Source organism: Ranitomeya imitator, chromosome 2 (genome assembly GCF_032444005.1).
Source record: "Ranitomeya imitator isolate aRanImi1 chromosome 2, aRanImi1.pri, whole genome shotgun sequence".
Taxonomy (NCBI): Eukaryota; Metazoa; Chordata; class Amphibia; order Anura; family Dendrobatidae; genus Ranitomeya; species Ranitomeya imitator.
Window position 1 is genome coordinate 572,901,772 of NC_091283.1, and position 144,179 is coordinate 573,045,950.

Here is a 144,179-nt window from a genome sequence, read left to right on the forward strand (position 1 = left end):
TGATTGTGGAAACTTAATACTAGACCTCAAGCAGCTTGGATTGTGTGCCTCTCCACTCTTCCTCCAGACTCTGGGACCTTGATTTCCAAGGTCTAGTGTGAAGTTTCCACACTCAGTAATGTTTGGGGAGCCATATCATCTGCTGGTGTAGAAACATAAGGATGAATGACCTCGGGGAGATCAAAACATCCAACACCGCGGAGACACCATCCCATGTTTCTTAACGAAGTGATCCAGAAGACTGCCCCCATCCCTTATGGGAAATATGCAAATGCATGTAGAAAAGCCGCGGAGACACCATCGTATGTTTCTCAACGCAAGCTATAAGCTTGCGTTGAGAAACACGTGATGGTGTCTCCGCGGCTTTTCTACATGCATCTGCTGGTGTAGGTCCCCTGTGTTTTATCAAAACCAAAGTCAGCGCAGCCAGCTACCAGGAAATTTTAGAACACTTCATGCTTCCCTCTGCCGACATGCTCAGTTAAAAAAAAAAAATGGAATCCGTTGCCGGATTCCGTCATTTGACGGATCCGGTGCCATAGGCTTCCATTCTAGCAAATGACGGACGTCGCTCTCCATTTTTTCGACGTAGACAAAAAACGTTACTATGTCAGTGATCTCCGGCCGCCGGACAAACAATTTTTGACGGATCCGGCGAATGACGGATGAAACGTGAGGCCATCCATCGCAATACGTCGCTAATACAAGTCTATGAGAAAAAACCGGATCCGGCGGCATCAGTTGCCTGATCAGTTTTTTTTTCTCCAAAATTTGACGGATTGCAACTGATGGCAAAAACTGATGTGTGAAAGGGGCCTTACCGTTTTACCCCTGAGCACTTAACAGTGGTTGAGCCTGATCCTATCCGCTTTTATTATTACGAGTTCAAAGACACCTAACACGTCTAGGTTATTTTTTTTATGTAAGTGGTGAAAAAAAATTCCAAACTTTACTTAAGAAAAAAGGATTCCCTAGCAACCAGGCAACTCCCACATGTACTTACGCTGGCTAACAGATGTAAATCATTCAGCTGCGGAAAGAAAAACTAAAACTCCGAGCACTAAAAAATACTCGGAGGACCCCTGAGCATGCTTGAGAAAATCACTAGTCTATTCGTTCATCTACTAGTGCCAAGTTCACGTTTTTAATGATACCATTTTGGTGGAGATACATTTTTTTGATTGCCCATTTTAACCCCTTAGTGACGGAGCCAAATTTTTGAAATCTGACCAGTGTCACTTTATGTAGTAATAACTCTGGAATGCTTCAACAAATCTCAGTGATTTTGAGATTGTTTTTTTCGGGACACATTATAATATGATAATGGTAAATTTAGGTCGATATGTTTTGTGTTTATTTATAAAAAAAATCAGAAATTTGAGAAAAAATTAAAAAAATAGCAATTTTCAAACTTTGAATGATTATCCCTTTAATCCAGATAGTCATACCACAGCAAAATATTAATAAATAAAATTTGCCCTCATGTCTGCTTTACATCAGCACTATTTGTAAAATGTTATTTTATTTTGTTAGCATTTTAGGAGGTTTAAAAATGTAGCAGTAATTTTTCATTTTTTCAAGGAAATTTACAGAATTTTTTTTTAGGACTTATCCATATTTGAAGTGCCTTTAGGGGTCCCATATATTGGGAAACCCCCAAAAGTTATACCATTTTAAAAACAGCACCCCCTGACATATTGAAAACGACTGTCAGGTAGTTTATTAAAGCTTCAGATGCTTTTCAGGAATTAATGCAAAGTGGCATGACAGAAATGAAAAAGTGTATTTTTCCAACCTAAATGCCTCTAACTTCTAAACAGATTACTACAGCCGACAAATTCTAAAGGTACCTTCACACATAACGATATCGTTAACGATATCGTTGCTATTTGTGACGTAGCAACGATATCGTTAATGAAATCGTTATGTGTGACAGCGACCAACGATCAGGCCCCTGCTGGGAGATCGTTGGTCGCTGAATAAAGTCCAGAACTTTATTTCGTCGCTGGACTCCTGCTGACATCGCTGGATCGGCGTGTGTGACACCGATCCAGCGATGTCTTCACTGGTAACCAGGGTAAACATCGGGTAACTAAGCGCAGGGCCGCGCTTAGTAACCCGATGTTTACCCTGGTTACCATCCTAAAAGTAAAAAAAAACAAACACTACATACTTACCTACAGCCGTCTGTCCTCCAGCGCTGTGCTCTGCTCTCCTCCTGTACTGTCTGTGAGCCGGAAAGCAGAGCGGTGACGTCACCGCTCTGCTTTCTGGCTCCCAGACAGTACAGGAGGAGAGCAGAGAAGCAGAGCACAGCGCTGGAGGACGGACGGCTGTAGGTAAGTATGTAGTGTTTTTTTTTTTTTACTTTTAGCATGGTAACCAGGGTAAACATCGGGTTACTAAGCGCGGCCCTGCGCTTAGTTACCCGATGTTTACCCTGGTTACCGGCATCGTTGGTCGCTGGAGAGCTGTCTGTGTGACAGCTCTCCAGCGACCAAACAGCGACGCTGCAGCGATCCGGATCGTTGTCGGTATCGCTGCAGCGTCGCTTAATGTGAAGGGGCCTTAAGGCCGCTATTTGGTCGTGAATTGCCATGGCAAACATCAGGACCACAAAATCATGATCTGAGGGCACCAATTGGGATAAAGAGGAAGCCCCCACACTGTTAACCATTTATAATGATGCAGTCACTATTGACAGCAGCATCTAAGGGGTTAAACAGATTTGGACGGTGCAAACACTGATTGTGGCTGATACAGCAAGTTGTCAGCTATAGTGTACAGCTGTCAGCTGCTGGATTGTCACCTGTATGGGGATGCTATTCTCTTATATCTCAGGTCAGTTAAAAGACGTATTGGCTGTCATTAAGGGGTTAATACAATCTTGCGGCGACCAAAGAAATGTATTTCTGGCATTTGGAATTTTTTCTCACTACACTGTTTAGCGATCAGGTTCTTTTTTTTTTTTTTATTGATCAGGCGATTCTGAACGCGACAATACCAAATATGTGTAAGTTTGAATTTTATTTTGAATGGGGCAAAAGGGGGGTGATTTGAACTTTAATATTTTTATTTTTTTCATATTTTTAACCCCTTCATGACCTTGTGATTTTCCATTTTTCCGTGTTCGTTTTTATTCACTCCCATCCTTCCCAGAGCCATAACTTTTTTTATTTTTCCCTTAATATGGCCATGTGAGGGCTTATTTTTTGCGAAACAAGTTGTATTTTGAACGACATGATTGGTTTTAGCATGTCGTGTACTAGAAAACGGGAAAAAAATTCCAAGTGCGGTGAAATTGCAAAAAAAAGTGCTTTGATTGGCTTTTTTACTAGGTTCACTAAATGCTAAAACTGACCTGCCACTATGATTCTACAGGTCAGTACGAGTTTATAGTCACCAAACATGGCTAGGTTCTCTTTTATCTAAGTGGTGAAAAATAATTCCAAACTTTGCTAAAATATAAAAAAGAAAAATTGCGCCATTTTCCGATACCCGTAGCGTCTCCATTTTTTATGATCTGGGGTCGAGTGTGGGCTTATTTTTTGCATGCTGAGCTGGCGTTTTTAATGATAGCATTTTGGTGCAGATACGTTCTTTTGATCGCCTGTTAGTGCATTTTAATGCAATGTTGCGGCGACCAAAAAACGTGATTCTGGCATTTCAAATTTTTTTCTCGCTACGCCGTTTAGCGATCAGGTTAATCCTTTTTTTTATTGATAGATCGGGCAATTCTGAACGCGGCTGTTACGTGTTACGGAACCACTCAGCACCCAGAATATGTTGTGCAGTTATATGTATGTATAATAGGTTCCATGTGAGATGCATGTCCCTAATGCATCAGCCCACAGGCTGCGCCCCTGGGCAGAGGGGACACGATATTCCCCTTTTGTCCTCCCCCCAACCTTTGTAATTCCCACAGTAAATATCGGCAGGCTCCGGCCACCTGCGGCTATTGCAAAGTATGTCTGGCCTGCCGCTTTTCTGTTGGCCTGCCCTCTGTATCTGTGTGATATATTCTGTGTCCTGTGAGTAAAGTTTTTGTCAGACTGGAAATACGTGGAGAAGCAGTGATCTTTTATATGCGCCCATGTAACCAAGCAATTCCAGCCAGCGTCCTTTATTCAGACTCCAACCAAAGCAGAGTGGACCTCCTGAAACGCGGGGTGGTACTGAAAGAGGTACCCCAGCTTGATAGAACCCGTTACACTGGTGGCAGACAGCGGGATATGATACCCCTTCTACAGGAGGAAAGGAATGAATGGAAAACAACTACCAGAAGTTAAAGAGGACTACATTAAAAGATCTGGTGGAAGCCCGAGGGTTGATCGCCAGCAACAAAACAAAAGCGGATTTGATAGCAGCCATCATGGAACACGACAGTGCAGCGCCCCCCAATGTGAACGTAGAGGAGACTGAATTCCAGAGGGAGGTAAAGAACAGACTGGCGTTCTATGGCCCAAACCCTGCAGTAGAGATCATACGAGAGGTGATGGCTGATGTGCATACTGATCTGAAGGCAAAATATGGCCGAGCGGACCAGGATAGAGCTAGCCAAGATGGAGATGGCAGAGCGGAGAGAGGAGAGTGAGCGAGCAGGGGGAGCTCTGGCCTTCGACCAGGTACCTTCAACAGTAAAGGTACCTTCACACTGAGCAACTTTAGAACGATAACGATAGCGATCCGTGATGTTGCAGCGTCCTGGATAGCGATATCGTTGTGTTTGACATGCAGCAGCGATCAGGATCCTGCTGTGACATCACTGGTCGGAGCTAGAAGGCCAGCACCTTATTTCGTCGCTGGATCACCCGCAGACATTGCTGAATCGGCGTGTGTGAAGCCGATCCAGCGATGTCTTCACTTGTAACCAGGGTAAACATCGGGTTACTAAGCGCAGGGCCGCGCTTAGTAACCCGATGTTTACCATGGTTACCATTGTAAAAGTTAAAAAATAAAATAAACAGTGCATACTTACATTCCGGTGTCTGTCCTGTTGTGAATTCTGTGGCAGAGCTCCCTCCTGTGGTCACAAGTGGTACTTCGGCTGGTTCTCTCTGTGAGCTTCCGTTGGTGGAGGAAAGTGGTACTGCGGCTTCTGAGTTTCCTTCCTCAGGTGGGTGGTGAAGTCGTTAGGTGCTGCTCTATTTAACTCCACCTAGTGCTTTGATCCTGGCCTCCAGTCAATGTTCTAGTATTGGACCTATTTCCTCCTGGATCGTTCCTGTGGCCTGCTGCTCTGCATAGCTAAGTTCCTCTTTGCTATTTGTTTGCTGTTTTTTTCTGTCCAGCTTGTCAATTTGTTTTTTACTGCTTGCTGGAAGCTCTGGGACGCAGAGGGTGTACCTCCGTGCCGTTAGTTCGGTACGGAGGGTCTTTTTGCCCCCTTTGCGTGGTTTTTGTAGGGTTTTGTGTTGACCGCAAAGTTACCTTTCCTATCCTCGCTCTGTTCAGAAAGTTGGGCCTCACTTTGCTAAATCTATTTCATCTCTACGTTTGTCTTTTCATCTTAACTCACAGTCATTATATGTGGGGGCTGCCTTTTCCTTTGGGGTATTTCTCTGAGGCAAGGTAGGCTTATTTTCTATCTTCAGGCTAGCTAGTTTCTCAGGCCGTGCCGAGTTGCATAGGGAGCGTTAGGCGCAATCCACGGCTGCCTTTAGTGTGGTTGGAGAGGATTAGGGATTGCGGTCAACAGAGTTCCCACGTCTCAGAGCTCGTTCTTGTTTTTTGGGTTATTGCCAGGTCACTGTATGTGCGCTGACCTCTATGTCCATTGTGGTACTGAATTACCTTTCATAACACTGTCCCCCGGCGTCAGCTTCCCTGCACTGTGTCAGCGCCGGTCGGCCGTAAAGCAGAGCACACCGCTGTGCTCTGCTTTACCGCCGGCCAGCGCTGACAGTGCAGGGAAGCTGACGCCGGGGGACAGACACCGGAATGTAAGTATGTACGGTTTGTTTTTTTTAAGTTTTACAATGGTAACCAGGGTAAACATCGGGTTACTAAGCGCGGCCCTGCACTTAGTAACCCGATGTTTACCCTGGTTACCCGGGGACTTCGGCATTGTTGGTCGCTGGAGAGCTGTCTGTGTGACAGCTCTCCAGCGACCACACAACGACGAAATAGCGACGGTGCAGCGATCGGCATCGTTGTCCATATCGCTGCAGAGTCGCTTAATGTGACGGTCACAAAAGGATCCAGTATAATGCCTTCTGACAGTTGGGGGAGGCAGAGGAAGACATTGATGGCTTTCTGCAGGACTTTGAGCGGCAGTGTGCCCTCCATCAAGTGAAGCCAGAGGAATGGATTCAGATTCTGGCCAGCAAGCTGACAGGCCGGGCAGCGGACGCCTATTGCACGGTACCTGATCAGGACTGTATGGACTATGAGCGGATCAAACAAGTGATCGTGGCCCGGTATGCGCTGACACCAGAGGCATACTGCCAAAAGTTCAGCGGACTTATAAAACGCGTAACCGATACCCACGCTGAATGTGCCTGTAAATTACGGCGGTCACTGCTACAGTGGGTACAAGGGAGCCAAGCAACCACTAAGGAGGACGTCCTCCAGCTCTTCTTGTTAGAACGATTCTTTAATGGACTAACCCCCGAGACACAGGAATGGCTTCAGGACAGGCGGCCAACGACTCTTGAGGAAGCCGCTCGTCTGGCCGATGAACATCATGATGCCAGGAGGCCTCAGTTTTCCGGATCAAAGATGGTCACTAGGGGTCCGCCCATGGACCTGGAGGGCCCCAAACCACCGAAGATTGTAGGGGGACCAGCTGGAAACCCGGTCTACCAGTCCCCCTGGGGCGCGATGCCACACCTGCCGTCAGCTGGGCCACCTGCAAAGACAATGTCCCAACCGGACTCAGCATACCCATTGGGCAAAGGCGGGAACAGCTACCTTCAGCTGGGCTGCTGTACACTGCTACCAAGGCGAAGCTGACCCGGCATTGGGGGCTACGACTAACCAAGGGGTGGAAAAGATGGAGGAAGTGCTGCATGAAGTAGACCCCGTGCAGGCAGCCCGGGCAGATAATTGACAACAGCATCGACAGGTCGTGTGGGTTAATGGGAAACGTATGCAGGGACTAAGAGATTCCAGGGCAACTTTGACCCTTGTGAAGCCTCATCTCGTCCAGGACCAAGAGAAGATGGACCGGACAGTGGCAGTCCGTGTAGCAGGGGAAGCTATACATCCACTGCCCACTGCCAGGATTCACCTGAACTGGGGAGTCGGGGATGGCCTTGTTAAGGTCGGCTTGATGGAGGATTTGGCTGCAGACATCTTGCTGGGAAATGACTTGGGGCCCATGTTGTCTGCCTTCTCGGTTGCCCTTCTGGCTGAGACATATCCTGTGACCACCCGGAGACAAGCTCGAGCTGCGGAGGCGGAATCACACTCAGAGGAGGCCCAGGTAAGACATCCCAGCCCTACACGCATTCCCATAGCCAGACACATTTCTTGGGCCACCCCAGATGAATTTAAGAGGGAGTTACTTGAGGATCCTTCATTGGAGGGATATCGTGGGAAGACACATGAGGGGAGAGGGGTACTGGAAGGGGAACAGTTTGTATGGAAGCAGGGACTCCTCTACCGGATCACAGAGCAGCACCACACAGGGATGAGTCCCACTATAAAACGACAGCTGGTAGTTCCCAAGAAGTATAGGCACGAGTTACTGTGAATCTCTCATGACATACCCTTGGCCGGGCACTTCGGCGTCAGTCGCACCAGGCATCGTCTGGCACAAAACTTCTTTTGGCCGGGGGTAACCTATGATGTTCGTCAGTACTGCTAGACCGGTGACAGTTGCCAGCGCATTGGCAAGAGGGGAGATCGATTCAAGGCCAAATTACACCCCCTCCCCATTGTGGAGGAACCATTTAGCCGAGTAGCGGTCGATCTGATAGGGCCGTTAGCCAAAGCCAGTCCATCAGGGAAAAGGTATATATTGACAGTGGTAGATTATGCCACACGGTATCCAGAGGCGGTTGCGTTACCCAACATACTGGCAGAGACGGTGGCAGCCGCCCTGCTACAGGTTTTCTCATGGGTTGGATTTCCCTGGGAGATTATCTCGGACCAGGGTACCCAGTTTACAGCAGAAGTGACCAAACAACTGTTGAAGCTGTGCGGCGTAAAGTCCATTAGAAGCGCCCCGTACCACCCGCAAACCAATGGGTTGTGTGAACGCTTTAACGGGACGTTAAAACAACTCATTGGGACTTTTACCAGGACCTACAGGGACTGGGAGAAATTCTTGCCACACCTCCCGTTTGCCTATTGGGAGGTGCCCCAAGAATCCAGGGGTTCTCCCCGTTCAAGCTGGTATACGGGAGACGGGTAAGGGGACCCTAGACTTAGTGTTAGAACAGTGGGAAGGGGAGGGCCTCATAGAAGGGGTACCTATTGTACCCTATGTGCTGCAATTCCGGGACCGACTACAGGAGCTGACCCAGGCTGTACGTGAGAACATGCAGGTGACCCAGCGGCACCAGCACGTATGGTACAATCAGAGGGCCAGAGAACGCACCTTGGAAATAGGACAGAAGGTCCTGGTGTTAGAGCCCACTAGGCAGAACAAGTTCCAAGCTGCATGGCAGGGGCCCTACCAGGTAGTGGGGAAAATAGCAGACACAACCTATAATGTCGCCGATTGTGACGACCCCAGGGTTATCCGCAAGTTCCACATGAATATGCTGAAGCCCTAGCGGCATTGCCCTGAAGAAGTAGTGGCCATCTGTGCACCTGAAGCAGAGGATTTAGCCGGACTTCCCTTGCTGGATGTCTTAGGGGAAAGGACTCAGTCTAAAATACTCAAGCTACTTACCAGGTAGCGGTGTTTTTCAGGAGCCCATGACAGCACTAACGAGAGAGGGGATCCGCCCTTCAGGGACAGGAAACCTACATAGAAAAAAGGGCGGCACCTCTCTTCCGCATCAGTTGGATGACATGGCATGAGAGGACCTCCTTGGTTAGTAGCACATAAATAATTAACACATTTCGTCTTGTGACTAAACTTAGAAAATATATATAAATAAGTGGTGATAAGCCATGTCAGCATAAAGGGAGGGAATATAGGAGTGCTGTCATGGGCTCCTGAAAAACACCGCTACCTGGTAAGTAGCTTGAGTATTTATTCAGTCGCCATGACAGCACTAACGAGAGAATTACAGAGAAAAAGTATTAGGGAGGGACTACTGCTTCCAGCACCCTTCTACCAAACGTGAGATCGTTGGAGCCACCAAGATTTAATCTATAATGTTTAAAGAAAGTAGATGGAGATGACCATGTGGCCGCCTTACATATATCCTCAATCGACACCTCCGATCTCTCTGCCCAGGAAGTCGCCATGGCCCGAGTGCAATGAGCTCTTACGCCTTCCGGGACTTCTAGGCCACCTGTTGAATAAGCCAAAGAAATCGCATCCCTAATCCATCTACCTAAGGTGTTTTTGGACACCCTAAACCCTTTCCTGACTCCTTGAAAGGATATGAATAAAGAATTATCTTTTTTCCAGGGGTCTGTTAAAGATATATAACTAAGTAGACATCTTTTGACATCTAATGAATGGAGTTTGACTTCTTTTTGGTTTTTAGGATTAGGACAAAAAAAGTCAGGAGATTTATTTCCTGTAGTCTGTGGAACTTTGACGCTACCTTCGGAAGATAAAGGGGATCAGTTTTTAATACTACCCTATCTTTTCTAAACTGAATGTATGGAGACTGTCTATAGAGGACCTGTAAGTCACTAACTCTCCTTGCCGATGTGAAAGTGACCAAAAGAGCTGTTTTCAAGGACAGGACTTTTGCAGTGACAGATTCTAAAGGCTCAAAGGGGGCTTCCGTTAAAGCTGTAAGGACCAAGTTTAAGTCCCACGGGGCTAGATTTCTCCTAACCATGGGTCTTGGTCTAGCCGCTGCTTTGATAAATCTAGCAATCCAATAATTGTTAGCTAACTTACAATTGTATAGAGCCCCTAAAGCTGACACATGGACTCTCAGGGTACTTGTAGCTAGCCCCATCTCTAGACCTCTCTGCAGGAACTCCAGAATCTTAGTGATATTGATTTTATGACCCATCTCTGCTCCTGAAACAGTCAAGAACTTTCTCCAGACTCTAACATAAATATTCGTCGTGGAAACCTTCCTGCTTTTTAATAAAGTATTAATAAGACCTTGTGAAAACCCCTTGTTCCTTAGTATTGACCCTTCAAATCCCACGCCGTCAGATGTAAATTGGACACTCATGGATGGAGAATCAGACCCTGTGAGAGGAGGTCTGGGAGTTCTGGGAGAATCCAAGGCTGAGAAATGGACATTTTCCTCAGCCACGGAAACCACGGTCTCCTGGGCCAAAATGGCGCTATCAGGATTACTCGAGCTCTGTCCTCCCGAATCTTCCTCAGAACAATCGGGATCAAGTTCAATGGGGGAAAGGCATAAGCCATATTGAAGTGCCATGGAATTAGGAGGGCATCCACCGCGTACGGATTGTCTCTGGGGTTTAGGGAGCAAAACCGGTGACGCTTTTTGTTTTCTTTGCTGGCGAAGAGGTCTATATCTGGGCACCCCCAAAGAAGTGTGATCTGGTTGAAGATGGTCTCACTGAGGACCCAATCTCCTTGTCCGAGTTTTCTGCGACTTAGGTAATCGGCCCTGATGTTGTGTTTTCCTTTTATATGAAGCGATGTGAGTGACTGTAGATGAGTTTCGACTATCTGCAAAATACGACCCGCCACATCCATTAAAGATCTGGATCGGGTTCCCCCCTGATGGTTAATATAAGCTACCATTACCTGATTGTCTGAGAATAGCCTGACGTGATGGCCCTGTAAGGACATAAGGAAATGACTCAGAGCTCGTTCTACTGCCAACAACTCTTTAAGGTTAGAGGATAACTCTTGTTCGGAATGTACCTTATATATTAATTCTAGTAGCAAATAAAAAACAATATTTTGAAAATGATCTGCAATCATGACAATTTTGCACCAAATTTGTATATGTATAGTGTATTGTAATAGATTCCCAATCCAGTCAGAGGTCGCACAAACTAGATACCATATGCATCAACTGCCATAAAGATTTATCTACAACATTTCATAATAAAAATGATACAGATTTCAAAAGGTGCATCAACAGTATATAAAAAATATATAACAAATAGCATTGACATATTCCGGTTAGTAAATATATATTTATAGAGGTTTATACATACACATATATATATAAAATTACTTTAAAATAGACTTTTCTTACAAAAAAAATCAATCATTTACAGTTTCATTTTAGCAAAATGAGAGTAATACAGTTTCATCAAACTGAAATGGATATGGCAGTACACAGACAAGCTTGGGGCAGGGGCTTTACATTGTTTGATATGGTCACTTTATATATTTGCCCTAAATCTGCAGCATGGGCGATTCAGAAAAATCTCTCAGATCAAAGCATCAGTAATATGAAGGCCCTGTCAATATGAAACACGTGTAGGGGGAATCCAATGCTGCTGCAGAAGTTCTAAATCCAAGCCAAACTATGACAGTGACTGATGTGCAATAGATAGAGCCACAGTTGATGCCCAAGGCTAATGGAGTTGTGCCGTCATGCAGTCCCAGCTAAAGTGCCAAAAAGGCGTGTCTAGGCCTCCTCAATCCAACATGGCTTCCAGCTGCTCTGCAAGGTCATCGAACATTGTACTGATGTCATCTAAGATGTTCTTCGTCAGAGGAGCTGGGTCACTACCAGAAGTAAGATGACATCGCAGTTATGCACCGATAGTTTTAGGTTCCAAGAAACACAAATCAACTATTCACATCCATTTTTTTTTATTGTTGCACACATTCAATGTGCATCATTATTACTTGGTATTTAATAGGGCAAGATGATGACATGACAGATTCCCTTTAAACTGTCCCCAATGTAACGTACATGCCTATCACGTTTCTGTAAAACTAAATGCCCTTGGACATACATAAAACGCACTTTTAATCTTTAATTACTTTTAATGTAAATCCCCGGGTTCCACTTACATGGGCGACGCAGGATATTGCTTCAGTCACGCTCCCGGAGACACTAGTGATGGCCGCTGCAGTTTGATTGATGGCCTGGACTGCCCTGGTGTCATAGCCCTCTCCGAATAAAATACCACACCTGGGCGCTGCCAGGCCAGCTTCCCAGGCATGTGCATTGAAGCTGGGTTTGTCTCTCCAACATAATTTTTGATCAGCGCAAGCTCCGGACGCCGCTTGTACTCAGAGGCTTCATGCAAGACTTGGGCATGCTCTGTGTACTCACGGTACTAGCAACTTCCGGAGAATGAACATAATAAAATTGAAACTGGGGAGTACACCCAGCAAGCCCAGGAAGTGTAAGCTTTCAGAGCACAGATGCTCCTTACTCAGGCAGGTTTAGAAATGAATATAACAAGAGCACAACATTTAATAGATATTACAGCAGGACAATTGTTCATGAGATGGGAGGAGTGATGCCTCCTAAAGATAAGCCAAGAAAATCCAATTATCCTTTTTGAGATGGACAGGCAGTGGGAATGTTCCCTAAAGGTACCTTCACAACCATATCGCTAGCGATCCGTGACGTTGCAGCGTCCTGGCTAGCGATATCGTTGTGTTTGACACGCAGCAGCGATCTGGATCCTGCTGTGACATCGTTGGTCGGAGCAGAAAGTCCAGAACTTTATTTCGTCACTGGATCTCCGGCAGACATCGCTGAATCGGCGTGTGTGATGCCGATTCAGCGATGTCTTCACTGGTAACCAGGGTAAACATCGGGTAACTAAGCGCAGGGCCGCGCTTAGTAACCCGATGTTTACCCTGGTTACCAGTGTAAATGTAAAAAAAAAACAAACACTACATACTTACATTCCGATGTCTGTCGCCTCCCTCGGCGTTCTGCTTCCCGGCACTGTCAGCGCCGGCCAGCCGTAAAGCAGATTACAGCGGTGACGTCACCGCTATGCTTTACGGCCAGCCGGCGCTCACAGTCAGTGCAGGAAAGCACAGCGCCGGGGGACAGACACCGGAATGTAAGTATGTAGTGTTTGTTTTTTTTTTACATTAGCACTGGTAACCAGGGTAAACATCGGGTTACTAAGCGCGGCCCTGCACTTAGTAACCCGATGTTTACCCTGGTTACCAGTGGACTTCGCATAGTTGGTCGCTGGAGAGCTGTCTGTGTGACAGCTCTCCAACGACCACACAGCGACGCTGCAGCGATCGGGATCGTTGTCTAGATCGCTGCAGCGTTGCTAAATGTGATGGTACCTTTAGTTAACTGGTGTCCCTCTGGTGGAGGTGTGAATTGTATCCATGTAGTGAGTCATAAATCCAGGTGTTAAATTAAGTCCTAGTGTCATCATGGGTGACTTCAACATCCCCATTGATACTCTTCAGTCAACAGCCTCCAAACTTCTGTCCCTTACCTCATCCTTTGGACTTACTCAGTGGTCCTCCGCAGCCACCCACACAGACGGACATAAATTAGACCTGGTATTCACCCGTCTCTGCTCTCTATCTAACTTCACCACCTCCCCTCTCCCTCTATCTGACCACCATCTGCTCACCTTCTCATCCCTGTCCTCCTCACTGGTCATCCATGTCCAGCAAAATGCGCACCCCCGCAGAAACCTTGCACACCTAGACACCCACACACTCTCTGACTATCCTACCACTGGCATCCATATCCTCACTCCACGACACAGACAGTGCCACTGCTTTCTACAATGCCACTCTTGCATCAGCTATTGATACAGTTGCCCCTCTCGTTCATGGCAGAGTGCGACGTATCAATAGACAACCCTGGCACAATACCACCACTAAAAAGCTCCGGCAAGTGTCCAGGGTTGCGGAGCGGCGTTGGAAGAAAACACACTTGCATGACGACTTCACTGCATTCCAACATGCAACACTCGCTTTTAAATCTGCTCTCACCTGTGCTAAACAGGCCTACTTCACAACCCTCGTATCTTCCCTATCCTACAACCCCAAACGGTTATTCAAAACCTTTAACTAACCTATCCTGGATCTCCTCATACCTTTCCAACCGCACATTCAGCGTCTCCCACACTACCTCCTCTGTTATGAATAGGTAATTCAGAACCACAATGGACCTTGAAGTTCAGAGCACACAAAGTGACCTGACAATAACCAAAAAACATAGGACGAGCTCTGAGACGTGGGAACTCTGCTGACCGCAATCCCTAATCCTATCACACCACACTAGAGGTAGCCGTGGATTGCGCCTAACGCTCCCTATGCAACTCGGCACAGCCTGAGAAACTAGCTAGGCCTGAAGACAGAAAAATAAGCCTTCCTTGCCTCAGAGAAATTCCCCAAAGGAAAAGGCAGCCCCCCACATATAATGACTGTGAGTAAGATGAAAACACAAACACAGAGATGAAATAGATTAAGCAAAGTGAGGCCCGACTTACTGAATAGACCGAGGATAGGAAAGATAGCTTTGCGGTCAACACAAAAACCTACAAACAACCACGCAGAGGGGCAAAAAGACCCTCCGCACCGACTAACGGTACGGAGGTGCTCCCTCTGCGTCTCAGAGCTTCCAGCAAGCAAGGAAAACCAATAAAGCAAGCTGGACAGAAAATATAGCAACAAAAGTAACACAAGCAGAACTTAGCTTATGCTGAGCAGACAGGCCACAGGAACGATCCAGGAGGAAGCAAGACCAATACTAGAACATTGACTGGAGGCCAGGATCAAAGCACTAGGTGGAGTTAAATAGAGCAGCACCTAACGACTTAACCTCATCACCTGAGGAAGGAAACTCAGAAGCCGCAGTACCACTCGTGACCACAGGAGGGATCTTGATCACAGAATTCACAACACTCCTCATCCCACCCTCTCTCTGTTGGAGTCCCCCAAGGCTCTGTTCTAGGACCTCTACTCTTCTCAATCTATACACTTGGCTTGGGACAACTCAAAGTCCCATGGATTCCAGTACCACATCTATGCTGATGACACTCCGATCTACCTTTCTGGCCCAGACGTCATCGCTCTGCTGTCCAGAATCCCAGAGTGCCTATCAGCCATATCCTCCTTCTTCTCCTCTCGCTTCCTCAAACTCAAAGTGGACAAATCTGAACTCATCATCTTTCCTCCATCCCATAGATCTTCCTTACTTGACTTATCTATCGAAATCAATGACATCATGCTTTCCCCTGTACCGGAAGTCCGCTGCCTCGAAGTAACCTGCGACTCTGCCCTGTCCTTCAAACCGCACATCCAAGCTCTCTCCACCTGTCGCCTTCAGCTCAAAAATATCTCCAGAATCCGTTCTTTCCTCAACCGTCAATCTACCAAAATGCTTGTGCATGCCCTCATCATCTCCCGCCTTGACTACTGCAACATCCTTTTCTGCGGCCTCCCTGCTAACACCCTTGCACCTCTCCAGTCCATCCTTAACTCTGCTGCCCAACTAATTCATCTCTCTCCTCACTACTCCTCTGCTTCCCCCCTCTGCAAATCACTTCACTGGCTCCCATTCCCTCAGCGTATCCAGTTCAAATTACTAATACTGACCTATAAAGCCATCCATAACCTGTCTCCTCCATATAGCTCTGAACTAATCTCCCGATATCTTCCCTCACGTAATCGCCGGTCTCCCAAGACCTCCTTCTCTCCTCCACACTTATTCGCTCCTCATCCAATCGCCTCCAAGACTTCTCACGAATATTCCCCATCCTCTGGAATTCTTTGCCGTAAAACACATCCGACTATCAACCACATTCGGATCCTTCAGACGGAACCTGAAAACCCATCTCTTCAGGAAAGCCTACAGCTTGCACTGACCCCGCTGGCTCATCACTACCTAAGCTACCGCTTCACCAACACCGGAGCTCCTGCAACCCTCAACCTACTGTCTCCTTCCCCATAATCCTGTAGAATGTAAGCCCGCAAGGGCAGGGTCCTCGCCCCTCTGTATCAGTCCGTCATTATTAGTTTGTTTACTGTAAGTGATATCTGTAACTTGTATGTAACCCCTTCTCATGTACAGCACCATGGAATCAATGGTGCTATATAAATAAATAATAATAATACAAAAATAATTGAACATCTTTATCAGTTTGAATTCCCGAATGCCTCCCTCTGTCATCCTAAAAAATACTGTTTAGTATTAAGACTTTTAAATTCGTCATACAATGACCAGGTCCACAGAAATGTTTTCATCATTTATCCCTGTTTGCAGTTTCTTCATGATTTCCCTAATATACAACCCCTGGCAAAAATTTTGTAATCACTGGCCTTGGAGAATGTTCATTCAGTTGTTTAATTCTGTAGAAAAAGAGCAAATCACAGACATGGCAAGAGCAATCGGAGAAAGTTGGAGCCAGATTGATGAAGAGTACTGTTTGACACTCATTATGTCCATGCCTCAGAGACTACAAGCTGTTATAAACGCCAGAGGTGGTGCAACAAAATTCTTGTGATGTGTTGGAGTGTTTTTTTTGTTTGTTTTTCATGATTCCATAATTTTTTCCTCAGGATTGAGCGATTCCATAATTTTTCCCCTATGCTTGGATAAAAAAGTAACCATTACTGACTACCACATTTTTTATTCTTGATTTCTTTTAGTGTTTCTTAAAGCCAGAAAGTTGCCATTTGAAATGACTTTAGTTTTGTGCCATGTCTGTTATCTGCTTTTTTTCTACAAAATTAAACAACTGAATGAACATCCTCCAAGGCCGGTGATTCCAAAAATTTTGCCAGGGATTGTAGATACCTCCAGGACACCTTGTACATTGTATCATGTACACCACACTGGAGGTTGTACATGAAAAGAAATCCGTGACCTTATACTCCTGATTTGTGTTTGGTATGCGAACTGTATTTGTGGGTATTCTGTGGGTACAAGTTTTGCATTTTTTATTGTTACATGGGAATGTGCCCGTCCCGGACGGTGATGAGAGGACACTTCTGACGAGATTCCTTAAATTTGGGGGCTGTTTGTAGGAGAGAAGTGGTAATTCTGTGAATATGTGATTCAGTCTATGATCTATGTGGAATATGGGTTTTAATATCCCTTAAATGCTGTGCTCTTGTCTTATTAAGACATTTGTAAACCTACCTGATTGAGCCTCTGTGCTCTGAAATTTTGCAAATATATTTTTTTCTGGTTAGCCAATAAAAGTATCATTCTGAGAATACTTTTGTCACTTTTAGGCATAATTTACATTGATTTTTTCCTGGCTAACACGGTACCACAACATCATTTTTTTACTGTAAATAATTGTATAGGTCTGTGACGTTGAGGAACTCCATGCCATCACACTGTGGTGAGCGTCACTACTGAGGCACGTTACGTAACTGCGGCATTGTGGGCACTTTAGAAACGCAAGTTTCTTTTAAATCTTTTTTTCTTAAATAATCATGTTATATCCTATCTGACCCCAGCGATACCAAGGACAAGCCTCTGGAGCCAAGTATTGAATAGCGTGGAAGTGTGCATGATGAACACCAGCACCATTTACTGTCTATGTGACTACTAGAAATACCTAAGCGCTGTACTAGGCAGTCCCATAGTTAAAGATGGGAGAATCTATTTGCAGGACTCCGGGTTCCACTGGCCAGGTCCGTATTCTGTGACCACTGGACAGGAGGCTCTTCTTTATGATTAGCCAGAACTGGTGCATAATGATCGCTTGCAGCATGACACACACACACACACAAACACACACACAAACACACACGACTTTGCACCAAATCAAAAGGAGTAGTGGTGTATGATAGGAAAGGAGATTCCTAGGTGTCCCACGGTCACAGAGTGCTGACTTGGAAGATGGAATGGAATAAATTACTACATCTCTACTACAGTAGAATGAATAGAGTGGAATCAAAGAATGCACACCTCCACTGCATTCAGGACTCATTTCTGGGATAGCTGGGTGTCCCTGCAGCAGGACCTCCAGCAATCAACACGTTCTCTCATATCCTTTTAATAGAGGATAGTTGTTTTTTTTCTTGGTGTGGAGCAATGCTTTATAGGGAGCATGTCATGTAAAAAATAAAACGTTATTAACCTGCAGATATGGGGTGAATAGTGTTAGGATGCTGCCCAGCGCTCGCACTGAGAGCCCCGCTGCCAGGGGAAATTCATTTTTTCTCCTCTCTGCAGCCCCCGGATTTCAATCACCACTCAGTGCATAGTGAGCGGCAGCTATAGCCATGACACCGGCACTGACTGATTGCGGGCTCTAATGATGAACTGCATGTCAGTCAGTCGGGACGTGGTTACAGCTGCCTCTGACTGAGCACTGAGTAGTGACTGAAGCCGCACCAGCCCACCCCTATGACTGAAAGCCCAGAGCTGCCAGGAGGAATAAAGTTAATATCCTCCTGACAGCGTGGCTCTTGGTGTGGGTGCCGAGCAGCTTCAGAACGCTATTAACTCGCAGATTAACCCCATATCTGCAGGTTAAAAGCTGTTTTATACATGACGGGTGCCCTTTAAAATATGTATTAATCTGTCAATTGTGGCATATTCTAGCAATATGTTCTAACCTATCATCATGGGGACAGCCCCTCATGTTTACTGTAGCATGAATTACCTGATACTTTTTTCTATAGGTTCACGCGCAACTTGGGCTTTCTGTAGTGAGGTGGTATATCTCAATGGCACAAGCTGTGAGTGGTCCTGGTTCTGTGAAGACACCTTATTCCATTCCCTAGTGGCAGTGCAAGATTCGTTTGCCCACACAATGGAATTTGTATGTGGAGGTGGACCATTTGTTCCCCATGAAGGCTTCTGTAGCACCTGTTCTGGTCCCGATATCACCAAGTGTGCTTGAGAACCTATAAACCATAAAAACGTACAGTTCCTGAATGTTATAATAGCATTTGGAAGCTACATGCAAACAATAAAAGTCCTTAAAACATATAATCCTCATACAAGGAGACTAATGCAACATAACCACATGCCATATAGGTAAATCAATATAGATATTGTGCATTGGCACCATCTGAACATTTGGTAAATCATAGCTCACCGACTCAGCAAGCAAGTGAATTTATGGAAAGCAAACACAGAAGTAAGCGACCCAAGATATAGATCATAAAAAAATCATGTAAGACCATCACAGACCACCAACATGTCGTGTTCCAAATTGTATTTCCACACTCATAAAAATGCACCCAAGGTTTGTCACATGCTGGATAAAGTGACCCTCTAATTTTGGAATATTCTGACATTTCATTGAGACCCTGGCTAGGATCAGTGTGGGTCCATAACACTGTAGAGCAGGTTAATTACAATCTTGTGTTAAAAGATTATTCCCGTCTTCGAAGACAAGTACTTTTACAAAGTGTTAAAAAATAAACTTTGCAATTTATTATTAAGATTATTTGCTCGATTATCCCCAAATCTTTAATTTTTCTTTGTAATTGATTGCTGCTCATTTTGTAGGAAATTAGCTGCCGCTGCTGCAGTAGCCAAACATGCGCAGTGCCTACGAGAGCTTTCAAGTGAGCATTTAAGCACTACAATCATTTTCTCTATTTTTTTTAGAGCCAAATAGGACTAAGAACTTGAGAAACTGTGTTAGACATGATTTAAAAAAAAAAAAAAAAAAGAAAATTAAATCAGTTGTCTCACAAAAACATAATGGGACATGAACAAAATTGCATTCACTCTTTAAAAAACAAAAACAGTAAGGTTCAAAGATGGCAATAAGGGTTGCGTCATCAGATACCTACAGTAAAGGGGAGTTAGTGCTCTTTGTTCTTTGACCGGGGATTTACCATTTAACTCAATAGGAATGAATTACAATGCGATAAAAAAAATAATTTTCATCACCAAAAGCCTTAGAAAGAGGTTGTCGCACAAGCAAAGTACATTTTAATCACTAGATCTTGGAATAAACAAAGTTCCACAATTGAACGTGTAAAAAAAAAAATTCCTGTGGGCAATAATCTTATAAATGTGTCCCTGCTGTGTACTGTGTAATGGCTGTGTCTGACCGTTCAGGAACACGGTCTGATCTTACCACAGCTCCTGGGCAGGGGAGGAAGCAAAAGAGTATAAAGATAGGATAGAATGGGGTCGCAGTTGATTCTTTTTGTGAGGTAAAACATTTCACCTTCTTCTAGGTAAAGCGTTGTTTAACCCCTTAACCCCGGAGCTTTTTTCGGTTTTGTGTTTTCGTTTGTCGCTTCACAGAGTAATAACTTTTTATTTTTCCGTCAATGTGGCCGTGTGAGTGCTTGTTTTTTTTGCGGGACGAGTTGTAACTTTGAAAGACACCATTGGTTTTACCATGTCATGTACTAGAAAACGGGAAAAAAAAATACCAAGTGCAGTGAAATTGCAAAAAAAAGTGCAATCCCACACTTGTTTTCTGTTTGGCTTTTTTACTAGGTTCATTAAATGCTAAAATTGTCCTGCCATTATGATTCTCCAGGTTATTACGAGTTCATAGACAACAAACATGTCTAGGTTATTTTGTTATCTAAGTAGTGAAAAAAAATTCCAAACTTTGTTAAAAAAAAATGTGCCATTTTCCTATACCCGTAGCGTCTCCATTTTTCATGATCTCGGGTTGGGTGATGATACCATTTTGGTAGATATGATCTTTTAATCGCCTGTTATTGAATTTTAATGCAATGTCGCAGCGACCAAAAAAAACATAATTTTGGCGTTTTGACTTTTTTTTTCACTATACCGTTTAGCAACCAGTTTAACCCCTTTTCTTTCACAGATTGGGCGATTCTGAACTTGGCGATAACAAATCTGTGTAGATTTGATTTGATTATCATTTTGAATGGGGGGTGATTTGAACTTTTATATATATATATATATATATATATATATATATATATATATATATATATATATTTTTTTTTTTTATGTATATATATATATATATTTTTTTTTAAAAACATTTTTTTTCTTTTTTACTTTTGGCATGCTTCAATAGTCTCCAAAGGAGACTAGAAACTTTCATAGCCCGATCGGCTCTGCTACATAGAGGCGATGGTCAGATCGCCTCTATATAGCAGATTTACTGACTTGCTATGAGCAAGCCGGCACAGCAAGCCGGCACTGACAACCATAGAGGTCTCCAGGAGTGCGTATTTCTGACGTGATTGATTAAAAGCGCCATTTAAATGCCACTGTCAGAGTTTGACAGCGGCATGTAACTAGTTAATAACCGAGGGTGGATCGCGATTCCACTGATGGCTATTGCGGGCACATGTCAGCTGTTTAAAACAGCTGCCATGTCCCTCAGAACATGTGGGCTCATCGCTGGAGCCCAAATCAAAGGGAGGGGGTCTAACTTCAGGGTACTATTACGCCCGATGTCGGTAAGGGGTTAAACACAGAAAATCAGCTGTGATCCCACGCTGTCCTATCTGCATACCCTCTTGTTTCCGGTGCCCAGGAGCTGTGGTATGATCAGACAATGTCCCTGTATGGTCAGACACAGCCATTACACAGTCAATAGCAAGGACACACTTCACAGCGGGATTTTTCTTTTTAAACTTATCTTATTGTGGTACTTATTACTATTCCAAGATTTATTTATTACAATGAATTTTGTATGTTGGAAAACCCCATTAAATCATATTAAGGATTTCATAGCATTTCTGACTGGGTACATTACCTATTTTTTCTGTTTCCCTTCTCTTCTCAATTTCTTCTTGATGTTTGTCTCTTCTTTCCAAGCCTAGAGAACCTTTCTCAATCTTGGCTATTCTGTTCACAACAGAATCTGGTGCTGGAGGACCACATAAAGTGCTTGCTTCGGCTGGTATAGGGTTAGTTAGACTCTTGAGATCTGCTTCTTCATGGCTGCCGGCCTCTCTGTCTTTGATTTTTGGCCTTCTCTTCACTGTATCAGATTCAGTGAGGTTAAATTCCAGCTCTGCATTTACTTTGGAGCCATGAGTCTCGGTAAGAAATTTAGCATCAAGATTTGGCTTAGGACTGATAAGGGGTTTGACTCCTATAGAAACCTCTTTTTTTGTGTCGGGAATTTGAGGTGCTTCAGAGTTGGCATGTGAATGCACAGGATTTTGTGACTGTACCGCTGAGAACAGTTCTGCTGCTGTAACAAACTCTGCCTTGGTTGATGGTGGTTTGGGCCTTTGTTTGATGGTAAGGTTTCCCTCCTCAGCAAAAGGAATGCTCTCACTTGAGCTATGCTGTGATGAGATATTTTCTTCTTTTCTCTCGTCTTCTTGTCTTACTGCAAGTGGCAATGATAATCTCCCCTCCACTCCGGCGGCTGATTCACTCACTGTTCTTCTTCGAGCCCCAGAATTCTCCAAGACTTCAGTTTTAGAAAACTCTGTTGGTTTAAATTCCAGCTGTCCCTCCAAACTTGCCGCTATGCTTTTCACAGAGTTATTTCCAACAGTAGTTCCGCCATCCACACTAGACATGGAACTTAGTCTCTTAGGAGGTGGTGGAGGTGGACCCTTTCTGCGTGCCCGTACAGCAAAAGATTGACTTCGCAGGACTTTCTTTACTGGCTGCCCATTTGTGAGGGAACTACGACCTGGGCGACGGGTAAGTGTCGCATAAGAACTCAGCGTAGCTGATCCTGAAGTTGCCGTTTTCTCATCCTCCTCTGGTTCTCCATCTGACAAAGCATAGCGACATACGCTCAATGAACGTTTTTTCAAAGCGGGCTTGGGAGGAGGCACAGGAGGCTCTGGACGGTCAGAGCAACCATTTGCAATATTTTGTAATTGGTCCATTCCCTCTGGCAAGTTCCTTTCCAGTAAATTGGAGTCCAAAACTTTAAAGTTAGTGAGTACTGGAGCTTGGAGAGTCATAGAGTCTTGAGAGTGACCCGAGCCCTGCGAACGAGAACTAATACTCTCCTGACTATATGAACGCCTTCCCATACACAGCATCTCTCCGCCATGTGTTAATGCACTTTGGAGTTCCCGGCTTAACTCCACATTTTTAAAGGTCTGTAGTTTTGGGGTAACTGGTGGTTCTCCATTTTCAAGATGCTCTACAACAGGAACAGATGACAATGAACCTGATTTTCTAGATCTTAAGGTTCCTCCGCTTGTGTATCCTTTTTGGAGATCAAGCAAGCGTTTGACGCCCAGAAGCAACTTCTTTTGGTGTCCTGAGAAATATAATAAAATCATTTTAGTAATGCATCTGTTACTGTATGCACATAGAACCAGTGTGAGCCAACTAAAAATGATTTCATGTTTCTTTTACCTAGTCTATGAATTCCAATCTCCTGCAAGTCCTCCCATGTCAGTTCTGTCACACTAGTTAGAGATTCGTATCCATTTTCCGACAGCTGCTTGTGGTACTCAGGAAGTCCCAACTGAGAAAGCCAATCCCACAGGTCTACCTAAATAACCAAATGAGAAGAGACACTTCCATTACACAGAAGAAGCAGTACGCGTTAAAATGATGCTTTGAGAAAGTGGATAAGGGGCTCCTCTACATTATAGGCTGCCCTTGTTTTTCCAGCCTTTATTTAAATATCTAATGTCTTCTAACCGATAGTTATTTCTAAACCATCATCATCTGTGTCACGTCACAGACTGGGCACCCCTAATCTAAGTAAATTCCATGCATTTTGTATTGTTTTGCACATTCCTGTGGCTCAGTTTCTTAAACTAATGGGGTGCTTTCCCCCCCAGGACCTGTAAAAGGCTTTATGTGACTTTGGTGTAGCTCCCAATTTAAAATATAATTTCTGTAAGAATAATTGGGGTTACAAAAATGAAGTTTAAATAAAAGGTGTTGACTAGGAATACTACAGGGAATTCTCACTGGTGTTTTTTGAGGAAGTCCATCTGCAACGCTCAGTCTGCTGATCTCAGTAGAAATTTTCTTTCTGTGCCCAGGTTTTGTTACACCAATTGCTGTGAGATCCTATAGGATAAAAGGGAATCATTAAGTATTTACAGAATGATAGCCGACTTTTGTATGTGAACCTATTATTGCTTAATCACCCTCACCTCTGGGGTCATGCGACTGATTGTCGAAAGATCATAGCCTGCGGACAAAAAGTTCCCTACATACATGTCCAGCTGGAAGCTGCGAAGCCAGCAATATATAAGCTCTGCGTCCTACAGAATAATCAGACAAAAGAGTTACAATGTATATACTATGCTTAGCAAAATTGTCTATCATCTAACAAGACTCACAACTGTCAATAAGACGTTTCCCAGAACTAATTTCTGAATATTTTAAACTTTGCACCTATATATAATTTTTATACAGGTTGGGTAACTTTGTAAATACAATAAATTACCTATCTGATACTAATCCTGAGTGACAGCCCATAGATGAGCCCAGAGGAGCTTTCTCATGTTCATTGTTGCTTATGAAATCAGACACCACAACGCCAAAGAACTAAAGCAGTTCAGCTTAACTTCCCAGTGCAAAAGATTCTGGGAGAAATAGATTTTCTGCGTAACACCGAATAGAGCTTTATATAAAGACTGCGCTTCCCTAACTGCAGGGCATCTGAACAGGCTCTGTACAACAATGAACATGAAGGGAATACCGGGCGGTTTTAGACAAAGCCTGAAAATGTTAGAAAAATTATAATGCAAATTTTGCGGGACGACTAAATAAAATGTAAAGCAATGCGTTTCCCAAGTTACAAACTGTAATTGTTTTATTTTTATTTATTTTTTTAGATAATTTCAAAACGGATATTGCAAAATTGCAGTAAACATATAAATAAACAAATTACCAGGATAAAAGATGAACTTTAGGAAGTAGGAAGGCAAACACTTGTGTAGTGTATAGCTCCCAACAGTAAGGGTACCTTCACACAGTGGCATTTTGATTGCTACAACGGCACGATTCGTGACGTTCCAGCGATATATCCGTGACGTTCCAGCGATCTCGCTGTGTCTGACACGCTCCTGCGATCAGGGACCCCGCTGAGAATCATACGTCGTAGCAGATAGTTTGAAACTTTCTTTCGTCGTCTAGTGTCCCGCTGTGGCGGCATGATCGCATGGTGTAACAAAGGTGTGCACGATATTGTATACGATGTGCGCATAGTAACCAACGGCTTCTACATCGCACATACGTCATGAAATTATCGCTCCAGCGTCGTACATTGCAAAGTGTGACAGCAGTCTACGACGCTGGAGCGATATTGTTACGATGCTGGAGCGTCACGGATCGTGCCGTCGTAGCGATCAAAATGCCACTGTGACGGTACAACAGTTACAGACATTCCTAAAGTTGCATTAGTCAAATAATAATCACAAGCTTCAAAACAACACATTTTTATAAGAGAACTGCGGTGAAACTGATGTCTGTTTTAATAAGTATTAGTAAAAAATTAAAAAAAATAGGACCTACCTCCTCGAAAATTACTTTATTTTTAATATATCATATACACATTACATATTTATATCAACCTACACAATTAAGGTATGCACAAATCTGCAATAATGTAAGAGTAAAATAAAACAAAATAAAAAAAAACAAAAAACCAGAAAATACAAAAAAAAAAATACATGAAAAAATGCAAATTTACGTTTTTTTAGTTTTTTTTTATTATTTTTTTTATTTAACTTGATGATTTATACATTGGGTACGGAAAGTATTCAGACCCCTTTAAACTTTTTACTCTGTTTCATTGCAGCCATTTGGTAAATTCAAAAAAGTTCATTTTTTTTCACATTAATGTACACTCTGCACCCCATCTTGACTAAAAAAAAACAAAAAAAAAAAAACAAGAAATGAAGACATTTTTGCAAATGTAATAAAGAAATACTGAACTATCACATGGTCATAAGTATTTAGACCCTTTGCTCAGACGCTCATGTTTAAGTCACATGCGGTCCATTTCCTTGTGATCCTCCTTTAGATGGTTCTACTCCTTCATTGGAGGCCAGCTGTTTTTAATTAAACTGATAGGACTTGATTTGGAAAGGCACACACCTGTCTATATAAGACCTCACATCCCACAGTGCATGTCAGACCAAATGAGAATCATGAGGTTAAAGGAACTGGCCAAGGAGCTCAGAGACAGAATTGCGGCAAGGCACAGATCTGGCCAAGGTTACAAAAGAATTTCTGCAGTACTCAGGGTGCCTAAGAGCACAGTGGCCTCCATAATCCTTAAATGGAAGAAGTTTGGGACCACCAGAAGTCTTCCTAGACCTGGCCATCTAGCCAAACTGAGCAATCGTGGGAGAAGAGCCTTGGTGATATAGGTAAAGAAGAACCCCAAGATCACTGTGGCTGAGCTCCAGAGATGCAGTAGGGAGATGGGAGAAAGTTCCACAAAGTCAACCATCACTGCAGCCCTCCACCAGTCGGGCCTTTATGGCAGAGTGGCGAAACAGAAGCTTCTTCTCAGTGCAAGACATATGAAAGCCATCATAGTGTTTGCTAAAAAAACACCTGAAGGACTCCCAGACTATGAGAAATAAGATTATCTGGCCTGATGAGATGAAGATAGTCCTTTTTGGTGATAATTCTAAGCGGTATGTGTGGAGAAAACCAGGCACTGCTCATCCCCTGCCCAATACAATCCCAACAGTGAAACATGGTGGTGGCAGCATCATACTATGGGGTGTTTTTCAGCTGCAGGGACAGGACTGGTTGTCACTGAAGGAAACATGAATGCGGTCAAGTATAGAGATATCCTTGATGAAAACCTCTAGCAGAGTGCTCTGGACCTCAGACTTGATTGAAGGTTCACCTTCCAACAAGACAATGACCCAAAGCACACAGCTAAAATAACAAAGGGATGACTTCAGAACGACTGTGACCATTCTTGACTGGCCCAGCTAGAGCCCTGACCTAAACCTAATTGACGGAACTGGAGAAGATCTGCAATGAAGAATGGCAGAGGATCCTGGCGTGAAAAACTTGTTGCATCATTCCCAAGAATACTCATGGCTGTACCAGCTCAAAAGGGTGCTTCTACTCAATACTGAGCAAAGGGTCTGAATACTTATGACCATGTGATATTTCAGTTTTTCTTTGTTAATAAATTTGCAAAAATTACTACGTGTGACATTGTGGTTACTGTAATGTGGACATGCTAAGCCTTAAAATACTATAATATATCTAATATATAAAGGTGTGTGTGTGTGTGTGTGTGTGTGTGTGTGTCCGGGATTGGTATCTGCACCATCGCAGCTACAGCCACAAAATTTTGCACAGTCACATGTCTGGACCCCGAGAGCGTCATAGGCTATGTTGTGAGGCGAAATTTTAACCCCGTGCTTTCCAATTCACCAAACAATTTTGCCCCTATCTACATAATGGGGAAAAAGTGAAAAGAAAAGTGTTTGAAGTAAATTGACAGCTGCCAGATGTGAACAAGGGGGACTTAAAGAATGAGAGCGATGGCGCCAAAGAGTATATACCATACAGTTGCTAAGGTGGGGCCCCGACATGGGATACTCACCACACACGGGGATATGAACACACACACAAAACCTCGCCACAAAAGTCGAAACACAAAAGTCACCGCTCAAAATTCGCCACGTGCAAAATTCGCCACATGCAAAACTAGGCTCACGTGCAAAACTCAGCTCGTGGAAAACTCGCCACATGCAAAACTTGCACACGCGGAAAAATTGCCACATGCACAAAAGTTGCAACACATGCAAAAGTTGCCTCACACAAAACTTGCACATACTCAAAACGCATCACACATAAAACTCGCCACGCGCAAAACTTGCTGCACACAACTTGCTACACTAACCTGTCACAACTCGACACACAAAAAGTTGCTTCATGCATGTCGCCACACGCAACTCAACACACACAACTTGACATATGAAACTCGCCCTAAAACACACGCAAGTCTGGTATTATCCTTCAAAAATAAAAATCTGATTAATAAGCAGACAAACTACAAGAGCAACAAATGTACCATATAGGAAATACGACAGCTGTCAGTCACATGACCTGTTTATTATGTGTACGTGTGAGCTATATACTGCCAGGGGGGAGGGCTTCCTGTTGGCTGGGGATTTATCAGGCTGCCAATTTAGCTTACAAATACTGAGGTAAAAATACTGACCAAATAACGTGTAAACGAGGTCTAATACAGGAGGAGATGACATACAGGTACATACAATATACAGGGGAGATGACACACAGGTATATACTATATACAGGAGCAGATGACACAGGTATATACTATATACAGGAGGAGATGACTTACAGGTATATACTATATATAGGAGGAGATGACATACAGGTATATACTATATACAGAAGGAGATGACACACGTATATACTATCCCATACTACCTCTTCACCTAGCCCCCTCTCTGTTGGATTTCCCCCAGGCTCTGGCCTAGGACCCTTACTCTTATCAATCTATACACTCGGCCTGGGACAACTCATAAGGTCCTATGGCTTCCAGTACCATCTATATGCCAATGACACTCAGATCTACCTCTCTGGCCCAGATCTCACCTCTCTGCTCTCCAGAATCCCAGAGTGTCTATCAGCCATATCCTCCTCCTTCTCCTCTCGCTTCCTCAAGCTCAATGTGGACAAATCTGAACTCATTATCTTTCCTCCATCACGCATATCTTCCCTACCTGATCTATCTATCAAAATAAATGAAATCACACTTTCCCCTGTCCCCAAAATCCACTGCCTCGGAGTAACCCTTGACTCTGCCCTGTCCCTCAAACCGCACATCCAAGCTCTTGCCACCTCCTGTCGCCTCCAGCTCAAAAATATTTCCAGAGTCCGTCCTTTCCTCAACCCACACTCTACCAAAATGCTTGTGCATGCCCTAATCATCTCCCGCCTCGACTACTGCAACATACTCCTCTGTGGCCTACCTTCTAACACTCTTGCACCCCTCCAGTCCATCCTTAACTCTGCTGCCCAACTAATTAATCTCTCTCCTCGCTACACTCCTGCTTCACCTCTTTGCAAATCTTTTCACTGGCTCCCAATTTCCCAGCGTATCCAGTTTAAATTACTAACACTGACCTACAAAGTCATCCATAACCTTTCTCCTCCGTATATTTCCACACTAATCTCTCAATATCTTCCCTCACGTAATCTCCAGTCCTCCCAAGACCTCCTCCTCTCCTCCACGCTTATTCGCCCCCACTCAATTGCCTCCAAGACTTCTCCCGAATATCACCCATCCTCTGGAATTCAGTGCCCCAACACATCTGGTTATCCACTACTTTTGGATCCTTCAAAAGAAACCTGAAAACCCACCTCTTCAAGGAAGCTTACAGCCTGTAAAGACCACATGGCCAGCTCAACACCATTGGAGCTACAGCAACCCTCGACCTACTGTCTCCTTCCCCATAATCCTGTAGAATGTAAGCCCGCAAGGGCAGGGTCCTCTTCCCTCTGTACCAGTCTGTTGTCATTGTTAGTTTTGTTTACTGTAAGTGATATTTGTATTTTGATGTAACCCCTTCTCATGTACAGCACCATGGAATTAATGGTGCTATATAAATAAATAACGATAATAATAATAATAATACAGGAGGAGATGACATACAGGTATATACTATATAAAAAAGGAGATGACACATAGGTATATAGAGGAGATGACATACAGTAGGTATATACTATATACAGGGGAGATGACATACAGGGGAGATGACATACAGGTATATACTATATATAGAAGGAGATGACATACAGGTATATACTATATACAGAAGAGATGACATACAAGTATATACTATATACAGGAGGAGATGACATACAGCAGGTATATACTATTTACAGGGGAGATGACATACAGGTATATACTATATACAGGGGAGATGACATACAGGTGTATACTATATATAAGGGAGATGACAAACATGTATATACTGAGGGGAAAATGAGAGGTGTGAGGTGAAAATGAGAGGTGTGAGGTGAAAATGAAAAGGTGTGAGTGCAAAATGAGAGGAGTGAGGGAAAATAGTGGAGTGATTGGAAAATGACAGATGTGAGGTCGAAATGACAAGTGTTAGGGGGAATGAGAGGAGTGAGGGGGAAAATGAGAGGCGTGATGGGAAAATAAGAGAAGTGAGGTGCTATAACTAACTAAAGATATTTACTATGTCCAGGCAACGCCAAGCTCTTCAGCTAGTATACATATATATATTTTCTTTTTAACAATGTCAGAGTGTACATTGAGATGTGTTACTGAAAGTGGACTAAGTAATGATGAGCATCGTAGGTAGGTATTCTGCATTAATCTAGTTTACTATGTGTGCTAGCGCTGCATGAATAATATGTGACAAACCACACATGGTTGCCCAAAGGGGAACCAGAACGAAGAGATCCAGAATGATATGCAAAAGGCTTTATTAGAAAATAAAATAACATACATAAAACTAGCCCAAGCACCCTAACATAAGGTGGAGGCTGTGTGCAGTATATTCAGTCAAATACTCATTTTAACATGGTAGTGGTATCGAGATGACATGCTCAATTCTGTACCTTTTAAGCTATCCAAGTATGCCCAGAATATAACATCAACAACCATATAACATCAGTAACAATATGTATAATCCATCTGTGTGGCCATATCTACCTGTAAAATAGCAGCACAGCGTTCCACCTCACCCCAACGCACGTTTCGCACCTGGCTTCTTCCGGGGGCGTGACTAGGGTGGATAAGTGTGGGGTTTTATCCTAGCCATCCGCCAATAGTAAGCGGTAGGCAGGAACATGTGACCGAGAGTGGATATTGAGCGGTGACCGGGCAATTGCGGCGCTTGCATCGATGCCTGCTTCCTGTAGTAAAGGTCACTTCCGGACCTGCGCTCCCTGGAACGCTCGTTGGTACGCAAACAATCCAGGAGTGAGCGCATCCGGAAATGAACAGGGCAGGAGACGGCGCATGCGCACTGCCGCGGAAACAGAAGGCTCCGCCGCAAGATGAAAAAAGAAAGGGGAAATAAATTTCTTGTAAATAATGGTGTAACATATAATGGGTACATCATATGACTTCACAAGTCCTTTTTATAATGTATGCACTATATCACTTTAAATAATGGACACGATGCACTTTTATTCATTTTATTCTCCCCTATCTATTATGCCATCTTTATCTGCCCCCACTTTCCATGGACATAACAGTTATTATACAGCCCGATATTTATGGGCCCTCCTCCCTCTGGTTTTTCTTTTCTTTCCCCTTTCTTTTTTCATCTTGCGGCGGAGCCTTCTGTTTCTGCGGCAGTGCGCATGCGCCGTCTCCTGCCCTGTTCATTTCCGGATGCGCTCACTCCTAGATTGTTTGCGTACCAACGAGCGTTCCAGGGAGCGCAGGTCCGGAAGTGACCTTTACTACAGGAAGCAGGCATCGATGCAAGCGCCGCAATTGCCCGGTCACCGCTCAATATCCACTCTCGGTCACATGTTCCTGCCTACCACTTACTATTGGCGGATGGCTAGGATAAAACCCCACACTTATCCACCCTAGTCACGCCCCCGGAAGAAGCCAGGTGCGAAACATGCGTTGGGGTGAGGTGGAACGCTGTGCTGCTATTTTACAGGTAGATATGGCCACACAGATGGATTATACATATTGTTACTGATGTTATATGGTTGTTGATGTTATATTCTGAGCATACTTGGATAGCTTAAAAGGTACAGAATTGAGCATGTCATCTCGATACCACTACCATATTAAAATGAGTATTTGACTGAATATACTGCACACAGCCTCCACCTTATGTTAGGGTGCTTGGGCTAGTTTTATGTATGTTATTTTATTTTATTTTCTAATAAAGCCTTTTGCATATCATTCTGGATCTCTTCGTTCTGGTTCCCCTTTGGGCAACTATGTGTGGTTTGTAGTGTATTGGAAGTGCCAGCTTCTTTATATTGGACATTGGTGAGCATGAATAATATATGGTTGTGCGCTAGCCCTTCTACAATTTATTCACTATCCACTTTAATGATGCAATATAAAGCACATTGTATACTGTAACGTAAGCCATTGACATAGAAATACTATACATTTACCACGACCACATACCTTCCCTTGCAAGTGTGATCCTGGCTCTTTCTCCACATGAACAGAATTCATCTTATGACTTGGAGTGGTGCCTGAAATTCAAGAGGTGCCATTTTTTATATTAAGGGCATGATGCTTAGATTAAAAAAAAATAATACAAGTTATCAGCATCATCAGAATGATTATAAATATTAATTGTGTACAAACTCAAAACACTTAAGATAACGCTGATCCTCACCAACTAGGATTCTGTTTTGGTGATCATCGTTGCCATGATGTAGGTTCTGAAAAGAAGACAACCCATGTGTCCAATGAATGGGAGGAAGAAAGGAAGCAACAGAAATAAAATGCTAATATTTTTCATGAGAGTTACCTGAGCATTCTCTATGAGAAGAGTGGAGCTCAGACCACTGCTTTCACAGCTCTGACCACTTCCAGCACTGCGCACGCTGCCCAGACTACCCTCACTGCCCACACTGTGACGGTCACCAGCTAGAATTACACAAGAAAGAAAAATGATCAACAGAATAACATGTGAACATGATGAAAATAACATATTTCTACTGACACCATTACTTACCTCCACTGTATTCAGAGGTCATACCAATGCAGGTTATTGTACTGTATTGACTGTGCTGGTGTAGCAGTGGCTTTGCCAAACGCTGCTGAGAAGTTGTGGTATTACGAGAAATAGTTGAGCCTAATAAAGAAAAAATTAGGAACTTAGAATAAAGAAATCTGGAAATAAAGTCTAATTACTTCAAAACTAATATTTCTTCTATAGATTGTTGTGAATTCTCACCAAGCCTCTTAGTGATGACCTCGACAATTGCCGGAGGAAAGAATCCCACTCTATCGGTTCCCTTCTGTGCGTCATGGATGTGACCTTTCCATCTGCCATCAGTATGTTGCTCCAATACCTGTAGTCAAAATACATTGTTACAAGAACTAAAAGGAATATATTTACCATTAAAAATCAACACAACAAAAATATAGTCACTACCGTAATGAGGTCTCCAGCCCGGATATTCAGAGCAGTTGGATCATGAGCATTCCAGAAATCCTTCAGGGCTCGAACTTTAAGTATCCCAGATGCCTCTGCAATGAAGGGTGTACACTGTTTTATGACACACTCACTTATTTCAATGATTCCTTTAGTTTAATCCCACCATGTCACACGCTTATAACTTGAACAATTACCTCGAAGAAGCTGTTTTATGTCTGTACTAGCATGAGTGGTGGTGAATTGATTTACAATGTCCAAAGCAGTTTGATTGTACGTGTTTCGGATATTTACATCAATGCCATTCTAGAAAAGAAAGATAGAGCAGGCTTACTCATTAAAAACAAAAATCATAACTTTGGAATGGGCAGCATGGTGGCTCAGTGGTTTGCGCTGCAGCCTTGCACCACTGAGGTCCTGGTTCAAATCCTATCAAGGACAATATCTGCAAGGAGTTTGTATGTTCTCCCCATGATTACGGGGGTCTCCTCCCACACTCCAAATACATACTAATAGGGAATTTAGATTGTGAGCCCCAATGGTGCAGCGATGATAACGTCTGTAAAGTGCTGTGAAATGAATATAGATCCATATAAGTGAGTAAAATAAATACAGGTCTTGTGTTTATACTCCCTGATACTTCTTACCTCTATAAGCAGCTTCACAACTTCAGTCTTTCCACATAATGATGCCTCATGTAGAGCACTGCCCATCTTTGTCACTTTGTTAACCTCAATGCCAGATTTAAGAAGCAATCTGTAAAAAAAAGTCAACAGGTGTTCATAAGATGTAGTTCGCAAGGTAATTTTGCGCCTACCATTGTGACTAGCAAATTCACCAATTAACCTACCTAATGACTTCCCGATGGCCATTTTTTGCTGCCAAGTGCAGCGGTGTGGTAAAATTAGGGTCTGTGGGATCTTTGGATATGCCCTCCAACAAAGAGACACACAGATGGCTATTCAGGAGCAGCTGCACCACCTAAGGAATCAATTAAAGTAGACAATACATTGCTTAGGGAAAGTGAGATTTATACTAAAGGAATGGAGGATGCTGTAGACCAGTTCTTCTCAAGCTAGTTTCTGCAGAACTCCACTGTTGCACCAAATCAATCTCAACGGTTTCTGGAAATAAATGGGGCACATTCCACTTGGATATAGATGCTCAGATGATCTTACCCTGCAGCCAGGCTAATCTTCATAGAGAAAAAGTTACGTTCTGTAGATAGGGCTGTCCATTGGGTTTTGTGACCCAAGCAGTTAGAGCTCGCGCCAGCAATATTACACTTTGTGCAGAACCCTACAGTTGGTTGAGCAATGATATTTATATACTATAGGAAGGGGGGATTCATGTAACATTCTGCATAGACCATCAGCCAACTCAAAGCCTGACCTAACTTTACCTTACTGTCTAAAGTTTTATGTGCTAAAAGGAAGCAGAGACATAGAAATGTAAAAAAGAAATAAAATAAACAATAGCTGTAAACTGTCAATACCTTTACTCTCCCAAATTCACAAGCCAGATCTAACGGTGTCTTCTTGGATTTATTGACATGGCATGGATTTGACTGGTGCTGCAACAGGGTTTCAGACTGGTAGCAAAGAAATAAAAAAAAAAAAAATGTAAAGTACAATGCTACTCAAAATCCTGAAAATTAAAGTGTGTTCGCATTTATACCCAAAAGCTAACTAAATCTTATTCAGAAGCAGGGTGTGATATGGGGCACCAACACAGGGATTTCAAAAATTCTATTTTGCTAAAATATGGTTACTCTGTTGCTTACTAAGATTAAAAGGGATCTCCAGCTTAAATAAGCTATCATCCATCTACTGGATAAGTAATAACTGTTAAATTGGTGGTGTACCCATTACTAGGATCTACAGTATATTGATCTAAAAGTTATCACCAATCCAATGAAAAGGTGATTCCTTTGTGGCTTTAAAAGTTTTTTTTAATGGAGAGCTGCTATTTTTTCATCAAATGGTGGCAACAGTGTACCTAGCATGTAACCGTTATTAACAGCTATTGGCATACAAGGCAGTCCTCTACCTGTCCCCTGCCATGCCATACAAGTCAATGTTATCTATGGTTACCTCCACCTGGCCATCTGTGTTGTCACTAAGATTTTTCCACTGTGATCCACCTAGTCTGTGACTCACTACGCCAAATAATGGACTCTTCCACCATACAGTCTTTCGCAATCCAAAAACTGTATACAGAACTATACAAAGAACTTTGGCATCAAAGACCTCGCCCTATCCTGGATCTCCTCATACCTTTCCAACCACACATTCAGCGTCTCCCACTCCCACACTACCTCCTCATCCCACTCTCTCTCTGTTGGAGTCCCCCAAGGCTCTGTTCTAGGAACCTTACTCTTCTCAATCTATACATTTGGCCTGGGACAACTCAAAGTCCCTTGGATTCCAGTACCACCTTTGTGCTGATGACACTCAGATCTACCTCTCTGGCCCAGACGTCACCTCTCTGCTGTCCAGAATCCCGGAGTGTCTATCAGCCATATCCTCCTTTTTCTCCTCTTCCTTCCTCAAACTCAATGTGGACAAATCTGAACTAATCATCTTTCCTCCATCTCATAGATCTTCCTTACCTGACCTATCTATCGCAATTAACGACATGATGCTTTACCCCATACGGGAAGTCCGCTGCCTCTGAGTAATCCTTGACTCTGTCCTGTCCTTCAAACCGCACATCCAAGCTCTTTCCACCTCCTTTCGCCTCTAGCTCAAAAATATCTCCAGAATCCATCCTTTCCTCAACTGTCAATCTACCAAAATGCTTGTGCATGCCCTCATTATCTCCTGCCTTGACTACTGCAACATCCTTTTCTGGGGCCTCCCTGCTAACACCCTTGCACCTCTCCAGTCCATCCTTAACTCTGCTGCCCGACTAATTCATCTCTCTCCTTGCTACTCCTCCGCTTCCCCCCTCTACATATCTCTCCACTAGCTCCCATTTCCTCAGCGTATCCAGTTCAAATGACTAATACTGACCTACAAAGCCATCCACAACCTGTCTCCTCCATATATCTCTGAACTAACCTCCCGATATCTTCCCTCACGCAGTCTCCGGTCCTCCCAAGACCTCCTTCTCTCCTCCACACTTATTCGCTCGTCACCCAACCGCCTCCAAAACTTCTCCCGAATATCCCCCATCCTCTGGAATTCTTTGCCCTAACACATCCAACTAATCAACCACATTCGGATCCTTCAGACGGAACCTGAAAACCCACCTCTTCAGGAAAGCTTACAGCCTCCACTCACCCCGCTGCTCATTACTACCGGAGCAACCCTCATCCTACTGTCTCATTCCCCACCATCCTGTAGAATGTAAGCCCGCAAGGGCAGGGTCTTCTCCCCTCTGTATCAGTCTGTCATTGTTAGTTTGCTTACTGTAAGTGATATCTGTAATTTGTATGTAACCCCTTCTCATGTACAGCACCATAATAATAATAATAACTGTATACACAGTTTCTAACCATGTCTACTGGTTATTTCCTATGCAGATTGTAAGTATTACCAGATGCTGGTAGGGCCCTATTTCTATACATTTCTTATTTACTGACTTTATTTTCATATGATGTATTTGCATTTCATAAGTAATATGTCCTAGAAGGTAATGGCACTATAAAATAATAATACTGCAGATATCCAGTGTAAATTAATCCTAAATCTGTGTTTCTTCATCAACTGTGGGTATGATGGGAAGGCTACAAAGTATTGTAGTTTAAACATCCCAATAAGCCACCTCAAATGGAGACGGATACATTTTGCGCAATGTTATACTGTATAGTCCCATTATATGACTATAATGTGTTAACTGTGTATATTGCACCTTTTGGACAAGGAATGGCCATATTACATAAAAGGAAATCTGTAGTCAGGTTTCTGCTATATAATCTGAGAGCAGCATGATGAAGGGGCAGAGACTCTTGATTACAGTGATGTGTCAATTACTGGACTGCTTGCTGCAGTTTTTATTAAAAAAAAGCTGTTTCATCTGCTGCAGGTCTAGCAGTTCTCTGAATGCTGAGCTCCAAATAACCCCACCCACACCACTGATTGGCAGCTTTCTGGGTACACACTGACAACTTATTTGGAAAAGTGCATGTTACATTTTAAAAAGTATTTCCCTTCCCTCTCTTAGTGTTCCAATGGTTTCATTAACTAATTACTTCATGTTGTACATACATGTAAAAAAAAAAAGCAGTAACATAGCACAGGGGCTAGCCTGCCCATGAAATGAAGGTCCCTGATAATGCTTCATTTCAGGGAGAGGTCAGAAGTTGCGTCCGTGACCACAGCCTCAGGGGACCTACACCAGCAGATGACATGTCTCCCCAATCCATCACTGAAAATTTCACACTAGACCTCAAGCAGCTTGGATTGTGTGGCCTCTCCACTCTTCCTCCAGACTCTGGCACCTTGATTTTCAAATGAAATACAAAATTTACTTTCATCTGAAAACAACACCGTGGTCCACTGAGCAAAAGTCCAGTTCATTTTCTCCTTGGCCCAGGTCCGACGCTTCTGGCTTTGTCTATTGGTCATGAGTGGCTTGACACAAGGGATGCGACACTTGTAGCCCATGTCCTGGGTGTGTGTGTGTGTGTGTGTGTGTGTGTGTGTGTGTTGGCTCTTGAAGCAATGACTCCAGCAGCAGTCCACTTTTAGTGAATCTCCCCCGATTTTTGAATGGCCTTTTCTTAACAATCCTTTCAAGGCTGCGGTTATCCCGATTGCTTGTGCACCTTTTTCTACCACTCTTTTTCCTTCCACTTAACCTTCCATTAATATGCTTGGATACAGCTTCTTTAGCAATGACCTTTTGTGGTTTACCCTCCTTGTGAAGTGTGTCAATAACTGCCTTCTGGACATCTGTCAAGTTAGCAGTCTTCCCCATGATTGTGGAGCCTAGTGAAACAGACTAAGGGACCTTTTTAAATGCTTAGGAAGCCTTTGCAGGTGTATTTAGTTAATTATTCTAATTTACCGAGATAATGACTTTTGGGTTTTCATTGGCTGTAAGCCATAATCTTCAACATTAACAGAAATAAAACCTTGAAATAGATCAATCTGTTGGTAATGACTCTATATACGAGTTTCACTTTTTGTATTGAAGAACTGAAATCAATTAACTTTTTGATGATATTCTAATTTTGTGAGAATTACCTGTACATGGAAGACTGGGAGAAAAGGTAACATATCAGTTATACATTATAGACTAACGATAGGCACTTTATTGGAGATCGCTGCAATTGCCTTCAATATAGCCTAGACCTTTTTGCACAGCTGACCCAAGTTCCACTTTAATAAACCTCTGGAATATTTATAATAAAATACCCAAAGCAATATAGCTGATATTTTCATACAGAGATGGAGACGAATGAGTGTGACTTACTACTTCATAGTGTCCATACTGAGCAGCTAAGTGCAAGGGAATCTGTCCATCATTGGAAGCAGCATTGACACTGGCAGCTGCTCGGAGAAGGAGCCGCACAGGCTCTGGCTGGCCCTGCCATGCTGCGTAGTGTAAGGGACGCATTCCTGGAGGGAAATTAATGCCTTTACTAGAATGGCAGCCGGCTTTCAGATATCGCAGAAGATACACTTGGTTCACACTCACCATTGCCATCCTTGATGTCCACAGCTGCCTGTGTTTCTAGAAGTAGCAGCAATAGCTCAGAGTTGCCACTAAGAGCTGCATGATGCAAAGCGGAAAACCTGTCAAGAGAAAAGAGGTCGGCAGCTGACTAAAAGTAGAGCATTACCAATCAGCAAAATATGAGGCTTTACTGGCATTTCCCTAAACTAGGACAGAAAAGTAGACTTCATTCTATACAGACTTAGTTGCTACAAAGAAGGTTCCACAACTAAGTTACTCTACTGTTTCTTTTAGAAAGAGTCAAGAGCTTTATTAACTACGTAGTCCCTGGTTTACAAACTAAATAGGTTCTGTAGGTTTGTTCGTAACCCACATTTAAAAGCAAGCTGGAACAGGAGCTACAAAAAATAAAAATAATACTCACCTCTTCGGAGACCTCTCGGACCACCCAGTCTGGTCCTCTTCTTTTTGCCATAACGCGCCGCATCTATGACCTCATCACTATTTTCCAGCACTTCTGTGTTCAGGCCTCGGAGGTCACTGTATGTTGTAACTGTTACGCGCAGTGACCTCCAAGACCTGGACGCAGCTGGAAATCCTGACCTATAGTGAAGAGATCCTCTATACCAGTGTTCCCCAACTCCGGTCCTCAAGAGCCACCAACAGGTCATGTTTTGAGGATTTCCTTAGTATTACACAGGTCAGTGAATGCTTGCCTGTGCAGGTGATACAATTATCACCTGTGCAATACTAAGGAAATCCTGAAAACATAACCTGCTGGTGGCTCTTGAGGACCGGACTTGGGGAACACTGCTCTATAGGCTTTCTTTATCCCCTAGGCAGTTTTTAATTTTGTCATCACCTTCTTCAAAGGGGCATCATTTTTAATTTTTCAGTCAATATAGCCATAAGGGCAGGACAAGTTGTAGTTCTGAATTACAACATTCATTTTGGCATACAAGGTACTGACAAAGGAGGAAAAAAAATCCAAGTGTTATGAAATGGTGAAATACCGTAAACGTACCGTATATACTCGAGTATAAGCCAAGATTTTCAGCCCAAAAAAATGGGCTGAAAGTGCCCCTCTCGGCTTATACTCGAGTCATGGAAGGTGAGGGGGGGATCGGCGGGTGAGGGGGAGCGATGCTTGTCAAATACTCACCTGCTCCCAGTGCTCCTGACGCGGTCCCTGCATGTCCCACCGTCTTCGGGCGCCTGCAGCTTCTTCCCCTGTTCAGCGGTCACTGGTACCGCTCATTAAAGTAATGAATATGGACTCCACTCCCATAGGGGTGGAGCCGCATATGCATTACTGTAATGAGCGGTACCATGTGACTGCTCACTACAGGAAGAAGCTGCCGCTCCCAAAGACCGTGGCACATGCAGGGACCGCGTCAGGAGCGCCGGTAGCAGGTAAGTATGTCATATTCACCTTTCCGCGTTCCACCGCCGCTTCGTCTTCCCGTCCTCTTGCTGTGACTGTTCAGGTCAGAGGGCGCGATGACGTATTAGTGTCCGCGCCGCCCTCTGCCTGAACAGTCAGTGCGGAGAGACGGGATGCTGAGGAGCAGTGACGAGAGGGGAGTATGTCATTTTTTTTTTTTCTAGTGCAGCAGCAGCATTACATGTGGCACAATGCATGGTGTTATGGCTGGCAATCAGGCAACACAGCGTGCAGTAATCAGCGCACATACAGAGATCTGGCAATAACCAAAAACAATAGGACGAGCTCTGAGACGTGGAATCTCTGTAGACTGCAGTACCTGATCTATCCTCACACAACTATAAGCAGCAGTGGATTGCGCCTATCACTACCTATGCAACTCGGCACTGCCTGAGGAGCTGACTAGCCTGAAGATAGAAATACAAGCCTGACTTACCTCAGAGAAATACCCCAAAGGAATAGGCAGCCCCCCACATATAATGACTGTTAGCAAGATGAAAAGACAAACGTAGGAATGAAATAGATTCAGCAAAGTGAGGCCCGATATTCTAGACAGAGCGAGGATAGCAAAGAGAACTATGCAGTCTACAAAAAACCCTAAAACGAAAACCACGCAAAGGGGCAAAAAGACCCACCGTGCCGAACTAACAGCACGGCGGTGCACCCCTTTGCTTCTCAGAGCTTCCAGCAAAAGTTAATAGCAAGCTGGACAGAAAAAACAGAAAACAAACTAGAAGCACTTATCTAGCAGAGCAGCAGGCCCAAGGAAAGATGCAGTAGCTCAGATCCAACACTGGAACATTGACAAGGAGCAAGGAAGACAGACTCAGGTGGAGCTAAATAGCAAGGCAGCCAACGAGCTCACCAAAACACCTGAGGGAGGAAGCCCAGAGACTGCAATACCACTTGTGACCACAGAAGTGAACTCAGCCACAGAATTCACAACAGCATGGCAAGAACTGCATGGAGCATTATATGGGGCATCTATGGGGCCATAACTGCATGGAGCATTATATGGGGCCATAACTGCATGGAGCATTATATGGGGCATCTATGGGGCCATAAAGAACTGCATGGAGCATTATATGGGGCATCTATGGGGCCATAAAGAACTGCATGGAACATTATATGGGGCATCTATGGGGCCATAAAGAACTGCATGGAGCATTATATGGGGCATATTTTGTATGGAGCATCTTATGGGGCCATAAAGAACTGTATGGAGCATTATATGGAGCTCTTGATTCAATATGGATATTCAAAGAACTGCATGGAGCATTACATGGGGCATATTTGTATATGGATCATCTTATGAGGCCATAATGAACTGTATGGAGCATTATATGGAGCTCTTGATTCAATATGGATATTCAAAAACACAACCTACTGATGTCTCAATTAATTTTACTTTTATTCGTATCTATTTTTATTTTTAACATTTACCCGTAGCTGCTGCATTTTCCACCCTAGGCTTATACTCGAGTCAATTAGTTTCCCAGTTTTTTGTTGCAAAATTAAGGGGGGGGGGGGTCGGCTTATACTCGAGTATATATGGTAATTCCACAATATTTTTGGGGTTTTGTTTTACAGCGTTCATTATGTGGTAAAAATTAACTGTTGACATGATTTTTCAGGCAAGTACAATTACAGTGATACCAAACTTCCATGATGTTTTTATTAATCCAAATAGTGAAAAAAAGAATTTTTTTAAAATGTCGCCATTTACGGAGAACTGTAACATTTATACTTTTCCATCTTAGGAGTTGGCTGATGACTTGTATAAGCCTCACTTTTAACCCTTTCATGACCAGAGGTATTTTCGTTTTTGCATCTTTGTTTTTTGCTCCCCTTCTTCCTAGAGCTATAACTTTTTATTTTTCTATCAAAATGGCAATGTGAGGCTTGTTTTTTGCAGGACAAGTTTTAATTTTGACCACCAGCATTGGTATTAACATATCGTGTACAGGTAAACAGGAAAAAAATTCCAAGTGTGGTGAAATTGCAAAAAAATGCAATTCCATAATTGTTTTATGCTTTTCCTTTTCACTATGTTCAATAAATGCTAAAACTGACCTGCCATTACGATTCTCCATGTAATTACGAGTTCGTGGACACCAAAAAACATGTCTAGGTTCTTTTTTTATTTAAGTGGTGAAAAAAAATTCCAAGGTTAAAAAAAAAAGACGAAGACGCCTTTAGCAGCGTCGATACGCGTGGGGCCTCCATCCCCCCTCTTGGATCCCCCCCGGTCCTGACCTCATCCCTTGCTCACCCTAGCTCCATTTAGGTGCATGCACTTTTGGATGCCTGTTGCCTTCATATCTGCTTTGTGCTCTGGGGGCACACTTATCAACGGACATCAATGGGGTATTGACTCCTAGGTGACTGGAAGCCTGGTGTTGCATCCTGGTAAAGTATTATACTGGGTGTTAGCTTTAGGGTAGGTTGCTGTATAGCTGTTTTAGGTACTTGGTCATTTTGCCGGCGTAATCTATAATTCTTCTGCTGGATAGCAACCTGTCTTATTATAGGCCTGGTGTGGCACTAGGGGGGTATCGATTATTTTTGGGATCCAATTTTTGATAATGTGTCTTATTCTATGAGGGCTCTGTCAGATTGGCAGCACAGTGTATTGAATATATATGCTTATTATTGCATTAACCTGCCTATCTGTTTAGGGGTTCCTTGTATCACTTGTATTATTTGTATATTGCTATATAGTGTCATGTGGATCCTTGTTACTGCATTTGGGGGGATGTGGGTAGGTCCGATTTGTTTTTAAATGTTTTTAAATGTTTGTCTTTCCCTTTCTTGCTTTTGTATATGGTGGATTGTTATAATATAATAAAATTTATTAGGTTGATACCACTGTGTGCATATTCCTTTTTTTTCTTTTGTTTTCCACATAAGCAAGTACTGTCAATCACCAATGAAGGAGGTGAGGGCACGCCGAACCAGTAGGTCGGTCAGTGCACGTAGCCTCTTGGACATGCCAAGCACAGAGCCAATTAGCATGTTTGATCAAACTTCAGTTCTTCAGAAGAGAGGCAGCAATTAGATCACTAAGGGTATGTGCACACGTTGCGGATTTTGCTGCGGATCCGCAGCATTTCTGCAGCTGCGGATCCGCAGCAGTTTCCCATGAGTTTACAGTTCCATGTAAACCTATGGGAAACCGAAAATGCTGTGCACATGCTGCGGAAAAATCCACGCGGGAACGCAGCGGTTTACATTCCGCAGCATGTCACTTCTTTGTGCAGAATCGCGGGGATTCTGCACACATAGGAATGCATTGATCCGCTTACTTCCCGCATGGTGCTATGCCCACCATACGGGAAGTAAGCGGATCATGTGCGGATGGTACCCGGGGTGGAGGAGAGGAGACTCTCCTCCAGGCCCTGGGAACCATATTTGTGTTAAAAAAAGAATTAAAATAAAAAAACAAAGATATACTCACCTCTCAGCGCTGCACGCGGCCGTCCGGTCTCAGGGTTGCTATGCGAGCAGGGCCTGCGATGACATCGCGGTCACATGACCGTGACGTCACGAGGTCCTGCTCGCATAGCATCCTTGGAACCGGACCGCCGCGTGCAGCCCCGAGGAGATCAGGACGTCGGAGAGTGAGTATAACCATTTTTTTAAATTATTTTTAACATTACTATTGATGCTACATATGCAGCTGAAACCGCAAGACAAACCGTGATAAATCTGCAGGGATAACCGCAGCGGGTTTGCCCTGCAGATTTATCAAATCCGCTGCGGGAGAACCCGCAGAGGACCCTTCCTACGTGTGCACATAGCCAAAAGGTGCGATTTCTTTGGGTGCCATATCTCCAACAATGCTACGGACTTAGATTACTGTCACTTTGGTTGAACATCAGAGGTTGAAATAAAGCAAGCATAGACTGTTTTGCACTTTAAAGATATATGTGCTTACTGTCAGAATGGGCTGACATACTCTTTAATCTGATGACTTGGGACCCCATTCTCATGATTGTTGAGAGTCCAAGCAATAGGACCCCCAGTGATAAGCAACCCATCTCCCTTTATGTGAATCTAATATATAAAGCTGAATGTGTGTGTATGTGTGTATGTATGTATGTATGTATGTATGTATGTATGTATGTATGTATGTATGTCCGGGATTGGCATTTGCACCGTTGCAGCTACAGCCACAAAATTTTGCACAGTCACACGTCTGGACCCCGAGAGCATCATAGGCTATGTTGTGAGGCGAAATTTTAACCCCGCATGTTCCAATTCACCAAACAATTTTGCCCCTATCTACATAATGGGGAAAAAGTGAAAGGAAAAGTGTTGGAGGCAAATTGACAGCTGCCAGATGTGAACAAGGGGGACTTAAAGAATGAGAGCGATGGCGCCAAAGAGTATATACCGTACAGTTGCTAAGGTGGGGCCCCAACATGGGATACTCACCACACACGGGGATATGAACACACACACAAAATGCGCCACACACTACCACGTGCTTGAACACATATACCACCCTCAGCACACATTTCACCACACATACATTAACCTCGCCACATAAAAGTCAAAACACAAAAGTCGCCGCTCAAAACTCGCCACACGCAAAATTCGCCACATGCAAAACTAGGCTCACGCAAAACTCGCCACACGTGCAAAACTCACCTCATGGAAAACTCGCCACACGCAAAACTTGCACACGCGGAAAAATTGCCACATGCACAAAAGTTGCAACACATGCAAAAGTTGCCTCACACAAAACTTGCACATACTCAAAACGCACCACATAAAACTCGCCACGCGCAAAACTTGCTGCACACAACTTGCTACACTAACCTGTCACATGCAACTCGACACACAAAAACTTGCTACACGCATGTCGCCACACAAAACTCATCTCACAAAAGTCGCTACATTCATATCGCCACATGCAACTCAACACACACAACTTGACACATGAAACTCGCCCTAAAACACACACAAGTCTGGTATTATCCTTCAAAAATAAAAATCTGATTAATAAGCAGACAAACTACAAGAGCAACAAATGTACCATATAGGAAATACGGCAGCTGTCAGTCACATGACCTGTCTATTATGTGTATGTGTGAGCTAATATATACTGCCAGGGGGGAGGGCTTCCTGTTGGTTGGGGATTTATCAGGCTGCCAATTTAGCTTACAAATACTGAGGTAAAAATACTGATCAAATAACGTGTGAACGCGGTCTAATACAGGAGGAGATGACATACAGATCTATACTATATACAGGGGAGATGACACACAGGTATATACTATATACAGGGGGAGATGACACACAGGTATATACTATATACAGGAGGAGATGACACACAGGTATATACTATACACAGGAGGAGATGACACACAGGTATATACTATATACAGGAGATGACATACAGGTACATACTTTATACAGGGGAGATGACATACAGGTACATACTATATACAGGGGAGATGACACACGTATATACTATATACAGTATACAGTACTTCCGCAATCTTTCCAACATAAAACCCGTGCCCCTGACGCCCACCCCCCTGCTCCCTCTCTCTGGAGCACTCTGGAATGCCCGCTCAATCTGCAATAAGCTTCATGTGATTCACGACCTTTTTCTCTCCCGCAATCTTGCCTTCCTTGGCCTCACAGAAACATGGCTAACACCCTCTGACTCCGCCTCCCCTGCTGCGCTGTGTTACGGAGGCCTCCACTTTACCCACACCCCTCGACCCGGCAACAAACATGGTGGAGGAGTGGGTCTTCTCCTTTCTTCAAACTGCACCTTTAACCCAATCCCACCTCTTCCCTCCCTTATCCTCCCCTCTTTTGAAGTCCATTCTGTCCGCATCTACTATCCCTCCAACCTCCAAGTGGCCGTCATATACCGACCTTTGGGCCCGGCCACTGCCTTTATTGACCAATTCTCCACCTGGCTTCTTCACTTTCTCTCTGCTGACACTCCCACCATCATCATGGGTGACTTCAACATCCCCATTGATACCCTTCAGTCAACAGCCTCCAAACTTCTGTCCCTTACCTCATCCTTTGGACTTACTCAGTGGTCCTCTGCAGCCACCCACACGGATGGGCATACACTAGACCTGGTATTCACCCGTCTCTGCTCTCTATCTAACTTCACCACCTCCCCTCTTCCTCTATCCGACCACCATCTGCTCACCTTCTCATCCCTGTCCTCCTCACCAATCATCCATATCCAGCAACATGCGCACCCACGCAGAAACCTTGCACACCTAGACACCCACACTCTCTCTGACTCCATCCTACCACTAGCATCCATATCCTCACTCCACGACACAGACACTGCCACTGCTTTCTACAATGCCACTCTCGCATCAGCTATTGACACGGTTGCCCCTCTCGTCCATGGCAGAGCGCGATGTATCAATAGACAACCTTGGCATAATAACACCACCAAAAAGCTAAGGCAAGTGTCCAGGGTTGCGGAGCGGCGTTGGAAGAGAACACACTCGCAAGACGACTTCACTGTATTCAAACAAGCAACACTCGCTTTTAAATCTGCACTCACCTCTGCTAAACAGGCCTACTTCACAACCCTCGTATCTTCCCTATCCCACAACCCCAAACAGTTATTCAAAACATTTAACTCCCTCCTCCGCCCCCCACTGCCCCCTCCAACCTCCCTCATCTCTGCTGAGGACTTTGCCACACACTTTAAAAATAAGATCGACCAGACAAGGCAAGTCTTTATTGTTTAACCACCACAACCCCTTTGTATACCAGACCAATGCCCAAACCCCATAACCTCCCTATCCAACATCACTGAAGGGGGACTTAATTGTCTCCTCTCCAAATCCCACCTCACCACCTGTGCGCTCGACCCCATCCAATCCCACCTCCTCCCCAACCTCACCACCACACTTATCCCATCCCTAACCCACCTTTTCAACCTATCACTAACTTCTGGCACCTTCCCCTCTGCGTTCAAACATGCCACAATCACGCCTATCCTTAAAAAGCCTGCCCTCGATCCAACTGCTATGTCCAGCTATCGCCCAATATCGCTGCTCCCATTTGCTTCCAAACTCCTGGAGCAGCACGTCCATGCTGAACTCTCCTCCCACCTCTCATCTAACTTGTTGTACGACAATCTACAATCTGGTTTCCGCCCCCATCACTCAACTGAGACTGCCCTGACCAAAATCACTAACGACCTACTTACCGCCAAAGCTACTGGACAATACTCTGTACTCCTCCTTCTAGACCTGTCCTCTGCTTTCGACACAGTTGACCACTGCCTCCTACTGCAGATGCTCTCCTCCTTTGGCATCAAAGACCTCGCCCTATCCTGGATCGCCTCGTACCTTTCCAACCGCACATTCAGCGTCTCCCACTCCCATACTACCTCCTCATCCCACCCTCTCTCTGTTGGAGTCCCTCAAGGCTCTGTTCTAGGACCCCTACTCTTCTCAATCTATACACTTGGCTTGGGACAACTCATAAAGTCCCATGGATTCCAGTACCACCTCTATGCTGACGACACTCAGATCTACCTCTCTGGCCCAGACGTCACCACTCTGCTGTCCAGAATCCCAGAGTGCCTATCAGCCATCTCCTCCTTCTTCTCCTCTCGCTTCCTCAAACTCAACGTGGACAAATCTGAACTCATCATCTTTCCTCCATCCCACAAATCTTCCTTACCTGACCTATCTATCGCAGTCAATGACATCATGCTTTCCCCTGTACCCGAAGTCCGCTGCCTCGGAGTAACCTTCGACTCTGCCCTGTCCTTCAAACCACACATCCAAGCTCTTTCCACCTCCTGTCGCCTCCAGCTCAAAAATATCTCCAGGATCCGTCCCTTCCTCAACCCCCAATCTACTAAAATGCTTGTGCACGCCCTCATCATTTCCCGCCTTGACTACTGCAACATCCTTTTCTGTGGCCTCCCTGCTAACACCCTTGCACCTCTCCAGTCCATCCTTAACTCTGCTGCCCGACTAATCCATCTCTCTCCTCGCTACTCCTCTGCTTCCCCCCTCTGCAAATCTCTTCACTGGCTCCCATTCCCTCAGCGTATCCAGTTCAAATTACTAATACTGACCTACAAAGCCATCCACAACCTGTCTCCTCCATATATCTCTGAACTAATCTCTCGATATCTTCCCTCACGCGATCTCCGGTCCTCCCAAGACCTCCTTCTCTCCTCCACACTTATTCGCTCCTCATCCAATCGCCTCCAAGACTTCTCCCGAATATCCCCCATCCTCTGGAACTCTCTGCCCCAACACGTCCGACTATCAACCACAGTCGGATCCTTCAGACGGAACCTGAAAACTCATCTCTTCAGGAAAGCCTACAGCCTGCACTGACACCGCTGCTGCCTCATCACTATCGAAGCTACCGCCTCACCAACACCAGAGCTACCGCCTCACCAACACAGGAGCTCCTGCAACCCTCAACCTACTGTCTCCTTCCTTATAATCCTGTAGAATGTAAGCCCGCAAGGGCAGGGTCCTCGCCCCTCTGTATCAGTCCGTCATTGTTAGTTTGTTTACTGTATGTGATATTTGTAACTTGTATGTAACCCCTTCTCATGTACAGCACCATGGAATCAATGGTGCTATATAAATAAATAATAATAATAATAATAATACAGGAGGAGATGACACACAGGTATATACTATATACAGGGGAGATGACACACACATACAGTGGGGCAAAAAAGTATTTAGTCAGTCAGCAATAGTGCAAGTTCCACCACTTAAAAAGATGAGAGGCGTCTGTAATTTACATCATAGGTAGACCTCAACTATGGGAGACAAACTGAGAAAAAAAAATCCAGAAAATCACATTGTCTGTTTTTTTTAACAATTTATTTGCATATTATGGTGGAAAATAAGTATTTGGTCAGAAACAAACAATCAAGATTTCTGGCTCTCACAGACCTGTAACTTCTTCTTTATGAGTCTCCTCTTTCCTCCACTCATTACCTGTAGTAATGGCACCTGTTTAAACTTGTTATCAGTATAAAAAGACACCTGTGCACACCCTCAAACAGTCTGACTCCAAACTCCACTATGGTGAAGACCAAAGAGCTGTGAAAGGACACCAGAAACAAAATTGTAGCCCTGCACCAGGCTGGGAAGACTGAATCTGCAATAGCCAACCAGCTTGCAGTGAAGAAATCAACAGTGGGAGCAATAATTAGAAAATGGAAGACATACAAGATCACTGATAATCTCCCTCGATCTGGGGCTCCATGCAAAATCCCACCCCGTGGGGTCAGAATGATCACAAGAACGGTGAGCAAAAATCCCAGAACCACGCGGGGGGACCTAGTGAATGAACTGCAGAGAGCTGGGACCAATGTAACAAGGCCTACCATAAGTAACACACTACGCCACCATGGACTCAGATCCTGCAGTGCCAGACGTGTCCCGCTGCTTAAGCCAGTACATGTCCGGGCCCGTCTGAAGTTTGCTAGAGAGCATTTGGATGATCCAGAGGAGTTTTGGGAGAATGTCCTATGGTCTGATGAAACCAAACTGGAAATGTTTGGTAGAAACACAACTTGTCGTGTTTGGAGGAAAAAGAATACTGAGTTGCATCCATCAAACACCATACCTACTGTAAAGCATGGTGGTGGAAACATCATGCTTTGGGGCTGTTTCTCTGCAAAGGGGCCAGGACGACTGATCCGGGTACATGAAAGAATGAATGGGGCCATGTATCGTGAGATTTTGAGTGCAAACCTCCTTCCATCAGCAAGGGCATTGAAGATGAAACGTGGCTGGGTCTTTCAACATGACAATGATCCAAAGCACACCGCCAGGGCAACGAAGGAGTGGCTTCGTAAGAAGCATTTCAAGGTCCTGGAGTGGCCTAGCCAGTCTCCAGATCTCAACCCTATAGAAAACCTTTGGAGGGAGTTGAAAGTCTGTGTTGCCAAGCGAAAAGCCAAAAACATCACAGCTCTAGAGGAGATCTGCATGGAGGAATGGGCCAACATACCAACAACAGTGTGTGGCAACCTTGTGAAGACTTACAGAAAACGTTTGACCTCTGTCATTGCCAACAAAGGATATATTACAAAGTATTGAGATGAAATTTTGTTTCTGACCAAATACTTATTTTCCACCATAATATGCAAATAAATTGTTAAAAAAAAACAGACAATGATTTTCTGGATTTTTTTTTCTCAGTTTGTCTCCCATAGTTGAGGTCTACCTATGATGTAAATTACAGACGCCTCACATCTTTTTAAGTGGTGGAACTTGCACTATTGCTGACTGACTAAATACTTTTTTGCCCCACTGTATATACTATATACAGGGGAGATGACACACAGGTATATACTATATACAGGAGGAGATGACACACGTATATACTATATACAGGAGGAGATGATATACAGGTACATACTATATACAGATGACACACAGATATATACTATATACAGGAGGAGATGATATACAGGTACATACTATAAATATATGTAACACACAGTACCAACGGATATCTAAAAAATCATATAAATATATATAAATATGTGTGTCTAAAAATATCAATAGAACCCGATGGTGTCTGTGAGAAAAAAGAAGTGATTGAACACAAAGAGGTAGAAAACTAAACCACAACAAAAACCTGGATAGCCAGAAAATAGTATCCACACAGAGAGCTATTAAATATAAGCCTTTATTTAAATTGGCAAATAGGCACAAAATTTAATTTCTTTCTTTTAAAATTACATAGTACGCGAATATAACAGGACAAATAAATAAAAAATATATATAAAAAAACAATTTTTAGGATATAAGCGGGCGACCTTGGTAAAAATACTGAATATAATAAGTATATATATTTCATATGATGATAGCTAGAAAAATGGTTAAAAACATTACATAGAAAAAATAAAAATATATAATATATATAGTAAGTGCACTAAAAAAACTAAGTTGTAATGAATAATAAATCCCTCAATATATATACCAAAAATTGGGAATGTGCTGCCACAAAAAAATAAAAATAAACTTAATGGAGTGAGAATATAATATACAAAAGTACCAACAGGGCACAATCAACACCACTGAAAAGTGCAAAGTGCTATGTAAAACAAGGTATATGATTGAATTACTTTACCCCTTGTAAAATTGGTTGGAAGCATTACTTTGCACAGTGCACATTGCACTTTGGCTGCGTGGTTTATCCACTTATCTGTGGAACATAAGATACATTTTGTGCATTGAGACTGCGTTTTGCACATAGCACATTGCACTTTTTTGAGATATTGCTGATTGACTTAATTGTAGCACATTTTGTTATCTGATGTTTTACATAGCACTTTGCACTTTTCAGTGGTGTTGATTGTGCCCTGTTGGTACTTTTGTATATTATATTCTCACTCCATTAAGTTTATTTTTATTTTTTTGTGGCAGCACATTCCCAATTTTTGGTATATATATTGAGGGATTTATTATTCATTACAACTTAGTTTTTTTAGTGCACTTACTATATATATTTTTATTTTTTCTATGTAATGTTTTTAACCATTTTTCTAGCTATCATCATATGAAATATATATACTTATTATATTCAGTATTTTTACCAAGGTCGCCCGCTTATATCCTAAAAATTGTTTTTTTATATATATTTTTTATTTATTTGTCCTGTTATATTCGCGTACTATGTAATTTTAAAAGAAAGAAATTAAATTTTGTGCCTATTTGCCAATTTAAATAAAGGCTTATATTTAATAGCTCTCTGTGTGGATACTATTTTCTGGCTATCCAGGTTTTTGTTGTGGTTTAGTTTTTTTAGGTACATACTATATACAGATGACACACAGATATATACTATATACAGGAGGAGATGAGACACAGGTATATACAGGAGGAGATGACACAGATATATACTATATACACGAGGAGATGACACACAGATATATACTATATACAGGGGAGATGACACACAGGTATATACTATATACAGGAGGAGATGACACACAGTTATATACTATATACAGGAGGAGATAACATACAGGTACATACTATATACAGGAGGAGATGACACACAGATATATACTATACTAGATGGTGGCCCGATTCTAACCCATCGGGTATTCTAGAATATGCATGTCCACGTAGTATATTGCTCAGCGACGTAGTATATTGCCCAACCACGTAGTATATTGCCCAGACACGTAGTATATTGCCCAGCCTGTTGTGAATTCTGTGGCTGAGTTCACTTCTGTGGTCACAAGTGGTATTGCAGTCTCTGGGCTTCCTCCCTCAGGTGTTTTGGTGAGCTCGTTGGCTGCCTTGCTATTTAGCTCCACCTGAGTCTGTCTTCCTTGCTCCTTGTCAATGTTCCAGTGTTGGATCTGAGCTACTGCATCTTTCCTTGGGCCTGCTGCTCTGCTAGATAAGTGCTTCTAGTTTGTTTTCTGTTTTTTCTGTCCAGCTTGTTATTATCTTTTGCTGGAAGCTCTGAGAAGCAAAGGGGTGCACCGCCGTGCTGTTAGTTCGGCACGGTGGGTCTTTTTGCCCCTTTGCGTGGTTTTCGTTTTAGGGTTTTTTGTAGACTGCATAGTTCTCTTTGCTATCCTCGCTCTGTCTAGAATATCGGGCCTCACTTTGCTGAATCTATTTCATTCCTACGTTTGTCTTTTCATCTTGCTAACAGTCATTATATGTGGGGGCTGCCTATTCCTTTGGGGTATTTCTCTGAGGTAAGTCAGGCTTGTATTTCTATCTTCAGGCTAGTCAGCTCCTCAGGCAGTGCCGAGTTGCATAGGTAGTTGATAGGCGCAATCCACTGCTGCTTCCAGTTGTGTGAGGATAGATCAGGTACTGCAGTCTACAGAGATTCCACGTCTCAGAGCTCGTCCTATTGTTTTGGGTTATTGCCAGATCTCTGTATGTGCGCTGATTACTGCACGCTGTGTTGCCTGATTGCCAGCCATAACAGTACAAGGAGCCTTTCAATGATTTCCAATAGAGGGAAAAAAGAAATCCTGACATCATTTTTTTTTCTTAGCTCTGTCTTCAGTCTTTTTTTTCCCCTAGACATTAGAGTGCTTCAGGACACAGCTGTGGACATGGATATTCAGGCTCTGTGCTCCTCAATGGATAATCTCGTTGTAAATGTACAAAAGATTCAAGATACTATTGATCAGAAATCGATGCTAGAACCAAGAATTCCGATTCCTGATTTGTTTTTTGGTGACAGAACTAAGTTCCTGAGCTTCAGAAATAATTGTAAGCTATTTTTGGCCTTGAAACCTCATTCTTCTGGTAATCCTATTCAACAGGTTTTGATTATTATTTCTTTTTTGCGCGGCGACCCACAGGACTGGGCGTTTTCTCTTGCACCAGGAGATTCTGCATTGAGTAATGTTGATGCATTTTTCCAGGCGCTGGGATTGCTTTACGATGAGCCTAATTCAGTGGATCAAGCTGAGAAAAATCTGCTGGCTTTATGCCAGGGTCAGGATGATGTAGAAGTATATTGTCAGAAATTTAGAAAATGGTCAGTACTCACTCTGTGGAATGAATCTGCACTGGCGGCTTTGTTCAGAAAGGGTCTCTCTGAAGCTCTTAAGGATGTAATGGTGGGATTTCCTATGCCTGCTGGTTTGAATGAGTCTATGTCCTTGGCCATTCAGATCGGTCGTCGCTTGCGCGAGCGTAAATCTGTGCACCATCTGGCGGTATTGTCTGAGAGTAAGCCTGAGCCTATGCAGTGCGACAGGACTATGACTAAAGTAGAACGGCACGAACACAGACGTCTGAACAGACTGTGTTTCTATTGTGGTGATTCTACTCATGCTATTTCTAATTGTCCTAAACGCACTAGGCGGTTCGATAGCTCTGCCGTTATTGGTACTGTACAGTCCAAATTCCTTTTGTCCATTACCTTAATGTGCTCTTTGTCATCATATTCTGTCATGGCGTTTGTGGATTCAGGCGCTGCCCTGAATCTGATGGATTTGGATTATGCTAAACGTTGTGGATTTTTCTTGGAGCCTTTGCGGTGTCCTATTCCGTTGAGAGGAATTGATGCTACACCTCTGGCCAAGAATAAGCCTCAGTACTGGGCCCAGCTGACCATGTGCATGGCTCCTGCACATCAGGAAGTTATTCGCTTTTTGGTACTGCATAATTTGCATGATGTGGTCGTGTTGGGGTTGCCATGGCTACAAACCCATAATCCAGTATTGGATTGGAACTCTATGTCGGTAACCAGCTGGGGTTGTCAGGGAGTACATGGTGATGTCCATGCCCCAGATCTTGTTCGTGCCTTTCATGTGGCTCATCCTGGTCGGCCTGGGGGTTCTGGTGAGGGTTCGGTGACCCCTCCTCAAGGGGGGGTACTGTTGTGAATTCTGTGGCTGAGTTCACTTCTGTGGTCACAAGTGGTATTGCAGTCTCTGGGCTTCCTCCCTCAGGTGTTTTGGTGAGCTTGTTGGCTGCCTTGCTATTTAGCTCCACCTGAGTCTGTCTTCCTTGCTCCTTGTCAATGTTCCAGTGTTGGATCTGAGCTACTGCATCTTTCCTTGGGCCTGCTGCTCTGCTAGATAAGTGCTTCTAGTTTGTTTTCTGTTTTTTCTGTCCAGCTTGTTATTATCTTTTGCTGGAAGCTCTGAGAAGCAAAGGGGTGCACCGCCGTGCTGTTAGTTCGGCACGGTGGGTCTTTTTGCCCCTTTGCGTGGTTTTCGTTTTAGGGTTTTTTGTAGACTGCATAGTTCTCTTTGCTATCCTCGCTCTGTCTAGAATATCGGGCCTCACTTTGCTGAATCTATTTCATTCCTACGTTTGTCTTTTCATCTTGCTAACAGTCATTATATGTGGGGGCTGCCTATTCCTTTGGGGTATTTCTCTGAGGTAAGTCAGGCTTGTATTTCTATCTTCAGGCTAGTCAGCTCCTCAGGCAGTGCCGAGTTGCATAGGTAGTTGATAGGCGCAATCCACTGCTGCTTCCAGTTGTGTGAGGATAGATCAGGTACTGCAGTCTACAGAGATTCCACGTCTCAGAGCTCGTCCTATTGTTTTGGGTTATTGCCAGATCTCTGTATGTGCGCTGATTACTGCACGCTGTGTTGCCTGATTGCCGGCCATAACACCAGCCACGTAGTATATTGCCCAGTCACGTAGTATATTGCCCAGCTACGTAGTATACAGCACAGAGCCACGTAGTATATTGCCCAGTCACGTAGTAAATTGCCCAGCTACGTAGTATACAGCACAGAGCCACGTAGTATATTGCCCAGACACGTAGTATATTGCCCAGCGACGTAGTATATTGCCCTGTCATGTAGTATATTGCCCGGCCACGTAGTATATTGCCCGGCCACGTAGTATATTGCCCAGTCACGTAGTATATTGCCCAGTCACGTAGTATATTGCCCAGTTACGTAGTATATTGCCCAGTCACGTAGTATATTGACCAGCCACGTAGTATATAGCAGAGCCACGTAGTATATTGCCCAGTCACGTAGTATATTGGCCAGCACAGAGCCACGTAGTATAGAGACTTTCCCGCTCCTCGCCACGCTCCCTGGATCGCTCCATTGCAAGCGGCAGCTTGCGGTCCTAGGGCTGGTGTGAGCAGGACCTATGATGACGTCGCGGTCACATGACCGTGACGTCACGGCAGGTCCTTGTCGCACACCAGCCCTGGGATGGGACCGGAAGCTGCCGCTTGCAATGGAGCGGTCCCGGGAGCGTGGCGAGGAGCGAGAAAGGCGGCGGAGGGTGAGTATAGCAGGTTTTTTGTTTTTTTTATTATTTTTAACATGACATATTTTTACTATTGATGCTGCCTAGGCAGCATCAATAGTAAATAGTTGGGGACACACAGGGTTAATAGCAGCGGTAACGGAGTGCGTTACACCGCGGGCCGTTACCACTGCCATTAACCCTGTGTGAGCGGTGAGTGGAGGGGATTACGGAGCAGGCACCGGGCAGTGAGTGCAGGGGAGTAGGGGAGGGACTAATCGGACTGTGGCCATCGCTGATTGGTGGCGGCAGCCATGACAGGCAGCTGCCGAGACCAATCAGCGAATGAATAACCGTGACAGAAGGAGACAGACAGACAGACGGAAGTACCCCTTAGACAATTATGTATACAGGGGAGATGACACACGTATATACTATATACAGGAGGAGATGACACACAGATATATACTATATACAGGAGAAGATGACACAGGTATATACTACATACAGGAGGAGATAGCATACAGGTATATACTATATACAGGAGGAGATGACATACAGGTATATACTATATACAAGAGGAGATGACTTACAGGTATATACTATATACAGGAGGACACACGTATATACTATATACAGGAGGAGATGACATACAGGTATATACTATATAAAAGAGATGACATAGGTATATAGAGGAGGAGATGACATACAGCAGGTATATACTATATACAGGGGAGATGACATACAGGTATATACTATATACAGGAGATGACATACAGGTATATACTATATATAGGAGATGACATACAGGTATATAGTGTATACATAAGAGATGACATACAGGTATATAGTATATACAGAAGAGATGACATACAGGTATATACAATATACAGGAGGAGATGACATACAGCAGGTATATACTCTTTACAGGGGAGATGACATACAGGTATATACTATATACAGGAGATGACATACAGGTGTATACTATATATAAGGGAGATGACAAACATGTATATACTGAGGGGAAAATGAGAGGTATGAGGTGAAAATGAGGGGTGTGACGTGAAAATGAAAAGGTGTGAGTGCAAAATGAGAGGATTGAGGGAAAATAGTGGAGTGATCGGAAAATGACAGATGTTAGGTCGAAATGACAAGTGTTAGGGGGAATGAGAGGAGTGAGGGGGGAAAATGAGAGGTGTAAGGGAGAAAATGAGAGATGTGAGGGGGAAAATGAGAGGCGTGATGGGAAAATAAGAGAAGTGAGGTGCTATAACTAACCACAGATATTTACTATGCCCAGGCAACGCCGGGCTCTTCAGCTAGTAGGTAATAAGTTGTGAAAGTAGCAAAAACATTGTTACAGCATATCCGAAAAATGGTCCATCAAGGTTCTCTGAGGCAGAAATATGAACAAAATTTTACCCCCCCCCCCCCCCAAACCTTAAATCATTCCTGTAATGAATTTGTGCAGGTCCAGACACACTGACATCACAACCCAAGGCTGAGGAGAGTAACAGAAGTGTATACTCACCCATCACTGTCCTGATAATTGATGTTTAACCTCTTGGTCGATCCGAGAAGTTCTGTAAGAAAAGGCCGACTGGTTATTATCTATTGCACAATGAAACCGTGCGCATACATAATTAAGAAAGTAGGTCAGCCTGGAAACCACTGCAGTTTGGAGAAAGAAGCCCTGGACAGACACCAAGTCCTAAAATCCTCTAATAGGATAACTTACTAGGTCTGGAAGAAGAAGCGCAGAGCAGGACTTGTCCCATATGGCTTCCTCCAGAGGCTAGCTCTTCTATAGGGATTATTCTACAATGTCTGTAGTGTCCCTGCTCTATTACATATCTAGGCTGCGACGTCTTACATATTCTTACAGACTATTTTCACTCTCTTCCAGTTCGCTCTCTTTTCTGCCTGGGTTTTAAAGAGAAGGATTTTTGTTCTTGTTCACAACCCACAGAAATCACTGACATTTTGCATACACAGACTGAATTGTATCTAATGTTTGCAGACAAGAATGAAGGTCTATTGCCATGCTCTGCATGCTTGTGGTTGATCGCACAAACACTGCGGCCATGCATAGCTATGTCCTGCAGGGTCTTGTTAGAAAAGTGGGGTTTGGGAAAAAAAATAATAATAACGGGGCTCACTGGCTCTACTGTGGATGATTCATTCAGTAAAAGGGTGTCACGCAGCTATTAAATGACTCCAGGGCTGGGACAGGAAAGAGTTCATAGAACCGCGCTGTGCAGGAATTGTGGTCACACCAAGAGTTTTCCATCTCTATAGCAGGATGTGATCTAAAAGCTGCTGCTAAGACAATTGAAAGCCAAGGTGTCACTTCCACAGGCCCCTGTAATGTCACACTAAAGTCAATGTCAGGGACACTTTTGGTAAAGGGCGCTACCCTGCCTTGATAAGGGTTTAAAGGTACATGTACACAGATTACCGTGAACAAGCATTACTAGGAAACGATAATGTGGTAGTTTCAAGTCTGCCAATCACCCGATGAATGAGAAAAATGTTTGTTCGTTGAGTGAAATTATTTTTAAGCTTGCTTAAAGAGGATGTCCACTACTTGGACAACCCCTTCTGAATCCCTAGGTTTTCCCCAGTAAAATAATAACACTAAAGCCACGTTGACACATTCACACATTGAGTATTTGGCAAGTAATTAATCTAATTATTTGTTAGCCAACACTAAGGGTACCGTCACACAGTGCAATTTTCATCGCTACGACGGTACGATCCGTGACGCTCCAGCGTCGTAACAATATCGCTCCAGCGTCGTAGACTGCTGTCACACTTTGCAATCTACGACGCTGGAGCGATAATTTCATGACGTATGTGCGATGTAGAAGCCGTTGGTTACTATGCGCACATCGTATACGATATATGTTACACCATGCAATCATGCCGCCACAGCGGGACACTAGACGACGAAAGAAAGTTTCAAACGATCTGCTACGACGTACGATTCTCAGCGGGGTCCCTGATCGCAGGAGCGTGTCAGACACTGCGATCTCGTAACTATATCGCTCGAACGTCACGAATCGTGCCGTCGTAGCGATCAAAATTGCACTGTGTGACGGTACCCTAACAATGCATGAGCCGACTACGGCAACCCACTTGTACCATATGCACAAGCGCGCGCTGAAATTCGACCTCTACCGACTACAAAATCACTGACAAGTTTTCGCTATAACAACTCGATAAAAACACATTAAAAACGCATACATATGCATTCCATCATTTAGAATGCATTCCGCAATTTTTGTGCACATGTTGCGTTTTTTTCCATGAAAAAAAACCCATTGTGGTATAAAACGCAGCATGTTCATTAATTTTGCGGATTTTTTGAGGATTTCCCACTATATTATTGCATTGGGAACCTCCGGAAAAATCCGCAAAAAAACGCATGCAGATTTCTTGCAGAAAATGTCCGGTTTTGTTCAGGAAATTTCTGCAAAAAATCCTGACATGTGCACATAGCCTAATTGTTGGTTACTATGTGATACTACATCTCATGGTCCTATTCATCTCTCCTATTACTTGTCTCCCTAAGTAATTCTTGACTATTGATGTTACATCTAGTACTAATCAATATTCTTTTAATTTTTGGTACTGGTTCCCCCCAGCCCCCTATAATTTCCATTTGTATCATCTGATAATATAGGACGCCTTCCAGGGTCTGTTATTAGCGGCAGCAGGAATCAGATGATGGGAGCAGTAGTCCCATCAGCCGACGCCAATGACCTGAGGTAAACTTTTTACCTCCGGTCATAGCGGCGGGCTCACACTGTTATTTGAAAGTATGGGAACCGCGGCTGTCTGACCGTGTGGCAAACAATGTATGTTCGGGCCACCCATTCAAGTGAATGGTGTCGGGGTTCGGATACATTTCCGATACCCAAACTTCTTTTACCTGTTCGGCCACACCAGAACATCCAGGAGTCCACCCATCTTTAGTAATGACATAAGAGGTACGTGGGTCATCAAAAGACCCCTGGCTGTCCTGACAACCCACCGGCGTCACATGACAAACACCGATGGGTGGGATGAATTAGGCGCTTCCGGATGGCACGTTAGATCCTGGATTTAACGCTAACAGCCACAAGCAGAGTAGTGCTGATTATAATAGTCGTAATGTTTGGAGAAAGATGTAGGTTCAACATCCGAGCCAGCATCAAAGTCAGGGACACAACATATGATGTAAATATACATCATATGTTGTGAAGGGGTTAAAGATTCTAACAAAATAAAAACATTTTACAGATGGAGCTGATGTTAAGAAAATATGAGGGAAATGTTATTTATTAACTATTTTGTGTAGTATGATCGTCTGGATTAAAGGGAACCTGTCACCCCCAAAATCGAAGATGAGCCAAGCCCACCAACATCATGGGCTTATCTACAGGATTCTGTAATGCTGTAGATAATCCCCCAATGTATCCTGAAAGATGAGAAAAAGAGGTTAGATTATAATCACCTGGGGGGGCGGTCCTGTCCGATGGGCGTCGCGATCCGGGTCCAGGGCCTCCTATCTTCATAGGATGATGTCCTCTTCTTGTCTTCACGCTGCGGCTCTGGCGCAGGCATACTTTTTCTGCCCTGTTGAGGGCAGAGCCAAGTACTGCAGTGCGCAGGCGCTGGGCTCCCTGACCTTTCTCGGCGCCTGCGCACTGCAGTACTTTGTTCTGCCTTCAACAGGGCAAAGTACACATGTGCCGGGGCCGCAGCGCGAGAACAAGAAGAGGACGTTATCGTAAGAAGATGGGAGGCCCTGGACCGGACCGCAACGCCCATTGGATCAGACCGCCCCCCCAGGTGAGTATAATCAAGCCTCTTTTTCTCATCTTTCAGGATACATCGGCAGCTTATCTACAGCATTATAGAATGCTGTAGATAAGCCCCTGATGCTGGTGGGCTTAGCTCATCTTCGATTTTGGGGGTGACAGGTTCCCTTTAAACAACAGAATATAACTCCAAGTAAATCAAACTTCTGTGAAATCAAACTGTCCACTTAGGAAGCAACACTGTTTGACAATCAATTTTACATGCTTATAAGCAAATTGATTAGACAACAGATGGAAATTATTGGCAATTATCAAGACACACTCAATGCAGGAGTGGTTCTGCACGTGTGGACCACAGACCACAACTCTGTACCAATGCTTTCTGGCTGATGTTTTGGTCACTTTTGAATGCTGGTTGTGCTTTCACATTTGTGGTAGCATGAGGACTCTACAACCCATACAAGTGGCTCAGGTAGTGCCGCTCATCCAGGATGGCACATCAATGCGAGCTGTGGCAAGAAGGTTTGCTGTGTCTGTCAGCGTAGTGTCCAGAGGCTGGAGGCGCTACCAGAAGACAGGCAAGTACACCAGGAGATGTAGAGGGGGCCGTAGGAGGGCAACAACCCAGCACCAAGGACTGCTACCTCAGCCTTTGTGCAAGGAGGAACAGGAGGAGCACTGCCAGATCCCTGCAAAATGACCTCCAGCAGGCCACAAATGTGCATGTGTCTACACAAACGGTTAGAAACTGAATCCACGAGGATGGTCTGAGTGCCCGACGTCCACAGATGGGTGTTATGCTCACAGCCCAACACCGTGCAGGACGCTTGGCATTTTGCCACAGAACACCAGGATTGACAAATTCGCCACTGGCTCCCTGTGCTCTTCACAGATGAAAGCAGGCTCACACTGAGCACATGTAACAGACGTGACAGAGTCTGGAGACACCGTGGAGAGAGATCTGCTGCCTGCAACATCCTTCAGCATGACCGGTTTTGCAGTGGGTCAAAAATGGTGTGGGGTGGCATTTCTTTGGAGGGCCGCACAGCCCTCCATGTGCTCGCCAGAGGTAGCGTGACTGCCATTAGGTACCAAAAACGTAAAAGAACCTGGCACTCAACTTAAATGCACATAACTTTATATTTTATTGTGTGGTACCAATACAACGTTTCGGTCTAATTGACCTTCTTCAGTTACGTACTGAAAGGGTTAATAGATGAGGCTTGGTGATAGCGCAGAATCGATCTGGTTAGAGTCACTTAAAGGATACTATCGCGCTCCTGCTAGGGAGATGGGCTGGGAGCTGTGTCCGGAGCATGATGCGGTGTCCACCGCTAGTCAGAACGGGTGCCGGAGTACAATACCGCTTCATGCTCCGGACACAGCTCCCAGCCCATCTCACTAGCGGGAGCGCGATAGTATCCTTTAAGTGACTCACACAAGATCGATTCTGCGCTATCGCCAAGCCTCATCCATTAACCCTTTCAGTACATAACTGAAGAAGGTCGATTAGAACGAAACGTTTTATTGGTACTACACAATAAAATATAAAGTTACACGCATTTAAGTTGAGTGCCAGGTTCTTTTACGTTTATGCTATACGGTGTGGGAACCTACCTGTGCACCCTTTCAGCTGTGCTCACGTTTTATTTTGTCCTTTGCCATTAGGTACCGAGATGAGATCCTCAGATCCCTTGTGAGACCATATGCTGGTGCGGTTGGCCCTGGACTCCTCCTAATGCAGGACAATGCCAGACCTCATGTGGCTGGAGTGTGTCAGCAGTTCCTGCAAGATGAAGGCATTGAAGCTATGGACTGGCCCGCCCGTTCACTAGACCTGAATCCGATTGAACACATCTGGGGCATCATGTCTGCACCATCCACCTACGTCACAATGCACCACAGACTGTCCAGGAGTTGGCGGATGCTTTAGTCCAGGTCTGGGAGGAGATCCCTCAGGAGACAATCCGCCGCCTCAACAGGAGCATGTCCAGGCATTGTAGGGATGTCATACAGGCACGTGGAGGCCACACACACTGCTGAGCATCATTTCCTTGTCTTGAGGCATTTCCACTGAAGTTAGATCAGCCTGTAACTTCATGTTCCACTTTGATTTTGAGCATCATTCCAACTCCAGACCTCCGTGGGATATTAGTTGTGATTTTCGTTGATCATGTTTAGTTTTTATTGTTCTCAACACATTCCACTATGTAATGAATAAAGATTTACAACTAGAATATTTCATTCAGTGATATCTAGGATGTGGGATTTTAGTGTTCCCTTTATTTTTTTGAGCAGTGTACATGGTTTAATTGACGAATTGGGAATTCCAATCTATAACTCAGATGAATGGTGACTTTTCATTGATCGTGCAAAGCGGGGCTTAGGCTTCTTTCACACTTCCATCTTCCAAATCTGCACAGGATCCGTCAAGACGTTGAAATGACGGATCCTGTGCAGATTGTGGAAAACGTGTGCACTGGGCCAGTCTTTCTGACGGACCCGTCGAGGCTATGTGCACCTGTTGTGTATGCGTCTTCGCAGCGGTTTTCTGCTGCGAAAACGCATACACAACACAAGCGAGGTTAAAAATAATAACAATTAAAAAAAAATAAAATTGCAGTATTCTCACCTACCGGCGTTCCCGCGCAGCGATGCTCCCGGCAGCATCGGTGACACTGTGCGGGAACGCCGGTAGGCGACAATACTGCGCTTTGTTTTTTTTTAATTATTTTTAACATTATATCTTGTTACTATTGATGCTGCATAGGCAGCGTCAATAGTAAAAGAGAAAGAGCGAGCGAGAGAGAATTTCCCTGACGGGAAATTCTTCCACGCATGCTCTTTTTAAAAAGGTGGGACCCATCGCTGGATTCCTGCTTTTCACAGTCATCCTGCGCCCATAGGCGTCAATTGTAGCCAGTGACGGGCAGCGCAGGATGCGTCGCTGACCAACGTGCAGAAAAAAACTTTCCTCTGAATGTTTTCTCTGCCCGACGGACCGTTTTTTTTATGCAGGATCCAGTGAAAGACGGATGAAACGGATGGCCATCCATCACAATCCGTCGCTATGAGAAGATGCAGGATCCTGCAAATTTTTTTGCAGGATCCTGCATTCTCAAAAAACGACGGATTGTGACGGGAGCTGAAAGACAGAAGTGTGAAAGAGGCCTTAAAAAGTGTGTTTCCGCCTCCACAATGGCAATTAATTTGATGCAGTCCCAATTGGCAATTCAGTTTCTCTTTGTGAAGAATACAGAGACATAAAGACAGTCGATGAGTTGTTGCACTATCACAAGCACAAAGGGATCATTTGTGCTGACCTAAAAATGGATACATCAAGTATCCTTATTTTCTGTGCACGTGGCACAGCAGAATTTGTGAGAAACATTGGGGTGGAGATGAATTGGCCTTGAAGATCTGACTTTGAACCTGGTGAATCCAAACATTCTACATAAGCCACTTGTTGACAGAAAATCATTATATTCCCACCTCTCCACATGAAACTGGCTCTCATGAAGCAATTTGTAAAAGCTTTTCCACTGACGAAGACTGTTTCAAGTACAGTACCTAATTATGGCATTTCGTAGCCTATTTGCAAAAATAAAAGCCAGTGTGTTAGATGGTCCACAGATTCGGCAGCTCAAAGATGAACATCAGGACAATGTCAGAACTAAAACAGAATGCATGGTTATCATTCAAAGACCCTGTCAAAGACTTTGGGAATACACAAGAACACAATTACACCAAAATTATCAAGAAACTCTTGAGAGCTACAAAATGCTTTGCTACAACATGAACATCAAGGTGTATTTTCTGCATAGCAATCTTGATAACTTTCCTGAAAACCTTTGTGCAGTCAGTGAGGAGAAAGTTGAACAATTCCACAAAGATTTGAAGGTCATGGAGGGACGGTATCAGGGATGTACATATGATGGCTGAGTATTTTTTGAGCGTCATTCAAGATTGTCCACAAATTGAACACTCCAGGAAAACTTCTAAGAAGTGATGAGCAAATTTGTTCAGAAAACAATCGCCAAACAAATTTGGCACGAATATGGCACATTTGGATTGGTAATCAGAAACCTGAGCAAAATTTAATAAAAATCAGGGTAACAAAAAACAAACATTCGGTAAAATATTGCTTTGCCACAAAGTATTTTCAGCACTTTAGCAACGATAATGGTGGTCTATCATAAGCGTTTGGCACGTGTTTGATGAGGGGAGGGGGTTTGCAGAGCTCCGAGACGTAGTGTTCTTGTAAACAGTCTTTTTTTTCCTAACTTTATGTGTGCACAATGCGGCTAGTCAATCAGGGTGCAGGAAACACTCACAATGTCCTGACAACGGCTTGTGTCATTGGCTGCTGAAATCACATGTCTCTCTCCATATAAATAGCGGACATCTTGTTTTAGCACCATTTTTACACTAACATCGCAGAGAGGCTGCTCCTGACGCTGGCACTGTTAGCAGCAAGATTTTAGCTAGTTAGTAGGTGGTTGAATATCAGTCAGATAGTGTAGCTAGCTAGTGTCCAGTGTGGCTGTAAAATTTCCCTTCCAGACAGCCCTTTTTTTTTTGCCCGTTACGGAGGTCTACAGGCAAAGCAAGCAGGACACATCTCTAGACAAAAAGAAAAACACCTCTGCACTGCTACTATAAGTTAGACTCAAATACCTCTGCCTTGCTGAACTGTGCGGCCGCAATGTCGCCATTCAATGATTAACCCGGTGCTGCATCCACAAAACCAGTCCTCATAAATCAGTCCAAAGATAAAAAACTGGAGCGCACTCACCGGTATTCAGGTGTCCTGCTTGAATCAGTCCAAAGATAAAAAAACTGGAGCGCACTCACCGTTATTCAGGTGTCCAACTTTATTCGGACATTACGTAGTACAGCAGGGAGGGATGTAGATGCAGATGGGTGCCAAGGATGCTATGCAAGGACTTTCCATGACGCCACGGTCATGTGACTGCGACGTCATCACAGGTCCTGCGCTCATACCAACCCTGGGACCGGAAGCTGCCGCGTGCACCACACACAAGCGCCAGGACTTCAAGGGGCCTTCGGCAGGTGAGTATATGTTTGTTTTTTATTTTAAGTCTTTTTTAACCACGCATATAGTGCCCACATTGCTATGTACTTACGTGGTCTGTGTTACATACTGCATGGGCTCTGCTATATACTATGTAGCTGGGCAATATACAACGTGACTGTGCAATATTCAACGTGGCTGTGCAATATACTACGTGCTCTGTGTTATATACTACGTAGCTGTGCAATATACTATGTGGCTGTGTCGGTTCTGTTCTATACTACGTGGCTGTGCAATATACTATGTAGCTATGCAATATACTACATGCCTCTACAATATACTACGTGGCTATGTTATATACGACGTGGCTCTGCTATATACTACGTTGCTGACCAATATACTACGTGGCTGTGCAATACACTACGTAGCTATGCAATACACTACGTGACTGTGTTATATACTACATGGCTGTGCAATATACTACGTACCTGTGCAATATACTACGTGGCTCTACAATATACTACGTGGCTATGTTATATACTACGTGGCTGACCAATATACTACATATCTGTGCAATACACTACGTGGCTATGTTATATACTACGTGGCTGTGTTATATACTACGTAGCTCTTCTATATACTATGCACGCTGTGTTACATACTACATAGCTCTGTTATATACTACGTAGCTATGTTAGATACTACGTCGGTTGTGTTATATACTACGTCACTGTGCAATATAGTACATAGCCTATGCTGTATGCTACCTACATATTCTAGAATACCCGATACGTTAGAATCGGGCCACCATCTAGTAGATTATTATGGTAAACTGGATAACAAAACTCTCTGAAACCCCAAACTTTATGTTAGTGAGATAGAGGAGGATCAATGGAAAGAAAACCTGTATATTAAAATGATGCATATGTGTCTCATTGTATAGTGCTTATATGTGTATTACTAATATTATAGATGTAATAAAAATAAGTGTTTCACAGCTGTCATTCAGTGAAGTCTGGTCTATGAATGATTAATCATATTAGAGCATTTTTTTATTGGCATCAAAGTCTTGTCACATATTAAACAACATTTTATAACGTTGGGATGTAAGAAAGAAGGTAAAGGTTCATAACGCAGCATAATAATAGAATAAGAAGTCTGCCAATCCTGCTCAGACATGCACCTCACTGAAACCAGTTCTTGTGCATTCCTCTACAAGCAGCATCCTGTATCAGGAGGTCCAGAAGAGCAAAATATGAATTGTGCTATAAATCAGGACCCCAAGGGTGCAGATTATAAAAAAGCCCAAGGAAAAGACGTGTCCAACATTTTTACAATAGTATATTTGTAGATAACACACAAAAACAAGTCTACTTTACTGATAGCAAAATGGATCATTTCAGGACCTAACTCCAGATCGGGCTGTAAATTATTAATAACAAGACTCTGGAATTAAGAAATCTGAATGGTCTTAATATTAGTCTAAAGTGTTATGGATGAGAGAGATCTCAACACATACACACATACCCACCATTTAAAATGCTGTTTTTTTTGGTGAAAGAAAAAAATAAAATAAATAAAAAGAATGATTTCATAACTTTTCCCACCTTAATCTGTACAATTCAATTGAAAAACAAACAGATCTTTTCAAGTGGAAAAAGAAAAATAACTAAAATAATGTGGTAAACTAATACTTTGTTGAAGTATTCTTTGAATTTATGACTGCATTCAGTCTTTTTTAGGAGGAGTTTATCAGCATGGCACATTTAGAATAGACAATCTTTGCCCACTTTTCCTTGCAATAGCGCTGCAAATGTGTTTCATTGCTATTGCATCTGTGTACAGCGCCCTCTTCGGGTCACACAGATTTTCAATTGGATTCAGGTATGAACTCTGGCTGGGTCATTCCAAAACGTTGATCTTCTGTCAAAGCCATTCTTTTGCGGATTTGGACATATGCTTAGGGCTGTTGTCATGATGAAAGGTGAAATTCCTTTCCAATGTCAGCTATTTAGCATAAGCCTGAAGGTTTGATGCCAAATTGACTGATATTATAACTGTTCATAATATCTTCCACCTGGACTAAAGCTGCAGTGCTGCAGTTCCAGCTGTCTAAAAAACACATGCAAAATATATTGCTGCCTCGACCATGCTTGACTGTGGGTAATGTGTTCTTTTGGTGATGCGCAGTGTTAGCTTTGCACCAAACATACTGGGCTAGCGGAACGCACCAAATAATAAGAAAGATAGAATAAGGTGCGTTCGCAGCCCGGGGTCCACCGTGCAGAGATGGAACCTGCTGCCAAGTAATGACGGACTATATGGCGGTACAATGTGAATACACACAAGGGTAAACTTCACCCTGTGTGAAGGAAGCGAACCATGTTAAGTCACAGGGCCGCGGTACCGAACGCCAGAGCGCAAGCAAGGACTCACCGAGCTCAGTCCCAAGACTTGGGATCAGAGTCAGTCTGGACTTCTTGCGCTCGACACCGCTAAAGGGGTGTCAGCGTAACCAAAACAATAATTAAAGCTGCACGAGAGTGCGAACTGTGCCGTACTGGCGGACGCCACTAACCACCCAGACTTGGGCTAAAGAAGCGCTCTAATGGCGCGTGGCGCCGTACTGGCGGTCACAGCAGTAGATGCTGTTTCGTGTGTTAACGCTGTGAGTTCAGTCGGGCGCTAGATTGCCATATACCTTACGCGAACAGTCATACACAAGGGATGGGTTTTTTAAGGAACGACTTGCACTCATCAACACACACAAGATTACAATTGTATACTAGCGCATGGCCGTGCGGTCATGCGAACCTTATATAGCTGCAGCATGTACATGACCTTCCCAGAAGGACCAATGGGAGGCTGCCACAGAAGTTGAGCACCTTCAGGACCTTCCTGGAGGACCAATGGGATCTGCTGCAGCATCTGAGCATGTGACCCTCGATCTCCAACAGGAGATCTTGCCCTGGGCATGCTCAGAAGGGGAAAAGCAGGACTTAGTCACGAAAGCGTCTGCTCACCGCTGCCCAGCACTGGCTTCAATGGCAGAAGCTGGAAAAGCAGCAGTAACCCTATGCACAGAGTGAGACTGAGCAAGACGCTGGGACCGACATCTCCGCTGAGCAGACTCCACTGCGGCTGGAGAAGAATGGGAGACCACAGCAGAGATGGTTCGAGATTCCCCCTGTGCAGAGGCGGAAACTCGACACCTAACACACACCTTTTGGAATTATGGCCAAAAATTCAACCTTGGTCTCCTAAGACCATAACATGTATTACCACATGCATTTGGCAAACGTGATTTAGGTTTCGGCAAAGTACAGAAAGCTTTGAATGTTATTCTTTGTCAGCAAAGATTTCCGTCATGCCACCCTATTCCACAGGCCAGACATGAAGAATACTGAATGAATACTTGCTAGAAATTCTTCAACTTTTTTTAAATGTTGCTGTAAGCATCTTGGAAGCCTGCCAGGCCATTTTATTTTTCTTCTTGTATTTTCGTAAATTTTTGTGGGACCTGTCACGACTGTGCCAAATTTAAAAAGGGAACCAGACAGCTGATACATGCTGCCTGATCAAACACTGGTTGTATGATTTCCAGCAAGTATGTCTGACTCAAACGCTGCGGCGTTTTGAAGAAAAAAGAAAAATATACTTTAAAGTGGCCAGGGACTGAGCCGCAGGCAGATCCCCGACACCTTCTACATGCCCACTGCCCTGGAATGACACGTGTCTTATACATGCACATAGGGAGAGACAAATCACTGCAGGTCAGCAACTGTAGTGGGGAGAAGCTGCACTTAATTAATGGAAAAGAAAACCATAATAATCACCACGGTGAAAAAGGTCCACAAGCTTCAGTGCAGTCAGTTCACTCTGAAGTGCTAAGTATAGAAGCAGAGAGACAGACACTGACGATCAGAAGGTCTGCACCTCTGGCGATGTTTTGGAGGTCCTCCCCCTTTCTCAAGCACATCATGATTATTATGGACTATTTTTCCAGCAATTACTTTGGAGTATAATGTAAGAATGGAATATAATCAAGCGGTTAAAAGGAATAGAATCCATTTGATAAAGAAATTATTTTAAAAAATATAATATATATCTACTATATAATTGTCTAAGGCTACGTTCACATTAGCGTTCCACTAATGTGCGTCGCTGTTGGGTCGGCGACGCAGCAGTGACGCGCCCCTATGTTTATCATGGGGGACGCGTGCGTTTTTTTTGTTGCGTTTTCCGACACGTGCGTCGTTTCCGACGCTAGCGTCGGACGCAAGAAAATTCAACAAGTTACATTTTTCGTGCGTCCGATTTTCGTCAAAAAACGACGCACGCGTCGCAAAACGCAGCGTTATTGCGTGCGTTTGCGCGCTTTTTTTGTGCGTCGTGCGTTGCGTCGCCGACGCAGCGGCGCGCAACGCTAATGTGAACGTAGCCTAAGGGTCACTTCCGTCTGTCTGTCACGGATATTCATTGGTCGCGGCCACTGTCTGTCATGGAAAAACGCCCACGACCATTGCCACGACCAATCAGCGACGGGCACAGTCCGGCGGCAAAATGGCAGCTCCTCCCTCCCCGCAGTCAGTGCCCGCTCCATACTCCCCTCCAGTCAGCCCTCACACAGGGTTAATGGCAGCGTTAATGGACCACGTTATGCCGTGGTGTAACACACTCCATTAACGCAGCTATTAACCCTGTGTGACCAACTTTTTACTATTGATGCTGTGTATGGAGCATCAATAGTAAAAAGATCTAATGTTACAAATAATAATAAAAAAAAGGTTATTCTCACCCTCCGACGTGCGCGCTGTCCTCGGCAGTGCAAGCGGCAGCTTCCGGTGCCAAGGATGCTATGCAAGAAGGACTTTCCATGACGTCACGGTCATGTGACCACGACGTCATCACAGGTCCTGCGCTCATACCAACCCTGGGACCGGAAGCTGCCACGTGCACCGCACACAGGCGCCAGGACTTCAAGGGGCCTTCAGAGGGTGAGTATATGTTTATTTTTTAAGTCTTTTTTAACCACGCATATAGTGCCCACATTGCTATATACTACGTGGGCAGTATTATATACTGTGTGGGCTACGTTATATACTACGTGGGCAGTGTTATATAATGTGTGGGCAATGTTATATACTGCGTGGGCTGTGTTATATACTGCATGGCCACTGTTATATACTGCGTGGCCTGTATTAACGCATCGGGTATTCAAGAATATGTCGTGGCCTGTGCTATATACTATGTGGCAGCTATATACATACATATTCTAGAATACTCGATGCATTAGAATCGAGCCACCATCTAGTATGTTTATATGCAGTCTTGTTTGAAATGTGGATATATGGATGTGGATATATGGAGGAACAACTGTTGTGCGGCATTTATGATATAAGGTGAAAAGACAACAAGTCTGGACTTGGTAAGCCTGTTTTATTACAGTTGTGGCCAAAAGTATTGACACCCCTGCAATTCTGTCAGATAATACTCAGTTTCTTCCTGAAAATGATTGCAATCACAAATTTTTGGGTATTATTATCTTCATTTAATTTGTCTTAAATGAAAAAACACAAAAGAGAATGAAGCAAAAAGCAAAACATTGATCATTTCACACAAAACTCCAAAAATGGGCCAGACAAAAGTATTGGCACCCTCAGCCTAATTGGTTGCACAACCTTTAGCCAAAATAACTGCGACCAACCGCTTCCGGTAACCATCAATGAGTTTCTTACAATGCTCTGCTGGAATTTTAGACCATTCTTCTTTGGCAACCTGCTCCAGGTCCCTGATATTTGAAGGGTGCCTTCTCCAAACTGCCATTTTTAGATCTCTCCACAGGTGTTCTATGGGATTCAGGTCTGGACTCATTGCTGGCCACCTTAGAAGTCTCCAGTGCTTTCTCTCAAACCATTTGGTAGTGCTTTTTGAAGTGTGTTTTGGGTCATTGTCGTGCTGGAAGACCCATGACCTCTGAGGGAGACCTAGCTTGCTCACACTGGGCCCCAGATTATGCTGCAAAATTTGTTGGTAGTCTTCAGACTTCATAATGCCATGCACACGGTCAAGCAGTCCAGTGCCAGAGGCAGCAAAGCAACCCCAAAACATCAGGGAACCTCCGCCATGTTTGACTGTAGGGACCGTGTTCTTTTCTTTGAATGCCTCTTTTTTTCTCCTGAAACTCTATGTTGATGCCTTTGCCCAAAAAGCTCTACTTTTGTCTCATCTGACCAGAGAACATTCTTCCAAAACGTTTTAGGCTTTTTCAGGTAAGTTTTGGCAAACTCCAGCCTGGCTTTTTTATGTCTCGGGGTAAGAAGTGGGGTCTTCCTGGGTCTCCTACCATACAGTCCCTTTCCATTCAGACGCCGACGGATGGTACGGGTTGACACTTTGTACCCTCGGACTGCAGGGCAGCTTGAACTTGTTTCGATGTTAGTTGAGGTTCTTTATCCAATATCCGCACAATCTTGCATTGAAATCTCTTGTCAATTTTTCTTTTCCGTCCACATCTAGGGAGGTTAGCCACAGTGCCATGGGCTTTAAACTTCTTGATGACACTGCGCACGGTAGACACAGGAATATTCAGGTCTTTGGAGATGGACTTGTAGCCTTGAGATTGCTCATGCTTCCTCACAATTTGGTTTCTCAAGTCATCAGACAGTTCTTTGGTCTTCTTTCTTTTCTCCATGCTCAATGTGGTACACACAAGGACAGAGGTTGAGTTAACTTTAATCCATGTCATCTGGCTGCAAGTGTGATTTAGTTATTGCCAACACCTGCTAGGTGCCACAGGTAAGTTACAGGTGCTGTTAATTACACAAATTAGAGAAGCATCACATGATTTTTCGAACAGTGCCCATACTTTTGTCCACCCCCTTTTTATGTTTGGTGTGGAATTATATCCAATTTGGCTTTAGGACAATTCTTTTTGTGTTTTTTCATTTAAGATAAATTAAATGAAGATAATAATACCAAATAATTTGTGTTTGAAATCATTTTCAGGAATAAAATGAGTATTATCTGACAGAATTGCAGGGGTGTCAGTACTTTTGGCCATGACTGTACATAGAAGCGATCTGAGCATCGTTCCTATGTAGTAGAGCCGATCAGGCTATGCCAGCTTCTAGCCTCCCATGGAGGCTATAGAACCATGGCAAAAGTTAAAAAAATGTTTTAAAAAAAAATATGAAAAAAATAAAATAAAATATAAAAAAGTTTAAATCACCCCCCTTTCGCCCCATTCAAAATAAAACAATTAAAAAAACCAAACATACACATATTTGGTAGCGCAGCGGTCAGAATTGCCCGATTAATAAAAACAAAAGATTAACATGATAGCTAAACGGCGTAGCAAGAAAAAAAAATGAAACGCCAGAATTACATTTTTTGATCGCCGCGACATTGCATTAAAATGCAATAACGGGCGATCAAAAGAACGTAACTGCATCAAAATGGTATCATTAAAAACGCCAGCTCAGCACGCAAAAACAAAATCCCTCACCCAACCCCAAATCACGAAAAATGGAGCGGCTACGGGTAAAATTGCATAATTTTTTTTTTATTTTTTTTTAGCAAAAGTTTGCAATTTTTTTTTACCACTTAGATAAAAAATAACCTACATATGTTTGGTGTCTATAAACTCGTAATGACCTGGAGAAAAAAAATGGCAGTTCAGTTTTGGCATTCAGTGAACCTAGCAAAAAAAGCCAAACAAAAACAAGTGTGGAATTGTACTTTTTTTGCAATTTCACAGCACTTGGAATTTTTTTCCCGTTTTCTAGTACACGACATGGTAAAACCAATGATGTTGTTCAAAAGTACAACTCGTCCTGCAAAAAATAAGCCCTCACATACACCAGTACTGGCTGGTGCAGGCGCAGTGAGCTCTGGCCGTCTGACCTCACGCGCAGTCTTGCAGACTGCGCCTGTGCGGCCAGTACTAAATAGCGTAGGCGCCGGATTTCATGGGAAAACAGCGCGGAGGGGGGCGCCCCTGAAGATTTGAGTGATGGCAGTGTGGTGTTTCCAGCAGGGGGGTTAAGACCTGCCTCCCTGTCTAAAGAAAGGTATTTTGGCAAAATTATAAAACGCTTTATTTTGGGAATGAATGCACCAAAAACTAAAAGAGCCACCTTGTTAGAATGCAGCATTACTGCTGCACAAGGTGGCTCTTTTAGTTTAGAACGGCTGGAGGGGGTGACAGTGGCCCTTTAAGAAACACTAAAAGAAATCAAGAACAAAAATGCGTTAGACTGGTTGCAGCAGGACCCTGGCATGGCCTTCCGTACCGCCACCACCACGATGCAGCAGGACCCTGGCATGGTCTTCCGTTTACATCACTCTACCCCAAGCCGGCGCAGTTAAATAAATTTTTTGGTTGTTAAAAAATAAATACAATTTGATTTGCCCCAATTATGTTTGGTTTATTGTGTCTATCGCCGCCGGCAACACACAACGTGCGCCAAATAAGAAACTTCGTCACACACTTAATTTTTGGGCCACATCATATCTCCAGTAGTTATAAAAAAAGACTGCAGCTTTGTGTGTCTGTAGTATAAAGATATGAGGTGGCCCAAAAAATAATAGATGTATTATCTCCATAATCTCTTCTTTCTGCTTAGTCTGTGACTAGTGTTGCAGTCTGAAGAGGAAATGGCAGAAATATAGTGCAGAACTCTACTGAACAGGTCAGGTGTCAAAAAACTCATTAGTTAGGACACCTGACCTGGTTAGTAGAGAACTGCCTTGTATAACCTCCATTTTCTCTTCTGTGTACATAATCTATTACACACAAATTGAAGGGACGATGGTGGTCACACGCTACATATCTATGCTCACCTGCACAGGTGTCAGAAATAGTGAATTCATGAGGCTGTTATATGTTTATCATGAATTCATTATTTCTGACACGCTTAAATCCAGGTTGAAATAAAAGCTCTCCATGCGAAGATCCATCATGACACAGGAACAAAATCTGAAGAGTACAGCTGTTCAGGGGTCTATATAAAGAAATACCATAATACACGCCCTCTGTAGTCCCATTGGTGGTGTCTGGTTATCTTGATTTTTCTCTTGTGAAATTTCTCATCATGCGCACCAAAAACGCAAACGCAGAAAAAACGCATATGAACGCGTACAAACGCGGCATTTTTTAAACCGCATGCGTTACCACATGTGTCTAAAAAACGCTGCGTTTGTATGCATTTTTTCCACCACTTGCGGATGTGGATTAAACGCTGCGGTTTTAAAAGCAAATGTGAAACTAGCCTTAGTCAGTAATGGTTACTTTTTTATCCAAACATAGGGAAAAAATTATGGAATCACTCAATTCTGAGGAAAAAATTATGGAATCATGAAAAACAAAAACAAAAAACATTCCACAACATCACTAGTATTTTGCTGCACCACCTCTGGCTTTTATAACAGCTTGCAGTCTCTGAGGCATGGACTTAATGAGTGTCAAACAGTTCTCTTCATCAATCTGGCTCCAACTTTCTCTGATTGCTGTTGCCAGATCAGCTTTGCAGGTTGGAGCCTTGTCATGGACCATTTTCTTCAACTTCCACCAAAGATTTTCAATTGGATTGAGATCCGGGCTATTTGCAGGCCATGACATTGCCCTTATGTGTCTTTTTCCAAGGAATGTTTTCACCGGTTTTTGCTCTATGGCAGGATGCATCATCATCTTGAAAAATGATTTCATCATCTTCAAACATCCTTTCAATTGATTGAATAAAAAAAGTGTCCAATATATCAACATAAACTTATGCATTTATTGAAGATGCAATGACAGCCATCTCCCCAGTGCCTTTACCTAACATGCAGCCCCAGATTATCAATGACTGTGGAAATTTGCATGTTCTCTCCAGGCATTCATCTTTATAAATCTCATTAGAACGGCACTAAACAAAAGTTCCAGCATCATCACCTTGGCCAATGCAGATTCGCGATTCATCACTGAATATGACTTTCATCCAGTCATCCACAGTCCACGATTGCTTTTCGTTAGCCCATTGTAACCTTGATTTTTTTTGTCTAGGCATTAACCCCTTAAGCCCCGAGGGTGGTTTGCACGTTAATGACCGGGCCAATTTTTACAATTCTGACCACTGTCCCTTTATGAGGTTATAACTCTGGAACGCTTCAACGGATCTTGGCAATTCTGAAATTGCTTTCTCGTGATATATTGTACTTCATGATAGTGGTAAAATTTATTCGATATAACGTGCGTTTATTTGTGAAAAAATGGAAAATTTTGAAAATTTAGCAATTTTCCAACTTTGAATTTTTATGCCCTTAAATCACAGAGATATGTCACACAAAATAATTAATAAGTAACATTTCCCACATGTCTACTTTACATCAGCACAATTTTGGAACCAAAATTTTTTGTTGTTAAAGGAGTTATAAGGGATAAAAGTTGACCAGCAATTTCTCATTTTTACAACACCAATATTTTTTAGGGACCACATCACATTTGAAGTCATTTTGAAGGGTCTATATGATAGAAAATACCCAAGTGTGACACCATTCTAAAAACTGCACCCCTCAAGGTGCTCAAAACCACATTCAAGAAGTTTATTAACTCTTCAGGTGTTTTACAGGAATTTTTGGAATGTTTAACCCCTTACTGACATCGGACGGTATAGTACGTCCGATGTCAGCTCCCATGCTTTGATGCAGGGTTCCGCGGTGAGCCCGCATCAAAGCCGGGACATGTCAGCTGTTTTGAACAGCTGACATGTGCCCGCAATAGCGGCGGGTGAAATCGCTATTCACCCGCCGCTATTAACTAGTTAAATGCCGCTGTCAAAAGCAGACAGCGGCATTTAACCACCGCATCCGGCCGGGCGGCCGGAAATGACGTCATCGCCGACCCCCGTCACATGATCGGGGGTCGGCGATGCTTCTCCATTGTAACCATAGAGGTCCTTGAGAGGCGATCGTGCTGTGCCTGCTTCTAGCCTCCCATGGAGGCTATTGAAGCATGGCAAAAGTAAAAAAAAAGTTAATAAAAAATGTGAAAAAAATAAAAAAAATATAAAAGTTTAAATCACCCCCCTTTCGTCCCAATCAAAATAAATCAATAAAAAAAAAAAAATCAAATCTACACATATTTGGTATCGCCACATTCAGAATCGCCCGATCTATCAATAAAAAAGCATTAACCTGATCGCTAAACGGCGTAACGAGAGAAAAAAAAACAAACGCCAGAATTATGTTTTTTTGGTCGCCGCGACATTGCATTAAAATGCAATAACGGGCGATCAAAAGCACGTATCTGCATCGAATTGGAATCATTAAAAATGCCAGCTCGGCACGCAAAAAATAAGCCCTCAACCGACCCCAGATCATGAAAAATGGAGACGCTACGAGTATCGGAAAATGGCACAATTTTTTTAGCAAAGTTTGGAATTTTTTTTCACCACTTAGGTAAAAAATAACCTAGTCATGTTAGGTGTCTATGAACTCGGAATGACCTGGAGAATCATAATGGCAGGTCAGTTTTAGCATTTAGTGAACCTCGCAAAAAAGCCATGGAAAAAACAAGTGTGGGAATGCACTTTTTTTGCAATTTCACCGCACTTGGAATTTTTTTCCTGTTTTCTAGTACACGACATGGTAAAACCAATGATGTCGTTCAAAAGTACAACTAGAACCGCACAAAATTAACCCTCACATGGCCAAATTGACAGAAAAATAAAAAAGTTATGGCTCTGGGAAGGAGGGGAGTGAAAAACGAACACGGAAAAACTAAAAATCCCACGGTCATGAAGGGGTTAAATAAAAATGAACATTTAACTTTTTTTCACAAAAAATTTACTTCAGCTCCAATTTGTTTTATTTTACCAAGGGTAACAGGAGAAAATGGACCACAAAAGTTGTTGTACAATTTGTCCTGAGTACGCTGATACCCTGTTGTGAATTCCGCTCTTGGGGTCCCTCCGGTGGTTGTAAGTGGCACTTTTGTGAGTTCTGCTCTTGGGCTCCCTCTTGTAGTTTCTAGTGGTATGGCTGCTCCTTGGAGTTAGCTGTCATCAGCTGCCTCCACTTATCGTCTCTTCTGCTTGGCTATTTAGGCCTGGCTCTTTCTTCAGCCATTGCCACTTGTAAATGGTTCCTGGTTGGATTCACATCTCTTTGGATTTCCCTGTTATCCTGACCAGTTCAGCAAAGCTAAGTTTTTGCTTGCTCTTTTCTGTCCATAGATTGTCGACTTATCCATTCTGTGCTTTCTATGTTTGTCCAGCTTATCAGTATGAATTAATTCTGTCTTGCTGGAAGCTCTGGGAAGCAGATTTACCCTCCACACCTTTAGTCAGGTGTGGAGATTTTTTGTAAACTCTGCGTGGATTTTTGTAGTGTTTTATACTGACCGCACAGTATTCCATCCTGTCCTATCTATTTAGCTAGACTGGCCTCCTGTGCTCATCCTGGTTTCATTCTGTGTATGTCTTTTCCCTCTCCACTCACAGTCATTATTTGTTGGGGGCTAATCTATCCTTTGGGGATTTTCTCTGAGGCAAGATAGCATTCCTGCTTCTATCTTTAGGGGTAGTTAGCTCTTAGGCTGTGACGAGATGCCTAGGGAAAGTTAGGAGCATTCCACAGCTACTTCTAGTGTTGTGTTGAGCTTAGGGACTGCGGTCAGTACAGTTACCACTTCCTTCAGAGCTCGTTCCATGTTGCTCCTAGACCACCGTATCATAACATACCCCATATGTGGGGGTAAACCACTGTTTGGGCGCATGGCAGAGCTCGGAAGGGAAGGAGCGCCATTTGACTTTTCAATGCAAAATTGACTGGAATTGAGATGGGACGCCATGTCGCGTTTGGAGAGCCCCTGATGTGCCTAAACATTGAAACCCCCCACAAGTGACACCATTTTGGAAAGTAGATCCCCCAAGGAACTTATCTAGATGTGTGGTGAGCACTTTGACCCAACAAGTGCTTCACAGAAGTTTATAATGCAGAGCCATAAAAATAAAAAATCATTTTTTCACAAAAATGATCTTTTCACCCCCAATTTTTTATTTTCCCAAGGGTAAGAGAAGAAATTGGACCCCAAAAGTTGTTGTCCAATTTGTCCTGAGTACGCAGATACCTGATATGTGGGGGTAAACGACTGTTTGGGCGCATGGCAGAGGTCCGAAGGGAAGGAGCGCCGTTTGACTTTTCAATGCAAAATTGACTGGAATTGATATGGTACACCATGTCGCTTTTGGAGATCCCCTGATGTGCCTAAACATTGAAACCCCCCACACGTGTCACCATTTTGGAAAGTAGACCCCCTACGGAACTTATCTAAATGTGTTTTGAGAGCTTTGAACCCCGAAGTGTTTCACTACAGTTTATAACGCAGAGCCGTGAAAATAAAAATTCTTTTTTTTTTTTTCACAAAAATGATTTTTTAGCCCCCAGTTTTGCATTTTCACAAGGGTAACAGGATAAATTGGACCCCAAAAGTTGTTGTCCAATTTGTCTTGAGTACGCGGATACCCCATATGTGGGGGGGAACCACTGTTTGGGCGCATGGCAGAGCTCGGAAGGGAAGGAGCGCCATTTGGGATACAGACTTAGATGGATTGGTCTGCAGGTATCACGTTGCATTTGCAGAGCCCCTAATGTACCCAAAACAGTAGAAACCCCCCACAAGTGACCCCATATTGGAAACTAGACCCCCCAAGGAACTTATCTAGATGTGTTGTGAGAACTTTGAACCCCCAAGTGTTTCACTACAGTTTACAACGCAGAGCCGTGAAAATAAAAAATCCTTTTTTTCCCCCACAAAAATGATTTTTAGCCCCCCAAATTTTATTTTCCCAAGGGTAACAAGAAAACTTGGACCCCAAAAGTTGTTGTCTAATTTGTCCCGAGTACGCGGATACCCCATATGTTGGGGTAAACCCCTGTTTGGGCGCATGGGAGAGCTCGGAAGGGAAGTAGCACTGTTTTACTTTTTCAACGCAGAATTGGCTGGAACTGAGATCGGACGCCATGTCGCGTTTAGAGAGCCCCTGATGTCCCTAAACAATGGAAACCCCAATTCTAACTGAAACCCTAATCCAAACACACCCCTAACCCTAATCCCAACAGTAACCCTAACCACACCCCTAACCCTGACACACCCCTAACTCTAATCCAAACCTTAATCCCAACCGTAAAATGTAATCCAAACCCTAACTTTAGCCCCAACCCTAACCCTAACTTTAGCCCCAACCCTAACTTTAGCTCCAACCCTAACCCTAACTTTAGCCCCAACCCTAACCCTGACTTTAGCTCCAACCCTAACCCCAACCCGTAACCCTAGCCCTAACCCTAGCCCTAACCGAAAAATGGAAATACATACATTTTTTTTTATTTTATTATTTTTCCCTAACTAAGGGGGTGATGAAGGGAAGTTTGATTTACTTCTATAGCGTTTTTTTATAGTGGATTTTTATGATTGGCAGATGTCACACACTAAAAGATGCTTTTTATAGCAAAAAAGTTTTTGCGTCTCCACATTTTGAGACCTATAATTTTTCCATATTTTGGTCCACAGAGTCATGTGAGGTCTTGTTTTTTGCGGGACGAGTTGACATTTTTATTGGTAACTTTTTCTGACACGTGACAGTTTTTGATCGCTTTTTATTCCATTTTTTGTGAGGCAGAATGACCAAAAACCAGCTATTCATGAATTTCTTTTGGGGGAGGCGTTTATACCGTTCCGCATTTGGTAAAATGGATAAAGCAGTTTTATTCTTCGGGTCAGTACGATTACAGCGATACCTCATTTATATCATTTTTTTATGTTTTGGCACTTTTATACGATAAAAACTATTTTATAGAAAAAATAATTATTTTGGCATCGCTTTATTCTCAGGACTATAACTTTTTTAATTTTTTGCAAGATGTCGTTTTCAGCAGTACCATGGTAATTTATATCCGTCTTTTTGATCGCGTGTTATTCCACTTTTTGTTCGGCGGTATGATAATAAAGTGTTGTTTTTTGCCTCTTTTTTTTTTTTTTTCCTTACGGTGTTTACTGAAGGGGTTAACTAGTGGGACAGTTTGATAGCGGGAGTCGTTACGGACGCGGCGATACTAAATATGTGTACTTTTGTTTTTTTATTTAAAGAAATGTATTTATGGGAATAATTTTTTTTTTCTTTATTTAGGATTTTTTTTTTTCTAATTTGTTTACACATGTGGAAATTTTTTTTTACTTTTTTACTTTGTCCCAGGGGGGGACATAACAGATCGTTGATCTGACAGTTTGCTCAGCACTCTGTCAGATCAACGATCTGACTTGCAGTGCTACAGGCTTACCAAGCGCCTGCTGTGAGCATGCACTTGGTAAGCCACCTCCCTCCCTGCAGGACCCGGATGCCGCGGCCATTTTGGATCCGGGTCTTGCTGCAGGGAGGAAGGTAGGAGACCCTCGCAGCAACGCGATCACATCGCGTTGCTGCAGGGGTCTCAGGGAAGCCCGCAGGGAGCCTCCTCCCAGCGCGATGCTTCCCTGCACCGCCGGCACACCGCGGTCATGTTTGATCGCGGTGTGCCGGGGGTTAATGTGCCGGGGGCGGTCCATGACCGCTCCTGGCACATAGTGCCGGATGTCAGCTGCGATAGGCAGCTGACACCCGACCGCGATCGGCTGCGCTCCCCCCGTGAGCGCGGCCGATCGCATATGACGTACTATCCCGTCACTGGGAATTAAGTCCCAGGGCACCTTAACGGGATAGTACGTCATATGGGATTAAGGGGTTAATGATGGCTTTCGTTTAGCTTTTCTGTATGTAAATCCCATTTCCTTTAGGCGCTTTTTTACAGTTTGGTCACAGACGTTGACTCCAGTTTCTACCCATTCGTTCCACATTTGTTTTATTGTGCATTTCCTGTTTGGGAGGCATATTGCTTTGCTTGGTCTACCAGTATGTTTGCCATTAATAACCTTCCCATGTTGCTTGTATTTGGTCCAGATTTTAGACACAGCTGACTGTGAACAACCAACATCTTTTGCAACATTGCGTGATGATTTACCCTCTTTAAGAGTTTGATAATCCTCTCCTTTGTTTCAATTGACATCTCTCATGTTGGAGCCATGATTCATGTCAGTCCACTTGGTGCAAAAGCTCTCCAAGGTGTGATCATTCCTTTTTAGATGCAGACTAACGAGCAGATCTAATTTGATGCAGGTATTATTTTTGGGTATGAAAAGTTACAGGGTGATTCCATAATTTTTCCTCAGAAATAAGTGATTCCATAAATTTTCCCCTATGCTTGGATCGAAAATAAGTAACCATTACTGACTACCACATTTTTTGCTCTTGATTTCTTTTAGTGTTTCTTAAAGCCAGAAAGTTGCCATTTGAAATGACTTTAGTTTTGTGCCATGTCTGTGAACTGCTCTTTTTCTACAAAATTAAAACAACTGAATGAACATCCTCCAAGGCCGGTGATTCCATAACTTTAGCCAGGGGTTGTATGTGTTACCCAGGGAACGCCTGCAGATAAATTATCTTTATCTAGCTACCACCTAAGGGATATAAGGGTTAACGGCCTCAATGTTATCCTTTTGCGTAAGGCCTCTCCCAAGGCTTTATCATTAATCAAGACATCTTTCTGTAGGGATTTAGTGTGAAGCTGAGCCCATTTGACAGCCGGAATACATGATGTCAGTGACCCTAACAGGGACATAGCTTGTCTAAGAGTCATGGAGGGTGTATTAATTGCTTTTAACACCTGATGCTGAATTTGATCTGACTTATCCATAGGATGACGACACTGTTGTGTAGCTGAATCTAACAACAGACCTAAAAACTTTTGAACTTTTAGGGGCTGTAACCGAGATTTTTCATAATTTATTATCCAACCTAGGTGTTAGAAACTTAATTCTAGCTACTCCCAATCGTGATAAGCAATGATCCATTGAATTCCCCACTATGAGGAAATCATCTAAGTAGGGGACAATAAGAATATTGGATTCCCGTAAATGTGCCATGACCTCAACAACTATCTTTGTAAATACCCTAGGGGCAGATGATAGACCGGAGGGAAGTGCCCTCTACTGAAAACGGCGAACCACTCCCCCCATTAAAACCGCCACCCTTAGAAATTTGAAGACACAAAAGAGAATAGTAAAACCAAAAACACTCAGTTTGAAAAAATGTTGCAGTAATCCGCAAGTGCTAGTAAAAAATGTAAAAAACAGGGTATTTGGTTGATACGTTTTTTGCAAAAAATGTATACTAAGCTGCTCTACCAATCTTCACGGTATACCCTTATCAGAGCAGTCCTAACTAATGTATGCAATCCCTATCTGATGTATTTAAAAACCTGATCATCTGTATATAACCTGTGTGAACAGGGTTCAGAGAGGAAAAATCCATGTGTGCATACAGGGTAGAACAGCTTTTGTGCAGATAGCCCAAGAGGAGTGGTGGAACTCCCCAGTCTTGTAGACACAAGAGAACAATTATGGAAACAGGAACACATGGGCTACTTGCACAGTGAACAAGTCTGTATGATCATGTTCACACACCACCAAGAAGCCCATGTGTTCCTGTTTCCATAATTGTTCTCTTGTGTCTACAAGACTGGGGAGTTCCACCACTCCTCTTGGGCTATCTGCACAAAAGCTGTTCTACCCTGTATGCACACATGGATTTTTCCTCTCTGAACCCTGTTCACACAGGTTATATACAGATGATCAGGTTTTTAAATACATCAGATAGGGATTGCATACATTAGTTAGGACTGCTCTGATAAGGGTATACCGTGAAGATTGGTAGAGCAGCTTAGTATACATTTTTTGCAAAAAACGTATCAACCAAATACCCTGTTTTTTACATTTTTTACTAGCACTTGCGGATTACTGCAACATTTTTTCAAACTGAGTGTTTTTGGTTTTACTATTCTCTTTTGTGTCTTCAGGTTTCTTGGTGGTGTGTGAACATGATCATACAGACTTGTTCACTGTGCAAGTAGCCCATGTGTTCCTGTTTCCACCCTTAGAAATTGTTGGAAATCTGCATGGGTGGGTACATGATAATATGCGTCTTTTAAATCCACTACTACCATGAAACAGTTTTTAAACAGCATCTTTATTGTTGAACTGATAGACTTAATTTTGAAGGTATGTTTGACCAGAAATATATTAATGGACCTAAGGTTTATGATGGTCCCAAATGTTTTGTCGGGCTTCTAGATAAGGAATAGGTAGGGGAGAGTAAAACCCTCTTCCTCTTTCAGATCCTGGGACTTCTATCAAGACATTTGCTAGACAAAGAGCTGTCGTCACCTCTGCTTCTAACGCCGACTGTTCAAGGGGAGAAGAGCGCAAGGGAGTCAGTTTAAAATTATCCCGTGGGGTATGACTAAACTCAAGTTTGAGTCCCTGAGATATAGTGTTCCGCACCCAGACGCTAATAGTGATCTCTGCTCATGCTGTGAAAAAGTCTAACAACCTCCTCCCTACCGGAATCACTAGTCATTGGTCTGGCTTCTTTTTCTCCCTCGAGAAACGACGGAACATAAATCCTGTACCTCTTCTATGCTTATCTTCCCATCTAAACCGATCTCCAAGGGGTGAAAATGCACGCTTCCTTCCACGGCCAAATCTCTTCTTGTTGAAGTGACGACGGTAGGACATGGATAAATTAGGGAACTTCTTTTTGTCATCCCCGGCCTTTTCTAGTAGCTCATCCAAGGCTGGACCAAACAAATAATCTCCCTTGCAAGGAATGGCGCAGAGATTTGACCTTGTCTGTATGTTTCCCGGCCAGCATTTCAACCACAGGGCTCTTCTAGCCGCATTAGAGAGTCCTGCCGCTCTAGCCGCCATCTTAACCGAGTCAATAGAAGCGTCTGATAAGAAGGCAGCAGCCTCCTGAATTACTCCTGAATTACCGGTAGAGCACTTTGTAACGGGGTCTACCCAGCTGGGGTACCTCTTTCAGTACCACCCGGTGTTTCAGGAGGTCCACTCTGCTTTGGCTGGAGTCTGAATGAAGGACGCTGGCTGGATTTGCTTGGTTACATGGGCGCATATAAAAGATCACTGCTTCTCCACGTATTTCCAGTCTGACAACACTTTACTCACAGGACACAGAATATATCACACAGATACAGAGGGCAGGCAAATAAAAAAGAAGCAGGCCAGACATACATTACAATAGCCGCAGGTGGCCGGAGCCTGCCGATATTTACTGTGGAAATTACAAAGGTGGTGGGCGGGCAAAAGGGGAATATCGTGTCCCCTCTGCCCAGGGGCGCAGCCTGTGGGCTGATGCATTAGGGACATGCATCTCACATGGAACCTATTATACATACATATAACTGCACAACATATTCTGGGTGCTGAGTGGTTCTGTAACACGTCACACACTTAAAATAGAGTCTCTAGAGGCCCTCTCTTAACTGGGTTTCTAATTGGTCCAGCCAGACCATCATTGACCTGGCCGTGCAAGTTAACGCTACCACTGGTCTTAAGGAACCAGCCGCCATTTCCCAGGTTCCTTTAAGGCAGGTGTCGGCCTTCCTGTCAAGGGGGTCCTTAAGGGTTCCCATATCCTCAAAGGGTAGCGAAGCTCGTTTTGCCACTTTGGCCACTGCCGCATCTAATTTAGGGGCTTTCTCCCAAGTGCTGGGTCATCGAAGGGATATCTGCGTCTTTGCGCTGGTGGTAAGGAACCTTTTTTCTCAGGTTTCTTCCATTCCTTATTAATAAGCTCCTGAATCTTTTCGTTTAGTGGAAAGGCTCTACGCTTCTTTTGCTCCAATCCACTAAACATGATCTCTTCCCTGGACAGCTGAGGTTTGGGTTCTGCTATACCCATCGTCCCTCTGACCGCCTTAACTTATCTATCCGATCAAGGTGCAGACAGAAGCGGGCAGTGTCTTCATCTGATGAGGAGGACGATGGTGCCGAATCGCAGGAGCCTTCATCTCTATCCTCATCCGCCGAAGAATCAGAGTCCAGGGGAGCCTTGTATTTAGAGCTTCCTGCTTGAGACAGGGACTTAATGGACTGTTTAACTTCCACCCTGACCATCTCTTTCAGGCTTGCTGCCACACTAAGGGATTCCTCCGCTACCTGAGGGGGTACAGTAAGGCAATCTAGTCTGTGAAGACCTAATGCCCTCCACCCCTTCCCTGAGACCTCACCGTCTGCTGGATACAGGGGGCACACAGTTTTTTGGGGGCACGAATCGGGTAAGAACTCCACAGAGGGCACATTCTTTGTGATTAGCCTTACCGATGCACTTCTTCCCCTGAAATAAAGAATATGAGGGAGACTGCATCACTGAGTGAACATTCTCATAGATCACTTACCAGTGGCTGCTGAAAAGAAAGATACCGGACTATGAGGGGGATTCTTCCAGGTTGATGCTCTTGATCCTTGTCTGGAGGAGCTTTTACGACCAGACTCATCACTCCTCCTGTCATGGTCCTGCCCTTTGGGCTTTTGACATACCTCATCCAGCAGCTGAGGCAGCGGCTCATGATCTCTCTCCATACCTCACGGAATTGAGGCCAGAAGCAAGGGACCGGACCTGGAGCTCGCTTAAAACCCCTCCTCTGGTCAGCAGACTCGCCAAGCGCTCCCCCTGATTCGCTGTCTGCCCCACCCCCAGGTGCAGGAGATCGGCCGGAGGGCCAGAGTGTGTGTAGCGTGCAAATGCCGGTGGGCGCCACCATCTTGGGGATACTGCGCATGCGCGGAACTCCGAGACCCGGAAACAGATGCCGGCTCCGCCCCAGACGTCACCCGGTGCCCAGCGCTTCCTGTCGGCACTGAGAGCAGCGTAGGACGCCCGGCCAGCCAGCGGTGCACTGGACAGCGCCTCTAACATGCCGCCGCACACCACACAGCCCACAGCACCAGCCATACACCCCGGGAGGAGCAACAACCAGGGGGAAATACTTACCTCGTGCTGGCCTGGAGACAGAACACCACCGGCAACCGCTCCCTGCTGTGAAGGCCACCGCCATCCAGCCCTGCCAGGACCACTGTGACGTCTCCAGGATCTCCACACCGGCCGAGGTAGGAGACCCCCCCGCTACCTGAGTCGGCCGGCCTGGGATCCATGATATATTCTGTAGGATCCAGTCCCTTTAGGAACAGGAAACCAACTGATACGTGGAAGACTTGCTGCCCTTTTGTATTTGTAGGTTTCCTGTTCCTAATGGGCGGATCCCCTCTCTAGTGGTGCTGTCATGGGAGTCTGAATAAAAACCGCTGATAAAACACACAATCATAGAATAGTAACATAGTAACATAGTTAGTAAGGCCGAAAAAAGACATTTGTCCATCCAGTTCAGCCTATATTCCATCATAATAAATCCCCAGATCTACGCCCTTCTACAGAACCTAATAATTGTATGATACAATATTGTTCTGCTCCAGGAAGACATCCAGGCCTCTCTTGAACCCCTCGACTGAGTTCGCCATCACCACCTCCTCAGGCAAGCAATTCCAGATTCCCACTGCCCTAACAGTAAAGAATCCTCTTCTATGTTGGTGGAAAAACCTTCTCTCCTCCAGACGCAAAGAATGCCCCCTTGTGCCCGTCACCTTCCTTGGTATAAACAGATCCTCAGCGAGATATTTGTATTGTCCTCTTATATACTTATACATGGTTATTAGATCGCCCCTCAGTCGTCTTTTTTCTAGACTAAATAATCCTAATTTCGCTAATCTATCTGGGTATTGTAGTTCTCCCATCCCCTTTATTAATTTTGTTGCCCTCCTTTGTACTCTCTCTAGTTCCATTATATCCTTCCTGAGCACCGGTGCCCAAAACTGGACACAGTACTCCATATGCGGTCTAACTAGGGATTTGTACAGAGGCAATATAATGCTTTCATCCTGTGTATCCAGACCTCTTTTAATGCACCCCATGATCCTGTTTGCCTTGGCAGCTGCTGCCTGGCACTGGCTGCTCCAGGTAAGTTTATCATTAACTAGGATCCCCAAGTCCTTCTCCCTGTCAGATTTACCCAGTGGTTTCCCGTTCAGTGTGTAATGGTGATATTGATTCCTTCTTCCCATGTGTATAACCTTACATTTATCATTGTTAAACCTCATCTGCCACCTTTCAGCCCAAGTTTCCAACTTATCCAGATCCATCTGTAGCAGAATACTATCTTCTCTTGTATTAACTGCTTTACATAGTTTTGTATCATCTGCAAAAATCGATATTTTACTATGTAAACCTTCTACCAGATCATTAATGAATATGTTGAAGAGAACAGGTCCCAATACCGACCCCTGCGGTACCCCACTGGTCACAGCGACCCAGTTAGAGACTATACCATTTATAACCACCCTCTGCATTCTATCACTAAGCCAGTTACTAACCCATTTACACACATTTTCCCCCAGACCAAGCATTCTCATTTTGTGTACCAACCTCTTGTGCAGCACGGTATCAAACGCTTTGGAAAAATCGAGATATACCACGTCCAATGACTCACCGTGGTCCAGCCTATAGCTTACCTCTTCATAAAAACTGATTAGATTGGTTTGACAGGAGCGATTTCTCAAACCCATGCTGATATGGAGTTAAACAGTTATTCTCATTGCGATAATCCAGAATAACATCCCTCAGAAACCCTTCAAATATTTTACCAACAATAGAGGTTAGACTTACTGGCCTATAATTTCCAGGTTCACTTTTAGAGCCCTTTTTGAATATTGGCACCACATTTGCTATGCGCCAGTCCTGCGGAATAACATTGGACAGAACTCAATCCAGTGTTTTAATCGGATTGCATTCGTCCAATATCATGGTAAATGGGAATGAGCCCTTAGAAGGACTGTCCTGACTGAGGGCGTGAGTACCCGAACCGAAGGCTTCATGATCACTGCGAATCTGTCAGTTTGGATCCTCAGGCATGTATCCGGGATAGTATCTGTAATACGGGATCATGCATCTGGCCTCAGGCGCATATTTTGTCCATATTTGCTTTATTGTATGTAATTAAAGGAGGATCGCAACTCTGTATAAAGGAGAGTGGATCTCTCCAAACTTTCATCAGACTCTTACTTTTAGATGTAGGCATTCAAATAATAAAAACAGTAAAAATTTACAATACTTCAGCTGTAAACCAGAGCTTAAGCCTATGCGATAACCTGAGTGTGTTCTGAGCATACTAAGGCCACGTTGACTCGTTCAGTATTTGGTCAGTATTTTACGTCAGTATTTGTAAGCCAAAACCAGGAGTGGGTGATACAGAAGTGGGGACGTGTTTCCATTATACTTTTCCTAATTGTTTCTCTCCTGGTTTTGCCTTACAGATAATGAAGTAAAATACTGACCAAATACGGAATATGTGAACGTGGCCTAACGGAGTATTTGATCCCTATTTTTTATAGTGTGAACATACCCCTAGGGTTCAAAAGAAAAACTAATTAAAGTGTGCCAACTTTTTTGTTTTAAAAGGAAAACAAGTGTAATTAATATAGATCTGTAATATGCAAGTGCATTTACAGTGGAAGAATTAGACCCCAGTCAAATGCAGGACATGGGAATTATGCCTGCTGCTCCATAGAGGTGCAGATCTTCACTACATTAGGGCTACACTGTGACGTGTTGAGCAAAATTCAGATCTCTGTATCCCATATATCATTTCCTACATTATCACAGCGACCTACACCAAACGTGTTGGATTTTCTGTTGCTGGCCACAAATGTAACGTTTTCCACTTGCCAGAAACTTCAATGCAAGTCACAAGTGATTTACCTGCTTTTTGGCTGTGCTGCTTTTTTTTTTTTAATTCAAACAGCAAAACAGATTTAAAATGGTTATGGGACAGCAAGTTGCAAACATGTTGTACAAATATTTTTAGTTGTGAGACTCTTTAGAGAATTGCTGTTGTATTGCTGTGTAGCCCTAGCCTGTATGATATTTAACTGAACATAATGAGGTTTTCTGGTAAGTTTCTGTACTCCAAAAGGATGCACAGGTTAAATATAACACAATTATTTTAACTTGCCCTCCGCAGCAATACTTCCCCACTGACTGATCTGCTCCTTGGCAGCAATGCTTCCCTGTTGATGGATCTGGCCCTCCGCAGCAGTGCTTCCCTGATGACGGATCTGGCCCTCCGCAGCAATGCATCCACAATGACGGATCTGGCCCTCCGCAGGAATGCTTCCACGATGACGGATCTGGCCCTCTGCAGCAAGGCTTCCACAATGACGGATCTGGCCCTCCGCATCAATGCTTCCCTGATGACGGATCTGGCCCTCCACAGAAATGCTTCCAAGATGACGAATCTGGCCCTCCGTAGCAATGCTTCCATGATGACGTATCTGGCCCTCCACAGCAATGCTTCCCTGATGAGGGAACTGGCCCTCCGCAGCAATGCTTCCCGCTGACTGATCTGGCCCCGCTCCGCATCAATGCTTTCCCGCTGATGGATCTGGCCCTCCGCAGCAATGCTTCCACGATGACGGATCTGTCCCTCCGCAGCAATGCTTCCCTGATGACGGATCTGGCCCTCTGCAAAAATGCTTCCTTGATGGCAGATCTGGCCCTCCGCAGTAATGCTTCATGGATGACAGATCTGGTCCTCCGCAGCAATGCTTCCCTAATGACGGATCTGGCCCTCCACAGCAATGCTTCCCTGATGACGGATCTGGCCCTCCACAGCAATGCTTGATGGATGATGGATCTGCCCTCCACAGCAATGCTTAATGGACGATGGATCTGCCCCTCCACAGCAATGCTTCATGGATGACAGATCTGGCCCTCCGCAGCAATGCTTCCCTAATGACGGATCTGGCCCTCAGCATCAATGCTTCCCTGATGACGGATCTGGCCCTCCGTAGCAATGCTTCCCTAATGACTGATCTGGCCCTCAGCATCAATGCTTCCCTGATGACGGATCTGGCCCTCCGCAGCAATGCTTCCTCCGGAAAGTATTCAGAACCCTTTAAATTTTTCACTGTTTCATTGCAGCCATTTAGTAAATTCAAAAAAGTTAATTTTTTCTCATTAATGTACACTCTGCAGCCCATTTTGACTGAAAAAAAACAAATGTAGAAATTTTTGCATATTTATTAAAAATGTCTCTATATAAAAGCTCATGTTAAAAATCGCATTGAATTCGGATGAAATTCGGATGCTAGGTGTGAAAAATCTGATTGTACTCGCATAAAAAAAATAAAAAAAATGCATGACACTTGCATTACACTCATCCGACTCTCCTGCATCAAAATTGGACCGATTTAAAAATCACTAGTGTGACTCCAGCCTAACTGGAATACTCAGCACACGGAGGTGGCCATAATACGCTTGGCTGAAACTGGCCTAAGGCTTAGAGCTGCTGTCTTTTCCAATGTAAATATACGGGTATTGCATGCCCGTCTGGCATCAGTCACAGGACTGCCAGTCTTAAAATCCAATAGAAGCCTTACAGAGAAGCGTTATTCATCAGTATAGAGACACCATATATGGCAGTGTGCATTCTGTGGACAGCACGCTCAACGTGAGCCAACTTCCTTTTCAACAGTGTACGAGACTTCTATTCAAAGAATACAGACCATAAACATAGCATATATCCGATTACAGTCCCTGCCGAGAGACACACACTCCCCCGCAGCTACCCTGTACTATTAAAAACATAAAATTCATAAAATATAATAGCACAAAATAATGCCTAAACGAAAAAATGGAACCTGACAAGAGTTGTTGTTACAGCCTTTTTTTATACCATTTTTTTCTTTGCCTTTAGAAAGGTATCAGCGTTTTATAAACTGGAATAAAAGTTGAGTAACATTTCACATAATATAAATAAAGTCTGTCACCTCATAAACCGCTAACTAAACTATTTATATGGGTCTGTAGTGAACTTAGCCCCTAAAGCCGGTGTGGGGAACCTTTTTTGCTCTGCCAAGGCCTATTTGGACCATCATTCGGGGGCCGTACAAAATTGTCACCTTGAGAATGATACTGGCATATTTGGTCAAGCATTTTATTAGTCCACCCGTATGTTACAGCTGGAGCGGCTGCTCTTCGGTGCACCTCCGATGTGAGGGGCATGGATGATGTTGCTACCTGTAACTGTTTTTTCAGGTTACGTCCGTCTGGAGCGCAGGCGACACTTTGCGGTAAATTTTGTAAAGAACTCACAGCAATTAGTCGTACCGAACATAGATGTATATAACCCTGCAGGTCTCCCGACAATGGGAAATTCATCACTGCTCACATTACATAGAACCCAAGCCGGGGGAGATCTGCAGTACGGTAAATACATTACATGAGACACGGGGGTGCGGACAACAGAAGACATGGGGATGCGGACTGCACATCACAGGAGACACGGAGCTGCAGACTACACATCATGGGAGACACGGAGCTGCAGACTACACATCATGGGAGACACGGAGCTGCAGACTACGCATCATGGGAGACACGGAGCTGCAGACTACACATCATGGGAGACACGGAGCTGCAGACTACGCATCATGGGAGACACGGAGCTGCAGACTACGCATCACGGGAGACAAAGGGCTGCGGAGTACACATCACAGAAGACACGGGGATACAGTATATACATCACTAGAGAGACATGGGGCTATAGTATACACATCAAAGAAAACACTTTGGGGCTGCGGCATTGACATCATTACTGTCATCACTACTTTGGGCCTTTAGAAAGTCCCTAAACCAGGGTAAGAGGGAAAAAAAGACAAGTGCAGCTCTTCCTCTGAGCGTAATACGTTTTTACCAACAGTAAAAAAAGTCTTTTAGTTGTGATTATGCTCACCTTCAATCGGTAAGAAATGTATGTTGAGATTCTCAAGGAATCAATTCTTAAAGGTACCTTCACACATAACGATATCGTTAACGATATCGTTGCTTTTTGTGACGTAGCAACGATATCGTTAACGAAATCTTTATGCGTGACAGCGACCAACGATCAGGCCCCTGCTGGGAGATCGTTGGTCGCTGGGGAAAGTCCAGGACTTTATTTCGTCGCTGGCTCTCCCGCTGACATCGCTGAATCGGCGTGTGTGATGCCGATTCAGCGATGTCTTCACTGGTAACCAGGGTAAACATCGGGTTACTAAGCGCAGGGCCACGCTTAGTAACCCGATGTTTACCCTGGTTACCAATGTAAAAGTAAAAAAAAAAACACTACATACTTACATTCCTGTCACGTTCCTCAGCATCAGCTTCCCTGGGTCCCCCAGTGTCAGCACCGGCCGGCCGTAAAGCAAAGCACAGCGGTGACGTCACCGCTCTGCTTTCCGGCAAGCGCGCTTACACAGAGCAGGGAAGCTGACGCTGGGGGACGCAACAGGAATGTAAGTATGTAGTGTTTTTTTTTTACTTTTACAATGGTAACCAGGGTAAACATCGGGTTACTAAGCGCGGCCCTGCGCTTAGTAACCCAATGTTTACCCTGGTTACCCGGGGACTTCGGGATCCTTGGTCGCTGGAGAGCTGTCTGTGTGATAGCTCTCCAGCGACGCTGCAGCGATCGACATAGTTGTCTAGATCGCTGCAGCATCGCTTAATGTGACGGTACCTTTAGTTAACTGGTGTCCCTCTGGTGGAGGTGTGAATTGTATCCATGTCACACTAAGGGACGCTGCAGCGATTCCGACAACGATCCGGATCGCTGCAGCGTCGCTGTTTGGTCGCTGGAGAGCTGTCACACAGACATCTTTCCAGCGACCAACGATGCCGGTAACCAGGGTAAACATCGGGTTACTAAGCGCAGGGCCGCGCTTAGTAACCCGATGTTTACCCTGGTTACCATCGTTAAAGTAAAAAAACAAACACTACATACTTACCTACCGCTGTCTGTCCTCGGCGCTGTGCTTCTCTGTACTGGCTGTGAGCACAGCGGCCAGAAAGCAGAGCGGTGACGTCACCGCTGTGCTTTCCGGCTGCCCGGCGCTCACAGCCAGAGCAGATAAGCAGAGCGCCGAGGACAGACAGCGGTAGGTAAGTATGTAGTGTTTGTTGTTTTACTTTAACGATGGTATCCAGGGTAAACATCGGGTTACTAAGCGCGGCCCTGCGCTTAGTAACCCGATGTTTACCCTGGTTACCAGCGAAGACATCGCTGAATCGGCGTCACACACACCGATTCAGCGATGTCAGCGGGAGAGCCAGCGGCGAAATAAAGTTCTGGCCTTTCTTCCCCGACCAGCGATATCACAGCAGGGGCCTGATCGCTGCTGCCTGTCACACTGGACGATATCGCTAGCCAGGACGTTGCAACGTCACGGATCGCTAGCGATATCGTCCAGTGTGACGGTACCTTAAGGCAACTCTCCTCCGTGTCTTGTATAATCCAATAAGGTGTGCAGCTCACTTTGGAGAACTATGTGTCGATCCTGCTTCGGATCTACATAGGTGGTGAATTCAAAGGGGAAAATAAACTCCAAGCGAATGTGGCGCTAATCACCTTAGGATTTTTTTAATACATCCACTTCCAGTGAAAAACTATTACTAAAAGATCATTTATTTTTTTTATTTAGTGCTTTTGTATGTTGATTGTTTTTTTTGTTACCTGATGAAGGCTGGACAGCAAAAATAGCAGCTGAAACGCGTTGTACTGTATTTTAAATATTATAGATATATATATATATTTATTTAAAATACAGTACAACGCGTTTCAGCTGCTATTTTACTGTACAGCCTTCATCAGGTAACAAAAAAAACAATCAACATACAAAAGCACTAAATAGAAAAAATAAATGATCTTTTAGTAATAGTTTTTCACTGGAAGTGGATGTATTAAAAAAATCCTAAGGTGATTAGCGCCACATTCGCTTGGAGTTTATTTTCCCTTTGAAATCACTACTTCGGGACTACTGTATCACTACTGTCTTCTACTGCAGGACGGGAGCGCAAAGCACGCTAACTCATCCCACAAAGTATGTCCTGATGCCGACACTGGCCAGAATGAGGACATAATCTTTCATTGCATGTGTGTCAGCATTCAGTAGTGATGAAATTAAAGAGCCATTATCTAATATACGTACCTTAAAAATTGTTGTATAAAGTTTACTTTATTTTTGTACATTTCAGTTTATTTTTACTGTATATCTATAAAGTGATATAAAGCGTTTATAATACCCAAAATTGATATTGAAGCAAAATAAAGCTTTATAGAGAATGATTATATATAAAAATATTATATGGTATGTTATGTTACATATCGGCAAAAATGCCTATAAAAATGAGTCATGTTTTGTTACGAAAACGAAAATATTGGAATGTACTTTTTCTATATCTTTAAAACGATATGAAGCGTTTGATACGCTTAAAATTGTTAATGAAACAATACAAAGTCTTATAAACACCCATTATATGTCAAATGTCTATTATAATATGGAATATTATATGTTATATGATACCTAATGACAAACAATGCCTTCAAACTTGAATCTTGTTATGTTGCTAAAATGAAAATAAAAACATTGGAAAAGAAATTAAAGAGCCAGTGGCTGGCAAACACAGCTTAGTACGCAAATTGAGAGGGGTGTAACAGCACTCTAAGCACCTTGTCTATGCCAAGATGTACCAAAGCTTCCTCATTTGCATGGAACTTTTTTTCATACCTGTATAATTGGTTTAGTCTGCATTTTTTTTTTAGGGCGACAGACTCCTTTAAGTGTACAGACATCATAACTCACCGGTACCTACCATACCCCTACGGTGGCATTACCTGATATTTTACACTGGCTGACTTCGTGGCGCCGCCTAAAGTGCCCCATTTCTAAATCTAGAATGGAGGTGGGTACAGAATATTCCACAGAATCCGTTCTAGTCTACTAACACTACCGAGCTTTCTATGTTTATTACACACAAGCTACATAATGGAGGAGATATAATAGAGGCACTGGAGCAGAGAATAACAGAATAGGTGACACACGCTAGTTCCTTCTTGGACTCAGTTCATGGCACGCACATTCTAGTAAATGTTTAACGCTCTGCGATGTGAGCTGCCATAGAGAGGTCAGTGTGTGACATGAGGGCGACGCGGTGTACGTGTGACACTGCGAACACTGGTGCGCTCTGTATAAAAGTCATTGGCATCAGTGCATCTCCACACGCAGGCCTCTCATTTATCAATGTCACCAAGCTAGTCGTCACACAATGCAGACAGGCTCATTCAATGTCTCACTACAATGCCACGCTCATGACCACTTGATGTGTACAAGCCTCGATTGACCATCGTACACTGGAGACAATGCGACAGCATCATTACTTTTGGAATCAGTTCTCCATGACAGTGGATTTAAATACCGTAGGTTGTCAGAGAAATAAAAAAAAAAAAATTAAACTACGGTAACTGCAAGAAATCATGAAAATAAAAAGATAACATACTGTTAAATCCCCTACTGCTCCTTCCCTAATGCACCAGTGGCACCTGTCAGTCTGCACGACATCACAGGCCTTGGAGGTGATGCAGTCACATGTGGCTCACGACCACTGCGACCAGGCACATAACAGGCATGTGCTGTACATGCCAGCATGCGAGGCCAGTGATTGGCAGCAGTAGTCATGTATAACATATCATAGCTCTAGACACAGAAGCAAAAAGACAGGCAGGATGTCCACTTCTGCTGTACAACAAGGCTCGTGTATTCTAGGTTGTGATTCAGTCTTTAAAAAAAAACTGGGCACACATTTTACCATACTTAGAAACGCTGTTCTTCTGTTTGGACGTGTCTGAAAACTGCATATTTTCCAATTTATTTAAACACACAGGTGTCATATCAACTCAAATTGCACATTTAGGTACTTGTTATTTTTCTTAATAAAAGCTGGTCTTTAAACGAAAGCAGCTGCACTAGCTCCTACATTCTCTGGGAATAAGTACCGTAGTTATGGTACAGCATAGCAATATGCCATAAGTTACCTATTTCACCTTCCTTTGTTATTAATTACATACAGTCTCCTGCAAAATAAATCTCCTCCTGAATGGGAGGAGATACAAATTAGATATTAGAAAACTTTTCGACAGCGAGGGTAAGCAACGAGTGGAACAGGCTGCCAGGAGAGGTGGCGAGTTCTCCTTCAATGGAAGTCTTCAATAATACAGGTGGGACAGACATCTGTCTGAGATGGTTTAATGAATCCTGCATTGAGCAGGGGGTTGGACACAAAGACCCTGGACACTAACATTCTATGATAAATTGCATACAGTAACTAACTTGTATGGTGTAATTCAGTTGAGCAAAGTGTGGCACGCAGGCCACATTCAATCCTCTGGCAGTTCCAGTCTGGCCCAAGGACTTAGACAGCTGAAGGTAAGAAAATAGAGGCTCACGGGCTGCATCATGCAGCTTCCCTCCCCTGCCCGACATCAATGCTATCTGCATCCTCGTGATAAAGATAGCTGTGAGTAAAATGGCGGAGGAGGCAGCCACCTGCTCCTTCTTCCACCATTCAACATGTGTGATTGCAACAGCAGAAGCGATGACGTCCTCTATCACGTCTGCTGAGTGTAGCATCAGTGAACACAGCAAAGACCAGAGCAGAGTGGCAGGGGAACAGGAGCGAGGTGAGTATATGTTATTCTTTTTTTTTTTTTTATATATATGTATGAATGTGTGTGGGATGTATGTCTGTATATAGGGAGGCTATGTGTGGGATCATACTGTATCTAGTGTGTGCTATGTGTGGGATCATATTGTATATAGATGGGCAGTGTGGGTACTCCAACTGTATTTATGGGGTGGTAGCATACTTTGTTCTGCTGAATGTTAAGCAATACAAATATAAAATATTAATAAGTTAATAATATTGAGCAGTTTTAATTTAAGCCTGTTGATTCGGAACTCCACAACAGTCGCAGTCTCTCACGTAGCCCCTTGAGAAAATGAATTGCCCACCCCTGCTGTAACTTACTGTTTTTTGATGTCCGAACTTTTGCCAGCAGCTTCTGTACAGTGCCAACATCCCCGCTCTTCACAGCTTGGATAAGTTCATTCTCCCGACCCATCGCCAGAAACTATAAAGTCATCTCCTGATCCCTGCCCATAGATTTCCAAAAATTCCCAGGTGGTATCCTCTCAAAGTATTGTCCACATACACTAACGTGCCATTTCCAAGATTATAGAATGTGAAGCCTTTTTATTTGAGTCAATGCGAGCTTAGAAATTCTGGAAGAAAACATTAACCTTGGGGGAAAATGTTGAGGTTTCCAGAGCTGAATTCCCCCTTCTGACCGGCGGTCACTTGGATACCTCCCATATCACACGCAGACAAAAAGAAACACCAACTCCAGCCCAAGGTCCATGTGCCACGGCAAGCTGCAAAGTTATGGAGTGCTCCATCAGATAAACCTCAAGTCTTGGAATAACAAAATCAATCTTGGATTATTGCTCAAAGTTCCTTCATGTTGTTTAAGGAAAGCTCTTTGACCCTTCGTCACTCCATTATACTTTCTCTTTACCTAAGATCCCAGGGACTATGTGTTTTGTACTCGAGGGAAGAAATCGCTTATTCTTCCTTGGGCGGGAAATGATGTCACTGTATGGAAAGAAAAAAAGCAAATATTTGTGTTACTGTTACAGACTTACACCTAGTAACCCCTTTAAGAAACACGCATAGACCTGCTCCTTTCCTTATGTGCTTGTAAATTATGGAGGTGTGTACTGTATCAACCTGTCATGTATGCCAAGCGTGCTTACCGTCAGTAAAAGTGTCCGCCCATTATGACATCAGCATAGTACAAGGATGTCCCACCGGCTAATAATACCGCAATGTATTACGCAAATACCTAACCTTTTGTGGCTGCCTTCTATTATGTATGCACACCTGTCGATAGGAAGGGGTTAAAATTAACCCATAGAGGCCCTTTCTTCCTGCTCTACATCCAGGCAGCTGGATCCCATTCATAAAGCCGGAGACAGGAACCCCCTCTGTACGCACACCATCCCACCCCGTTGACTGCATGTGAATGTAAGGAAGCTGCGGCACAACTTGTTGAGAACCACCTTACAGCACCAGGGCGAAAAGGTCCTAAAATAGTCAGGGCTGACACAAACCAGTTTACCAAGCCATGGGCATGAAAGCGGATATTCCCCCCTCTGGCTTTTATCAGAGACACTGCAGATCTGCTTATGATTCAGCACCATGCTTTGCATGCCCGTTGCTGGGCAGGGACAAGGTTACATCAAACCAGACGAGACATGTTAATGTACCAGCTACACATAAAACCGGAGACATGTAAGAGAATGAAGCAGACAAGTAACGCCGGGTTTATAGTTGCAGAAATTGGCCTCGCTCATACAGACGTGATGATTTATTACTGGCATGATGGTGTCAACCGGACATTTACAGGACTTTTTTTTAGCTAACATAGCAAAATTATTATGGCTCACTATCTAGTTTTAATTATTAGATTTAGAAAAATAGCAGAAAGGAAAAAATATCAAGACATAGAGAAGAATAAAACTTTCATTTGGGAGATCCTAGGCAGCCAAAATGTGGTCACATAACACATCCTTCCCAATTGGACTACAAAGGGGTTATGGGGTGATCCACAGGGAACCTGGGACTTGCAGACATAATACGGCGAAGTGCTAGCATATTATAGCTGCCTAAAAACAAGCCAAGGATAAATGATGATGGACACGCACTGACCCCGCTTAAGCCTCTTTCACACTTCCGTCGGTACGGGGCCGTCGCAAACCGTCGGCCCGATGGAGGTTGTGCAAAATAGTGCACAACGTGGGCAGCGGATGCAGTTTTCAGACGCATCCGCTGCCCATTTTGCAGTCCGGGGAGGAGGGGGCGGAGTTTCGAAAATGGCAGATGCGTCTCACAAAAAAAGTTACATTGAACTTTTATTGTGACGACGGTCCGCCAATTACCGACGCATCGAGTGCACGACGTATGGAACGTGTGTCCATACGTCGTGATGCGTCGGTAATACAAGTCTATGTGCAAAAAACGCATCCTGCGGGCAACTTTGCAGGATGGGTTTTTTTTTCACAGAACGACGCATTGCGACGTTCACATTCCGATGGAAGTGTGAAAGAGGCCTTACCTCATGATATGGGGGTAAAACCAGAAAAGCGCTTTAAAAAGGTACGCTCCTATGGCGTGACCATAAACCGCAAAACCCTAGGGGAATGGTGTTACAGGCAAAAGTCATGCTGATTTGGCCCCACTTTTATGCAGAAGTCGCATTGTGGTAGTGTTCTTAAATGGGGTTTTTCATTTTCAGAAAAACTGTCAGCAGGGAAAGTTTTGCTTGACGACAGGGACATTATGAAAACATAGAACCCCATTAAGGGACAATCGATTTGATCCAAATTTGCCTCCCGCTGCTCCCACAAAAAAATAAAATAAATCTGAAAAATATCCAATCTGCCAGTAATGTGGAGTTATTAAGAGCAAAAAAAACAATGGCAAACAGTCATATTTTATTCTAGGACGATCAAGACACATGAGGAAAACGAGAATTACCGATAGTATCCTAACAAAACATCTGTGTATGTAATTAGCCACCTTTTCATGATTTTGTCCCGATTTGCCAGAAATGAGAGTGTGCAAACGCTAAATTCAAGGCTGGGGCTACACGGCAACTTTTGTTGCAAGTCATTACGATCAGACAGCCAGTAATGCTCATCAACGGGGCCACCGGGCAGACCCATCGCGGCCACTGGGTAGACCCAACGCGGCCACTGGGCAGACCCAACACGGCCACTGTGTAGACCCAACGCGACCACTGGGTAGACCCAACGCGGCCACCGGGCAGACGCAACGCGCTTTTCTTAAACAGGCCAACTGCACCTCCACCATGGCCAAAAACGGCGCTCACAGGTTTGTGTGTCACTTGACACTGCACAACAATTTACCTTATTAGGCGAGGCCATTACCTAACCCACCGAATCCGACCATTTGATTTGTTTCCACGCAGACATCAGCACAATCAGCTATTTTGTAGTGGAATTTGTAAAGTGTAAACGCACCTTTAGTAGTAAAAGGAAAAGCAAACACAACCATGAAGAACTATGAGCCTACAAAGGAGGAGGAGGGGAGTGCGGAGAGGCACAAAACAAACATTCCTAAAAAGGACCGGGACCATTAACCATTCCACTGCCATACGTGAAGAAATAAACTCAAGTTGCAGAGCAAAAAAATAAATAAATCTATATAGAATTCTATACCTATTAAGTTTTTCTATACACCTGTAAAAATCTGTGCACCATTGGCGGTCATGGTTGTGGGACTACACTATGGAGGTCATAAATCAATATCATTAACAGCCAATCACATCACAACTGTCACTATTAAAATGTAAGGTGGTGACTGGTTGCTATGGGTGACTGCAGCACTCTTGCTCTGCACTGGTTGCCATGGGTAATTGCAGCACTCTTGCTCTGCATCGGTTGCTGTGGGTGACTGCAGCTCTCTTGCGCTGCACCGGTTGCTATGGGTAACTGCAGCTCTCTTGCGCTGCACCGGTTACTATAGGTAAGTGCAGCACTCTTGCGCTGCACTGGTTGCTATAGGTAACTGCAGCACTCTTGCTCTGCACCGGTTGCTATGGGTGACTGCAGCTCTTGCTCTGCACCAGTTGCTATGGGTGACTGCAGCACTCTTGCTCTGCACCAGTTGCTATGGGTGACTGCAGCACTCTTGCTCTGCACCAGTTGCTATGGGTGACTGCAGCACTCTTGCTCTGCACCAGTTGCTATGGGTGACTGCAGCACTCTTGCTCTGCACCAGTTGCTATGGGTGACTGCAGCACTCTTGCTCTGCACCAGTTGCTATGGGTGACTGCAGCACTCTTGCTCTGCACCAGTTGCTATGGGTGACTGCAGCACTCTTGCTCTGCACCAGTTGCTATGGGTGACTGCAGCACTCTTGCTCTGCACTGGTTGCCATGGGTAATTGCAGCACTCTTCCTCTGCATCGGTTGCTGTGGGTGACTGCAGCTCTCTTGCGCTGCACCGGTTACTATAGGTAAGTGCAGCACTCTTGCGCTGCACCGGTTGCTATAGGTAACTGCAGCACTCTTGCTCTGCACCGGTTGCTATGGGTGACTGCAGCTCTTGCTCTGCACCAGTTGCTATGGGTGACTGCAGCTCTTGCTCTGCACCAGTTGCTATGGGTGACTGCAGCACTCTTGCTCTGCACCAGTTGCTATGGGTGACTGCAGCACTCTTGCTCTGCACCAGTTGCTATGGGTGACTGCAGCACTCTTGCTCTGCACCAGTTGCTATGGGTGACTGCAGCACTCTTGCTCTGCACCGGTCTAGCACTTCTACATAGGCACAGAGGCAGCGGAACTGGAGCTCACAATGGGGCAGTGCCCACTACAGCCAGCTCTGCGCACAGCGCCCCCTTCTCCCCCCTCTGCCAGGTCTTTGATGTCTCCCACATAGAATAAAACTCAGAGGACAGAGCACGGAGTAGGAGCACGGAGTAGGTCAGGAGAAGGCGCTGAGAACTCACCCGCCGCCTGAGGCAGACCCGGAGCCTTTGTGCTGAGCCCGCAGCTGACTTTGTGGGAAGTTTTGGTCGGGAGTCAGGCAGCCAGCTCCGCTCTATCCCAGCAGCAGGAAATCCCTCCCTTTCCTTGTGCTCCTGTCGGCTGCCTTCCTCCTCCAGTCCTGCTCCGCCCTCCTGCGCCTCATGAGGAGGAGGTGTGAGGTCTGTGCTGGCTGCGCTCCAGCCCCGGGGAAGTGGGAGAGGAGGAAGAGCATAAGGGAGAGGCTCCGGCCTGGGGGGCTGCAGCTCTTGGCCTCGCTCTGCAGCTTGGGGGGCTTCTACCTATGGACCCAGAGCAGTTTGGGAGACTTAGTGGCACACGAGCCATTACAGGTAGCCCCTGAGCATGCGCTCCAGGTATATACCATAGGCAGCTATGGACTATGCTCCTACCTGGTGTAGTTCACCTCTCCTGTTTTATATGAAAGAGTATCAGCAAACTCTTCAAAATAAGCTGCACCTCATTTTCCGACAAACATTTTGCATTATTATCATTATTTATTGTTATAGTGCCATTTATTCCATGACGCTTTACATGTAAAGAGGGGTATACATAATAAAAACAAGTACAATAATCTTAAACAATACAAGTCACAACTGGTACAGGAGGAGAGAGGATCCTGCCCGCGAGGGCTCACAATCTACAGGCAGTATCACAATTATTTGGGTTATATAGCGCCATTAATTCCACAGCACTTTACAGACTTTGTCGTCACTGTCCCAATGGGGCTCACACTCTAGATTCCCTATCAGTATGCTTTGGAGAGTGGTAGAAACCAGAGATGAGGGGACGTGGTGATGTCACATCTACAGATATCTGCCAGCTCATCGTGTGCGCAAGCAGCAGGTATCCTGCAACTGTATGGATAGGACAGCTGTGTGTTATCGACAGATGTCTGTAGACGTGAAGTCACCAGTACTGCTCACCTCCCAATTTGGAGGTGAGGGAGCGGGATGTCTACTTCAAGGTCACGATCACATGTTCAGTATTTGGTCAGTATATTACATCAGTATTTGTAAGCCAAAATCAGGAGTGGGATAATCGGGAAAAGTATAATAAAAACACATCATCACTTCTGTGTTTACCACCCACTCTTTTTTGACTTGCATATACTGACCAAATACTGACAAGGCTCTGCTACTCTAAGCCATAGTCTAGGATCATGTTGTTTAAGGCTATGTGCACACGTTGCGGATTAGGCTTAGGAATTTCTGGTGCGGATTTTGCCTCTCCTGGCAGAAAACGCACCTGCGGTTCCGTAGCGTTTTTTGTGCGGTTCCGCAGCGTTTTTTGTGCGTTTTTGCTGCGGTTTTCTTGTGGATTTGCTGCGGTTTTTACCCCTGCGGTTTTCTATAATGGAATGGGTACAAAAACGCTGCAGATTCACAAAAAAGTTACATGCTACTTCTTTTAAACTGCAGCGTTTCCGCAGCGGATTTTCCGCAAAGTGTGCACAACATTTTTTTTCTCATTGATTTACATTGTACTGTAAATCAGTTGCGGATCTGCAGCATTTCTGCACCTCAAAAAACGCTGCGGATCCGCAGAGAATCCGCAACGTGTACACATACCCTTAGGGTGCTCTCACATTGCATTTTGGCAACCATTTGTTGGTCCTGTCAAGGCTTAAAGGGAATCTGTCACCCCAAAATTCGACTGTAAGCTAAAGCCACCAGCATCAGGGGCTGCAATGCTGTAGATAAGCCCCCTGATGTCACCTGAAAGATAAGAAAAACAAGTTAGATTATACTCACCCAGGGGCAGTCCCGCTGCTGTCCGGTCCAATGGGCGTCTCAGTCCGGGTCCAGCGCCTCCCATCTTCATGCAATGACATCTTCTTCTTTGCTTCCTGCTGCGGCTCCTGCACAGGCGGACTGATTTGCCCTATTGAGGGCAGCGTAAAGTACTGCAGTAGGGCAGATAAAGTATGCCTGCACAGGAGCCGCGTCAAGAAGCAAAGAACACGTCAACGAATGAAGATGGGAGGCGCTGGACCCGGTCCGCACAGGACCGCCCCTGGGTGAATATAATATAACCTGTTTTTCTTATCTTTCAGGTGACATCGGGGGCTTATCTACAGCATTACAGAATGCTGTAGATAAGCCCCTGATGCCGGTGGCCATAGCTTACAGACGAATTTTAGGGTGACAGATTCCCTTTAAGTCCAAATTCCCTGTGAACCGGTATTGTATACCATAATGGTGCCAACAAAGTGAATGTGTGCTCTGTCGTGCATCATTTTTGGTCATACTACATCTGATTCTTCGCCTCCAGTTGGTGTACATGCCCAAAAATAATGCATGACAGAGTACACGTTGCCTTTTTCGGCATTATCATAGTCTATGGCCCCGTTGGCGCATACTACCGAATACCGTTTTGCGGGGGGTTCGGATGTAAGTCCCGATGGGCACAAGAAACCGGTGCCAAAACCCAATGTGAAAGCACCCTTACTGAGGACTTTCTTGTTCTATGTTGGTTGTTACCCTGGACTATTTATTTCCAAATTTGCCTATGTATAACATAGAATCATAGAATGTTAGAGTTTGAAGAGACCTGCAGGGTCATCATGTTGATCTCCCAACTCTTTGTAGGATTCACTAAAGCATCTCAGATAGATGTCTGCCCAGCCTCTGTTAGTAGACTTCCATTGAAGGAGAACTCATAACTTCTCGTGGCAGCCTGTTCCACTCATTGATCACCCTCACTGTCAAAAAGGTTTTTCTAATATCTAATCTGTATCTTCTCTCTTTCGGTTTCATTCCATTGCTTCTTGTGTTTACATGTGCAAATGAGAATAAGGATGATGCCTCTACACTGTGACATCTCTTCAGAAATTTGTAGACAGCCATTACGTCGCCTCTTAGCCTTTTTTGCAAGCTAAACATTCCCAGATCCTTTAATCGTTCCTCGTAGGACATATTTTGCAGTCCACTCACCATCCTGGTAGCTCTTCTATGAACATTCTCCAGGTTTTCAGTGTCTTTTAATTGGATGCTCAGAACTGGACACAGTATTCCAGATGTGGTCTGACCAAGGAGGAGTAGAGGTGGATAATTACTTCACATAATCTAGATGCTAGGCTTCTCTTAATACGGTACATCCTAGAACTGTTTTTGCCTTTTTGCTGCTGCTGCATCACACTGTTGACACGTGCAGTCTGTGATCTATTAGTATACCCAAGTCTTTTTTCACATGTGCTGTTGCTTTGTTCTATTCCTTCCATTCTGTAGTTGTAATTTTCGTTTTTCTTCCCCAGCTGTAGAATCTTGCATTTCTCCCTGTTAAATACCATTGTTCAATCTAATCCAGATCCTTCTGAAACCTTTGTCTTCTCTCGTAAAACTTAACAAATAAAGTAGCACTCTACTGGTACCGGTATATAGATGATATTTTCATCATATGGCAGGGTCTTGAGTCTGGGCTTCATGGTTTCATCAATGAGCTGAATCAGAATCAATATAATATCAAATTATCATACAAGATTGCATCCAAAGAAATAGATTTCTTGGACATCAAAATTTTCATTGACGACTCGGGGATGGTACAGACCGACATATTCCGTAAGGAGACGTTGGTCAATGCATTATTACATGCGTCGCCTGCACGTCTGCTCCACCATACGGGCTGTCCCAATAGGGCAGTTCCTGTGGATGCGGAGGATCTGCTCATTGAATGGGATGTTTGAGGCCCAGGCTTGTGACCTCTCCAGCAGATTTCGGGTACGTGGTTATAGCAATAGGAGCATTAGACAGGGTTATCAGCAGTCAAAGAGAGTACCAAGAGACCAACTGTCACAATTCACACCATGACTGTCACCCCTACATCACGGATCGGGGTGACCTTAGGCCAACAGATGGCTATCACATGTGCAGGGGGCTTATCTTAGTTATCCCTCCACTGCTCCAATGTGATGAAAACACACCCCCAGGCTATTGACCTCTTAGTTTACCGCAGAGTCGTATTTTAGTTATCCCACTGCTCTGCAATATAACACGAACTGCAGGGATTTATGTATATCCCGCTTTACAGTTCCGCTTGAAAACTTGCAGCTATCTGGTGCCCCCCTTACCCTCAGGTCAGATTAGGTACTGCACCTAGGGTAATTAGTCACCAGAAAGGCTGCCTGCTATGTACTGGCTATTGGGCACGCTGCAACAAGGCGATATAACTATTCCCACTCGGGCAGGAACAATAATTATCAACGCCGCCGTCGCTACAACGACTCCCAAATACACAGAACAAGGTATGCTGCAACCAGCTTCGATTAAACGGGTCCGAAGCTAACCCAAAACAGTAGCGTAATTCCCTTCAGAAGACTTAGGGTACGTTTTAGAGCAGGAAGAATGAAAACTAGTAATTTAAATATTTTACTCCGAAAGATTAGGCAGTGTTTATCAAAATATTACAAGGATGTTACAATAAGAGACAATTGAAAATATGTACAAAGGTAATTATAAAATAACAGGGATTAAATGAGAAGTTAACACTTACATGTGTTCAAGTCATTTCAGGCAAAACCAGGCTGGTGGGCGGAGCTCCAAATATCCCAGTTCATCAGGGCTGGCAGTAAGAGCTCCTCAGGTAAGACTGAAGACTGGGTGAAGTGCAGAAACTTAAAAACTGCAGCCTCGTGACATCACTAAAGGGGTTGAGTTAACATCGCCCTCCCCTCTCCTCAGCTGTACAGTTTTCTCCAACAATTCTTATAATTCTTGTATTTTCGCTCCCGAACGTGTCAGAATCATAACATACCCAGCATTCATCTTATTTTAAAATTGGCTTTCTAATGAGACCAAATTTGTCCTAGTTGGGACACACAGTTCCGGAGAAATCCGTACTTTGTACCTGTTGGAATTCGAGGCTCACACATACAGTGGCTGACAGACCTGCCGATGGAGATTCGCAATCGCAACATGGACTTATTATTTTCCTAGCCTAAATCGGTGACCCAGTATCTTACAATATTAGAACAAAGAACCTCCTGTCTTAGAGAGAGATCAGACCAGTTTCAGCTAGAGGGAGATTTGAGCCTACACAAGTGCTATAAAAATTCTTCTGGGAGGGGCATGAGGGGTTTGGGATCTACACATACACATCTCAGCAAACAGAAACACATAGAGAAGGGGGGGTTTAGCCAACACCAACTTCTTTGTACATCAAGGACTAGTGCTAAAAGGGATCCACCTTTGTATTTTATTACTATGTTCAACGATCAATGGGAGTCCGTTTGCGAGATTCTACAAAGGCACTGGTCAGTGCTTAACCCCTTAGTGACGGAGCCAAATTTTTAAAATCTGACCAGTGTCAATTTATGTGGCGATAACTCTGGAATCCTTCAACAAATCCCTGTGATTTTGAGATTGTTTTTTCGGGACACATTATACTTTATGATATTGGTAAATTTAGGTTGATATGTTTTGTGTTAATTTATAAAAAATATCAGAAATTCGAGAAAAATGTTAAAAAATTAGCAATTTTCAAGCTTGGAATGATTATCCCTTTAATCCAGATAGTCATACCACAGCAAAACATTGATAAATAACATTTCCCACATTCTGCTTTACATCAGCACTATTTGTAAAATGTTATTTTACTTTGTTAGCATTTTAGGGGGTTTAAAAATGTAGCAGCAATTTTTCATTTTTTCAAGAAAATTTACAAAATTAATTTTTTTAGTGACCTATCCATGTTTAAAGTGCCTTTAGTGGACCCATATATTGGGAAACCCCCAAAGTTATACCATTTTAAAAACAGCACCCCCTGACATATTGAAAACGGCTGTCAGGTAGTTTATTAACCCTTCAGGTGCTTTTCAGGAATTAATGCAAAGTGTATGTGAATTTTTACCACCTAAATGCCACTAACTTCTGAACAGGTTACAACAGCCGTCAGACTCGAAGGCCAGAATTTGGTTGTGAATTGCCATGGCAAACATCAGGACCACACAATCATGATCTCTGGGGGCCGATGGGGAGAAATAGGTAGCCCCCACACTCTGTTAACCATTTATAATGATGTTGTCACTATTGACCGCAGCATCTAAGGGGTTAAACAGATTTGGACGGTGTCATCGCTGATCATGGCTGATGCAGCAAGTTGTCAGCTATAGTGTACAGCCGACAGCTGCTGGATTGTCACCTGTATGGGGAGGCTATTCTCCTAGATCTCATGTCAGTTAAAAGACGTATTGGCAGTCATTAAGCGGTTAAAACAGAACCTACCTTAAAACGAGTGATCCCAGATCACCCACTTTTTACTGCAAGGAGAGGCAGAAATTTGAACGATCTCTTGGTACGCGGCCACTATGTCGCCAACTCCCCAAACCCTTTTGGGGCTAGTAAACAGAAATGGGGTTGTTATGCTTGTGGATCTTGTGCAGCTTGCCTGAACATTGTCCGAGCCACATCTTTTACATCGGCTGGTGGTGGTAGGGGCTACCACAGTGGCGTAGGAAGGGGGGTGCGGGGGGGGCGGTCCGCCCCGGGTGGCCCAATGCGGGGGGTGGCCGGCGCTGCAGGAGAAGAAGAAGAAAAAAAAAAAAACCCTTTAAATCTTCGGGCGGCGCCGTCCGCCACCACGACCAGGGCCAGCTCCCCCCACCCCCGGGCCCCGCCCCCGGCTCTAATACTTACCTCTCCTGGTTCCTGCGGCTTCAGCGTCCTCTGACTCTGTGACGTCTCAGAGCAGAGGGCGTGATGACGTCACTACTGTGCGCGCCGCTCAGCCTCTCTGTCCTGAGCGTTGCAGAGCCGGAGAGACGCTGACTGGCTGCACCGGACCTGCGCTAGGAACGGGAGAGGTGAGGATTTTACTTTTTTTTTTTTTCTTTATGTCTGACTGTCTGGGGGCAATGCTGGACACACTGGGGCAATACTGGAGACCATGGGGCAGATTGCTGGACACACTGGGGCAATATTGGAGACCATGGGGCAGATTGCTGGACACACTGGGGCAATACTGGAGACCATGGGGCAGAATGCTGGACACACTGGGGCAATACAGGAGACCATGGGGCAGATTGCTGGACACACTGGGGCAATACAGGAGACTATGGGGCAGATTGCTGGACACACTGGGGCAATACTGGAGACCATGGGGCAGAATGCTGGACACACTGGGGCAATACAGGAGACTATGGGGCAGATTGCTGGACACACTGGGGCAATACTGGAGACCATGGGGCAGAATGCTGGACACACTGGGGCAATACTGGAGACCATGGGGCAGAATGCTGGACACACTGGGGCAATACAGGAGACTATGGGGCAGATTGCTGGACACACTGAATACTGGATACCATGGGGCAGATTTCAGGACACATTGAGGCAATGCTGGAGACCCTGGGGCAGACTTCTGGACATACTGGGGCAATACTGGAGACCATGGGGCAGATTGCTGGACACACTGGGGCAATGCTGGACACACTGGGGCAATACTGGAGACCATGGGGCAGAATGCTGGACACACTGGAGCAATACAGGAGACTATGGGGCAGATTGCTGGACACACTGAATACTGGAGACCATGGGGCAGATTTCAGGACACATTGAGGCAATGCTGGAGACCCTGGGGCAGACTTCTGGACATACTGGGGCAATACTGGAGACCATGGGGCAGATTGCTGGACACACCGGGGCAATACTGGAGACCATGGGGCAGATTGCTGGACACACCGGGGCAACACTGGAGACCATGGGGCAGAATGCTGGATACACTGGGGCAATACAGGAGACCATGGGGCAGATTGCTGGACACACTGGGGCAATACTGGAGACCCTGGGGCAGATTTCTGGACACATTGAGGCAATGCTGGAGACCCTGGGGCAGACTTCTGGACACACTGGGGCAATGCTGGACACTGGGGCAGATTGCTGGACACACTGGGGGTAATATGCTGGACACACTGGGGCAATGCTGGACACTGGGGGTAATATGCTGGACACACTGGGGCAAACTGCTGGACACACTGGGGAAAGGCTGGACACTGGGGCAGATTGCTGGAGACACTGGGGGCAGTGCTGGACATACTGGGGCAGATTGCTGGACACACTGGGGGTAATATGCTGGACACACTGGGGCAGATTGCTGGACAACATGGGGGTAATATGCTGGACACACTGGGGCAGATTGCTGGACAACATGGGGGTAATATGCTGGACACACTGGGGGCAGGACTTGAGGCATGGGCAGAATTTAGATACGGGGCATGATTGGAGACACGGGGCAGGATTGGATCATGGGGCAGGGCGGATACGATGGAGGCTGGTGGGGCAGGATGGGGAGATCATATGGGGTAGAATGGATACTCATGAGGGCAGGATGCGAGAACATATGGCTGGAGCCAGGAATGAGATAAACGGGGCCAGGGTGGGGAATAGTGTTACCATAGGGGATAATTAAGGGATATTATTACTGCAGTGATGTATTTATTTTATTTTTTGAGTATACTGTTTTAAATGGGGGGGCGGTCCTGTTACTGTGCAGAGTGACACTATATCGCCTTTTTATCTTCATGTGGTGTAATGTAGAAGTTGTGAAAAATTAAGTAATGTGTTCTGCAAGCGGAGCTCGAGATAACTGTGTTATTTCCTGCAGAAACGAGTCCTGGCTGGAAGGAATGATGGCGGTCTGTGCTGGATGAAAGATGAAGGACTTCACCTAGAGACGTCACTGGTGAGTCAGTGTTACCTATACACTGACACTATACACTGTATACTATATAGAGGTCCTGTGTATAATGTCACCAGTGATCTCTGTATTACCTCTACACAGACACTGCATACTAAGTACAGATCTCCTGTGAATACTGGCACTTATGGTGATAGTATTGTGGTTTTTTTTTTTATTACTGATCAGTATTGTAGTATTCAGTCACTATGTGGTGGTAATATGTGGTCTGGAAATGGTGTTGTGGTATTTGTCCCTTGTATGTAGTATTATTCGGTCACTATGTGGCCTGGTCATGGTGTGGTGGTATTAAGTCACAGGTGTGGCATGTGGGGGTGACACCATTAGGCCCAGTTTAAGTTCTACAAAACAGGAAAACCATTTTTGGTAACCTTTGTGTGTATTGAGCGGGGGGGCGCCAAACTCGGGAACAGCCCCGGGCGGCAAAAGCTCTAGCTACGCCTCTGGGCTACCAGATAACTAGCTATATCACATGTAGTACCACCTATGTGGTGTATTATGCCATCTGCACCTGCAATTTGATTTATGTAGGACTCACATCATGCGAACTAAGGGTTAGGACACGAGAACATGTGAGGGACATCGTGGCTGCCCAAAATTCAGAGGAGGAATTCAAAACGATCCCCAGGCATTTGAAGCTATGCCATGATTCTCACCTGACCGCATTAAAAATTCACGGGATTGATAAAGTACATTGTGGTACGAGAGGTGGGGATTACAAACGAATCCTGGCGCAGTTTGAGTGGCGGTGGATCGTCACTTTGGGCACGATGTCCCCCGATTGGTCTCAACGAGAAATTGTCGTTCTTTTTTAATGATTATTTCTCTGCTGCAAAATTTTCATGGTTTGAATTATAAATTATTTATTTTTGTTTTTTCTTGTTTATTCACTGCAATTCTTCTCCCTTATTAATGCTGTATGCCTTTTGTATATTTTTAACAGTATCACATTGATAGGAACTAGTGATGAGCGTGTGTACTCGTTGCTCGGGTGATCTCCGAGTATTTGTTAGTGTTTGGAGATTAAGTTTTCATCGCTTCAGCTTAATGATTTACACCTACTAGACAGCTTGATTACATGTGAGGATTCTCTAGCAACCAGGCAACCCCCACATGTACTGAGGCTGGGTAGTAGCTGTAAATCATTCAGCTGAGGCGATGAAAACTTAATCTCCGAACACTAACAAATACTCGGAGATCACCCGAGCGTGCTCGGGAAAACCCGAGCAGCGAGTGCACTCGCTCATCTCTAATAGGAACATCTAATGGGATTTCCATCCTTTTCCTTTTTGCGCCCTGCCTTTTTTCTGAAACTATTGAATGGACATTGCCGATTCTGATGAAATGGATGACTATGTGGAGCATTGAAGAGGATATCCATCATTCTTTGTGATTGATTGAATATTTCTATTGTTCTGGATTGACTGTGCTCCTTTTTTATTGATGCTGTCCTATCAAGTATGCTTTTATCAGTTTTATATGTTTTGCGTACTGCAATTGTTACATTTACCTGGCTGTTATGATCTGGTGGCCTTGGAGCAGCATGAGACGTACTCTGGAGAAGGTGGCACCTGTACTGACCGCAAATCCTGAACCTAGCAGCGCAACTAGAAGTAGCCGTGGGGGTACCTAACACTCCCTAGACCCCTCGACACAGCCTAAGAAACTAACTACCCCTAAAGACAGAAACAGGAAACCTATCTTGCCTCAGAGAGAATCCCCAAAGGACAGACAGCCCCCACAAATATTGACTGTGAGAGGAGAGGGAAAAAACACACGCAGACATGAAATCAGGATTTAGCATTGGAGGCCATACTAGCTAAATAGAAAGAATAGAACAGAGTACTATGCGGTCAGTATTAAAACACTAGAAAATATCCACCACAGAAAATACAAAACACCACTTCTGACTAAAGACATGGAGTGTATATCTGCATCTCCAGAGATACAGCAAGGCTGCAAAAAATACTTCACAGACAAAGCTGGAGAAGACAAAACATGAAAATGCACAGAACTATAAGGTCCACAGCAGGTGGACAGCAAAAACAAAGCCAGGACTTATCTTTGAAGAAAAGCACAGCGAACAGGAGAGACCAGAAGGGATGTGAATCCTCCAAAAACAATGGACAACTGGCAGGGACTAAAGAGTCCTGCAAAGCTATATACCCCAGTCAGTTTTGCAATTAGTAGATACACCTGTCCAATCCTGCAGTCCAGGCACAACTGCATTACCCTCTACAACCACCGGAGGGAGCCCAAAAGCTGAATTCACAACACCTGGCATACTTTGGTTTTGTTGCCCATACATCTTCCAATATCAAAGATGTCCGATTCGCCGTGTGCGTGCGCTATCGATGCCCGGTCGGCTCGCGTTGTTGAAGGCATCCTTATGGCTTGGTGCGGGTAGTTGATGTCACAGGAAGTCTTTTCCTTGACCCACGCCGTAGCCTGGATTGCCGGATGTGATGCGTGACACTGCCACGGACCTACTGCGCATGCGCTGCATTGTGCACGGCGGCAATTATGAACACCTGGTGGCTCTCTTTATATTCATTGCATGCTCAGGTGGTCCACACAGCCCCTCGAAGCCAACTACGCGGTACGGGCATCGGGGCTAGCTCGTGCACTTTCCACTGGGTCCCTCCGCCCCACATGGGTAAGTGTCACGATATGGTATGAAATCTATATATATAATTGTCTAAGGGTTTTTCCGTCTGTCTGTCTTTCTGTCTGTCTGTCTTTCTTTCTGTCTGTCCTGGAAATCCCCCGTCTCTGATTGGTCGAGGCCGCCAGGCCTCGACCAATCAGAGACCTGCACAGCATCGACGTAGAAATCCCGCGTCTCTGATTGGTCGAGGCCGCCAGGCCTCGACCAATCAGCAACGCGCACAGCGACGATGATGTCATAAAGGACGTAGACATCTCACGTTTCTGATTCAGCGACGGGCACAGTATCAACGTAGATGTCATAATGGTTGCCATGGTGACGATGTCATAAAGGTTGCCTCGACCAATCAGCGACGGGCACAGTCTGCCGCGAATTCTGGAATCATCATTGTCCATATACTACGGGGACATGCATAGTCTAGAATACCCGATGCGTTAGAATCGGGCCACAATCTAGTATCATATAAGTAGTTTCTCTTGTTAGCAGGCTAAGGGCTAAAAAGCCCCCTGCCCTTTCACTCAGCCAAGAGCTGCCTTGCCAATGTACATGGGGAAGAGCGTTTTATTGCCTAAAAGTATTTACGACCGGCATTCCTGCAGTGGAAAGTGACCAGCAAGAACTGGATTCTAAGTCTCTAGAACACATGGAAGTTCTTTGTTTTGTTTTTGTAAGATATTACGCAAACCGTTTACGTTAAGAACACGAAAATATATATTCTTAATCTCCCTCGGTGGATCTGCCCATCCCTCTAAACACGGGCTTCTAACTCCAAGGACGGAGACTTGGACACTTTTCTGCGGGCCTTTGAGAAAGCCTGCAGACAGTACCAGCTGCCTGCACAAGAATGGGCACGATACCTGACACCAGGACTGCGAGGCAAAGCTCGGGAGGCGTTTGCTGCCCTCCCTCAAGAACAAGTTGGAGACTATGAGGCCATCAAGCAGGCTCTGATAGCCAAGTACCAGCTTACACCCGAGGTGTACCGTAGAAAGTTCCGGACCCTCCAACGTGGCCCACACGACAGTTACAGTGATGTGGTGCATGGACTGGGGACCCACTTTGACCAGTGGACCCAAGGACTGTCAGTGACCACCTTTGCACAGCTGCGAGACCTGATGATCAAAGACCAGTTCTTACATCTTTGCCCAGCTGAGGTGCGACAGTTCGTGGTGGACAGAGAACCCAAAGACGTGACGAAAGCAGCGCAGATTGCCGATGCCTATGAGGCCAACCGTAGATCGGAAGCGCGGAAGCCAGTCACCACCAGCTGGAGAGGGGGTAAGCCTGCAACCAACGCTAGTACCCCTGCCAGCCAACACACCAAAGGTCTTGCCCTCGTGGCCAACAACACCAGACCTACCACTGAACCTCGCCAGTGTTACTTCTGCAATCGGCCTGGTCATATCAGTACCTACTGTCCAGCCAAGCCGAAGAACCCCCAAGCCAAGGCCCCAGGGCCTAATGCAGCAGTTCTTTTGGTGGGTGGTGTGGTTGGGAGGGTGTGTGACAACGTATAGCACGTCACGGTGGGAGGCCATGTTGCTACAGGCCTCAAGGACACCGGGGCTGAACGAACCCTCATCCGACCCAAACTGGCGGCCCCTGAAGAAATCATTCCGGGGAAAACCCTAACTGTCACGGGGATTGGGGGCATCAGTTGTCCCTTACCGATGGCCCGGGTTTATCTTGATTGGGGTGCCGGGAGCGGGGTGAAGGAAGTGGGGCTGTCTGATAATTTGCCCACTGATGTTTTGTTGGGGACTGATTTGGGGAGGATGGTTGCATACTACGTTCCTGACACCCCTCCCCAATCTGCTAATAAGGGTAACGTTAACCCTGATGATGATGATGATGGGAAATCGCATGTGTTACCTGACCATGCCTTATCTTGTAATGATGCATCTAATAACCATTTTTTCCCTAGGATTGATGGTGAAAATGTTGTACCTGTGCCAACTGAACCTGATAATGATTTTTCTGTGAAGGTTAATGTGTCCATAGGTACAGGCGTGCCCAGCCACATTGCTCTGCAGAGTGAGACGGCTGAGGAACCCCTAACAGGGGCAAGTGTTGGTGCTACAGGAAATGGAGAGATGCATGGGAACCGTGAGAAAGGTGATGCCATGAAAGTGACCAGTGCTACCGAGGAAGGTAACTGGCCCTTAAGTAGCACTGCCCCTGGAGTGTTGGGGGTGGATGGGGAGGTAAAGCCCATAGCAGCGCCGGCTGATGGGTCTGTAGAAACCCCCGGGGAGACAGCCTACGTAGCTGCTGTCACCCGCAGTCAGAGTGCCCGGAACGCAGAGAACTGTCTGCCTTCCGGACCCACCTCAATCATCACTGTGACTGAACCAGAGGTGGACCCAGAGCAGGTCCAAGAGGGTTCCCGTGGGGAAGGAACCCTGACGTCGCTTTTGGCTTCCCCTAGCCAGGAGTTTCAGGCCGCTCTGCACACAGATGCGAGTCTAGAGAGTTTGAGACAACTTGCCGGGACGCTCTTCTCCGAGACTGATAAGGAGAAGGTGTTCTGGGAACGAGGAAGGTTGTACCGGGAGACAGTACCCGGAGATTGACAAAAGGAGTGGTTGAGGGAAAGACAGCTGGTCGTCCCGCAGCAATTCCGGGGTGATTTGTTGCGGATTGCCCATGAGATCCCGCTAGCTGGACACTTGGGGATCAGCAAAACTAAGGCCCGGCTGTCTCAACACTTCTATTGGCCTAAGATGGGGACAGATGTGTCAAACTACTGCCGCTCCTGTATCACTTATCAAAGAGTGGGGAAGGCGGGGCCTGCTCTTAAGGCTCCCCTGATTCCTTTACCAGTGATAGAAGAGCCTTTCCAGAGGATCGCAGTGGACATTGTGGGCCCGCTGGCCGTCCCCAGCAGCTCTGGAAAGCGATATATCCTTACTGTGGTAGATTACGCTACCCGGTACCCAGAGGCAGTAGCTCTGTCGTCAACTAGGGCAGATAAGGTGGCGGATGCCCTGTTGGCCATCTTTTCACGTGTAGGATTTCCCAGAGAAATGCTTACTGATCAAGGGACCCAATTTATGTCTCGCCTAATGGAGGCTCTCTGTAAGAGAATGCAGGTGAAGCACCTGGTTTCGAGTGCGTATCACCCACAGACCAATGGCTTGTGTGAACGCTTCAATTATACCCTCAAACAGATGCTACGCATGCTGGTTGAGACCAAAGGGCGCGACTGGGAGCGGTACCTCCCACACCTGCTATTCGCTTACCGAGAGGTTCCGCAGGCCTCGACGGGGTTCTCCCCCTTTGAGCTCCTGTACGGCAGGCGAGTTCGGGGACCCCTTGGGTTGGTAAGAGAATCCTGGGAAGAGGAGCCAAACCCTTCTGAAGAGTCCATAGTGAAGTATGTCATGCGCTTCCGTGACAAGATGCAGACTTTGATGCAGTTGGTGCATGACAACATGACGCAGGCTCAGGCTGATCAGAAGCACTGGTACGGCCAGAACGCCCGGGAGCGGACCTACCACGTGGGTCAAAAGGTGTGGGTGCTGGTCCCCGTACCAACGGATAAGCTTCAGGCAGCCTGGGAGGGCCCGTACGTCATCCACCAACAGCTCAACCCGGTCACGTACGTGGTCACGCTTGACCACGCTCGGGGTAGGCGAAAGGCCTTTCACGTCAACATGATGAAGGCTCATCACGAACGTGAACCTTTCATCCTACCGGTCTGCAGCGTGCCCAAAGACGGGGAGGAAGACACCCTCCTGGACATGCTGGCCCAAGCCAAGGCCAATGGGTCCATCGACGATGTGGAGGTAAGCGCCTCGTTAACTGAACCCCAGCGGTTGCAGTTGCAAACCACACTGGAACCCTTCCGGGTCGTGTTCTCCAACCGACCTGGGAGGACTAAGTTGGCAGTTCATTAGGTGGACACCGGGAATCACGCCCCACTACTTCGAACACCCTATCGAATCTCTGACCAGGTGCAGCAGATTATGCGCCAAGAGATCGATGAGATGTTACAGCTGGGGGTGATTCGGCGGTCAAAGAGCCCGTGGGCCTCACCTGTAGTTCTCGTGCCAAAGAAACACAGCCTCTGACGCGCACCCAATGCCGCGCATCAAGGAGCTGCTGGATAAGTTAGCTGGCGCAGATTACCTAACAATAATGGATCTGAGTAGAGGATACTGGCAGATTCCCCTGAGCCCCGAGGCGCAGGAGAAGTCCGCCTTTATCACGCCCTTTGGACTGTACGAGTCCACGGTCATGCCCTTTGGCATGAAGAATGCCCCTGCCACTTTCCAGCGGATGGTCAACCTCCTGCTTCAGGAACTGGAGAAGTACGCCGTGGCGTACTTGGATGACATTGTCATCTTCAGTTCCTCCTGGGAGGAACACCTGCAGCATCTCGAGGAGGTGCTCAGGCGAATTCACCAAGCAGGACTGACTATCAAGCCGGGAAAGTGCCAGATGGGCATGAGGGAGGTTCACTACCTGGGGCACCGGGTAGGCGGGAACATCCTGATGCCAGAGTCTGAGAAAGTGGGCGCGATCGTGAACTGGCCCACTCCAATGACCAAGAAACAGGTGATGTCCTTCTTGGGCACTGCAGGGTACTATAGGCGCTTCGTACAGCACTATAGTAGCCTGGCAAAACCTTTGACGGACCTCACCAGGAAGAAGCTAACCCACATTGTCAACTGGACAGATGGCTGTGAGGGGGCCTTCCAGGCGTTGAAAACCGCACTGTGCAATGCCCCTGTGTTGAAAGCAGTCGACCATTCTTGGTGCAGTGTTATGGACCTGGTGGTTAGGAGCACCCGGAACCGGAACGACCTGATGGTTAAACTCACACAGGACAAGCTCTGGGAAGTGGGAGCTCTGCCGACCGCAATCCCTAATCCTATCACACAACTAAAAATAGCCGTGGAGCGTACCTAACACGACCTAGACGCCTCTTCACAGCCTAAGAGCTAACTAGCCCTAAAGATAGAAAATAAAGCCTACCTTGCCTCAGAGAAATTTCCCAAAGGAAAAGGCAGCCCCCCACATATATTGACTGTGAGATAAGATGAAAGTCACAAACACAGAAATGAAACAGGTTTTAGCAAAGGGAGGCCAGACTTACTAAACAGACTGAGGATAGGAAAGGTATCTTTGCGGTCAGCACAAAACCCTACAAAAAGACCACGCAGAGTGTGCAAAAAGACCTCCGCACCGACTCACGGTGCGGAGGTGCCACTCTGCATCCCAGAGCTTCCAGCTAGCAGGGCAAGATTATGATAGCCAGCTGGACAAGGAAACAATGAATAAAATAAATAACTAGCAGGGACTTAGCTTCTGCTGGAGTAGACAGGTCACCAGTAAGATCCAAGAGCGAACTGAACCACTACTAGAACATTGACAGCTGGCATGGAGTAACGATCTGAGTGGAGTTAAATAGAACAGCCAGCCAAAGAATAAACTACGTCACCTGTGGAAGGAACCTCAGAAGCAGCAGCTCCACTCACAGCCACCAGAGGGAGTCCATGGACAGAACTCGCCGAAGTACCATTCACCATGGACATGGACGGACCTCACCAGGAAGAAGCTACCCCACATCGTCAACTGGACCGACGGCTGTGAGAGGACCTTCCAGGCGTTGAAAACGGCACTGTGCAACGCCCCTGTGTTGAAAACAGTCAACAGCAGTCGACCGTTCTTGGTGCAGACCGACGCCAGTGAGTTTGGCCTTGGTGCTGTGCTCAGCCAGTTGACTCGGAGGACCAAGAGCACCCCGTGTTATACCTGAGCCGGAAACTTTTGCCGAGGGAAGTGGCCTACTCCACCATCGAGAAGGAGTGAGTGGCCATGGTCTGGGCCCTGCAGCGCTTGCAGCCCTACTTGTACGGTCGCCCCTTCACTGTGGTGACCGACCACGACCCTCTGTGCTGGCTAAACGCCATGGGTGGAACCAACGGCAGGTTGCTACGCTGGAGCCTTGCCCTTCAGCAGTTTGACTTCACCATTGAACACAAAACGGGCAAAGAGCATGGGAATGCAGATGGACTGTCCCGCTAGGGTGAACACCCTGAGGTGCGCATGGAGGCATACCGTCGGGTTCAACCTCCCTAGCGCACACCAAAAGGGGGAGGTGTCACGATATGGTATGAAATATCATATAAGTAGTTTCTCTTGTTAGCAGGCTGCAGGCTAAAAAGCCCCCTTTCCTTTCACTCAGCCAAGAGCTGCCTTGCCAATGTACATGGGGAAGAGAGTTTTATTGCCTAAAAGTATTTACGACCGGCATTCCTGCAGTGGAAAGTGACCATTAAGAACTGGATTCTAAGTCTCTAGAACACATGGAAGTTCTTTGTTTTGTTTTTGTAAGATATTACGCAAACCATTTACGTTAAGAACACGAAAATATATATTCTTAATCTCCCTCGGTGGATCTGCCCATCCCTCTAAACACGGGCTTCTAACTCCATCTGGTAAAGAAGTAGGGATTTCTCTGTAAATATGTATCCCAGATAGGACATATTTGATCTCATTAGAATGCCCACGTTAATCCGAGATGAATGCTGGGTTTATTATGACTATGACATGTTTTGTAGCGGAGTTATATAAATTAGATATAGGTTAGGGTAAAATTAGTTAACTGAAGAGGTAGGAGGGACGAGGTGATCCAACCCCTTTCTGGGATGTTACAGGCTGAAGCTATAACTGTCTGCCCAGATCCCCAGCTCAGTCTTCTTGACTTTTCTGGAGAGCCCTGAGCACGTCCAATGAACTGGGACGTATGGAAATTCCACTAGCCGGGTTGCCTGCAATGCTTTGAACCCATGTAAGTGTTATTCTCATGTAATCCTTGTTTTTTTTATAATTACCTTGTACATATTTGCAATTGTCTCATTTGTAACATCTTTTTATATAAACACTGCCTGAAACTTTTGATAGGGTATATTATTTAATACTAGTTCGTTCATCCTGTTCTAAACCGTACCCTAAGTCCCCTGAAGGGAATTGTGTTGGGTTAGCTTCAGACCCGTTTAATCGAAGCTGGTGGCAGCGATACCTTGTGCAGGCTTTTGGGTGATGTAGCGACTGCGGCGTTAATAATTATTGTTCCTGCCTGAGTGGGAGTAGTTTGTCGCGTCGCTGCAGCATGCCCAATAACCAGTACATAGCAGGCAGCCTTTCTGGCGACTAATTACCCCAGGTGCAGAACCTAAACTGACCTGAGAGTAAGGGGGGCGCCAGAGAGCTGCAAGTCTTAAGTGGAACTGTAAGCGGGATATACTTAAATCCCTGCAGTTCGTGGTATATTGAAGAGCATTGGGATACCTAGAATAAGCCCCTGCTGTAAACTAAGAGGTCAATAGCCTTGTGTGTGTTTTTTTTTCATCACATTGTGGAGTGGAGGGATAACTAAGATAAGCCTCCCTGCACATGTGATAGCCGTCTGTTGGCCTAAAGTCACCCCGATCTGTGACGTGGGGGTGACGGTCACGGTGTGAATTGTGACAAATTGGTGGCAAGGCGGTGGGATATCTTAGAGCATTAGTGATTTGGATTGAGCAATCATTCCCCGCACTAAAAACTTGAAAAGTTCTTGCGAGAACTCTGCGCAAATAAGTTTGGAGAACAAACTCAGTGTTTATTAGTCCTGAGACAATTGTGTGTACTGGTATTATCCGTTCCCTGTCTCTTCGTTTTTCTATCCTATCTTTCATTTGGCAACCATGGCTGCGAAAGGAGAAGCCTGGTACACCCAGCAGAAGAAGGACACTCTTGCTGGGATATGCACGTACCGTACCATGGCCTGAACCCCCAGGGTAAGACCAAGGCTCAAATGGTGGCTGACCTAGTGCAATATGAAGCAGACCAAGCCAGGCCACAGAGCCCAGAGGCCGCAGAAGCCAGCACAAGCGAACATGGTGCTGCAGCAGAGGTCCAACCACTGATTACGGGCCCTACTGGCAACCAGGGGGGCGCAGACCTCCTGCAGCTGGCTCTGCAACAATGCTCCGCAGATGACTGTTGTGACCTGGTGGTCAGGACAATAATGGACCTGGTGGATAAGAGCACACGGAATGACCTGATAGTTACTGATAATATAGGACGAGCTCTGGGACGTGGGAACTCTGCTGACCGCAATCCCTAATCCTATCAACCACACTAGAAATAGCCGTGGATTGCGCCTAACGCTCCCTATGCAACTCGGCACAGCCTAAGAAACTAGCTAGCCCTGAAGATAGAAAAATAAAGCCTACCTAGCCTCAGAGAAATTCCCCAAAGGAAAAGGCAGCCCCCCACATATAATGACTGTGAGTAAAGATGAAAATACAAACACAGAGATGAAATAGATTTAGCAAAGTGAGGCCCGACTTACTGAACAGACCGAGGATAGGAAAGGTTACTTTGCGGTCAGCACAAAAACCTACAAAAAGACCACGCAGAGGGCGCAAAAAGACCCTCCGCACCGACTCACGGTGCGGAGGCGCTCCCTCTGCGTCCCAGAGCTTCCAGCAAGCAAGAACAATCGAAATAGCAAGCTGGACAGAAAAATAGCAAACCAGAGAAAAACAAGCAGTCACTTAGCTTCTGCTGGGAAGACTGGTCACAAGACGATCCAGGAGTGAACTAGACCAATACTGGAACATTGACAGGTGGCCTGGAGCAAAGATCTAAGTGGAGTTAAATAGAGCAGCCAGCTAACGAATTAACCTCGTCACCTGAGGAAGGAAACTCAGAAACACCCACAGCCACCAGAGAAAGTCCATGGACAGAACCAGCCGAAGTATCATTCATGACCACAGGAGGGAGCCCGATAACAGAACTCACAACAGTACCCCCCCCCCCCTTGAGGAGGGGTCACCGAACCCTCACCAGAGCCCCCAGGCCGACCAGGACGAGCCAAATGAAAGGCACGAACCAGATCGGCAGCATGAACATCAGAGGCAAAAACCCAGGAATTATCTTCCTGACCATATCCCTTCCACTTGACCAGGTACTGGAGTTTCCGTCTCGAAATACGAGAATCCAAAATCTTCTCCACCACATACTCCAACTCCCCCTCAACCAACACCGGGGCAGGAGGATCAACGGATGGAACCACAGGCGCCACGTATCTCCGCAACAATGACCTATGGAACACATTATGGATGGCAAAAGAAGCAGGAAGGGCCAACCGAAATGACACAGGATTGATAACCTCAGAAATCTTATACGGACCAATGAAACGAGGCTTAAACTTAGGAGAGGAAACCTTCATAGGAACATAACGAGACGACAACCAAACCAAATCCCCAACACGAAGTCGGGGACCCACACAACGCCGGCGGTTAGCGAAACGTTGAGCCTTCTCCTGGGACAATGTCAAATTGTCCACCACATGAGTCCAAATCTGCTGCAACCTATCCACCACAGTATCTACACCAGGACAGTCCAAAGACTCAACCTGCCCTGAAGAGAAACGCGGATGGAAACCAGAATTGCAGAAAAACGGCGAAACCAAAGTAGCCGAGCTGGCCCGATTATTAAGGGCGAACTCAGCCAACGGCAAAAAGGACACCCAATCATCCTGATCAGCAGAAACAAAGAATCTCAGATATGTTTCCAAAGTCTGATTAGTTCGTTCGGTTTGGCCATTTGTCTGAGGATGGAAAGCCGAGGAAAAAGACAAATCAATGCCCATCCTAGCACAAAAAGATCGCCAAAACCTCAAAACAAACTGGGAACCTCTGTCAGAAACGATGTTTTCTGGGATACCATGTAAACGAACCACATGCTGGAAAAATAGTGGCACCAAATCAGAGGAGGAAGGCAATTTAGACAAGGGTACCAAATGGACCATCTTAGAAAAGCGATCACAAACCACCCAAATGACCGACATCTTTTGAGAGACGGGGAGATCCGAAATAAAATCCATAGAAATATGCGTCCAGGGCCTCTTCGGGACCGGCAAGGGCAAAAGCAACCCACTGGCACGAGAACAGCAGGGCTTAGCCCGAGCACAAGTCCCACAGGACTGCACAAAAGAACGCACATCCCCTGACAAAGATGGCCACCAAAAGGATCTAGCCACCAAATCTCTGGTACCAAAGATTCCAGGATGCCCAGCCAACACTGAACAATGAATCTCAGAGATAACTCTACTAGTCCATCTATCAGGGACAAACAGGTTCTCTAATGGGCAACGGTCAGGTCTATCAGCCTGAAATTTTTGCAGCACCCGCCGCAAATCAGGGGAGATGGCAGACAAAATTACCCCCTCTTTGAGAATACCCGCCGGCTCAGGAACACCTGGAGAGTCAGGCACAAAACTCCTTGACAGGGCATCAGCCTTCACATTCTTAGAGCCCGGAAGGTACGAAACCACAAAATCAAAATGGGTGAAAAATAACGACCATCGAGCCTGTCTAGGATTCAACCATTTGGCAGACTCAAGATAAGTCAAATTCTTTTGATCTGTCAAGACCACCACGCGATGCTTGGCTCCTTCAAGCCAATGACGCCACTCCTCGAATGCCCACTTCATGGCCAACAACTCTCGATTACCAACATCATAATTGCGCTCAGCAGGCGAAAACTTTCTAGAAAAGAAAGCACATGGCTTCATCACCGAGCCATCAGAACTTCTTTGCGACAAAACAGCCCCAGCTCCAATCTCAGAAGCATCAACCTCAACCTGAAACGGGAGCGAAACATCTGGCTGGCACAGCACAGGGGCAGAAGAAAAACAACGCTTCAACTCCTGAAAAGCCTCTACAGCTGCAGAAGACCAATTGACCACATCAGCATCCTTCTTGGTCAAATCAGTCAACAGTTTAGCAACACTAGAAAAATTAGCAATGAAGCGCCGATAAAAATTAGCAAAGCCCAGGAACTTTTGCAGGCTCTTCACAGATGTCGGCTGAGTCCAATCGCAAATGGCTTGGACTTTAACAGGGTCCATCTCGATAGTAGAAGGGGAAAAAATGAAACCCAAAAATGAAACCTTCTGAACTCCAAAGAGACACTTTGACCCCTTCACAAACAAGGAATTCGCACGAAGGACCTGGAACACCATTCTGACCTGCTTCACATGAGACTCCCAATCATCCGAAAAGACCAAAATGTCATCCAAATATACAATCAGGAATTTATCCAGGTCCTCTCGGAAGATGTCATGCATAAAGGACTGAAATAGTGATGGAGCATTGGAAAGCCCGAATGGCATAACCAGGTACTCAAAATGGCCCTCGGGCGTATTAAATGCTGTTTTCCATTCATCGCCTTGTTTAATACGCACAAGATTATACGCCCCTCGAAGATCTATCTTGGTGAACCAACTAGCCCCTTTAATACGAGCAAACATATCAGACAGCAACGGCAAAGGATACTGAAATTTAACTGTCATTTTATTGAGAAGGCGGTAATCAATACAAGGTCTCAAAGAACCATCCTTCTTGGCCACAAAAAAGAACCCTGCTCCCAATGGTGACGACGATGGGCGAATATGACCCTTCTCCAAGGATTCCTTTATATAACTCCGCATAGCGGCGTGTTCTGGCACAGATAAATTGAACAATCGGCCCTTAGGAAACTTACTACCAGGAATCAAATTAATTGCACTATCGCAATCCCTATGAGGAGGTAGGGCACTGGCTTTGGGCTCATCAAATACATCCCGATAATCCGACAAAAACTCTGGAACTTCAGAAGGAGTGGAAGACGAAATAGACAAAAATGGAACATCACCATGTACCCCCTGGCAACCCCAGCTGGACACAGACATAGATTTCCAGTCCAATACTGGATTATGAACCTGTAGCCATGGCAACCCCAAAACGACCACATCATGCAGATTATGCAACACCAGAAAGCGGATATCCTCCTGATGTGCAGGAGCCATGCACATGGTCAATTGGGTCCAGTACTGAGGCTTATTCTTGGCCAAAGGCGTAGCATCAATTCCTCTCAATGGAATAGGATACTGCAAGGGCTCCAAGAAAAAACCACAGCGCCTAGCATACTCCAAGTCCATCAAATTCAGGGCAGCGCCTGAATCCACAAATGCCATAACAGAATAGGATGACAAAGTACAAATCAGAGTAACGGACAATAGAAATTTAGACTGTACAGTACCAATGGTGTCAGACCTAGCGAACCGCTTAGTGCGCTTAGGACAATTGGAGATAGCATGAGTGGCATCACCACAGTAAAAACATAGCCCATTCCGACATCTGTGTTCTTGCCGTTCAGCTATAGTCAAAGTCCTATCACATTGCATAGGCTCAGGTCCATGCTCAGATAGTACCGCCAAATGGTGCACAGCTTTACGCTCACGCAAGCGTCGATCGATCTGAATGGCCAAAGACATAGACTCATTCAGACCAGCAGGCATGGGAAATCCCACCATGACATCCTTAAGGGCTTCAGAGAGACCCTTTCTGAAGATTGCTGCCAGGGCACATTCATTCCACTGAGTGAGCACAGACCACTTTCTAAACTTCTGACAATATATCTCCGCTTCATCCTGACCCTGACACAGAGCCAGCAAGATTTTCTCTGCCTGATCCACTGAATTAGGTTCATCATAAAGCAATCCAAGCGCCAGGAAAAACGCATCAACATCACGCAATGCCGGATCTCCTGGCGCAAGGGAAAATGCCCAGTCTTGAGGGTCACCGCGTAACAAAGAAATAATGATCTTTACTTGTTGAACAGGGTCACCTGAGGAGCGAGGTTTCAAGGCAAGAAACAATTTACAATTATTTTTGAAATTCAAGAACTTAGATCTATCACCAAAAAACAAATCAGGAATTGGAATCCTAGGCTCTGACATCGGATTCTGAACCACAAAATCTTGAATGTTTTGTACACTTATAGTGAGATTATCCATCAAAGAGGACAGACCTTGAATGTCCATGTCTACACCTGTGTTCTGAACCACCCAGATGTAAAGGGGAAAAGAGAGACAAAACACACTACAAAGAAAAAAAAATGGTCTCAGAACTTCTCTTATCCCTCTATTGAGATGCATTAGTACTTGTGGCCACCTGTACTGTTGTGACCTGGTGGTCAGGACAATAATGGACCTGGTGGATAAGAGCACACGGAATGACCTGATAGTTACTGATAATATAGGACGAGCTCTGGGACGTGGGAACTCTGCTGACCGCAATCCCTAATCCTATCAACCACACTAGAAATAGCCGTGGATTGCGCCTAACGCTCCCTATGCAACTCGGCACAGCCTAAGAAACTAGCTAGCCCTGAAGATAGAAAAATAAAGCCTACCTAGCCTCAGAGAAATTCCCCAAAGGAAAAGGCAGCCCCCCACATATAATGACTGTGAGTAAGGATGAAAATACAAACACAGAGATGAAATAGATTTAGCAAAGTGAGGCCCGACTTGCTGAACAGACCGAGGATAGGAAAGGTTACTTTGCGGTCAGCACAAAAACCTACAAAAAGACCACGCAGAGGGCGCAAAAAGACCCTCCGCACCGACTCACGGTGCGGAGGCGCTCCCTCTGCGTCCCAGAGCTTCCAGCAAGCAAGAACAATCGAAATAGCAAGCTGGACAGAAAAATAGCAAACCAGAGAAAAACAAGCAGTCACTTAGCTTCTGCTGGGAAGACTGGTCACAAGACGATCCAGGAGTGAGCTAGACCAATACTGGAACATTGACAGGTGGCCTGGAGCAAAGATCTAAGTGGAGTTAAATAGAGCAGCCAGCTAACGAATTAACCTCGTCACCTGAGGAAGGAAACTCAGAAACACCCACAGCCACCAGAGAAAGTCCATGGACAGAACCAGCCGAAGTATCATTCATGACCACAGGAGGGAGCCCGACAAAAGAACTCACAACAGATGACCTAGAGAGACGTCTGCAGCTGATTCAGCAATACCGGCAGGAGGCCCAGCAAGCCGAGCGAGAGGCCCAAGCCGAGCGAGAGGCCCAGGCCCAGCAAGCCGAGCGGGAGGCTGAGAGAGCCGAGCGCCAAGCCCAGCGAGAACATGAACTGGAGATGCTCCGGCAGAGGGGGGATACCCTCCACCGCCCAGAGCCATGAGCCCAGCAGCGCTAAGATACCTAAGCCCCGGCCCAATCACTTTCCTGTTATGGAAAAGGACTGGGACTTGGACACTTTTCTGCGGGCCTTTGAGAAAGCCTGCAGACAGTACCAGCTGCCTGCACAAGAATGGGCACGATACCTGACACCAGGGCTGAGAGGCAAAGCTCTGGAGGCGTTTGCTGCCCTCCCTCAAGAACAAGATGGAGACTATGAGGGCATCAAGCAGGCCCTGATAGCAAAGTACCAGCTTACACCCGAGGTTTACCGTAGAAAGTTCCGGAACCTCCAACGTGGCCCACACGATAGTTACAGTAATGTGGCACATGGGCTGGGGACCCACTTTGACCAGTGGACCCAAGGACTGTCAGTGACCACTTTTGCACAGCTGCGAGACCTGATGATCAAAGACCAGTTCTTGCATCTTTGCCCAGCTGAGGTGTTGTGAATTCCGCTCTTGGGCTCCCTCCGGTGGTTGTAAGTGGCACTTTTGTGAGTTCTGCTCTTGGGCTCCCTCTTGTGGTTTCTAGTGGTATGGCTGCTCCTTGGAGTTAGCTGTCTTCAGCTGCTTCCACTGATCGTCTTTTCTGCTCGGCTATTTATGCCTGGCTCTGTCCTTCAGCCAGTGCCACTTGTAAATGGTTCCTGGTTGGATTCACATCTCTTTGGAGTTCCCTGTTATCCTGACCAGTTCAGCAAAGCTAAGTTTTTGCTTGCTCTTTTCTGTTCACAGTTTGTGGACTTATCCGTTCTGTGCTTCTATGTTTGTCCAGCGTTATCAGTATGAATTAATTCTGTCTTGCTGGAAGCTCTGGGAAGCAGATTTACCCTCCACACCTTTAGTCAGGTGTGGAGATTTTTAGTAAACTCTGCGTGGATTTTTGTAGTGTTTTATACTGACCGCACAGTATTCCATCCTGTCCTATCTATCAAGTTAGACTGGCCTCCTGTGCTCATCCTGGTTTCATTCTGTGTATGTCTTTTCCCTCTCCACTCACAGTCATTATTTGTGGGGGGCTAATCTATCCTTTGGGGATTTTCTCTGAGGCAAGATAGTTTTCCTGCTTCTATCTTTAGGGGTAGTTAGCTCTTAGGCGGTGACGAGGTGCCTAGGGAGAGTTAGGAGCACCCCACGGCTACTTCTAGTGTTGTGTTGAGCTTAGGGACTGCGGTCAGTACAGTTACCACTTCCTTCAGAGCTCGTTCCATGTTGCTCCTAAACCACCGCATCGTAACAGTACAAGTGGCCAAAAATGAATTAAATGCATCTCAAAAGAAGGAAAAGAAAGTTCTGAACCATTTTTTTTTCTGCGCTCTGGTTTGTCTTTTTTTTCCTCTTGATATCTGGGTGGTTCAGGATATATGCTCTGGAATGGATGTTCAGGGTTTGTTTTCTCGTGTGGATCAACTTGCTGCAAGAGTACAGAGTATCCAGGACTACGTTGTCCAGACTCAGGCTTTAGAGCCTAGAATTCCTACTCCTGATTTGTTTTTTGGGGACAGATCCAAGTTTTTGAACTGTAAAAATAACTGCAAATTGTTTTTTTGCTTTGAAACCCCGTTCTTCAGGTGATCCCATTCAGCAAGTAAAAATCATCATATCCTTGCTGCGTGGTGACCCTCAAGACTGGGCCTTTTCTCTTGAAACAGGGGATCCGGCATTATTGAATGTAGACGCATTTTTTCAAGCGCTCGGATTATTGTATGACGAACCTAATTCTGTGGATCATGCAGAAAAAACCCTGTTGGCCTTGTGTCAAAGTCAGGAAGCGGCAGAATTATACTGCCAGAAATTTAAAAAATGGTCTGTGCTCACTAAATGGAATGAGGAGGCTCTGGCTGCTATTTTCAGAAAAGGTCTTTCTGAAGCCCTTAAAGATGTTATTGTGGGCTTTCCTACGCCTGCCGGTTTGAGCGAATCTATGTCTCTAGCTATTCAGATTGATCGGCGTCTGCGCGAGCGCAAAGCTGTGCACCATATGGCTGTGTCCTCGGAGCAGAGTCTTGAACCTATGCAATGTGATAGGATTTTGACTAGAACAGAACGGCAGGAATTCAGACGTCAGAATAGGCTGTGTTTTTACTGTGGTGATTCTACTCATATTATCTCTGATTGCCCTAAGCGTACTAAGAGAGTCGCTAGGTCTGTTACCATTAGTACTATACAGCCTAAATTTCTCTTATCTGTGACCCTGATTTGCTCATTGTCGTCCTTTTCTGTCATGGCATTTGTGGATTCAGGCACTGCCCTGAACTTAATGGACTTAGATTTCGCCAGGCGCTGTGGTTTTTCCTTGCAGCCTTTGCAGAGCCCTATTCCTTTGAGGGGTGTTGATGCTACACCCTTGGCCAAGGATAAACCTCAGTACTGGACGCAGATGACTATGTACACGGCCCCAGCACATCAGGAAGATTGCCGTTTTTTGGTGTTGCATAACCTGCATGATGTTGTTGTACTGGGTTTTCCATGGTTACAGGAACATAATCCGGTGTTGGATTGGAAAACTATGACTGTGACTAGTTGGGGTTGTCAAGGGGTACATAGTGACGTTCCTTTGATGTCAATTTCCTCTTCCCCCTCTTCTGAGGTCCCTGAGTTTTTGTTGGATTTCCAGGATGTATTTGATGAGCCCAAGTCCAGTTCCCTTCCACCACACAGGGACTGTGATTGTGCTATTAACTTGATTCCTGGTTGCAAGTTCCCTAAGGGCCGACTTTTCAATCTGTCTGTGCCAGAGCGTGCCGCCATGCGGAGTTATGTTAAGGAGTCTTTGGAGAAGGGGCATATTCGGCCCACTTCGTCACCATTGGGAGCGGGTTTCTTTTTTGTTGCTAAGAAGGATGGCTCCTTGAGATCCTGTATTGATTATCGTCTTCTTAATAAGATCTGTTGTGAATTCTGTTGTCAAGCTCCCTCCTGTGGTCATGAATGGTACTTCGGCTGGTTCTGTCCATGGGCTTCCTCTGTTGGTGGTGAGTGGGGCTGCGGCTTCTGAGTTTCCTTCCACAGGTGACGAGGTTAATTCGTTAGCTGGCTGCTCTATTTAACTCCACTTAGATCATTGCTCCATGCCACCTGTCAATGTTCCAGTATTGGTCTAGTTCACTCCTGGATCGTTCTTGTGACCTGTCTTCCCAGCAGAAGCTAAGTTCCTGCTTGTTTTTCTCTGGTTTGCTATTTTTCTGTCCAGCTTGCTATTTTGATTTTTGTCTTGCTTGCTGGAAGCTCTGGGACGCAGAGGGAGCGCCTCCGCACCGTGAGTCGGTGCGGAGGGTCTTTTTGCACCCTCTGCGTGGTCTTTTTGTAGTTTTTTGTGCTGACCGCAAAGCTACCTTTCCTATCCTCTGTCTGTTCAGTAAGTCGGGCCTCACTTTGCTAAATCTATTTCATCTCTGTGTTTGTAATTTTCATCTTTACTCATAGTCATTATATGTGGGGTGCTGCCTTTTCCTTTGGGGAATTTCTCTGAGGCAAGGTAGGCTTTATTTTTCTATCTTTAGGGCTAGCTAGTTCCTTAGGCTGTGTCGAGTTGCATAGGGAGCGTTAGGAGCAATCCACGGCTATTTCTAGTGTGTGTGATAGGATTAGGGATTGCGGTCAGCAGAGTTCCCACGTCTCAGAGCTCGTCCTATATTATTAGTAACTATCAGGTCATTCCGATGATTGGGAGTCTCATGTGAAGCAGGTCAGGATGGTGTTCCAGATCCTTCGTGATAATGCTTTGTTTGTGAAGGGGTCTAAGTGCCTATTCGGAGTTCAGAAGGTCTCTTTTTTGGGTTTTATTTTTTCTCCCTCGTCTATAGAAATGGATGCTGTTAAGGTTCAAGCTATTCATGACTGGATTCAACCCACATCTGTGAAGGGCCTTCAAAAATTTTTGGGCTTTGCTAATTTCTATCGCCGTTTCATTGCCAACTTTTCCAGTGTGGTTAAGCCCCTTACTGATTTGACGAAGAAAGGCGCTGATGTTACGAATTGGTCCTCTGCGGCTGTTGAGGCCTTTCAGGAGCTTAAATGCCGATTTACTTCTGCCCTGTGTTGCGTCAGCCGGATGTTTCTCTTCCTTTTCAAGTTGGGGTCGACGCTTCTGAGATTGGGGCTGGGGCCGTTTTGTCTCAGAGGGAGTCTGATGGTTCTTTGATGAAACCGTGTGCCTTTTTTTCCAGAAAGTTTTCGCCTGCGGAAAGCAATTATGATGTCGGCAATCGGGAGTTGTTGGCTATGAAGTGGGCGTTTGAGGAGTGGCGACATTGGCTTGGGGGAGCTAAGCACCGCGTTGTGGTCTTGACTGATCATAAGAATCTGGTTTACCTCGAGTCGGCCAAGCGGCTGAATCCTAGACAGGCTTGATGGTCTCTGTTTTTCTCCCGTTTTGATTTTGTGGTCTCATATTTTCCGGGATCTAAGAATGTTAAGGCTGATGCCCTCTCTAGCAGTTTTTCGCCTGATTCTCCTGGAGTCCTTGAGCCAGTTGGCATTCTTAAGGAAGGGGTGATTCTTTCTGCCATCTCCCCTGATTTGCGGCAGGTGCTTCAGGAATTTCAGGCTGATAGGCCTGACCGCTGTCCTGTGGGGAAGCTGTTTGTTCCTGATAGATGGACGAGTAAGGTGATTTCTGAGGTTCATTGTTCAGTGTTGGCTGGTCATCCTGGGATTTTTGGTACCAGAGATTTGGTTGCTAGGTCCTTTTCGTGGCCTTCCTTGTCGCGCGATGTGCGTGCTTTTGTGCAGTCCTGCGGGACTTGCGCCCGGGCCAAGCCTTGCTGTTCCCGCGCTAGTGGGTTGCTTTTGCTTTTGCCGGTCCCTGAGAGGCCCTGGACGCATATTTCCATGGATTTTATTTCGGATCTTCCTGTTTCCCAGAAGATGTCTGTTATCTGGGTTGTTTGTGACCGGTTCTCTAAAATGGTCCATCTGGTACCTTTGCCTAAGTTGCTTTCCTCCTCAGATCTGGTTCCATTGTTTTTTCAGCATGTGGTTCGTTTGCATGGCATTCCGGAGAATATTGTGTCTGACAGAGGTTCTCAGTTTGTCTCTAGATTTTGGTGGGCCTTTTGTGCTAGGATGGGCATTGATTTGTCTTTTTCTTCGGCGTTTCATCCTCAGACTAATGGCCAAACTGAGCGAACTAATCAAACCTTGGAGACCTATTTGAGATGCTTTGTGTCTGCTGATCAGGATGATTGGGTGTCTTTCTTGCCGTTGGCTGAGTTTGCCCTTAATAATCGGGCTAGTTCGGCTACTTTGGTTTCACCTTTCTTTTGTAATTTTGGTTTTCATCCTCGCTTTTCTTCTGGGCAGGTTGAGCCTTCTGATTGTCCTGGTGTTGACTCTGTGGTGGACAGGCTGCAGCAGATTTGGACTCATGTGGTGGACAATTTGACGTTGTCTCAGGAGAGGGCTCAACTTTTTGCTAACCGCCGTCGGTGTGTTGGTCCCCGGCTTTGTGTGGGGGATTTGGTTTGATTGTCTTCTCGTCATGTTCCTATGAAGGTTTCGTCCCCTAAGTTTAAGCCTCGGTTTATTGGTCCTTATAAAATTTCTGAAATTATTAATCCGGTGTCTTTTCGTTTGGCTCTTCCAGCCTCTTTTGCCATTCATAATGTTTTCCATAGATCTTTGTTGCGGAGATATGTGGTGCCCGTTGTTCCCTCGGTTGATCCTCCTGCCCCAAGGTTGGTTGAGGGAGAGTTGGAATATGAGGTTGAGAAGATTTTGGATTCTCGTTTTTCGAGGCGGAGGCTTCAGTATCTTGTCAAGTGGAAGGGTTATGGTCAGGAGGATAATTCTTGGGTTGTTGCCTCCGATGTCCATGCCACCAATTTGGTTCGTGCTTTTCACTTGGCTCATCCTGATCGGCCTGGGGGCTCTGGTGAGGGTTCGGTGACCCCTCCTCAAGGTGGGGGTACTGTTGTGAATTCCGCTCTTGGGCTCCCTCCGGTGGTTGTAAGTGGCACTTTTGTGAGTTCTGCTCTTGGGCTCCCTCTTGTGGTTTCTAGTGGTATGGCTACTCCCTGGAGTTAGCTGTCTTCAGCTGCTTCCACTGATCGTCTTTTCTGCTCGGCTATTTATGCCTGGCTCTGTCCTTCAGCCAGTGCCACTTGTAAATGGTTCCTGGTTGGATTCACATCTCTTTGGAGTTCCCTGTTATCCTGACCAGTTCAGCAAAGCTAAGTTTTTGCTTGCTCTTTTCTGTTCACAGTTTGTGGACTTATCCGTTCTGTGCTTCTATGTTTGTCCAGCGTTATCAGTATAAATTAATTCTGTCTTGCTGGAAGCTCTGGGAAGCAGATTTACCCTCCACACCTTTAGTCAGGTGTGGAGATTTTTAGTAAACTCTGCGTGGATTTTTGTAGTGTTTTATACTGACCGCACAGTATTCCATCCTGTCCTATCTATCAAGTTAGACTGGCCTCCTGTGCTCATCCTGGTTTCATTCTGTGTATGTCTTTTCCCTCTCCACTCACAGTCATTATTTGTGGGGGGCTAATCTATCCTTTGGGGATTTTCTCTGAGGCAAGATAGTTTTCCTGCTTCTATCTTTAGGGGTAGTTAGCTCTTAGGCGGTGACGAGGTGCCTAGGGAGAGTTAGGAGCACCCCACGGCTACTTCTAGTGTTGTGTTGAGCTTAGGGACTGCGGTCAGTACAGTTACCACTTCCTTCAGAGCTCGTTCCATGTTGCTCCTAAACCACCGCATCATAACACTGAGGTGCGACAGTTTGTGATGGACAGAGAACCCAAAGATGTGACGAAAGCAGCACAGATTGCCGATGCCTATGAGGCCAACCGTAGATCGGAAGCGTGGAAGCCAGTCACCACCAGCTGGAGAGGGGGTAAGCGTGCATCCAACGCCAGTACCCCTGCCAGCCAACACACCAAAGGTCCTGCCCCCGTGGCCAACAACACCAGACCTACCACCGAACCTCACCAGTGTTACCACTGCAAGCGGCCTGGTCATATCAGTCACTACTGTCCAGACAAGCAGAAGAACACCCCAGCCAAGGCCCCAGGGCCTAATGCAGCAGTTCTTTTGGTGGGTGGTGTGGTTGGGAGGGTGTGTGACAACGTACAGCACGTCACGGTGGGAGGCCATATTGCTACAGGCCTCAAGGACACCGGGGCTGAACGAACCCTCATCCGACCCGAACTGGCGGCCCCTGAAGAAATCATTCCGGGGAAAACCCTAACTGTCACTAGGATTGGGGGCATCAGCTGTCCCTTACCGATGACCCGGGTTTATATTGATTGGGGTGGCGGGAGCGGGGTGAAGGAAGTGGGGCTGTCTGATAATTTGCCCACTGATGTTTTGTTGGGGACTGATTTGGGGAGGATGGTTGCATACTACGTTCCTGACACCCCTCCCCAATCTACTAATGAGGGTAAAGTTAACCCTGATGATGATGATGATGATAATGATGGGAAATCGCATGTGTTACCTGACCATGCTTTATCTTGTGTTGTGAATTCTGTTGTCGAACTCCCTTCTGTGGTCGTGAATGGTACTTCGGCGAGTTCTGTCCATGGACTCCCTCTGGTGGCTGTGAGTGAAGCTGCTGCTTCTGAGGTTCCTTACACAGGTGACGTGGTTTATCCTTTGGTTGGCTGCTCTATTTAACTCCACTCAGATCGTTACTCCATGCCAGCTGTCAATGTTCCTGCATTGGTTCAGTTCGCTCTTGGATCTTTCTGGTGACCTGTCTTCTCCAGCAGAAGCTAAGTTCCTGATAGTTATTATTTGTTCATTGTTTCCTTGTCCAGCTGGTTATCATGATTATGTCTTGCTAGCTGGAAGCTCTGGGATGCAGAGTGGCATCTCCGCACCGTTAGTCGGTGCGGAGGTCTTTTTGCACACTCTGTGTGGTCTTTTGTAGTTTTTTGTGCTGACCGCAAAGATTCCTTTCCTATCCTCTGTCTGTTTAGTAAGTCTGGCCTCCCTTTGCTGAAACCTGTTTCATTTCTGCGTTTGTGACTTTCATCTTTACTCACAGTCAATATATGTGGGGGGCTGCCTTTTCCTTTGGGGAATTTCTCTGAGGCAAGGTAGGCTTTATTTTCTATCTCTAGGGCTAGCTAGCTCTTAGGCTGTGAAGAGGCGTCTAGGGAGTGTCAGGAACGCTCCACGGCTATTTCTAGTTGTTGTGATAGGATTAGGGCCTGCGGTCAGCAGAGCTCCCACATCCCAGAGCTTGTCCTGTGTGAGTTTAACTATCAGGTCGTGCCGGGTGCTCCTAACCACCAGGTCCATAACAGTACAGCTGACCCAAAGTATTAATGCATCTCAATAGAGGGATACGAGAAGTTCTGAGACCATTTTTTTTTCTTTGCACTGTGTTTTGTCTTTCTTTTCCCCTAAACTTTTGGGTGGTTCAGGACACAGGTGTAGATATGGACATTCAAGGTCTGTCCTCTTGTGTGGATCATCTCACTGCAAGGGTACAAAACATTCAAGATTTTGTGGTTCAGAATCCTATGTTAGAGCCTAGAATTTCTATTCCTGATTTATTTTCTGGGGATAGATCTAAGTTCTTGAATTTCAAAAATAATTGTAAACTGTTTCTAGCTTTGAAAACCCGCTCCTCTGGTGACCCCGTTCAACAAGTAAAAATCATTATTTCTTTGTTGCGTGGTGACCCTCAAGACTGGGCATTTTCCCTTGCGCCAGGAGATCCTGCATTGCGTGATGTTGATGCGTTTTTTCTGGCGCTTGGATTGCTGTATGATGAACCAAATTCAGTGGATCAGGCAGAGAAAATCTTGCTGGCTTTGTGTCAGGGTCAGGATGAAGCGGAGGTGTACTGTCAGAAGTTTAGAAAGTGGTCTGTGCTTACTCAGTGGAATGAGTGTGCCCTGGCGGCAATTTTCAGAAAGGGTCTTTCTGAAGCCCTTAAGGATGTCATGGTGGGATTTCCCACGCCTGCTGGTCTGAATGAGTCTATGTCCTTTGCCATTCAGATCGATCGGCGCTTGCGTGAGCGCAAAGCTGTGCTCCATCTGGCGGTATTCTCTGAGCATAGGCCTGAGCCTATGCAGTGTGATAGGACTTTGACCAGAGCTGAACGGCAAGAACACAGACGTCGGAATGGGCTGTGTTTTTACTGTGGTGAATCCACTCATGCTATCTCCAATTGTCCTAAGCGCACTAAGCGGTTCGCTAGGTCTGCCACCATTGGTACGGTATAGTCTAAATTTCTTTTGTCCGTTACTCTGATTTGCTCTCTGTCGTCCTATTCTGTTATGGCATTTGTGGATTCAGGCGCCGCCCTGAATTTGATGGACTTGGAGTTTGCCAGGCGCTGTGGTTTTTTCTTGGAGCCCTTGCAGTATCCTATTCCATTGAGAGGAATTGATGCTACGCCTTTGGCCAAGAATAAGCCTCAGTACTGGACTCAATTGACCATGTGCATGGCTCCTGCACATCAGGAGGATATTCACTTTTTGGTGTTGTATAATCTGCATGATGTGGTCGTTTTGGGGTTGCCATGGCTACAGGTCCATAATCCAGTGTTGGATTGGAAATCTATGTCTGTGTCCGGCTGGGGTTGTCAGGGGGTACATGGTGATGTTCCATTGTTGTCAATTTCACCCTCCACTCCTTCTGAAGTCCCTGAGTTTTTATCAGATTACCGGGATGTATTTGACGAGCCCAAATCCGGTGCCCTACCTCCTCATAGGGATTGCGATTGTGCTATTAATTTGATTCCTGGTAGTAAGTTTCCTAAGGGCCGTCTGTTTAATTTATCTGTGCCAGAGCACGCCGCTATGCGGAGTTATATAAAGGAATCCTTGGAGAAGGGTCATATTCGCCCGTCGTCGTCACCATTGGGAGCAGGGTTCTTTTTTGTGGCCAAGAAGGATGGCTCTTTGAGACCTTGTATTGATTACCGCCTTCTTAATAAGATCACAGTCAAATTTCAGTATCCTTTGCCGCTGCTGTCTGATTTGTTTGCTCGGATTAAGGGGGCTAGTTGGTTCACCAAGATAGATCTTCGAGGGGCGTATAATCTTGTGCGAATTAAACAGGGCGATGAATAGAAAATAGCATTTAATACGCCTGAGGGCCATTTTGAGTACCTGGTTATGCCATTCGGGCTTTCTAATGCTCCATCTGTGTTTCAGTCCTTTATGCATGACATCTTCCGAGAGTACCTGGATAGATTCATGATTGTATATTCGGATGACATTTTGGTCTTTTCGGATGATTGGGAGTCTCATGTGAAGCAGGTCAGAATGGTGTTCCAGGTCCTTCGTGCGAATTCCTTGTTTGTGAAGGGGTCAAAGTGTCTCTTTGGAGTTCAGAAGGTTTCATTTTTGGGTTTCATTTTTTCCCCTTCTACTATCGAGATGGACCCTGTTAAAGTTCAGGCCATTTATGATTGGACTCAACCGACATCTGTGAAGAGCCTGCAGAAGTTCCTGGGCTTTGCTAATTATTACTGTCGCTTCATCGCTAATTTTTCTAGTATTGCTAAACCGTTGACTGATTTGACCAAGAAGGGTGCTGATGTGGTCAATTGGTCCTCTGCGGCTGTAGAGGCTTTTCAGGAGTTGAAGCGTCGTTTTTCTTCTGCCCCTGTGTTGTGCCAGCCAGATGTTTCGCTCCCGTTTCAGGTCGAGGTTGATGCTTCTGAGATTGGAGCTGGGGCTGTTTTGTCGCAAAGAAGTTCTGATGGCTCGGTGATGAAACCATGTGCCTTCTTTTCTAGAAAATTCTCGCCTGCTGAGCGCAATTATGATGTTGGCAATCGAGAGTTGTTGGCCATGAAGTGGGCATTCGAGGAGTGGCGACATTGGCTTGAAGGAGCTAAACATCGCGTGGTGGTCTTGACGGATCACAAGAATTTGACTTATCTCGAGTTTGCGAAACGGTTGAATCCTAGACAGGCTCGATAGTCGCTCTTTTTCTCCCGTTTTGATTTTGTGGTTTCATACCTTCCGGGATCTAAGAATGTGAAGGCTGATGCCCTGTCAAGGAGTTTTGTGCCTGACTCTCCGGGTATTCCGGAGCCGGCGGGTATTCTTAAAGAGGGGGTAATTTTGTCTGCCATCTCCCCTGATTTGCGGCGCGTGCTGCAGAAGTTTCAGGCTGATAGACCTGACCGTTGTCCTATGGAGAAACTGTTTGTCCCTGATAGATGGACTAGTAGAGTTATCTCTGAGGTTCATTGTTCGGTGTTGGCTGGTCATCCTGGAATCTTTGGTGCCAGAGATTTGGTGGCTAGATCCTTTTGGTGGCCTTCTTTGTCACGGGATGTGTGTTCTTTTGTGCAGTCCTGTGGGACTTGTGCTCGGGCTAAGCCCTGCTGTTCTCGTGCCAGTGGGTTGCTTTTGCCCTTGCCGGTCCCGAAGAGGCCCTGGACGCATATTTCCATGGATTTTATTTCTGATCTCCCTGTTTCTCAAAGGATGTCGGTCATTTGGGTGGTTTGTGATCGCTTCTCTAAGATGGTCCATTTGGTACCCTTGTCTAAATTGCCTTCCTCCTCTGATTTGGTGCCATTGTTTTTCCAGCATGTGGTTCGTTTGCATGGCATTCCGGAGAACACCGTCTCGGATAGAGGTTCCCAGTTTGTTTCGAGGTTTTGGCGGTTCTTTTGTGCTAAGATGGGCATTGATTTGTCTTTTTCTTCGGCTTTCCATCCTCAGACTAATGGCCAAACCGAACGAACTAATCAGACTTTGGAAACATATCTGAGATGCTTTGTTTCTGCTGATCAGGATGATTGGGTGTCCTTCTTGCCTTTGGCTGAGTTCGCCCGTAATAATTGGGCCAGCTCGGCTACTTTAGTTTCTCCTTTTTTCTGTAATTCTGGTCTCCATCCTCGTTTCTCTTCAGGGCAGGTTGAGCCTTCGGACTGTCCTGGTGTGGATACGGTGGTGCACAGGTTGCAGCAGATTTGGACTCATGTGGTGGACAATTTGACATTGTCCCAGGAGAAGGCTCAACGTTTCGCTAATCGCCGGCGCTGTGTTGGTCCCCGACTTCGTGTTGAGGATTTGGTTTGGTTGTCATCTCGTCATGTTCCTATGAAGGTTTCCTCTCCTAAGTTTAAGCCTCGTTTCATTGGGCCATATAAGATTTCTGAAGTTCTTCATCCTGTGTCATTTCGTTTGGACCTTCCAGCTTCTTTTGCTATCCATAATGTGTTCCATAGGTCGTTGTTGCGGAGATACGTGGCGCCTGTGGTTCCCTCCGTTGATCCTCCTGCCCCGGTGTTGGTCGAGGGGGAGTTGGAGTATGTGGTGGAGAAGATTTTGGATTCTCGTGTTTCGAGATGGAAACTCCAGTACCTGGTCAAGTGGAAGGGTTATGGTCAGGAAGATAATTCCTGGGTTTTTGCCTCTGATGTTCATGCTGCCGATCTAGTTCGTGCCTTTCATTTGGCTCATCCTGATCGGCCTGGGGGCTCTGGTGAGGGTTCGGTGACCCCTCCTCAAGGGGGGGGTACTGTTGTGAATTCTGTTGTCGAACTCCCTCCTGTGGTCGTGAATGGTACTTCGGCGAGTTCTGTCCATGGACTCCCTCTGGTGGCTGTGAGTGAAGCTGCTGCTTCTGAGGTTCCTTACACAGGTGACGTGGTTTATCCTTTGGTTGGCTGCTCTATTTAACTCCACTCAGATCGTTACTCCATGCCAGCTGTCAATGTTCCTGCATTGGTTCAGTTCGCTCTTGGATCTTTCTGGTGACCTGTCTTCTCCAGCAGAAGCTAAGTTCCTGATAGTTATTATTTGTTCATTGTTTCCTTGTCCAGCTGGTTATCATGATTTTGTCTTGCTAGCTGGAAGCTCTGGGATGCAGAGTGGCATCTCCGCACCGTTAGTCGGTGCGGAGGTCTTTTTGCACACTCTGTGTGGTCTTTTGTAGTTTTTTGTGCTGACCGCAAAGATTCCTTTCCTATCCTCTGTCTGTTTAGTAAGTCTGGCCTCCCTTTGCTGAAACCTGTTTCATTTCTGCGTTTGTGACTTTCATCTTTACTCACAGTCAATATATGTGGGGGGCTGCCTTTTCCTTTGGGGAATTTCTCTGAGGCAAGGTAGGCTTTATTTTCTATCTCTAGGGCTAGCTAGCTCTTAGGCTGTGAAGAGGCGTCTAGGGAGTGTCAGGAACGCTCCACGGCTTTTTCTAGTTGTTGTGATAGGATTAGGGCCTGCGGTCAGCAGAGCTCCCACATCCCAGAGCTTGTCCTGTGTGAGTTTAACTATCAGGTCGTGCCGGGTGCTCCTAACCACCAGGTCCATAACAATCTTGTAATGATGCATCTGATAACCATTTTTTCCCTAGGATTGATGGTGAAAATGTTGTACCTGTGCCAACTGAATCTGATATTAATGTGTCCTTAGGTACAGGCGTGCTCAGCCACGTCGCTCTGCGGATTGACACGGCTGAGGAACCCCTAACAGGGGCAAGTGTCGGTGCTACAGGAAGTGGGGAGATGCATGGGAACCGTGAGAGAGGTGATGCCATGAAAGTGACCAGTGCCACCGAGGAAGGTAACTGGCCCATAAGTAGCACTGCCCCTGGAGTGTTGGGGGTGGATGGGGAGGTAGAGCCCATAGCAGCGCCGGCTGATGGGTCTGTAGAAACCCCCGGGGAGACAGCCTACGTAGCTGCTGTCACCCGTCACCCGCAGTCAGAGTGCCCGGAACGCAGATAACTGTCTGCCTTCCGGACCCTCCTCAGTCGTCAGTGTGACTGAACCAGAGGTGGACCCAGAGCAGGTCCCAGAGGGTTCCTGTGGGGAAAGGACCCTGACATCGCTTCTGGCTTCCCCTAGCCAGGAGTTTCAGGCCGCTCTGCGCACAGATGCAATCCTAGAGAGTTTGAGACAACTCGCCGAGACGCCCACCTCCGTGACTGAGAAGGAGAGGGTGTTTTGTGAACGAGGAAGGTTGTACCGGGAGACAGTACCCGGGGAATCACAAAAGGAGTGGTTGAGGGAAAGACAGCTGGTCGTCCTGCAGCAATTCCGGGGTGAGTTGTTACGAATTGCCCATGAGATCCCGCTAGCTGGACACTTGGGGATCAGCAAAACTAAGGCCCGGCTGTCTCAACACTTCTATTGGCCTAAGACGGGGACAGATGTGTCAAACTACTGCCGCTCCTGTATCACTTGTCAAAGAGTGGGGAAGGCGGGGCCTGCTCTTAAGGCTCCCCTGATCCCTTTACCAGTAATAGAGGAGCCTTTCCAGAGAATCGCGGTGGACATTTTAGGCCCGCTGGCCGTCTCCAGCAGCTCTGGAAAGCAATACATCCTTACTGTGGTAGACTATGCTACCCGGTACCCAGAGGCAGTAGCTCTGTCGTCAACTAGGGCAGATAAGGTGGCGGATGCCCCGTTGGCCATCTTTTCACGTGTAGGGTTTCCCAGGGAAATGCTTACTGATCAAGGGACCTGTTATGAACTGGTGATTCAGAACCACAATTGACCTAGTGGTTAAGAGCACACAAAGTGACCTGATAGTTACTAATAACATAGGACGAGCTCTGAGACGTGGGAACTCTGCTGACCGCAATCCCTAATCCTATCATACCACACTAGAGGTAGCCGTTGAGCGCTCCTGACCAGACCTAGGTGCCTCGGGCACAGCCTGAGAAACTAGTTAGCCCTGAAGATAGAAAAATTAGCCTACCTTGCCTCAGAGAAATTCCCCAAAGGAAAAGGCAGCCCCCCACATATAATGACTGTGAGTAAAGATGAAAATACAAACACAGAGATGAAATAGATTTTAGCAAAGTGAAGCCCGACTTACTGAATAGACCGAGGATAGGAAAGATAGATTTGCGGTCAGCACAAAAACCTACAAACAACCACGCAGAGGGCGCAAAAAGACCCTCCGCACCGACTAACGGTACGGAGGTGCTCCCTCTGTGTCTCAGAGCTTCCAGCAAGCAAGAAAAACCAATATAGCAAGCTGGACAGAAAAAATAGCAAACAAAAGTAACACCAGCAAAACTTAGCTTATGCAGGGCAGACAGGCCACAAGAACGATCCAGGAGAGAGCAAGACCAATACTGGAACATTGACTGGAGGCAAGGAACAAAGAACTAGGTGGAGTTAAATAGAGCAGCACCTAACGACTTAACCTCGTCACCTGAGGAAGGAAACTCAGAAGCCGCAGCCCCACTCATATCCATCAGAGGAAGCTCATAGACAGAACCAGCCGAAGTACCTCTCATGACCACAAGAGGGAGCTTGACCACAGAATTCACAACAGTACCCCCCCTTGAGGAGGGGTCACCGAACCCTCACCAAAGCCCCCAGGCCGACCAGGATGAGCCAAATGAAAGGCCACCAAATCTCTGGTACCAAAGATTCCAGGATGACCAGCCAACACCGAACAATTAACCTCAGAGATAACTCTACTCGTCCATTTATCAGGGACAAACAGTTTCTCCGCTGGGCAACGGTCAGGTCTATTAGCCTGAAATTTTTGCAGCACCCGCCGCAAATCAGGGGAGATGGCAGACAAAATTACCCCCTCTTTGAGAATACCCACCGGCTCAGGCAAACCCGGAGAGTCGGGCACAAAACTCCTAGACAGGGCATCCGCCTTCATATTTTTAGAGCCCAGAAGGTACGAAACCACAAAGTCAAAACGGGAGAAAAATAACGAACAACGAGCCTGTCTAGGATTCAACCGTTTGGCAGACTCGAGATAAGTCAAGTTCTTGTGATCAGTCAAGACCACCACGCGATGCTTAGCTCCTTCAAGCCAATGTCGCCACTCCTCGAATGCCCACTTCATTGCCAGCAACTCTCGATTGCCAACATCATAATTATGCTCAGCAGGCGAAAACTTCCTGGAAAAGAAGGCGCATGGTTTCATCACCGAGCCATCAAAACTTCTTTGCGACAAAACAGCCCCTGCTCCAATCTCAGAAGCATCAACCTCGACCTGGAACGGGAGCGAAACATCTGCTTGGCACAACACAGGGACAAAAGAAAAACGACGCTTCAACTCCTGAAAAGCTTCCACAGCAGCAGAAGACCAATAGACCACATCAGCACCCTTCTTGGTTAAATCAGTCAACGGTTTAGCAATACTAGAAAAATTATTGATGAAGCGCCGATAAAAATTAGCAAAGCCCAGGAACTTTTGCAGACTCTTCAGAGATGTCGGCTGAGTCCAATCATAAATGGCCTGAACTTTAACAGGGTCCATCTCGATAGTAGAAGGGGAAAAAATGAAACCCAAAAATGAAACCTTCTGAACACCAAAGAGACACTTTGACCCCTTCACAAACAAAGAATTCGCACGCAGGACCTGGAACACCATTCTAACCTGCTTCACGTGAGACTCCTGTTATGTAGGCAATCCAGTGACACAGTGTGCCAGCAATCAGAGCACATACAGTGATCTGACAATAACCAAAAACAATAGAACGAGCTCTGAGACGTGGAGTCTCTGTAGACCGCAATACCTGAACCTATCCTAAACACAACTAAAGGCAGCTGTGGATTGCGCCTGTCACTACCTATGCAACTCGGCACAGCCTGAGGAGCTGACTAGCCTGAAGATAGAAAAACAAGCCTGACTTGCCTCAGAGAAATACCCCAAAGAAAAGGCAGCCCCCCACATATAATGACTGTTAGCAAGATGAAAAGACAAACGTAGGGATGAAATAGATTCAGCAAAGTGAGGCCCGATATTCTAGATAGAGCGAGGATAGCAAAGAGAACTTTGCAGTCTACAAAAAACCCTAAAGCAAAATACCACACAAAGGGGGCAAAAAGACCCACCGTGCCGAACTAAC

General features: G+C 45.2%; 1 protein-coding gene across 1 annotated transcript; it reads right to left on the bottom strand.

Annotated features, from left to right (window-relative positions):
• Positions 1–11,010: 11,010 nt before the first annotated feature.
• Positions 11,011–102,147, bottom strand: CASKIN2 (CASK interacting protein 2). Its single transcript, XM_069752185.1, has 21 exons — positions 102,013–102,147; positions 97,450–98,073; positions 57,261–57,312; positions 38,603–38,700; positions 38,378–38,523; positions 34,452–34,547; positions 33,807–33,937; positions 33,604–33,712; positions 33,154–33,262; positions 32,957–33,051; positions 32,756–32,873; positions 32,534–32,653; positions 32,327–32,445; positions 32,192–32,237; positions 31,975–32,045; positions 23,978–24,088; positions 23,790–23,891; positions 23,223–23,361; positions 21,643–23,124; positions 18,592–18,835; positions 11,011–11,749 (listed from the first exon to the last, which is right to left on the bottom strand). Exons 2-21 carry the CDS (start codon positions 97,541–97,543, stop codon positions 11,659–11,661), a joined length of 3,573 nt encoding a protein of 1,190 aa, XP_069608286.1. The 5' UTR covers positions 97,544–98,073; positions 102,013–102,147; the 3' UTR covers positions 11,011–11,658.
• Between the last annotated feature and the right edge of the window lie 42,032 nt (positions 102,148–144,179).

Coding starts and splice junctions, on each gene's coding strand:
- CASKIN2 (XM_069752185.1), bottom strand. CDS start 97,543: ATGGGTCGGGAGAATGAACTTATCCAAGCTGTGAAGAGCGGGGATGTT. Junction 33,713..33,806: donor GGCCATCGGGAAGTCATTAG/GTAGGTTAATTG, acceptor TTTTTTTTACAG/ATTGCTTCTTAAATCTGGCA. Junction 32,446..32,533: donor GACCTCTGAATACAGTGGAG/GTAAGTAATGGT, acceptor GTGTAATTCTAG/CTGGTGACCGTCACAGTGTG.